At 33.1% G+C, this 138133-nt stretch overlaps 21 protein-coding genes across 30 annotated transcripts; 11 read left to right on the plus strand and 10 right to left on the minus strand.

Annotated features, from left to right (window-relative positions):
- The first annotated feature begins 9018 nt into the window (after nucleotides 1–9018).
- On the plus strand, nucleotides 9019–10354 carry LOC101203784 (AP2/ERF and B3 domain-containing transcription repressor RAV2). Its single transcript, XM_004135065.3, has one exon. The coding sequence runs from the start codon at nucleotides 9112–9114 to the stop codon at nucleotides 10144–10146; it is 1035 nt and encodes a 344-aa protein (XP_004135113.1). The 5' UTR covers nucleotides 9019–9111; the 3' UTR covers nucleotides 10147–10354.
- Nucleotides 10355–14291: 3937 nt separating this feature from the next.
- Nucleotides 14292–16214, plus strand: LOC101203539 (transcription factor HHO2). The gene is made up of 5 exons (XM_004135064.3): nucleotides 14292–14771; nucleotides 14870–15105; nucleotides 15222–15543; nucleotides 15621–15697; nucleotides 15779–16214. Exons 1-5 carry the CDS (start codon nucleotides 14633–14635, stop codon nucleotides 16073–16075), a joined length of 1071 nt encoding a protein of 356 aa, XP_004135112.1. The 5' UTR covers nucleotides 14292–14632; the 3' UTR covers nucleotides 16076–16214.
- A 5670-nt stretch (nucleotides 16215–21884) lies between these two features.
- LOC101203294 lies at nucleotides 21885–26688 on the minus strand. The gene is made up of 9 exons (XM_004135063.3): nucleotides 26402–26688; nucleotides 26230–26323; nucleotides 26003–26128; nucleotides 25754–25912; nucleotides 25015–25133; nucleotides 24733–24924; nucleotides 24299–24389; nucleotides 23577–23665; nucleotides 21885–22132 (listed from the first exon to the last, which is right to left on the minus strand). Exons 1-9 carry the CDS (start codon nucleotides 26545–26547, stop codon nucleotides 22129–22131), a joined length of 1020 nt encoding a protein of 339 aa, XP_004135111.1. The 5' UTR covers nucleotides 26548–26688; the 3' UTR covers nucleotides 21885–22128.
- A 426-nt stretch (nucleotides 26689–27114) lies between these two features.
- On the minus strand, nucleotides 27115–30675 carry LOC101214130. 3 transcript variants are annotated; one of them, XM_011657459.2, is made up of 6 exons: nucleotides 30275–30675; nucleotides 29195–29362; nucleotides 28494–28755; nucleotides 28247–28413; nucleotides 27893–28042; nucleotides 27115–27788 (listed from the first exon to the last, which is right to left on the minus strand). In XM_011657459.2, the coding sequence occupies exons 1-6, from the start codon at nucleotides 30317–30319 to the stop codon at nucleotides 27441–27443; spliced, it is 1140 nt and encodes a 379-aa protein (XP_011655761.1). In that variant the 5' UTR covers nucleotides 30320–30675; the 3' UTR covers nucleotides 27115–27440. The 3 variants fall into 3 exon arrangements, with proteins under 3 accessions (XP_011655761.1, XP_031741664.1, XP_031741663.1); XM_031885804.1 differs by lacking the exon at nucleotides 30275–30675 and adding an exon at nucleotides 29461–30247 and having other exon boundaries at nucleotides 28494–28675; XM_031885803.1 differs by lacking the exon at nucleotides 30275–30675 and adding an exon at nucleotides 29461–30245.
- A 1377-nt stretch (nucleotides 30676–32052) lies between these two features.
- LOC101203057 (mediator of RNA polymerase II transcription subunit 25) lies at nucleotides 32053–42929 on the plus strand. Its single transcript, XM_031885725.1, has 15 exons — nucleotides 32053–32404; nucleotides 34034–34064; nucleotides 34975–35038; nucleotides 35567–35697; nucleotides 36511–36714; nucleotides 36818–36883; nucleotides 37230–37440; nucleotides 38058–38125; nucleotides 38225–39055; nucleotides 39710–39763; nucleotides 39907–39935; nucleotides 40224–40292; nucleotides 40383–40467; nucleotides 41687–41773; nucleotides 42177–42929. Exons 1-15 carry the CDS (start codon nucleotides 32307–32309, stop codon nucleotides 42723–42725), a joined length of 2577 nt encoding a protein of 858 aa, XP_031741585.1. The 5' UTR covers nucleotides 32053–32306; the 3' UTR covers nucleotides 42726–42929.
- Nucleotides 42930–44454: 1525 nt separating this feature from the next.
- Nucleotides 44455–49084, plus strand: LOC101202821 (lysine histidine transporter-like 6). The gene is made up of 9 exons (XM_004135061.3): nucleotides 44455–44593; nucleotides 44734–44876; nucleotides 45025–45239; nucleotides 45339–45507; nucleotides 47252–47645; nucleotides 47908–48013; nucleotides 48225–48316; nucleotides 48632–48700; nucleotides 48850–49084. Exons 1-9 carry the CDS (start codon nucleotides 44567–44569, stop codon nucleotides 48946–48948), a joined length of 1314 nt encoding a protein of 437 aa, XP_004135109.1. The 5' UTR covers nucleotides 44455–44566; the 3' UTR covers nucleotides 48949–49084.
- A 1695-nt stretch (nucleotides 49085–50779) lies between these two features.
- LOC101223092 (ATP-dependent Clp protease adapter protein CLPS1, chloroplastic) lies at nucleotides 50780–53434 on the plus strand. The gene is made up of 3 exons (XM_011657461.2): nucleotides 50780–51034; nucleotides 51897–52047; nucleotides 52841–53434. The coding sequence occupies exons 1-3, from the start codon at nucleotides 50971–50973 to the stop codon at nucleotides 53103–53105; spliced, it is 480 nt and encodes a 159-aa protein (XP_011655763.1). The 5' UTR covers nucleotides 50780–50970; the 3' UTR covers nucleotides 53106–53434.
- A 1505-nt stretch (nucleotides 53435–54939) lies between these two features.
- Nucleotides 54940–57009, plus strand: LOC101222856 (protein ASPARTIC PROTEASE IN GUARD CELL 1). Its single transcript, XM_004135059.3, has one exon. It carries the CDS (start codon nucleotides 55172–55174, stop codon nucleotides 56630–56632), a length of 1461 nt encoding a protein of 486 aa, XP_004135107.1. The 5' UTR covers nucleotides 54940–55171; the 3' UTR covers nucleotides 56633–57009.
- A 2081-nt stretch (nucleotides 57010–59090) lies between these two features.
- Nucleotides 59091–61964, plus strand: LOC101222615 (CTL-like protein DDB_G0274487). The gene is made up of 7 exons (XM_004135058.3): nucleotides 59091–59463; nucleotides 59607–60067; nucleotides 60304–60487; nucleotides 60605–60829; nucleotides 60926–61042; nucleotides 61170–61403; nucleotides 61567–61964. Exons 1-7 carry the CDS (start codon nucleotides 59392–59394, stop codon nucleotides 61780–61782), a joined length of 1509 nt encoding a protein of 502 aa, XP_004135106.1. The 5' UTR covers nucleotides 59091–59391; the 3' UTR covers nucleotides 61783–61964.
- Nucleotides 61965–62008: 44 nt separating this feature from the next.
- Nucleotides 62009–63145, minus strand: LOC105435583. Its single transcript, XM_011657462.2, has 2 exons — nucleotides 62571–63145; nucleotides 62009–62483 (listed from the first exon to the last, which is right to left on the minus strand). The coding sequence occupies exons 1-2, from the start codon at nucleotides 62890–62892 to the stop codon at nucleotides 62407–62409; spliced, it is 399 nt and encodes a 132-aa protein (XP_011655764.1). The 5' UTR covers nucleotides 62893–63145; the 3' UTR covers nucleotides 62009–62406.
- Nucleotides 63146–64256: 1111 nt separating this feature from the next.
- LOC105435705 (protein PLANT CADMIUM RESISTANCE 11-like) lies at nucleotides 64257–65128 on the plus strand. Its single transcript, XM_031886322.1, has 3 exons — nucleotides 64257–64609; nucleotides 64695–64766; nucleotides 64885–65128. Exons 1-3 carry the CDS (start codon nucleotides 64387–64389, stop codon nucleotides 65112–65114), a joined length of 525 nt encoding a protein of 174 aa, XP_031742182.1. The 5' UTR covers nucleotides 64257–64386; the 3' UTR covers nucleotides 65115–65128.
- A 3802-nt stretch (nucleotides 65129–68930) lies between these two features.
- Nucleotides 68931–71662, plus strand: LOC101213887 (probable carboxylesterase 6). Of its 4 annotated transcripts, XM_004135359.3 has the most exons (4): nucleotides 68931–69262; nucleotides 69458–69647; nucleotides 69777–69860; nucleotides 70208–71662. In XM_004135359.3, the coding sequence occupies exon 4, from the start codon at nucleotides 70398–70400 to the stop codon at nucleotides 71451–71453; it is 1056 nt and encodes a 351-aa protein (XP_004135407.1). In that variant the 5' UTR covers nucleotides 68931–69262; nucleotides 69458–69647; nucleotides 69777–69860; nucleotides 70208–70397; the 3' UTR covers nucleotides 71454–71662. The 4 variants fall into 4 exon arrangements, with proteins under 4 accessions (XP_004135407.1, XP_011655765.1, XP_031741302.1 ...); XM_011657463.2 differs by having other exon boundaries at nucleotides 68931–69271; nucleotides 69777–71662; XM_031885442.1 differs by having other exon boundaries at nucleotides 69777–71662.
- Nucleotides 71663–75242: 3580 nt separating this feature from the next.
- Nucleotides 75243–82091, minus strand: LOC101222376 (serine/threonine-protein phosphatase 2A 65 kDa regulatory subunit A beta isoform). The gene is made up of 13 exons (XM_011657465.2): nucleotides 81960–82091; nucleotides 80846–81254; nucleotides 80139–80385; nucleotides 79700–79812; nucleotides 78967–79046; nucleotides 78341–78482; nucleotides 78178–78258; nucleotides 77390–77494; nucleotides 77058–77240; nucleotides 76626–76718; nucleotides 76175–76314; nucleotides 75911–75977; nucleotides 75243–75809 (listed from the first exon to the last, which is right to left on the minus strand). The coding sequence occupies exons 2-13, from the start codon at nucleotides 81236–81238 to the stop codon at nucleotides 75690–75692; spliced, it is 1764 nt and encodes a 587-aa protein (XP_011655767.1). The 5' UTR covers nucleotides 81239–81254; nucleotides 81960–82091; the 3' UTR covers nucleotides 75243–75689.
- A 1707-nt stretch (nucleotides 82092–83798) lies between these two features.
- On the minus strand, nucleotides 83799–87681 carry LOC101213645 (aluminum-activated malate transporter 4). Its single transcript, XM_004135358.3, has 7 exons — nucleotides 87585–87681; nucleotides 87072–87441; nucleotides 86824–86961; nucleotides 86465–86731; nucleotides 86218–86354; nucleotides 85995–86141; nucleotides 83799–85082 (listed from the first exon to the last, which is right to left on the minus strand). The coding sequence occupies exons 2-7, from the start codon at nucleotides 87439–87441 to the stop codon at nucleotides 84426–84428; spliced, it is 1716 nt and encodes a 571-aa protein (XP_004135406.1). The 5' UTR covers nucleotides 87585–87681; the 3' UTR covers nucleotides 83799–84425.
- A 7506-nt stretch (nucleotides 87682–95187) lies between these two features.
- On the plus strand, nucleotides 95188–97228 carry LOC101222139 (homologous-pairing protein 2 homolog). Its single transcript, XM_004135056.3, has 6 exons — nucleotides 95188–95344; nucleotides 95482–95507; nucleotides 95939–96206; nucleotides 96335–96405; nucleotides 96522–96710; nucleotides 96776–97228. Exons 1-6 carry the CDS (start codon nucleotides 95317–95319, stop codon nucleotides 96872–96874), a joined length of 681 nt encoding a protein of 226 aa, XP_004135104.1. The 5' UTR covers nucleotides 95188–95316; the 3' UTR covers nucleotides 96875–97228.
- A 92-nt stretch (nucleotides 97229–97320) lies between these two features.
- On the minus strand, nucleotides 97321–99636 carry LOC101220964. The gene is made up of 5 exons (XM_004135052.3): nucleotides 99232–99636; nucleotides 98965–99068; nucleotides 98693–98864; nucleotides 98452–98574; nucleotides 97321–98371 (listed from the first exon to the last, which is right to left on the minus strand). Exons 1-5 carry the CDS (start codon nucleotides 99415–99417, stop codon nucleotides 97658–97660), a joined length of 1299 nt encoding a protein of 432 aa, XP_004135100.1. The 5' UTR covers nucleotides 99418–99636; the 3' UTR covers nucleotides 97321–97657.
- A 1770-nt stretch (nucleotides 99637–101406) lies between these two features.
- Nucleotides 101407–111082, minus strand: LOC101220260 (serine/threonine-protein kinase prpf4B). Of its 5 annotated transcripts, none has more exons than XM_031885408.1 (17): nucleotides 110610–111082; nucleotides 108512–110058; nucleotides 108234–108415; nucleotides 107671–107861; nucleotides 107423–107491; nucleotides 107270–107342; nucleotides 106863–107019; nucleotides 106723–106765; nucleotides 106474–106602; nucleotides 106285–106399; nucleotides 105979–106142; nucleotides 105792–105866; nucleotides 105339–105519; nucleotides 105126–105237; nucleotides 104645–104709; nucleotides 104154–104219; nucleotides 101407–104007 (listed from the first exon to the last, which is right to left on the minus strand). In XM_031885408.1, exons 1-14 carry the CDS (start codon nucleotides 110949–110951, stop codon nucleotides 105218–105220), a joined length of 3288 nt encoding a protein of 1095 aa, XP_031741268.1. In that variant the 5' UTR covers nucleotides 110952–111082; the 3' UTR covers nucleotides 101407–104007; nucleotides 104154–104219; nucleotides 104645–104709; nucleotides 105126–105217. The 5 variants fall into 5 exon arrangements, with proteins under 5 accessions (XP_031741268.1, XP_031741267.1, XP_031741264.1 ...); XM_031885407.1 differs by having other exon boundaries at nucleotides 106474–106611; XM_031885404.1 differs by having other exon boundaries at nucleotides 106474–106765.
- Nucleotides 111083–118108: 7026 nt separating this feature from the next.
- LOC101220730 (dihydrolipoyllysine-residue acetyltransferase component 4 of pyruvate dehydrogenase complex, chloroplastic) lies at nucleotides 118109–121703 on the plus strand. Its single transcript, XM_011657468.2, has 6 exons — nucleotides 118109–119217; nucleotides 119306–119497; nucleotides 119599–119686; nucleotides 119764–119834; nucleotides 119929–120012; nucleotides 121337–121703. Exons 1-6 carry the CDS (start codon nucleotides 118294–118296, stop codon nucleotides 121439–121441), a joined length of 1464 nt encoding a protein of 487 aa, XP_011655770.1. The 5' UTR covers nucleotides 118109–118293; the 3' UTR covers nucleotides 121442–121703.
- Nucleotides 121704–121810: 107 nt separating this feature from the next.
- Nucleotides 121811–124920, minus strand: LOC101213411 (ACD11 homolog protein). The gene is made up of 4 exons (XM_004135357.3): nucleotides 123289–124920; nucleotides 122971–123143; nucleotides 122353–122498; nucleotides 121811–122260 (listed from the first exon to the last, which is right to left on the minus strand). The coding sequence occupies exons 1-4, from the start codon at nucleotides 123481–123483 to the stop codon at nucleotides 122154–122156; spliced, it is 621 nt and encodes a 206-aa protein (XP_004135405.1). The 5' UTR covers nucleotides 123484–124920; the 3' UTR covers nucleotides 121811–122153.
- A 139-nt stretch (nucleotides 124921–125059) lies between these two features.
- On the minus strand, nucleotides 125060–131252 carry LOC101220491 (ubiquitin receptor RAD23d). Its single transcript, XM_011657469.2, has 12 exons — nucleotides 131024–131252; nucleotides 129395–129556; nucleotides 128310–128366; nucleotides 127580–127656; nucleotides 127348–127488; nucleotides 127042–127219; nucleotides 126658–126810; nucleotides 126457–126525; nucleotides 126325–126372; nucleotides 126138–126244; nucleotides 125979–126057; nucleotides 125060–125435 (listed from the first exon to the last, which is right to left on the minus strand). The coding sequence occupies exons 1-12, from the start codon at nucleotides 131087–131089 to the stop codon at nucleotides 125310–125312; spliced, it is 1263 nt and encodes a 420-aa protein (XP_011655771.1). The 5' UTR covers nucleotides 131090–131252; the 3' UTR covers nucleotides 125060–125309.
- Nucleotides 131253–134278: 3026 nt separating this feature from the next.
- Nucleotides 134279–135121, minus strand: LOC101221594. Its single transcript, XM_004135055.3, has one exon. The coding sequence runs from the start codon at nucleotides 134985–134987 to the stop codon at nucleotides 134451–134453; it is 537 nt and encodes a 178-aa protein (XP_004135103.1). The 5' UTR covers nucleotides 134988–135121; the 3' UTR covers nucleotides 134279–134450.
- Nucleotides 135122–138133: the final 3012 nt, after the last annotated feature.

A 138133-nucleotide genomic window follows, 5' to 3' on the forward strand; every position in this document is an offset into this window, starting at 1 on the left:
AATGTAATGGTGCCTATTTAACTTCACACATATATATATATCATATTAGATAACATATGGAGAGAATATAACATTTAGAAGTGTAATTGTTTCACATTGGAACAGTAAACGAAAGTGATATAGTTCAAGCACTATAAAATAAATCATAATTTTAAATTGCTTCAATTCGACACACTTTGATTTGACATATCAACTCTGTTGTTTGAATGGTGTAATATTTGGAGAGAATGTTTATGTAATCGTGAGAGAAAGATTTTGGTATAATTGTAATAATATTTTTACAAAATAAAATTTTCTAGCATGTACTTTTTTTTTTTCAAATTTGAAATTTTTTTTTACCTTTATTTTCTTAATTTCTCTGCTTATTATTATTGGTGAGGTACTAGTGAGGGATTTTTTTCCCACAAACAGTTTTCTAATTTTCGAAAAAGAGTATTAAAATAATGCCACAATTACATTCATATATAAATGTTCAATGGTTTGATCAACTATGGGCCTGTTCAACTTTGATATACACATCTAAAAAATGATAATAATTAATAAGATATGCAATGCCAAGTGTTCAATAATAAACTTTACATGAACGCAAGATCCCATATAATTGGACTCCAAGTGACTATAATTTAATTAATTGAGTTTTAAGCAGCTTTTTATATATATCAATAAATTTATATTTATTGTCAATTGTCAAATAAGAATCTTGATAAACAATTTCATATTGCTTTGTTTGATCTAATTTAGTTACAAATTAGAATTGATGTTGACCACGTAACGTAATTTTCAAAGGGATTAACAAAATTTAAATATAAAACAAAGATTAAGTAGAAAATAAGCTTAATTTAGTGGGAAATAATTTAGTAATTATTTATATATTCATACACACGTCATCGTGCAATTCTAAATTAATTTGACACCAAACTCTCTATGATATTTTGAAGTATATTTTAAATTAATTCAATATATTTGAATGCTTTATATCTCAAATATAATTAATACATTTAACATTCCTTTTAACAATATAAACGAACTTTCCTTCTAAAAATTGAACTATCACATTTTAGTACCAACAAATTAGGAGAACTAAGTTCTTTAAAGTGTTAGCAAATAATTGTAGACACCCTACAAAAGAGAGAGAGAGAGAGAGAGGAGGAATAAAAAATGCACTCAAGTGTTTTTTCGTATTAATTTTAATATACGGGTCAAATATGGACATTGTTGATAGAGGGAAGAAACTACTAAAAGCAAAACTAGTAAACCAAATTGGTTGGTATATATTTAAAATTTTGTATGAAACTGAGTTATCAAATCCAACTTGTTGCAAAAGGGATGAATTGAAGGTGAATTATTCATGGAACCATTTTCAAGTTGTGCTTGTAATGACAAGAGAGATATTTAGGGCATTGAATTGAGGGGTTGTGAGCATAGTGGCATAACTCATTGCCCACAATAAGTCCATACAGCTCAAAAATTGGAAACCCACAGAATAGCAAAAAGAAAATGACTTCTATTAAATACTAACACAATTTGAGAAATAACTCATATATTATTAGGTTTTTTCTATGAAATAACGACTAGGAAATCATTTATTAATTAAACAATGAGATTCTTAACACGTTCCAAGATAGGATTAATAAAGGAACTCTTCCAAACTTAAAATGAAATACCATATAAAAACAAACAAGAAGTCATGGAGTAGTTATATATATATATATAGATTATGAATGAGGGTTTGTGATATATGTTATCCAAAATTTGAAAACCAGAGCATATAAATATATACACACACAGATTCATTTATATCCAGTCCAGTTTTCTAAGAATACTATAAAACAACCACTCCCTTCCAAGTTGTTTAATTTCATTTGACCTTTTTCTCCCATCCAAAACTTCAAAATTAAAACATAAACTTGAAGTTTCCATGTCGGCAAATATGACGTATTCGTCTTTTTATAGCCCCCACTTGCTTTCTCTTTTTAATTTTCTTTAAATATTATTATCTTTTTCGTATTTAAATAAAAGACTCCAGAAATGGACCCCCATTTCACCTTACTTATTGTTTCGTCTACTCATATATCATATTAATAATTCTCTTTTTTTTTCTTCTTCTTCTTCTTCTTCTTCTTTTTTTGCATGTGATTTAACGTGCGTTCACATCTATTTTGAAATAAATAATAACCGTTGGTTATGCATAAGCTAATCAAATCTCGTCACTCATCACACCAAATTGATATTACCCACTATTTAATCTATGTATTTCGGCCACTTTTAGGCTTTATTTCCACAATCGGATCTATAATATGAAAACAATAAACACTGTGAATGGATGATCATAACTAATTATCAAAACATAAATAAAATCGTTAATGTTATATAATATGCTTTATTATTATTTAAACACCAAACGAAAATCAAGAAAGTATTTGAATCAAATGTGGGTTCTATGACTTTTTCTCTTTAATATTATTCAAGAAAATGCCATTTTTTAAAACATATTCAACAATTCATTTATTTTATTTATTTATTTTACATCAAATCACTAATTTTTATTCATGTTTCAAAAAAAAAAAAAATATGAAACGTGAATATTTGTGGTTGTAAACATCAAGCATAGAATATGGAGTGTTTCCCTTTTTTTCTTTCCCTTCATTCTTCTTAAAATCTAGCCTAATTTTTAAACTAAATGGAACTTTTAAGGCTTGATTTTTTAATAATATATTTAGGGTTTAAAATTCAAACATGTGTGTTAAGAAATGTACATAAACACTTACCAACAAATAAGGAAGAAACAAATTTTTTTTTAAAAAAAAACATAAAGTATAGCACAAAACATGCTTGAAGTATAAAATAAATATTAAATTGGACCTAATTAGTCCTTACACGTAACTTACATTATTATAGTTTATATAATTGAACTTGTTTATTTATTTATTTTTTTGTAGAGAAGAAAACAATTAAGAATGGTTATGGAAAGATTCTAAACCACTAATTTAATCACGATCTCACTATTTACATTTTTAGATAATATACGAAACAATTATTTGGAGTGCTTGCATTTCTACATTATTGTTGTGGTTTATATTAACAAAGTACATTACCAAACAAATCACATGCATGCATTCAATCTCTATCCGACCCCATTCTTTGACTAGATCAAAATCAAATATTCATTCATAAATATAAATTATTATTTGATAGAAACAACAACAATATTTCAAGGAGAAATAAGTCATTTATCCTCGCATGGAATGGGTCACAAACTATAACATATCTCAAACATTTATTCAATCCATTCCAAACTACACGGTTTTAAATGAAAGTAATGTTATTTTAAAGTTTCTTTATTATTTGAAAGAAAAAAATATGTGAAATTTCTTAGTACAATTCCATGGAAAGCAACCTTTCAAATCTCTAACATCTCACTTGGAGATATATGTATAGAGTTAATTAAGTGATGCTCAAGTTCACCAAACAAATTAAAAATAAAAGTTTTTGTCACGAGTTAGAAACTAAATTCTAAATCATCTATACCTAGAACCTATTTGGGACCCGGTAATAAAATGGGTTTATAGTATAATGTAATTCAAAACTCATATTTGAATTAAGTACTTAAGCCCAATTTATGATGTCAATCTCATTTTGTTCTCATAGTTTTCATTCGAATCCTTCTTTCTACCGTTTTCACACTTCAAAATCTCGATCACACTACAACCCCTAAAGCAATAAATAATATATTCCTTTTATGTATAATTGAGAATTATAAACAAAATTTTGTAATTATGATAAGAATATTTTAAATAATTTATAAATATAGCATCGATATGATATTTTACTAATAGATTTTGCTATATCTGTAAATTTTTTAAAATGATTGTTATTATATTTGTGTGATTGTTACCACCAAACTTTTAGGGTAAAAATATAAGTGATTGAGATAATTTATATGAATGGAGAAAATGTGGGAGTGAAAGTTTTGAGGCATAATTTAGTGAATTATTGACAAATTGTAAATTTAAAAGGGCAATAAATTGATTCCTCATGTAGAGAGTATTTCATGATTTTAGGTGTTGAAATTATAAGGATAAGAAAAGGAAGAAAAAGAAGAAAAAGAAGAAAAAGAAGAAAAAGAAATATTATTTTGTATCTTATCTCCTCTCCAATCTCCACCAATGGGAAGAGGAATGGTCTATGTGGTGTACAGTGTCCATATTGTAGGTCCCACTTCAATAGCCAATCATAATTAAGGTTTTTCTTTTCTTGTAGTCAACAAAAGCAGCTTCTCACACCCTCATCTCTTTGAATCACACCTCATCATTGCCTCCCTTTACATTTTCACTCAACACACACACACACACTTTTTATTTTCTCCTATAAATAATTTCTTTACATAATTCAAACTTTTCAATTCTAATTCTTTTTAAATAACGATATCATATATGTTGGTTGAGAAAAACTTGAGATAAAGGTACAATTTGGTATGATTCACAATATACAAAATCAATAGTGTTTAGAGGAATTATTAATGTTGTTATTATTAGGAAAAGTAGTTTTTCTTTTCTTTTTTCATATATAATAAATGAATAAATTATTAAATTATGAAGTGGCAGATGAAATAATGTGTAGATTATATTATATTCTCTGAAAGGACAACAAGTTGGGCGAAATTGGGTGCAACATTTAATTAAAAATTTTATCCTAAGATATTTTATTCCCAATGTTTTTAATAATAAATTATTTATTAATATTATTATTGGATCATGGGAAGAAGATAGAAGTGACCACCAATACCATAATACAGGCATTTAATTATTATTTTTAATTTGTTGTTACTCAGTTTAAAATGGGTGATGTGGATGTTTTCGTGAAAGTGATTGGACCATTTAATATAGCCACTCACCTAATTCAACAAATTTCATATTTATTAGAATTATAGAACCCAAATTCAATTTTCAAAATTAATCTTAAGTCTTCCCTTGTGTTTTCCTCCCAACTTTCAACCTCATGATATTTTCTATTTTTCATTTTTATTTTATTGAGAATATAATAGTTAGTTTTCTTTTTTAATAAAATTCATTAGTTTTAAATGATGCAATCAATTATTTAACTAAATGTCACTAGTTAGTCACGAATCGAATTTAGTATTATTCAATATACATTTTATATTATTTAGTTATGTGATCTTGAAATAAAAAAAGTAAATGAATATTTAAAAGATAAATGTAAATTAGTTAATAACTAACTACAGTTTTTTTTTACTAAATATTTAAGAAGCGTAAGTATCTTAATTAAATCTATTGAGTGTCTATACAATTAACTTATTTAAGTGTGCTAAATTATTCTCTTTCTTCTTTTATTTTATTTTGTGTTGTTTTGAAATAATTATCATTTAATTAAAAAAGTTTACCATTTTTAAACCGACAATATATTCAACATTATGTATTTGGTGTCTGTAATTACATTTATTATACATTGAACATAAAGCTCTTAGGGCAACGTGAGATTTCCAAAGTTTGTATAAGCAACCAATGTCTATTTGTGTTTTCTTTCTTGTTTTTCTCCCAAATATAGTGTGTGCATCATTAGTCCATATTTTACTTACATAATGCAATTCAACACTCAAATATGGAAATGATATATTTTAAGAGTTGCAATTGGATTGTATTAAATAGAAAAAGAAAAATTGGATGGAAACTCAATTTGATATATCAAATTCATACTATAATTTATAAATAAAGTCATGATAACACGATAATATTTAGATCTATTGTACTCCATCGACATGAAAGTGATTTCAATTTCTCTTTACATTTTCACTTGAAGAAATGTTGAACCCTCAATATTTCTATAGTTTTGAAAGTAATTGACGTACTAATAAGAAAATTGACTTCAATTTCTCTTGACCCCATATGATTTTTATAATAAAAAATCAAACAATTCAGGATTAAATCAGATTTTTTTTCTCTCTTTTTCGAGTAATTGACCTAAGGTCAAAATTCATCCAAAATAATAAGATCATTTGCTGAATTGTACGCGTAGAAGGATAAGTGTTTGGTAAAATCTGTGGCATCAAAAGCTATTGGTTAAAAACAAGTTGGCCTCTCAAAAAACCAAATGTATTAAAAGCTCTCCAATAAAGTGTACTACTTAGGAAATCCCACTCAAAAGTTTGGCAATTGTGTTTAAATATATATATATAAATAAAAGGTCTTCAATTCCTTTTTTCCTTTACATGTAGGTTATTTGTTTGTACTTTTTACTATAATAATTATTAATTTCTAACAAAAATTTCAAAATTTTCGGCATAAAACATCACCACTACACGCTTCTACTTCATAATTGGTTTGAACTACGTTCTATATTGATCCAATTTGATTGAATTTTTCCATTCCAAAACTTTATTGAAAAAGTCCCTAATAGTAGTTAAGGATTAACACACAAATATATATATATATATTTATCTTAAGAATATAATTAGTAATGATTGATATACATCATAATACTCTAGAAATTGGTTGATTTTATAGATAGAGTCAACTTTTGAGTGCAAATATACTACTGATTTTTACATATATTTGATCGGAGTGGGAAAATCATGTACAGAATTACAACCATTCAATTAATTAAAAGTACTGTCCATACTTTAATGAAAAGACGATCAACTTTTTCTCTTCCTTCCCTAATCTCTTGTTTATTTGTTTATTTATTTTGTCCACTTTCATATTAATTAATGATGAATGAATTAAAAAAAAATACACAAAATGCGCAAATGAAGACAATAATTATTCATGAAATGAAAAAAAGTAGGAAGTAAAGTTACACCGAATCTTGTTGATTTAGATTTAAGTGATGCAGAAGTGTTAATCCTTATTGGCTAATAACAACGATTAGTTAATTAATTAATTGATAAAAGGCATAAGAGTGTGGACATAGCTTTGATTGGAGGGGTTTTGATGGGAAAATGTGGGATTATATTATATAAAAGAAAGTGACGTCAAAAAAATAAAAGAAAAAGACAGGATTTTGTAATTAAATAATCCTAAGTTTATCTTGAAACTCAAAAAGAGTAAAGAAGAAAGTATTGATCACAAAAGCCCAAAGATTTTGTGCAGAGTTCAGATTGATGTTCATCATTACTTATTTGATTTCATTTCAAATTTCTCATTTATTGTATTTATTGTTAGGTACATCTCCAAGTAATCAATTACACTTTTTTCTCTCTTTTTTTTTTTTTTTAAAAATACAAACAAGCCATCACACGTTTTATTCTTTTATTTAAAATATATTTATGTACGTCCTTAATTAAATTAGGTTCAATTTGAGATATTTTATTAATATAATAAACAATATTTTTAATTTGACTTTAACTGAATTTACAAAATCTATATTATTAGTTGTCATACCTCACTTTAAAACTACCTTTCCACAAAGTTTCGTATCTAATTACAACATATTTAATTACACATACTACGCATATTTATGATATTTTGAAAAATAACAAATGAGTAAAGAGATGATAATGTTTGAACAGTTTGGGAAATAATGTTTGATATGATGAAAATAGAAACAATAATATTGAAAACAAAATATCAAATCAGCACCTAAAAAAAATAAGTGTAAAATGAAAGCTTAAATTTAGGTGTGTGAGAGAGAGAGAGAGAGAGAGAGAGGCACCGTCACTCAGAAGGGCGCCGGGATTTAATAATGAATATATATATGAAATAAAAAGACGAAGAAAAGAAATTAAAAGGGGGAAAATGAAGTGGGTCCCAGGGTAAAAGGGAGGACAAGTCCGTACATGCATCGCCAAATATAAAATATTATATATTATAAGAAAAGAAAAGTCGGGGGGGGGGGGGGGGGTGTGTGGGAGTGAGTGGGACCAAGGAAAGTATTGGACCAAGAGAGTTGAGAGCCGTGGATTGAGAAGAGGAAGGGACGGTGGAGATGGGGGAGAGGAGTGGAATTATTGGACGCGATACGAATAGGGAAAAACAAGATAAGTTTAGTTGAGTTGAGGGAAAGACATGTCAGCGTTGGTTCGGAAATAATAGAATCGTCATGTTTTTATTATTTATTAAAAACAAAATAAAAAGGGGGAGGAATCTGGTGAGGGAGTGTACAATAGATACTAAAATGAACCTAGGTAATAAAGACAAACGAATGAGAAGAAGCCACGGTGGAATTAAGGGTTTAGTTTGGAGTTTAGTGGGATTTTGCATTTGCAAAGAGGAAAGAGTGGGAAAGACCCTCTATGCCTCTCTCTCTCTCTCTCTCTCTATCTAATCCAATCCAAATCCAATCCCTGTGAAACTCAAGCCCCACCTCCCTCCCACCCCTCTCCCATCCTAGTGGGAACTCGTTTTTTTCTTAATTAATTAAAAATAGTACCTTCTGGTACCGACACTTGGACTCTTCCCATTTTCTTATTTTTCCTTTTTACAAATTTATACCATAACAGGAAATTTTCATTTCTCATTCCAAATTCCTTCTGGGGGGGGGGGTGATTTTGTTATTGTTTTTTTTAAAAAAGGTAATAAATAGAAAAAAGAAAAGGGTTAAAAAGAGGTAAAGATTCTGATTGGTACTAACAAAACAAACAGCAAATAATAGAAGCAGATATTGATGAAAGATGATGATCAACAAGAATCAGGCATCAGCAGCAGCAGTATCAGATAAGATACATTCCACATGGAGAAATTTCTCTCTCTCTCTTTTTTTTTTTGAAGTAATTAATTATTAAAAGAGAAAAAGAGAAGCAGCAAAATTCAGGGGGGATGAACTTAAAGAAAACACGGTCCAGGGTCATGTGAACCCCATCAACTTGTTTTTAATGGACCCCACCTCTCTCTCATCCTCCTAGAGTTGACCCTTTTTTTTTCTTTCCATTTTTCTTTTATAATTCCATCATCTTCTAAATATGCGTTTCTAATTGGGTCTTTTTTTATATAAATATTTTTTTTTAAAAAAAAACGTAGACTTCCGAAAAAAATTAAATTATAAAGTCCACCCTCCCTATATAAATCGACGCCTTTCCAGTTCATTCCCATAATCTCACCCTTTTCCCTTTCATTTTGTTTTCCTTTTTGCGTTATCTCTCTTTAAATTTCCAAAGATATGGACGGAATTTGCATCGACGAAACAACTTCCACCGAATCTAAATCTCCACCGCCGGACACCAGTCTCTGCCGCGTCGGAAGTGGCGTCACCAGTGTCGTTCTGGATTCCGACTCCAGCGGCGGTGGAGTTGAAGCGGAGTCACGCAAATTACCATCTTCCCGTTACAAAGGAGTGGTACCACAGCCCAACGGCCGATGGGGGGCTCAGATTTACGAGAAGCATCAAAGAGTATGGCTGGGTACTTTCAACGAAGAGGATGAAGCAGCACGTGCTTACGACGTCGCTGCTCAACGTTTCCGTGGCCGTGACGCTGTTACTAATTTCAAGCCGTTAACACACGGCGGTGGTGAAGAAGACGACATCGTTTCCGCTTTCCTCAACTCCCATTCCAAGGCGGAGATCGTCGACATGTTACGTAAGCATACTTATTTAGATGAACTCCACCAAAGCAAACGAAACGCTGGGTTATCCGGTTCCGATCGTAAACAAAACCGTTTCCTATCCGGTTCCGATGATGATCCGGAAACCGCTCGGGAACTTTTATTTGAAAAAGCCGTAACTCCAAGCGATGTGGGGAAGTTAAACCGTTTGGTCATTCCAAAACAACACGCGGAAAAGAATTTCCCTTTACAAACCGGTTCGACCGCTTCCTCCAAAGGTCTATTGTTGAACTTTGAAGATGGAGGAGGGAAAGTATGGCGGTTCAGGTACTCATATTGGAATAGTAGCCAAAGCTATGTGTTGACGAAAGGATGGAGCCGGTTCGTGAAAGAAAAGAATTTGAAAGCCGGTGACATTGTTAGCTTCTTGAAATCAACCGGACAAGACAAACAGCTTTACATTGAATGGAAGGCACGAAAACCTTCTACCACAACCGGGTCCGCTATCAACCCGGTTCAGACGTTCAGACTGTTTGGAGTTGACATTATCAAAGTTTCGCCCAATAGTGGGTGTAGTGAGAAGAGAAGGAGAGAATTGGAATTTCTCACTTTACAATGTACCAAAAAACAAAGGGTTGTGGGAGCATTGTAACGTACATATTTCCCCCCCTCCCCCCCCTTTTTTTTTCTTTTTTCTTCTTTTACATGTTAATTTCTTGATGAAGAATGAGGTGGAAAGAAAAGAGAGAGAGAAGATAATTAATTGTAAAAAAGAGAGAAATTTCTAGACGAATTAAAAAGTTTGAATTTTTAGGTTAATTCTATATATACGAAATTAAACCTACTTGTTTGATTATTTATTTATTTATTTTCTAGCTTTTTCTCCAAAAATAATATTAGAGTTGCAGATTTAAAATAAAAACAAAAAGTTAGGGTTGGAGTGTGTGTGACAAAATCTACTAATCAAGTTGTTATTGATATGGCAAATCTAAATATTATATCTTTATATAGTTTATATAATCATATCATGCAAGCAGATTTTGATTTACTATCTCTTTTTTTTTTTCCCATCATTAATATAGTTTGGTAGGAAAAGGTTTTGAGAATTAATCTACATCCTAATATTTCTTAAGAAATTTATTTTTCAAAATTTCCCTTTTGAATGTAATGTCTATTCCGATGTATATCAATGATTTCCAATTCTTTCTTTTTTTCCACAGATTATGATGTTTTATGTTATTATTATTGTCTTTCTAATTTTGGAAGATTTAAAAAAATATCATTCTATGGTATAAAATCATGCCATATTATTCCTATTTTAAAAAAGGACAAAAAAAAGAGAAAAGAGGTATGGAAAGAATAATAGGAAATAAAATGGAATATTAGAGAGGTATCAAGAGATTGAAAAAGGGTAATTAAAATGAGGATTATTGTAATTGAAATTGTACAAGTTGAATAAAAAGAATCAATTACATTTCTTTTTTTCCTTTGAAATAATTGTAAAAGCAGTAATAATATTATGCATATATTAAAAAATAAATAACAAAAAATAAAATAAAAACCAAGTTGTAGCAAAGTGACAAATTCACTCTCAATCACATCCTTGCCCTCTTGCAAAACCGCGTTCACTCTTTCATCCAAATTTTGTAAATTGGACCACTTTTCCACATTCAAACTCTTCAATTTTTTCTCCTCTCTTTTAAATCATTTGTGGAAAAATATAAAAACATTATTCAAACTTTCAATTATTGTTACGAATTTAATACCACAATTTGATTATCTACCTAAATTTAAACTCATTCATTACCATTATTATTTGTTATTATAAACATACTTTAGATTTTAAATCATTTGGATTGAGGGTTTACAAACGCTTTTCTTACACTTATATTAACATTTTTAAAAATATTTTATAAACTAAATCTAATTATGTCTCTAAAAAATATAACATATGATTTTGATTAATTTGTGAAAATGACACATGCCAACTATTCTCTCTGTGTGTGAATTGTTGAATTGAATATGTTATATAGTAGCTATGACGTACGGATAAAAATCACCAACCACACAATATATGACTTCCTATGTTCATTGTTTTCTATGTTTCAATACATATATGGTTTCCATTGTTTACAAATTCTTTTATTAAATCTCTCTATTAAATGAATGTGTTGGAAGTAATTGAAATCAAATCAAGTTTTCGTCGATTTTATTAAAATTAGGAAAACAATACTAATTTTTTTTTTTTTTTTGGGGGGGGTTAAATTTTGTGAGTCTATACAGCTTTCTAATTTTTTAAATTAAAATTAATAGGTAAATTTAATTATTTAAGCTATGCCAATTTTTGGAAGTAAATTTATAGAATAATTGGCAAAGTGGACTTAGTCGTTTTTTTTTAAAACTACTTTATGTATACTACTTTGTCTTTATTAAGAAAAAAAAAAAGCTTTGAATTTACTTTGTCACTTTACTACGTTAATGTCAATGTCAATTTAATTTGATGTAATATGATCCTTTTCTTTACTGTAGTTACTAATTTTTGCAAATATAATAAAGAAAAAAGTGACCTACTACAAAGGATAATAATTTGAATAGAGAGAAAAAGAGATGTTTAATTAAAGAGAACCGTAGAAAGATGGGCCTAATTGAAACTCATTTGAAGGCCCATTTCATTTTCTACCGGAAGCCCATTATAAATTGAAAGCTGGATTAAATGGGCTATTCTCCGAAAAGCCTCACCGGGCCGGCCCAACATTATAAAAATAAGAACACGTAAAACCACAACTCGATCTCGATTTTGGCAAAAACAATTCGATATCATAGTTGATGAAGATACATTACAAGATGACTAAAATTGAAAGATTATTCTTCCCCCAAGAATATAGCAACAACATTAAGTATAGTTTCCATTTTCATTTCAATTATTTCAAACCCATCTCGTTGTATTGATATCTGAATCCACAATAAATAATAATTCTTTTACAATAACTCATATATTTAATGTTGGATATGAACTATGAGATGTAGAGTACAATAGAAGTACAAAGTTAATGAAATTTGTACAAACTTGATCATTTTTTGTACTGCAACATACATTTAGATGAATAGTTGCAAGTACCACACCCAACTTTATTCTTCGTTATGAATGCAATGCACTAATTAATTAAAGTAAACTTTATTAAAAAAAATGTAGAAAGAAATAACCATTAGATTCTATTGTCAGATTCCATATTAAATACTTGTAGAAATTAGAAATGTGTGAAAAAAGGAAATCTTGTAAACTAATCAACATAATTTTCGTAACACACTTTGGCTATTTGATGAGATGTCGATTTTGTTGGATATGATGTTATAGTTAATTAAATTCGAACCGCCATTGATAATTATATACTCACAAATGTCCATTTTGGTTGGTGTTGGTGTAAATCAATTTTCTTATTTGTTTGTTTGTTTAAACAAATTAAGATGAACACCACAAATCAATTTAACACCACATCATATTTTATTTCAATCTTTCAATTTAACGTCACAAAAACCCCATGCAAGCCTTTTATATTATTATCTATCGTATTTGTAACGATGTTGCCAATAAGTTGGTAGCTAAAAGGCCATGGTATGTTCGCTAATTGATGTATATAATATTATTAATTATATGGTTATCCATATTTTTAATTTTGATTGAATAGCTAATTTAACTCAATTTGATATTTAATCTAATTCTTTACTTGTGTGACGTTTTAAATAAAAATTTCATTCTGCACGTAAACTTGTATGCATATCCATGTTAATACAAACAGATTTCAAGAGTGAGCCACATATATTAATTCAATTAGGGTTATGGTAAAAACTAAACAATTTAGAGAAAAAAGAAAAAAATACTATCATTGTACAAACTTTTAAAATATAATATATGTTTAGTTGACAATTTAAATTTGTATTTTATGCATTTAAATTTACAATCTAGATATTATATTTTAAGAATCTGTCTTCCAATTTTATGATCGCAATAGAGCAATTTTTAAATAATTTTTTATGTTAGAAGATGTATGGTAAATTACAACATAAAATTGCCATTAATATAGTAATTATCTGAGAATAAATTAGTACACAAACAATTTCATAAATTAATTAATAGTAATTTACAGTCAAACTATTATTTAGTTGATAGAATGGTTGGTTTTATTATTTATAAACCTAATAAATCACGTTAAAACCGTCTTTAAATTTTAATCTAATTTCAAAATGTCTAACCAAACACATATTTGAAAAGAAAAAAAAACCATCTTTATTTTATTTTTTCATAAATCATAAAAAATTTATTTGAATGTGTATTTGCATAGAATAAAGTAATGAGTAGAAAAGAATGGAATAAAAAATAAATTTATGGTACCCTAATAAAATTGGAGGAATTAAATTGATAAGTTACGTAATTATTAAACCCGAAAGCGTGTTAGTTTGTGGAGTAGTTTACATATCACATTAGTTTGAAAGAAACAAAATGAATGAATGAATGAATTTTCTATTGTTGTAATTCAGTAATTAATTATTGAATAAGATAGGAAAATAGATTTGATGCAATACCCATTATCTGTAAATATAGTTTTATTGTTGTTTTAAATGAAATTCTGGAAAGTAAATAAAAACAAAAAAAGGTTAGGTTTGGTGAGTCAATAAATAGAGTATTCGATCTTATCTATTAGTAAAATAAAAAGTTGTGAAAGATTAATGACGTCATTAACAGCCCACAGATAAATAGAGCAAAAATGAAGATTAAATTATACGAATATTCAAACCTTTCTCTCTTCAAAACCTCCAATCAAAAAGATTCGATTTTGTATGCGACGCCACGACTTCGACCAATCCCATCTCTCTCTCTCTAGAATCCTCCATTGATTTCTTCTCTCTCTCTCAAAACCTCCATTAATCTATAATATTCATTCTCTCTTCTTCATCTCCTCTCTTATTATTGTCTTTAAAGAAGTTTATTCCTTTTCTTGATTCTACAGATTCCATTATTCGCCTTTCCAGTTCTTTCTCATTGGCTTACTTCGGATTTTTCTATGTTCTATTTCCATCCAACTCACCCTTTTCTTCCTTAAATAAACCCTTTTATTCCTTTTCTTTTTCCAAATTCACCTATGGATTTTGTCCACACTTTTCTGGATATTCGTGTTGGAATGGATTTGAGTAACTATGCTGATGCTTTGGATCGAGAACGCCAAAAAATTCAAGTCTTCCAGCGAGAACTTCCCCTCTGTTTGGAGCTCGTCACTAGAGGTAACTTCACCGCAAGTTATGGAGTTTTTCGGATTGTTCTTCATTTTTTTTTTCTCGTTTTTTGTTTAATTTAATTTTGTGGCTTTTCTTTTTTATAGCTATTGATTCTTGCCGGCAGCAGTTGTCTGGGGTGTCGACGGAGAGCTCTGAGCATACATCAAGCGATCGCCCTGTTTTGGAGGAGTTTATTCCTATTAACAAACCTTGTGTGAATTCTCATTTTGAAATTGAAGAAGACGAACAATCAAAACCGGGGAAGATTGAATTGGGTCGATCGGATTGGCTCAAATCGGCTCAGCTTTGGAATCAATCGCCAGATCCTCCTCTTACAGAGGTAAGAATTCATCATCATTAATCTGTTTTGCTCTGTTTATAGCATAGGAAACAATGAACGAGAATTTTCAGGGAGAGTATGTGAGTTTTCTTCTTCTTCTTTTTTTTTTTTGATAGGATGTTGCTAAGGAGGTTGTTGAGGTAAAAAATAATGGCGGTGGCGGTGCTTTTCAACCATTTGAAAAAACAACTCCATTGAAAACAGAGTCGGCGGTGGTAGTCGGTAGGACGGCGGGTTCTTCATTTCCGGAGGCGACAACAATTTCAATTCCGGAAACGACAACAAGTTCGACGGCGGGAACCGCTTCTAAATGTGGCGGAGGAACTGCTAAACGAGAAGATAAGGAATCTCAGACCCAAAGAAAACAGAGGCGGTGCTGGTCGTCAGAATTACACCGGCGATTCGTTCACGCCCTTCAACAACTTGGCGGTCCTCATGGTACCAAAAAATCTAAAATCTTTCTTCAATTTTTATCTTATTTTTTAAATAAACTGTTCTAATTTGTTCAATCACAGTTGCCACACCAAAACAAATCAGGGAGTTAATGAAGGTGGATGGACTCACTAACGATGAAGTCAAAAGTCATTTACAGGTTCATATCGATATTAATCATTCCTTTTTTGTTAATTTAAATCAAAAGTTTGGTTTTCATATTGTTAATATAATCTGGCAGAAGTACCGATTGCACTCAAGAAGGCCAACAAATACAGCAATGCAAGACAGCGGGAGCTCATCGGCGCACCAGCAATTCGTGGTGGTGGGAAGCATATGGGTTCCACCACCACCTCCACCGAAATACACGGTGGCAACAACAGAGAAAGGGAGAAATGGGATTTATGCTCCGGTGGCGACGTTGGTAGGAGGGAAGGCGAGCCAGAGCAGCGGGGGAATGGTTCATTCAAATTCGCCGGCCACATCTTCTTGCACTCACACCACCACAAATTCGCCGAATTCGCGATCGGCGACATAGAAATTTTGTTGATTAAAATTATTGTAAAAGGGTTGGAACAAAATTTTGTAAAGTACAATCAAGTTATTTGATAAAGGCATGTGATATACATAAGATGTTCACGTGAAGTTGGGCACCCATTTTTGGATTTACGGAATCATATTCTTTGTCCTTTCCAACTCCTCTCTTACTCTATCAATCCAAACAAATTATTGCATTATCAATTATATATTACTCATTTAACTACACTAGACCACAGGATTTTAATTTTAATGAAATCTTCATAAATTGGTGTTTGGAAACAAATAAATGGGTGATACTTAGTAGTTTTATGAATATGACAGATTTAATTATATATATATATATATATAAGTCAGAAATGAAAATCTTATCTAGCTCGTAAGATTAATAAATATATTGTTGGGAAGAATTGTCTTACCACAAGATTACTCAAATTTCTTTATACATTATTGGATTTTTCTTAGAAGAATCACAAGACCTTCCTGTTTTCAAACACTTTCTTTAATTAATTGTATAATTCTTGAAAATTCAATGATGGTTGGAGTAAGGATAAATTTATTTAATTGCTATCAATCTTTTCTGTTTTCATAATGATTTTTTGTTTTAATTTTTTAATTTTTAACTTTTAAGAATTTGCTAATTAATTCAAATACATTTTTTTTTTTGAATTAGTGATAAAACAGACACTACAAAATCTAAAACTAAAGTTGTTTTCTAGTCTTTAAGATACCAGGCCTATAAACACATCATCATATTTCAATATTTTCAAAAACTAAGTAGAAATTTGTAAATTTGTGTTTAGGTAAGAATTTTCAACTTTTTTATTTCATAGAAATGGAAATTACAGTAAGGAATTGAAAAAGATATATATTTAAATTTAAAATAAATGCAAAAATTAGCTCTGAGATCAAATAGTTATCTATAAAGATTATTTATCAAATTGTTCAAGAGTAGTTTTGATAGTTGTTATTTCATTTTTAATATAATAACTTTTTTAAATAGGTAGAAAATTTGAATCACCAACTAAACTATGCTAAATTTCACACTTTTGAATATAAGTGTTAGAATTTGAATAAAAGATGAATATACATAGAGGTTGGAATATAAAGGAAAGTGGTTAGTTGAAAAGTCTAAAATTTAAAAGCTTATAGATTGATATCTTTTATCTTTTCTTTTAAGACAAGATTTCCAACTTATTACTTACTTCTTCACATAAAAATTAACATCCCACTAAACCCACCATCAAAAAACAAAAATAAAAGTTGATATTATCTATACATCTATAAAAAGAAAGAGAATTAAATGGGTCATATTTATCTATATATCTAATCTATGTATCACTTCTATTGCTAAATGTTGTCATTTTTCTCTCTACTATGAGAGAGATTGGTGGGTTTTTTCTCACTATTCTAAAAGTGAAGAAATTTACAGAATATATAGGATTAACGTTTAATTAATTAACAACACCCTTTCAATTTAGGCATTAATAATCTCAAATAATACTTTTATTTATATATATGTATGTATATGTATATGTAAATTCAACCGACATTAAAATATGTTGAGATATAATGTCATCTTCTTCTTTTTCTAACTTTACTATTTTGTTCAAGAGAGAAATTATGGAGTCATAGTGTTGTAATTTGACCTAATCTAACATTCCTTTATGGCTTCATCCCTTTTCATTTCATATTTTTCACCCACTTGAAAATTCTTAATGTTTTTTAATCTATTTCTATGTATATTACATATTTTTAAACATAAAGAATACAATCATAATTAATCAAATAATATTTAGGCACGTATATCTTTATGTACTTCATTTTCTTTATACATATAAAATAAAATACAACATTTTCATATGCAATCTAAAATGCGTTCAAATTTTTTTTCTTTCTAAATTAGTCATAATGGTTTTTGGCCTTCTATTAAACTCTTCACACGTGTGGTACACATGTTTGAATAGTCAAACTATTTCTTCATCTTTATCTAAACTTTAATTCACATTTCAATACTGCCTTATTTGGTAATAGTCATTTAAATTATTTTATTTATTGTTAAATATGGGTTTTGTTTTTGGTTTTTTATTTTAAAATGGAAAATAAAAACAAATATTAGAATTGTATTTTGTTCATTGTATAAAGAAAATATTTGCTATTATCAATTATCAATTGCATGCTAATGATCAGTTGAGTAACGTTTTGTTCTCTTACTTCAACTTTTATTTTAAAATTTTGCTAAGAATTTATTTGAAGACATGAAAATAAAATATACTAATTTGAAATTAAAAAAAATAAAAAAAATACATTCTCAAATGTGTTCTAATTTTTTTTCATCCTCTTATTGATATTTTAGAACGTGACATTAAGAAGAAAAGAAAGTAAGACTTTTCCTCGACAAATACAGATTTCTTGCTAAAAGAAAATATTATCTTTTCATTGAAGTAGGAGACAATTTAAAGACTTTGATTTGGTTTTTGCTCTTAGAAAAAGTGAGATATTTTTTAACTTGAGAGAAAATTCTAAAAGTGAAAAAAAATATCTCACCTAAATTTTGGACCCATTCATTTAGATTTATTTAATATTCTCTGTATAAACAGAAAATAATTGGAAAGAAATTTAATCTTACTTTAATATTATATTTTACCCAAAAATGATTGGTTCACAAGATAGAATCATTTTAATTTTATAATAATTAATTAAATTATCATGTATTCTTCATATTGTTATAGTTAGGGTCTACAACTATAACATGATTACCTTTTATGAGAAAAATAATAACAATTTAAGCCATTCGATAAGATAAGATAGATTTAATTGGTTTAATTTGTATTGAATTATGTATTTCTTTGTGATAATCTTCTTGACTCATGCCATATGTAGTTGATATTTTAAAATTCACAAGTCAAATGTTATTACTCTTAGTATTTTCACATGGAAGCTGTTAGATAACTGAAAAAAAATATATATAAAAGGTTGGTAAGTAGATTAAAATATATACTTTAGAATAGGTGAATCCAAGAAAATCTTATAAATTATTTTTAAATACTTTTGAAGTCAAGCAATTTTTTATGTATATTTTTCAAATATATATTTTTGTGATAAGGTCAAAACGTGCATGAACCATGTAATGATTTTTATAAAAGGATAATAAACAGAATTTTCCTCTTCCTCTTGGAAGAATGAAATTTCTAACTTTGAAAGTAACAAATGTGCATTAAATTTAGGATGGAAAAACTTTAATCAACAACATTCATGTTTTGAAGAAAAATAAAAATATAAAGATAAGAAAAGGTGTTTGTGATTCTCACTCAAGTCATTGTCAAAATAATAACTTTTGATACTAAGAAATAATTAAATTGGTGAATCGATGATATTATATTTTGAATATGATTTAGAAGTGGAGTGGAAGGAAAAGTAAAGAAAAAGAAAAAGGTTTGTTTTGGTTTTATAAATGTGGTGTCTTCTCAAAAGGTCCAAACGACCAAACGCAATATCCACAAATTTTAATAAAAACTAAACTAACATTTCTAAATTAAATCAAAATATTTATAAAATATAGTTAAATTTTATATTAATATTTTTAATAATTTTGTTTTTTACCATAATTTTTTATAATCAATTTAATTTCATTTTTTACTTTAAAAAATAAATTTTGTTTTTACATTTAAGGATGCATGTTCTATGTTTTTTTAAATAAATTCATCTATACAACGCATAATATTATAGAATTGACATATTGCATTTATCGTTAACATTTAAATCTCACATTTATAATCGACATCCTAAATGAAATTAAACACAATTTAATAGATTTGAATATCGACAATGAAGAATAGAGATTCTAATTCTTCACCCATTTTTAAAACGACAAACAACTTTAACAATCTTCTATAAAAATATTGTTTTTCTTTTCTTATTTTTAATATGGTTAGCCTTTCATTAGTGGAAACGAGTGGTACTTCCAAAGAGAAGCGAGCGAGTGGAAAGGATTAAGGAATATGCCCTTCTTCTTAAGGGTGAATTAATAAATAACAATGCCACCTTGACACAATTAAGCAAAGATGAAATTTCCAAAACAGCATCTTAGTATTAGTGGTTTTGATAATGATGTGATCGCTCCTTAGTCCGAATATTCCACAATGGTTTTCATAATATCCTTTTTATTTGGTCTAATTAATTAATTTAGAATATTCTTTAGTCCCTAGAATTTATTAGATTATCTTTTGTAGAAAAAATAGAGGTGACCCACAACACAACCTCAAGAATCTTGCATTGTTGAAGATTCCCCACAATCAGATCTATATTAAAATCCATGGGACCCTTTCTTCAATCTAGACCCTACATTCTTCATCGGACGGTGAGTGTTGGACGATTGTAATTTAAATATATGGCTTACACACAGACGATGGTAAGGATAAGTTCGAGGAGGATGTAGACAGTGACCTTTGAGGGACATAAAAGGCCAAATGACTTTTGAAGGGACCTTTCTTTCTTTGCCTTACGGACCTTTTCTTTTCTTTTTTTTCTTTAGAAACATTACATATATACAAAATGACGACGTTGCATGCTGTTACTTTACGAGTAAATTTTGGCATTTGGAAAACACAAATTCTAGGGAATATTCTTTTCTTGTATTTGGTGGGTGGCCTAACTTGTAGAGAAAGTATAAATATGTAATCAGTGAAAAAATACATTATCATTGTTATGTTGTTGGTTTTTTTCTTTAACATTATTCTATATGTTATTTGGAGTTTAAGATCGTAAGATCCATATGGTGTTTGTATCTGTATATATTAATCAGTCTTTTCATGAATTTAGTTAAAATAAAAATAAGAAAATTACAAAAACCAATCATTTGTGGAAAGAAATTAGGAAAACAGAAATGATTCAAAGTTTGCATAATGTGTGAAGAAGAAAATGAGGAAGAAGATTTCATATTGTTGACAATTACATTATTTCATTTGTCATGGAAAGAATTACTTAGACATCAAGTCTCACAAAATGACATTATAATATGATATGTTTGACCAAAATGATGGACTATAAATTAAAGAAAAAGGGAATTAATATGAAAGAATTACTATTATTCAAATTTGGGTCGGTTTTTCTTTTTCTTTTTAAATTATTTTTATTGTTATTTGAAGTGGGAGATTGGGGTATAACTATGAGCTATCCAATAATAAATCTATATATGTATAATTTAGGCATGATTAATAACAAATCAAAATCCTTAAAGTCGGTGACTTAAATAAAGTGGTTTGCATTTGTATTTCAATGCCACGCCCTTCATAATTAATTTATATAGTTTTCTTAAAAAAAAACAATTTTGAAGCAATAATTCAATTACCATAATACATACCTTTATTTATAGAGTCAAGATTTGATTTTATGATATGATGTTATTAAAAAAAAAAAAAAAAGTTGTGCATATATCTATAAAGTGAAATAAATAACAAAACCATTTATGAAAAAAGAAAAAAACAAGTTTAATTAACATAATTTGTAAAGCATGAAAAAACTAACAATAGAGAATGCATGGAAGTTATTAGATATCATCGGTGGTTTTTGGAATGTTGATTAATTGATAGTTTAGGTCATATATTTATACAACAAAATAGATATAAAAGTTATTGATTTCTTTAATGATTTATTTGTTTTTAATTTATAGAGATATTGTAGATCTAATCTATAATAATACACCACGAAATACATTTTAAAAGTTCTTGGGTTTCTTTAAATATGTTAGATCAAACCTACAGTAATATACAATGAAATGTAATATATCTTATTTATTATAAATCTTATAATGGTAAAAAATAAAAATTAAATATACACATTATAATTTTCTTTAAAAAAAGTCAATGGTGTCAAATTCATCCTACCAAGATAAGTTAAAACACATGCAACCCCAAATTATAATATTTAGGCTTCCAAAACCTAAATTGCAAACATTACAAATCACTACAGAAGTTTATTTGGGAGCTAGAGTGGTTGATCAAAATGTATATCATCAAATCAAATTTCGATAGATCCAATTGATTGTCCGAGTAATCACCTACACATATATACCAAAGTTTAAAATGTTATTGACATAAATATTGTTGGGTCAACTTTATTTACAATGAAATATTTATGAAAATATCAATAAATTATAAGCTCAATAACATTGTTAGAGAAAAAAATATTTCTAATTTATGTTGAACATATTTTATTCTTAATATAATGAAAGTGTCGCTTCAATGTCAAACTGGCTATGATACAAGAAAAGATCAATTTAATATCAATCAATAATTAATCACCCAAAGGCAAGGCATCAACTTCCTTTGATGAATTTGGTTGAGGATGAGAGCTAATTACATTCACAAACCTGTCCAAGTACATCCACCTTTCCATTTTTGGACCTCTTAAATCGCCAATGGCCACCAAACAAAACTCTTCAAACTTCATTAGCGACATTAATTAAAAACCAATTAACTAAACCTTCATTGAGCCGATCAAATTAAGCAAAGCACAGACCACTTTGTTTATGTCCTAAAAGCCATGCACTATGGCATTCTCACACACTACATTATCTCTTTGTAAGACTTTGAAAGAGATGATATACTATTTGCTTGAGTTGTTTTTTCTCTAATTAGGATCATTTTCTCGTCCAAGTTCATTTTCAAAACTCTTCTTTGGTTTGCTAAGAATATCAAATGGTTGTAATCTCAAAGATAATGTGCAAAACAGTATTCCCATTTGTGCTACAAAATTAATATACATTTTCCTTATAAAGAAAGAAAAAGAAAAGGGAAAAGGACAGAATCTGAATCTAAATCTGAATTAGAATGGGAATCTATTCCCACCCCTCAGCAGATTATTGGGGCAGAATTACTAATGGAATAATCATGATTAGTGTGGAAGGTGAGTGTAGATTGTCCTTGAAGACGTGTTGGAGGAGTTTGGACATGTTAAAGGAAGTTGGGCAGAGATTTATTTGGACTGTGCTTTCAATCCTATGGGCCAGAACTCCTTTAGACATCACTAGAATGAAGCCCATAGGCCATTCTGTTTTCTCATTCCTAGCTCAAACACTCTCCTTTTACCAAAAAGAGTAGGCATTGGGATATCCTACACTTCATGAACTTTGAAAGAGTGAGAAGGTCCTTTTGACACAAACTTGTATTCAAACTTGGACTAAGGGCTTGTTTGAAATAAGTTTTTAAGTGCTTAAAAACTATTTTCAAGTACTTGAAATGTCATTCCAAACAACCCCAAAACATTGTGTACACTGTAAATAATCTTTAGAGGACAGTCCGTGGATGAGAAGATTGTTGCTTGTTCACATGTAAGATATGGAGGGGGTTGGATGCTAGTTCAGAGAAGTGAAAAGTAGAAATCTTTCCTTTACTATGAAACCGAATGATGCTGGAAAAAGACCAGGCTTCACTATATTCCATCATCAATAAATTGTATACATTCAAAAGGTGAGTTTTCATTATTGAAAAACAGACACTCACGCTTGATCTGAAGGTGGAGAAATGTTAAGTGGTACCCCAGGTGTCGGCTCCAAGACAACTGCCTCAGGAAGTTCCCTTGACAATAACTCCTGCATTACATTGAATTAGTAAGCATTTAACAGAGCTTTCTAACGTTTATTGTGCAGTATCAGAGTAGAGAGTAAAAAGTGGAAGAATTGACTCCCACAATATGGTTGAAGAAAAAGTGTCTAGGCCATTTCAGCCCTCTCACTCATTCAACCATGTGCAAGTGTCTAGGCCAGCTTGAAATTCCAATTAATCTAACTGGACAACCATCATGTCATATATAACATATGGATATCAATAAAACTCGTAGTATATTAAATCCTAGATCAGTGACCACTATAGATACACACATGTTCACTCTGAGCCCTTTATTGTATCCGGGACCCTTGATCATTAAGCCATACGGCTATTTGATCAGTGTTATAAGATTGTGAAATCAACATTCTAATTATAAATTAGTGTCCAGGTCGTTTTGTTGTAAACAACTTGATTTTCATTCAATTTCATCCGCTCCTAACCTAAGAAAGAAAGAAATCAAAGTTGCCTGGAAACCTACAAACCATCGTGCAAAGTTCAAGTATGGTCGTATGAAGATCTTACAACACAACATTAGTATTTGAGAGATTGTCCTCGAGCCAAGGAGTGTCCAACAAATATTATGATATCCATAATGACTGATTAAAGTAAACATTAACCTTGAAAGATCCAATTGTCCCTTCCGCACTGATTAAGCTTGCAAGAAGCCCTTTGCTATCCATATCTCCATTATTCATTGGCACGATGAACCTGAAAGATGACAAGGAAGGATACTTTGATAGGAGATAAATATTTTAAAGATATTATGGGCAGATTAGTTATTCGCTAGGGAGTTTATACGCTTATGAATCTCTGCATAAAGTAGAACACAAAGGTTAAAGGTTACTAGGTTAATCATATATTACAGCACTGGTCTTGGAAGAGGACGAGCCTCTCGAATGCTCAGCCCTTTCAAATTTTCTTTGAAATTGTAATACGTTTCATCTCCAATTTTCTTGATTTTTAATCTCAAGTTTGGGGTTCTAACTTAAATATAGAGAGAATGAGATGCCTCCACCAAGTAGTGAATTTAAGGTTATGGAAGCATTCATACTTCGCATGCAGTAGCTTTGCAAGTTGAACTGCATCTTCTTGTCCAGAAACGAGAGTAAAATTAGGCAGAAGCTGCTTTATCACAGGTGTGATGACAATATCAGCCCTTTCTTTCCCCAAAAATTCCTTGTCGTAAGAGCAATGAGGTTCATAATAAAGAGTCAGCTGGCCTTGGGGAGAAACAACAAGATACCTGTATCAGATTTAATAAGAGATGGAAACTAGATAACCAGGTTACTAAATACGATGTTCATCATGCAATGTAGAAGATCAACAGTTTTACCCGTTCTCAGGACGCTGCCAAGGAGGACCAAGTACTGGTCCGGCAGTGGCTTTAATGAGTACTTGAGAATCATTTTTTGCTTCAATAACTGAACTCTGACCAGGTTCTAGATAAGTGACCTGGATATAACTAAAACTAGCCTTAGTACATTCACATATGAGCACAATGTGGTACATGAAATGCTTCCAGTAATAATCTGATCAAATTAGGCCATCATACAACATTGAAATGAAACGAAAGGAGGGCACGCAAATGAAAGCCTAGGCTTTTAAAATTATTTTGCCCGATGCACCTCTGTTATCTCTTTAATCACTCTTTATCTTTGCCTTCATGCCTTGTACGTTGATAGTCTATCCAAACCAGAAGGAATGAACAAAAAAGGTGGGAAGTGGAGCATAATTAAAAAAAGCCTTCTAACTACAGTAACAACTCTCTCTTTCTCTCTCTCTGCTTGACCAAATAAACCACTGCAGTTTAGTACATGGTTGTGACTTTGAAATGGTTAAAATCACTTCACGACATAACTTTAATCCCTCAAAATTCACTTAAACCTTTAATTTGTCACTTTTAAACGCATTTTCTGTACTATTATAAGTAGATTTGAATGATTGAAATCATTTTCAAATGACAAAAGTGATTCTAACCAGAATCACTCCAAAACATACATGATTTTAGCAATTTAGCCTTGAATGACAGCAGAATTCAAACAAGAAAACAAAGCACAGCAGAATCTGCTTACATTGCTGAAAAGTGGATCCAACAATGTCTTTGCATTTGGAGTCGCTATAACCTTCACATTGGGAGACTTCTTAGAGAGAGGCCTCAAGGTCTTCAAATGGCAGTGATCGTCAAGGCTTTGTGTAATGAGTAAGCAGTCAAATTCAGGAAGTTCATTCAACTGCACCAAAGTTGCTCATCAGAATCAATCTATTAACAACATCACATAAACCAAACACCAAAATAATGCTTATAGCTATTCTGAAATCACCTGGAAATTCTTCAATATCTTCTTTGAGGCCTCATAAAGCCATGGGATACCAAAATCAAGACTACCAACCAAAATAGGATCTACCAAAATGCTCAATCCGCCCACTTCCCACAACCAACTATTTCCCTAAAACAAAAAGGGGAAAGGAGGGGAAGATTAATTCTACGCATTACATTCAAAATCAACAAAAATTTACCAAACCCAAGTCGATAAAACTAAGAACCCGCCTCCAGATAAGTTAGATTAAACGCATCAGTGGCAGAAACAGTCGCCCCATCAGCACTCTCTTCCGCAATCACAGCCGGAACAACCCTATTCGACCTGTAACGCAGCGTTAGCGCAATCACAGCTTGTATTCTCAAACTAAAGAGAAATGTATAGAGATGCAGAAGAGAAGACCTGGAGATCGAGAGGTTGAGCAATGAGCTGGAAGCTTTGAAAGTGGGAGAACTCGTACGGGAAATTGAAAGGGTAAATGAAGAAGGGGAGAAAGCTCTTGTGGTGCTAAATGGTTTGCAGAAGCTTGTGCACTGTACAGCGGCCATGGCTGCTTCTCGTCCACTGCTACAGCTTCTTCCTGACTTTCGCGCGAAATCAAGAAGACGAAATGTAATCTATCTATTTATGGGTTTCCATTTCCTCTAAATGTTCCATTAAAATTATGAACAATTCCATCAAAATCTTGTGTTCCTGATTTGGCCACTTGCCAGTTGCATGGTGGCTGTTGCCCTCCACACTTTGGATCAACTGTTTTTTGAAAATTTCATATCATTCTATTTAGAGTTTAGGGTTTAAAAAAATTGTGTCTCACTGTATAAATTAAATTTATTAAAAATTGATTTACATGTATTCCATCCAATTGTATAATCAAAAGAAGGTAAAGAAGGTAGTGTTGATCATATTTATCAAATTGTTTAATCATAATTTGTCATATGTCAAGTCAAGTCCTTTTAGTCAAATGTTGCATAGTGAATTAACCGATATTGAATAAATGGTAAATTAATTTATCCAAATCTATGGTCAAACTTGATGAAATCTTTACGGTAAAAATTGTTACCACAAGTGACTAGAAAATGATATTTTCTTTAAGAAAAACACAAGTGGAATTAAGATTCTCAAAATTCTCATCTCAAAAAAACTATAGAATGAATATTCATATAGAAACATAATTCAATCAACCTCTTATTTAGGCAAACTTTACATATTTATGACCATTTCAAATGAATAAAATGTAAGAAATAGGAATCACTATAATCAATGTACATTTCTATACGAATGCTTCACATTTTCACCAAAAAGTCACTCAACTAGCTAAGGAAATATTTCTAAGAGGAGCACCAGATTCTTTTGTGCTTTTATAGAATGAAATTGGGGATAGAAGCAGCTCCATAATTGTCCCCAACAAGAACAAATGACCATATTTACGTGGAGCTTCAGTTCATATTTTAAATGCTAGTTCTCTCTCCCATTTTTTTGGATTATAGGGTATGGACTTGACGATTCGGGTACCTATAGGCGTTGGCAACTCATCTCTTAAAGCAATTTTCTTATGCCATACAATTTCATTCTCGCGTTCGAACTTTCTGAGCGTTTCAGCTACAATATCTATTTCTATTCCGAAAACGAGTTTCCATGAATTTTCTCTTGGCATTTCCTTTTTGACATCAGTTAATGCATATCTAAGAACTCCTATAGCAACTCCAACTTGACCACTAGACATTAGTTCTTTTGCAAGATTTTTCCGACTCATCAACTCATGTAGAGCTCTGAAAGCTGATAGAAATTCCTGCGACCGAAAAGAACAAAGATTATACCAGTCATATGGCTAAATGGTAGATTATACACACCCTAAAACCATCATGAATATGCAAGAAGAGCATTCTTACTCACCAGAAAGTTTGAGGACATATCTTTGCATTCTCCAAAACTTATGTGTAAATAATTAGCTGATTCATTGAGTAATTCAACAATACCATAATGTAGCTTTGCCAAAAGACTAGGAATAGTTCCCTTTTCTTCTGCCCGCATTGATGTGACAGCCTATTGCATTTTTTATGACAGAAGATTAATATAGATAATCGTCATTTAGACCAATATTAAAAAAGAGAAAGATGGACCTCCTGGATTCCACACTCTGATCAAAGACTAACTAGACTATTCAGTCTCACAAATTCCACTTTCAGAAAGGCCATTTCTTTTTATAGATAAAGATTCATGGAGGTTCGTGAGGGTGAGCAAACTAACCTGAGCCTCAGCTAAACAAACAAGACTCATCGCAGCAGAAGTGGATGGAATAACTTCTGGTGGTCTTTCAGAAGGCAGGCAGTGTTGGATGGTTGGAAGAATCTCCTCAGCAAGATATTGATAAACCCCGGAAGCTTCTCTGAAAAAGGTCGCAGATTGCACTTGATCTGTATAAGTGAAGAGGAAGTGATCAAATAGGTATAAATTCGTGACTTCTACTAGAAACTAATTCATCATTAGTACCCACCTTCTGATATAATTTCTAATGCCCTCTGCCTGAGAAAAGCGCCATAGAGAGAAAGAGTCATCCCTACCTCAAACCTCAAGTTATCTATTTGGAAAAACTTTGGACCCCTAAGATGAAATAACGAAGATGAGCTCAGAGCACTCGACCATCGTATCTTTAAGTCTGAAGTCCACTGAACAATCCTGAGGTTATAATCGATCATATCAACTTGGGAAACAAAATTTTCCAACAAGGGCAGATATTGCTGTAGTTTGTGAAGGACCTGGAATTTTTTGAAGCACAGAAAACAGGACACAATTGAATGAGAACACAACACTGATAACAATTATTACAATGTTGTAGATCTAGATTGTGAAGAAAGAGAAGATAAAACCGGCAGTTCAAAAAAAAAATCTGTATAACTTCGCTGCAACTTTGGGCTAGTGTGCACACGTGGGGGGTGGGAAGTGACAGGAGAGTGGAGGAGGAAAAACAACTTCCTTTCAAATGAAAAGGGAATAAGAGCAGCAGGGGTCGTTGATTTAAATTAACCATATATGTAAATGAGCTGAAATTGAAAGAATAAATCCAGCCACATTAATTCGCATCTAACAAGGAAGCATTGCCAGTGTAACAGAAATTCATGTATTTGAATCACAAAGGAGCTCATGACAAGGATAATTATGCTTAGTACTTATTTCACTATGTTGGCATATTAGTACCTGTTGAGTGTGTGAAGACAACCCGCCAGACATTTCTCTTGCAATGGCATCTGTGATAGAGCTAGTTTCATTAATGGATTCCTCAATAACTCTACGCCTAGAAGTAATCTCCTTCAGTTGTTCAAGTGTACCAGAATCACGTGCAATGAATTTGTCCTCAAATACACACTGTACAAATTGACAATTAATCACCAGTCCTATTGATGTACTTATTAAAGGAAATAAACGTTTGGATTTGCCCCTAGACTCAAACGTCAACAGTTTACCTTATTGAGATCAAGATGACATTATAACAACGATCTTTAGATAGGTGTTGCTCAGAGACCATAGGACTTGGCCAACAAATTCAGCCAAAAACGATAATAAAGTAGTTAAATGATCAAATGAGGCTTCAGCCAAAAAAACCATTCTCGTTAAGGCAATGTTGAATCGGAAATCACACTTCTCTACTTTGAAAAACTAATATTTAACCCAACGAACTAAAGTTTAATACACGTCAACGGAATCCCGTCAAGGCCTTGTTTCATAACAATTTTGTTTCCTAATTTACTTAACATGAATATCACTATTTTTTTTAAGAAACATTTGCATTCCTATTCAATATCAAAAAGCAAAAACCAGTTCTAAAAAATGACTTTTTTTTTAGTTTTCATAACTTGACTGGGTTTTTAAAATGTTGGTAGAAAGTAGACAACAAAACATACAAATTTTAGAAGCTTAATTTTCAAAAAACAAAACGGTTAACCAAAGATGCCTTAGTTATTAATAGATCTAATGTTATTTACTGAATGCAGACAAATCCATTAATAATCATAACAAATACTACTCCACTCTCTACCTACACTACTCTCTTTTTGGGCATTTCCTATTTTCTTTGCTCTAAGCCTCAGTTTACTTATAGTTGTAGAACTTCTTCCAGAAATTTCACTGTATAAGTGCAGATACATCTTATCTTCTCTCATCTGTTTAACTTGCGAAACTTAATTACAACTCTGGATTCGACTCTTAAACCTTCACCATATCACCATTTCATACTCTTATGACAATTCAAATAAAAACCCAGAAGAAGAAAAATCATACCATCTTGGTTTTAAGCTTGGCTGGGTCTGAAAATTGCAGCAGCATCTTTGACTCAAAATTCAATCACCCGGTATCCGTCTCGAGTAAGGAAACGGCAAATAGGGTGAAGGTGGGTTTCTTCAGTAGACCCTTTCAACACAAATTTGCATTCATTTCGGCTCCAAGAAGGAAATTCATCGACTCAAACTAAGATCAACGAACCAAAGACATGCCTAGCTAGCGCAATCCAAATGGAAACAGCTCGATTGATACACCCAGTGAAGCTTGTGGATATTTATTTATAGAATCGGCTCACTATTATTATTGCTGGGTCGATATCTTAATGGTTGCCCTCTGGCCTTTACTCCTCGTTTCCTTCGCTACCAAGATTTCGAGTTTAGAAGTCCGAGGATGAAGAGGAGGATGAATCGATGATCAACATTCTACAACACAACTTTGGTGGGTCAATGGGCTATTTATCTTCCTGGGCCATAACAAAGCCCATCCTTCATAATGCCCTTTTTTATATTCTAAATAATAATCAGAAGATAATAGATTGGATTTATTTACAAATATAACGATTATATCTAATACAGTCTATTAAAATATAATTTATAAATATAGAAAAAATTAGACATAATTTGAAAAAATATAAATTACTAAGTATCAATTTATACCTTCCATTACGTTTGATTTGAAAAAAAATCTATCATTATAATTGTATTGATTAAATCCTAAACTTTTTTCAACGTGTAATTTGAACTTTCAAACAAATATATCTTTTAAAAATTATTCGTGCATTTATTGTAATTGATCGTTTTGTAACGTTCGACAATTAATACATGAATGATTTTAAAGAAAATAATTCATTATGTGAACGATTGATAGATATAATTAGTTTACAGTGTGATTAACAACTAATTCAAATAGTGTGATTAACTATTGGTTCATATTTAAACTTTGTACAATAATTAGTTTATAGTCCAAAACTTGTAATTGATAGATATAAGAAAACCAAAGCTTATATGATAAATGTATTCCCATAGCTTATTTGTGTTATTATTAATTAGGAAAATTGTCATTCCAAGGGTCACATTTTGTTGGGGTTATTATTTTAGTTGATCCCATGCTATTTCTCAGAAACGTTTGATGCTTTTGTGTCGGCACTTTGTTACTTATTTTCCTTCCAATACGTGTTTTCCTTCTTATTTATTTATACAACAAAGTCAACATTTATTTATTTTGAAAAAGACATATTGTTAGTATATCAATTTAAAAAAACCATCCAATAAAAGATATAAAATTTATGATACGTGCTAAACTAGTATCAACAGTAGAAACATACAATTTTGCTCTATTGTGGTTATCTATCTAATAATTAATTTTTTATCATTATCTTCACACTTAATACTATAAGGTTAGACGAATTGTTAGGTAAGATTATTAGTTGATACAACAAATTATATGGATAGAAAAGTAAAGTATGCAAAAGAAAACCTTTAAAAAAAATGTATGTAGTGAGCAAGGGTTCTTTACACATGTTTTTGGACAGTTCCAACGTATTTTTAAAGGTGGTAAAATCACAAAAGTGTTTTCTTGCTTTTTTTATTTTAATTTTAAAGGTGATTTTGTTGTATAATAATGTAAGTATTGGTCAATTTTTTATATTTTTTTAAAAAATCGCTATATTTTAAATACAAGAAAATATAAATTAGGAAAAAACGTAAGTTGAGCATTTATGCTATTTTAAAATAAGATAAATAATTTTCTTTTTTCTTTTTGTTTCTTCAAGGTGTTAACCGAAATTTACTACAACTCTCAATGGGTTCCAATTGTATATATAATATTAGGGAGGCAAAAGAAGTTGTAGCAGCGTTGGTAAGGAAAGCCAGTTGAGGAATTTCGCATCAGCTTCCAATTTTTATGATTTCCCCATACTCTTTCATCTTCCCGGAATTGAAACCATAATCATAGCCTCATACACCTGAAAACCCCACATTCGATTGCTTTCTTTTTCCTCTAAGCCTTCAAGATATAGCTACTGACTCATTCCATGGCAGATAAGCAGTTGATAGTGGTCGTTGAAGGTACCGCAGCCATGGGGCCCTTCTGGCAAACCGTCGTTTCGGATTACATTGAAAAGATCGTTAGGTATTTTTATAACCCATCACTTTTTTTTTTTTTTATCATTTTCTTCCTGTTTGTTTTTCTAATTTCTTGTTCCAATGGGAAATGTGTAGTAAATTTGCTTTAACTGTATGTCTTTCTTATGTTATTGTTTCTTTTTTGGGATTTTCTGGAATGTCTACAGCGATTTATCTGTTTCTTGATTCGTCAATAGGTTCTGATTGTGATAGTGAATGGGGCTATTATGTGAACGATCATAATCAGTGTGTTGATTTCCCCCCCTAATTTGAAAATCGCACTTAAGAACCCAAAACTCTATCATACTGTTGTAGAACTCACAATTTGTTGCCATACTATCCGATCTGCGTACACATTGATTTTGGTGTCAGGAACAACGACTTCCTACGTTTCTTGGAAATAGTGTGATATTGTCCGCTTTAGGCATAAACTCTCGTGGTTTTGCTTTTGGTTTCATTTCAAAGGCCTCATGCTTTTGGTTTCATTTCAAAGGCCTCATATAGTTGTATTCACTTACCAACTTTCATCCAACATTTCCAAGATTTGGTTGGCACAATTGTTTTCTCTTTCAATATTTCAGAATTTGTTTACGAGTGAGGACTGAGGAGTGAAGTTCCATTACTGAAGTTTCTGGAGATACCACGTTGTTTTAGTTTATTAACTGAAGCTTTTTTTTTTTTTTGCATAATTAGGGATGCAATTTTTCTTCCATATTTTTAGTCCATAAGATTATCCCTTCCCTTTTCTATTGGCAGTCTCTCTGTTTCCCTTTAATCGAAAATGCATGTTATTTCTTACATTTTGGATACACATAGTTCCAGGTTCCTTTTTATTAGCCCTTCTTACTTTCTCTCTATAATCCCATTGTATATTATTTTCTGTTCACAAAGTTGTTTACTAGTTGAGATATCACTTCTATTAATTAGTGTCACAGATTTGTCAATCCGTCATACTGAGAGTTGGTAAACGGAAACCTAGAATCATATTCATGGTCAGGCACAAGAACTCCTCTTATTGCTTGTTTCCTCTCAATTAGCTGTTGGGTTGAAGATTGGAAGTTTTGGAAATTAGTTCTTTTCAGCTAGGTCTTCTTTCAATCTGTGCTTTTCATAATGGGTTAGGCAATGTTCTGCAATGGGAGGAGGCTTATTTCTGTCCATTTTGGCTGATGTGACATGATACAGTAGAGTAGGCTACTAAGTGGTGGATTCCAAATTGAGTAAAGTAGTTACAAGTGTAGCTCTCCACCTCTCTTGTTTGTATTTTTAGGAGGGTCCCTCACCACAGACAGCTTAGTTGATATCAAATAAATGAAACAAAGAGAACACACATTTGGTTCGGCAAAAGAATTCCTGTATTTCAACTCTCAAAGGTTTGCAAGTCTTCAGAATCTAAATGAGATTTTCAGAAAAAACCAAGCAAAATAGTACTTGAGTTACTTTAGCATTCTGTGAAATAAACTTTTGTGTAATTCATACAATGATAGAAAGCATGTAGGATGTTATAGCATACACCATCAGACACCTACCATCTATCTAAACAGTGCAGAAGGTTTTATCTTTACAGTGCCATTTGAAAATCATAAATGCTTACATCTCATGTTAAGGGTATGATAAAATCTTTCTATTTGTGCAGATCTTTCTGTGGAAATGAATTAACTGGGCAGGTATGCTTCTTTCTTTTTGAGAAGGCTAAATATTCTCTACCACTTCATGCATGGAATAATTATATTGTTGTAGGAATACTGGAAGTGACATATGGTCCTTCCATTTACATTGATACATGGTACCTCCACGTGAATACTGGATTTTTTTTTCTTTGAAGACTTCAAAATTGAGGCCTTCATCATTTGTAGGGTTTATGGTAAAGCCGATGTTTCTTTTGGGACATGTTATAATTTGATAATATTATGCTTCGTTGGTGTAAACGTAGGTAAAAAAATTTAGTTTTCTGTTACAGCTCTGTAAAAATGCATTTGAGAAATTGGGGTTTAAACGTTCTTTTCTCTCTTTTCTTGTTTCCTTTTAGAGTGTTCTTGTTGATGGCCTATTTCTCAAAAAAAAAAAAAAAAAAAGTGGCTGTTTCCTTTCCAAATCATGTCCTCAAGAACAGTGGTTTCTAGTTGTTCAGTAACATGAACTCTTACGAATCAAGGATCCATTATTTTTAGCAGTTTTGAAAACAAAAACAACAAATATTTTCGAAAAAGCATTCCACAAAAATCTAGCCTCGTGAACTTTAGCAGCCATTTCAATTTTCAAGGCTACAAGTATTATTGACTTTTAAGTTTCCATTGATTAAAACTTAAAATATAAGTGAAATATTTATTTATTTTTTCATTTCTAAGAAACATTGAGACAGATTATATGATCACATCCATACAATATCTTTCTCATTTCAAATTTAATTAGAAATATGAAACCATTTCTAGTTATTAAAGTCTCGTTATTTAATAATAACTTCTTATGCTTGGTTCTGAGCAGAGTATGATTTTGTGAATTTTCTAGTATGTGAACTTGATGTTCACTTTCATTCAACCAGACCATGTAATGATGTACTCTACTTTTGGAATGCAGAAACCACCAACCTCTAATGTTGAGTTCTCTCTGGTCACATTTCACACTCATGGATCATATTGTGGTTCGTAAGGAGCTTATTTTTCCTGATCCATTATGTTTATGCTCTTATGTTGAGTATTTATTTTCCAGCACCACAGCACTACGTGTTTATTAGTGTTTTTCCACTGTGTAGCTAAATGTGATAGCAAAATGGTTACTGATAGATATTGGGCATGATATTATGACGTTCAATGTTTTATATGGATAGCTTTCTGGATTAAGTCCTCCACTTGTCATTACCCATTTGTGCCCCTTATACTTCCAAAGTTCAAAGTTTTTCTAGACTTTTGCATATAGCATACTTATTAACTAAACTAGAGTTCAATTGGAGAATGTTTTCTTATCCTCTTTGAAACCTCTGACCCTGAAGAACAGAAGAAGTACTGGACATAGATGCATGTTCACACACACACAATGTTACAGGAATGAAACTAGTCACTTTCAGTAGACAAAGTGCATGTGGAATGTTTGGTTAGTTTTGCTGGAAATTTAGCATGTGACATGATGCAGAATATGACCACCTTCTTGTATTTTAACTTTCTTTTCTCAGGATGTCTAGTACAGCGGACTGGGTGGACAAGAGATGTCGATATTTTTATACAATGGCTTTCAGCTATTCCCTTTTCTGGTGGTGGTTTCAGTGACGCTGCAATAGCTGAAGGGCTGGCTGAAGCACTAATGGTACGCATTTTCTTGCTCTCTGATCTTGTTAGTCTAACTACAGTTGTACGACTTGTATGATTAATTTTCATCCTTCAACTTCTCATCCTTTTTTGTCTAAATATTTATATACTAAAGACTAGAGAATCCCTATCTTCTTTCTAGAATACTGATGGTGTTCCAGATGGTTTGACTTTTGCTCTCTCTCTCACCATGTCATGAATTTAACTCTTCAAATTGTACTCATGTAATGAGATACTTTTGAAGATATAGGAATAATTGTGGAATTTTTTAAAACAAGCAAACTAATTAAGTTTCGGAAATATAAGCAAAGGTCAATTATCAAGAGCCTTAGATGTCCAGATTCCTGAGTTGTTGTTCAAGGAGTTTGATGACATAACTATTTAAAGTAATTTTATAATCACTAGTCTTGTTTTTATCTATGTTTGATTTGAATTAGTTGGTTTTCAGTTGAAGGTTTGTGCTATGAACTTTTTATTAACTTGGGATGGGTTAAACATTTTTGTGATCCCTTTGCATGGGTTTGGCTGTTTTTTTTATTATTTATTATGTGTGTTTGTGTGCATTTATTATTTATTTATATTTTAATGGAATTGTTTCATATGTCATGAAAAAAAGGCCATGCTTGGAAATGGCATACAGGGCAATGCAAAACTATCTATGCAATTAAGTTTGGTTTGCTGTTCTAATATTCTTTTGCTATTACTAAGTTATAATTTTTTGTTCTCGTGAAAGAAATAGAGCATAACTTTATATTCAATTGACTACAAATATATCCCTTATGATTTCTCTTGCATGATAATTTTTATCCAGATGTTCCCTACTCAGCCAAATGGTGGCCAAAATCAACAAACTATGGATATGCAGAAGCACTGTATTCTTGTTGCTGCAAGTAATCCTTATCCCCTGCCAACGCCAGTATATAGACCAGCAGTACAAAATTTGGAGCAACACGACAATGTTGAACCAGGGAGCTCTCAATCATATGCTGAAACAGTTGCTAAATCATTTCCTCAGGTTCACATCACATGATTTGATTTTTTTTCAAGCTAAAAGAAGTTATTTTTCTTTCCCGCAAGTGCTTCAGATAGTAAGGTAACTAAACCATATTTTCATGCAGTGCTTCATATCTCTGTCAGTTATTTGTCCGAAACAGCTTCCAAAGCTCAAAGCAATTTACACTGCTGTAAGTAGGAATGTCTACTCAAGCTTTCTTCCTCTCACATGTGTACATAAAACAGAGACTTTGCCCTTGCAAGTTGCAACTTCTCTGAATCTATCACTCAAATACATATTTCTTGAATATTTCAAATTTCTTCTAGTAGTTTTTAAATAGTGAAGTCTGGATTCTCTGGCATGCTTCATTGCTAGTTCAATTTCTAATTCTTCAAATATTCTGGGTTTTAATTGTTGAGGAGCACTTGAGTGAAATTTTCAGCAGGTTATGATGGGGGATTGTAATTGGAATTAATAACAGCATTGATGGTCTCATTTGTAAATATTTGTTCTGACTGCTCCACTGTTTGATGAAGGGAAAGCGCAACCCACGGGCAGCAGATCCACCTATCGATAATGTTAAAAGCCCCTCATACCTTGTTTTGATCTCTGAAAATTTTGTGGAGGCTCGTGCAGCTTTAAGTCGTCCTGGAATTACTAGTTTACCTGCAAACCAGAGTCCTGTGAAAATGGACATATCTTCTGTTGTGCCTGTTACTGGACCACCTCCTACCACTACTCCATCAGGTCCCCCACTCATTAGCTTATCTTTGTCTGATCCTGTACATTAGATGCATAAACTCTGAAGTATACTAATTGACATTTAGATCTGGTATTTGAGGTATAATTCGAAATAGGTGGATTTAGATTCTTATGTTATATGGGATTTTTTTTACCAGACACAAAACCTATCACTAAATAAATTAAAAGAGATTAATGCTCAAAGATATCAACTTTGAGAGGGGTGAAACATGTCGGATTTAGTTTGGTTTTATTGGTGCAAAATTGGGTGCCCTTATAAGAATTTTAGCTCATCGGTCTTAGTTGCCAATTGGCACTCTTTTTGTAATCACCTTTAGGTGCTTGGGGTTTCCCCTTATTTCATTTTATCAAAGTAGATTTAAGTAGATAGTTAAAGTCAGAGCACTTTTGTGTAACTCTTTGTCTTTTGGTTTCTCAGTGTTTGGTGTGACCGAATCTTTTTGCTGCTTCTTTGGTTCTTTTATTCTTCTTAATAGAAAGGATTGGAAAAGTTATCCATTCCAACTCTTGTTAAGTTGAGAGTTCTCTGGCTATATAAAAAAATTCACGTGTATATTTGCAACAAGTGTTTCACACTTGCATTTTTCTTTTGTCTATCCCAGTAAATGGACCTATCATTAACCGGCAGCCCGTTTCTGTTCCTAATGGCCCTACTGCTACTGTGAAAGTTGTAAGAGCCATTTCCTTTTATTCTTAATTTTTATCAAAGAAACTCGGCTTTTATGATATTCTTCCAACTTGAATCATGCTCCACCATAATTTTGTTCAGGAACCAAATACTGTTACTTCTATGACAAATGGATCTGGATATCCACCACATATGCCATCGGTTGTTCGTGCAGCTTCACAGGGAGTCCCGAGCTTGCAAACTTCTTCACCACTTTCTTCTCAGGAGATGATCACAAATAATGAGAACACACAAGATCTTAAACCTCTAGTGACTGGTGTTCCACAGCCAGTACGGTCCTTGGGTCCTGCCAATGTTAGCATTCTGAATAATATTTCTCAAGCACGAGTGATGAGCACTGCTGCGTTAAATGGAGGAACTTCCATAGGACTCCCATCTATGGGTCAAACCCCAATAGCCATGCATGTATCCAATATGATATCCAGTGGAATGGGATCATCTGTGCCTGCTGCACAAAATGTATTTTCATCTGGTCAATCGGGCATGACATCAATAAATGGATCTTCAACACTTTCACAGGTTGCACCAAACTCAGGTATAAGTTCACTTACTTCAGGAAACAACAATATTTCTGGAAATCCAAATATTGCCACTTCACAAGCAGTAGGAAATCTCCAAGGTAGTGTTAGTGTGAGTCAATCAGTACCTGGGATTAGCCAAGGAAATCTTGCTGGGACACAAGTGGTACAAAGTGGAATTGGCGTGAGCCAAAATGTTATGAGCAACCTAACCCAACCTGGTGTTTCTTCTGGAAATGGTACGATGATTCCTACTCCAGGAATGCCTCAACAAGTTCAAAATGGGATGCATTCACTTGGCATGAACAATGCAGCAGCTAATATGCCATTACCACAGCATTCAGCAGGTGCTTTGCAACAACAAGCACAATCCAAATACGTGAAATTTTGGGAGGTATGTTGTGAATGTACCTGTGTGTGTTTACGTGATAGCCATGATAATATATCCACTAGAAAGTTGAACTATTCTGTCTTCTAACTTCTAATCATTTAAAAAATCTTTCTTCTCTTTCAAGTGCGTGATCGAGATATTGTATCTCCCTCATATAAGAAATCAATGCGAAGAAGCATATTGTGGGTGCGTGTGTTTTGTTCTATTATATTATAGGATATAGAAGTGTGGTATTAAGAATTTAAGGTTAAATTGAGTTACGCTTACCATTTAATCAAATGTGTGAAATATAAAATTTGTTGGACAACTTAAACTTAAACTTGGTTTCCTCAATGTGCTTCTAGTTTCTTCATTACTCGTTAAGTTCTTTTTGAAGATATGTGCGATGTTTTGTGTTACTTGCTAGGAAAAAGGTCCGAGTAAAAATGTTGGTTACATAGAATTTTTGTTTATTCCTAATTTCCATACTAGATTGGATTACTTTTAAAGTTGTACGTTTTCTTCCAATGATGTTCCTCATCTTCCTTGGTTCAATTTGTTTTAAAAAAATTGATTACCTGGAATAATTGGTAGCACTGTTCTTTCTAAGTAGAAATTAGAAGTTTAATTTTGTGGGATGAAAATTATCTCAAACATTGTTTGTGCATGGCAATGCAGGGAAATCTATCTGGTCAGAGACAAGGCCAGCCTGTTTTTATTACAAGAATGGAAGTATGTTTCTGATCATCCGCTAGTTATTCTAGTAAAAATTGATTTTACATTGAAGGCTTTTGTAGTGATTAGAAAATTACGTTTTCTCTTACACGATGTCAAGTCATACATTTATGCTTAACTAATTAAGTTGTTTCTATCAGGGTTACAGGAGTGCTTCAGCTTCTGACAAGTAAGTTGACTATGGCTCTGAGTTTTATACTTAACCTTTCATATGTTTGTCACCTTTTAGTAATATATATTAGATTCTTATAAAAAAAATTATGTCCATATATATTTAACTCATTAAGGCATTTTTTTATAAATTTGTGAACCATTTCGCATACTTTTTACCTCCCTCCCTCCCTCCCTCCCTCTTGGTATTTTGTTGACTTTATCTACTTCACATTTACATGTGTGTGTGATCGGTTCAAATTTTTTCGTTGAAGTGGAGTCATCTATCTATCTTCTATTTTTATAGGCTTGCTGCAAACTGGCCACAGACAATGCAAATAGTTCGGCTTATCTCACAAGATCACATGAATAATAAGTAATTTTTTTCTTAGTGGGATAATAGTAATTTCTCGTTTTTTGTCAGCTTAATTAAAAGTAGGTTAAGTTTTTTTGTATTTGAATGTAGGCAATATGTTGGAAAAGCTGATTTTCTTGTTTTCCGAGCTATGAATCAGCATGGATTTCTTGGTCAGCTTCAAGAAAAGAAACTTGTAAGTTGTCTACGTGTTTGGTTTTTTCTTCTTTTTTCTAGAACAACTTTAATAAGTTTATGTGCTTTCTTTTAGAACGTTGGGATTCTTGTTTCCACCTTCAATATAGATACAAATCATTGTTCAATTTGAGCAGGAACCTTTTTCTTCTCAAAATTGTCAGATCTACATCATACATCGAAATACAATTGTACTCTGGTTATTTTTTCTTTCTTTATATGTGAACTGTTAATTTATATGGAAAGGGCTGAGTGGAGAGTTTCTTTGCTTTGCCTTGTTGGTTATAAGGGGAACAATGACAAGGTGGTGTTGCGGGATCAAGAAGATGCTATGATTCCCTCCCCCACCCCCACCATTTCTCTCTGCGGACACTGAAACAAAACAATAGCATCCAAAAACATAAAGGCATCCTTTTTTGCCAAAACTTACAAATACAGATTGATTAAAAGTATACTGCACATGCAGAAATTAGAAGTCTAAATTAATAAGTTGAGCTTTTTTTTTTTTTTGCTGCCTAATTGGTACTTTCTCTGAGTTACCCCTCTTTTTAGTTAAATTGGTGTTAGTAAGTGTAAGACTGGCCTAAACGAATATGGAGGCTTTTGTTGAACACGTCCATAAAGGCAAGTAGAAAGTGAAAGTGAAACTCCCGGATTTATCTACCAACCAAAGCCATCTATCTGAAAAATGTTTGAAGGCAGAACGAAGAGAGTTCATACATAGAGAGATCCATTCTCAAATCTCATCATCCAAAAGGTTTCTTGCAAATCCAAGGTACTAGATACAGCAACTGGAGCTCCACGAGTTCAAAACAAATAGGTATTGTGCATAACCAAAGCATTTGGGATTATGTAACCAAAGCAGCGATATACATAGGAACTTCACCAATCAAATGATCGTATAAAAAATTGGAATCGACCCACCTGAATTATTGATCTTCCTCAGTTTCTGATACATGTGTTAACTGATACGATTGCTACATTGAAGTTATGCCATTTAAGTATTAAGGGTGAACTATTTCCTTTAGCATTTTTTGCACATATGTTGAATGTATACTACTAAGCATGATTTTATGGTCTTGTCTACATGCAAATCCTTGTGCTTGCAGGATTTTCTGTTTTTAAATATAGTAATCTGTGTTTCATTTTGAATCCATATCCTAATTTATTTCTTGAGTGGTTACCAGTCTTAAGTTGAGCCGCTTCTTGTTCTTTTCCAGTGTGCAGTCATCCAGTTACCATCTCAGACTTTACTGCTGTCCGTTTCTGATAAAGCTTGCCGCTTGATAGGGATGCTTTTTCCTGGGGTAAGATATCTTTGAGCTACAAAGAATAGTTCGTATTAGTACTAGTATTCTTTCTTGTTTTCTTTAAATAAATGGTGAGAATTCATTTCAAGGTAAGTACATTACCCACAAGTCGCAGATGTCCGTTTTATTTTCTTTTGACATTCTCTAATTATATTAGCAAAATTTAAACCGTTCAAAAACACAGTCAATCAAATCATTTACACTTTTTTCCCTCTTTCTCGAATATGTTCAAGTGTGCCTGTTTGACTTGATCACCCAAGAAAATCAAGAATTGTAGATTTAACCTTTTGATTTAATTTCAATCGAGGTTGCCATCTTTTAGGGTTTCCAAATTTCTCAAATGCTATCCTATTATGGATTATTGGTATTTGATAGTTTTGGGACTTTCTGAATCAATCAGGATATGGTTGTGTTTAAGCCTCAAATATCCAGTCAACAGCAACAACAGCATCAAATGCAACAACAACAAATGCAACAGCAACTTCAACAGCAACAGCAACATCAACTTTCTCAGCTGCAACAGCAGCATCAACTTCCTCAGATGCAACAACAGCAGCAGCAGCAGCAGCAACAGCCACAGCTTTCTCATATGCAACAACAGCAACAGCAACAGCAACAGCAGCAGCCTCTTCCTCAAATCCAACAGCAGCAGCAGTCGCAGCTTCCTCAAATACAGCAGCAGCAGCAGCAACAGCAGCAACCACAATTGTCACAGCTTCAAAACCAGCAGCAACCACAACTGTCACAGCTTCAAAGCCAGCAGCAACCACAACTGTCACAGCTTCAAAGCCAGCAGCAGATTCCACAAATGCAGCAACAACAGCAACAAATGGTTGCGGGTGGAATCAATCAATCTTATGTCCAAGGAGGGCGATCACAGTTAGTTTCACAGGGACAAGTCTCTTCCCAGGGTCAATCTAACATGTCTGCTGGAAACTTTATGGGTTGATTTGAACATTCTAATTTAATACCTCTTAAGTCTATTGGTTTTATTGGGAATCTTGGTATAAATAAACAATTTTTAATTGATTTAGTGTAATTATGTTTGTGTTATAGTGAATTTATGTATATATGACACGATGGTTCCAGTAACACTTAACAGAAGTTGTTTGGCAAAGATGAGCATGAGTTAATTAGTATAGTGCTTGTATTATACAGCTCGAAACTAGACGTTCAATTTCTTCTCCAGGGGTTGATTGACTCCTCATGATGGACAAAGATTTTAAGTTTAGGCCGCTCATCTCAATATCCAAGGTTGTAAACACCCTGTGACTAAACTAGGAGGCTCATTATTAACAAACAGTATTCAAAAATTAAAATTTTAGTATGATGTAGTGTTAATTAATTGTTAGTTGTAAGTTAATAATTTTGGACATCGATGTCAGATCTTTATTGTCAGTGGTCAATTATAATTGCAACAACTGCATCTTGTTTTTAACTTTTACCATTATAATTTCCTTTCTTTAGTTAACATTCTTGTGATGTTTTATGTTATTACATGAAAAAAGTTGGTTTATATTTTTGTGGTGAGATGTCCCCAAGCAGTCATGTTTCAGTTTCAAGTCTTTTAGGAATGCATTAAAATGGGAAATTAGATACCCCACTAAAACGCAGCCACACCATCACCCAACTTTAATCATACTTTCTTTCACTAATGCCTTCCCACTTTAAAAAAAAAATTGCCATTATTGTCACGAGGATTAACAATTCTCAACAACCATAAGCCGTCCTTGTTTTTTCATCATTGATACGTCATTTCACATCCAACCAAACTTTTCCAAGAGGAAAATATTTACACAATGTAACCACTTTTTAATAATTGTCGATAAACATGAATTCAAATACCTTATTTAAATTTCTTTCCCATGCATCGATCGGTAGAATTATTACTTGTCCATGATCGAGAGAGAGAAAGAAAAAGGGAGCTTTATAGTAGAATATAACATGTGACACTCAATTCTTTCCTATTAAGTTGGGTGTTTTCTAAGAATGTAATTCCAGTCACTTGATTCACAAAAACTTCATATTGATTCTTCGTTCTCATATTTTAGGACCCCTCTTACTTTGTTCTTTGAAAGAACTCAAAAAGAGAGGCAGAGAGAATTCTTCATATAATATGATCAATAATTGCATAAATAAAGAAGAGCCACATGTAGCTTTCACTACTTTACATCACTCCAATTATTCTAAATAGTATGATATAACAAAACTAAAAAGTAAATTTTTTTAAAAAAACCATAATCTCTTTTAAAATGCTGAAATATTGTTACAGGTTTGGAAATAAAAGAAATGAGAACAATTAATTATCATGGTTTGGTATGAGATCTTTTGAGTGAAATGAAAAGTAAATTTATGAGAATTTATGTTCGAAATAGAGAGTGTTAGATTAGAGATATATTGTGTATAGAGTAAAAAAACTTTGGTTTCTTCTATAGCTTGACAACAAATGCATATAAGTAGCCACATGTAGTACAAGTGTAAGAAGAATGAAAAAAATAACTAATATAACATAAATACATTCATTAACTCTAATACAAAGTCAACTTGAACTTATTTCCTTTGTCTTTTTCCTCCTCTTAAAATGGCCTTAAAACAAGGAATCCAATATAAAGCAAGATTAAAGTGTTGGGTTAGTTTTAATTCATTATTTTATTTTCTATTCCACCCAACAATTGACTCCTCACCCACTATTTATATTTGGGTTTCCATTGTTTTGAGACACACCAATTTCAAAGCACTTTCAACTTTGTCTTTGTTTTTGGGTTCCATCTCTTAACATTTATTTCAAAAATGGTTTCTACTTCTCAACCTCCTAAGGTGAAGCCTTCATCAACAATTATCATGCCCAATGGCTATGGCTATTTGGCCTTAATTCCTCTGTTTTGTTTTTTCTTTTTTCCCTTAAACTGTTATTATACATTTTGTTTTCATTTTAATCAACTCTCTCATCTTCTCAGGAAACTCTTCATGTTGACCAAAAATGGAAGGAGGAAGACCCGACACGGCGAGCCAAGTGGTGGTATGCCACCTTTCATTCTGTTACCGCCATGATAGGTGCTGGCGTTCTCAGCCTACCCTACGCTATGGCTTACTTGGGATGGTAATGTTAAATCACTGCTAAACTCAAAAACTTACATTAATTTCGAGTAACTTCAAATTAAAAGCCTTTGACATGCAGAACTTAATTATGAGAAATATACATAAAATTTCTCTACTCAACTTTTCTGGTTTCTCTATGGCTTGATCAGGGGTCCAGGAACAATGGTCTTGTTTGTATCATGGTGCATGACTCTAAACACCATGTGGCAGATGATTCAGCTTCATGAATGCGTCGCGGGGACACGTTTTGATCGATATATCGACCTCGGTCGATATGCTTTTGGCGAAAAACTTGGTCCTTGGATTGTGCTGCCACAACAACTCATCGTTCAAGTCGGTTGCGACATAGTGTATATGGTTACAGGTAAGATTCACTTCTACATATCAACATCGACGAAACTGTCTCACTCATAAAAATATATATATATATATGTATGAAAATATCCCCATGTTGAAATTACAGGAGGGAAGTGCATGAAGAAGTTCATGGAGATGGCTTGTGTAAACTGCTTTGAAGTGAAACAATCCTATTGGATTCTGATATTTGGTTCAATCCATTTCTTTCTTTCTCAACTTCCCAACTTCAATTCTGTTGCTGGCGTTTCCCTTGCAGCTGCCATTATGTCTCTAAGGTAAAAGATAATTGTTAAGCACATGTTTATTTTAAAACTAAAAGAAGAAGAAACCTGCCTCACTTTTTTTCACAGAATATGTTCCATTAATTCAACATTTATAGATCTGAAAAAATCTTGTTTTTTTATTATAAAGATTATTTCAAAATGTTCTTAAAGCTATGTTTGATATCTTCTACTTTATTCTTGTTTCTTTCAAACTTCAGTTGTGAGTCTAAGAATTTCTCAAACATTTAAAAGCAAAAAAATTTCTGATACCTTTTGAAGTAATAAAAAGTTGAAGGAAAGAGAATAGAAAAGACAAGGAGTATCTTTTGATAGAAGAAACATTAAAGTAAAGATGATGAAGAAGAAAAAAAGGAACCAAAACTTTGCTCTATAAGTAGTACAAATCAATAAAAATTTTAAAAAACAATAAATCATTTTAAATTTTAAGTTTTTTTAGAATTATAACATCAATTCTATACTAACAACCATAGGTTTTTAACTGCTGTGGTTGAAGAAAAAAATTGCTATGTTCTCTTTTATTTTCTTTATCTATTAAAAAAAAGAATCGTTACAATGTTGTTGTCTTCTTAATATAATTGTTAAACGTAGGTTAGAAAAACGGTATATCCTTAATAACTATATAATACAACGAGGTCTTTTTTCTCCTTTTTCCTTTTGTCATATTTCTCTTATGCAATATTAAGGTATAAAACTGACAAGTTTGGCAACTATATAATGTGAACTCTAATGAATATCAACACAGAAGTAAGTATTTTGTCTTAGATATATATAAGCAAGGATTAGAGAAAATTTTAGTTTTCATTCAAAGAATAAATCTAACCCCTAACTTTTTATATGTCTATTTTTTATACTAAATTTGAAGAGTCCACTTATTAAGCCGAGTTAATAAGTATGAAGTTAAGATGGTAGAGTTATGTGAAAAGATTAAGTTGGTAAATGTGAAGATATAAATGATATAAAAACGGAGGTTAGCGTAAGAAGTTAACAGGTCAAAAAAACGATGGTTAAGTAAGAAAAATGAGAGGAACGTTGTTGACTTAAAGATAAAACCAAGGAGCTAAATTGCTTCACTTTTTCATTCAATGGCTAACAAAAGAAGACATGTCTTATCTTTTGAAAGAACAAATAAAGAGAAGGATATGGAAGAAAATTCTTTTTCCACATTAAAATAAACCAAAGCAATAAAGACAAGTTAAAAAATAAAGCAAGCTTTAATTAGACATAGGGTAAAATAAAAGATAGGTTTTTCAGTTTATGTGTATACCTCATTTAATTTTGACATAGATTGCAATAAATTCCACTAGTAGATTAGATTAAAGTAACTTTGGCTAATAAAGGATTAAGTTATTCAATTAGGGGATATTTTTTATTCTTAGAATATTTATTATAATAAGAAAATATCCTCCAATAAAGTCAAGCATTCTATTATCTTATCTTTAGTTAAGTTTTAAGCTAAACATTCAATTTTTATCATTAAAATTATTCTCTTTTATTTAAATAATGTTGCTATTTTTATTAACAAGACTTTTGAAATATATACAACGAAAAAATTAACTAAATTAGTTTAATAAAATTACTACAAACATCTTCATGAAAACTACAATTAACTTTAAAACTAAAACATGCACACCTTTCTTTATCAAAAGTACTTATTAGTAATTCAAGTGATGAAAAGAAAAAAAAGGGTTTAGTTAAACTTCTAATTTGAAGACGATATGGATTGATTTGGTTGCAGCTACTCGACGATTGCATGGGTGGGGAGCTTGAGCCGAGGCCGAATCGAAAACGTGAGCTATGCCTACAAGGAAACCAGTGTCCAAGATTCAATGTTTAGAGTGTTCAATGCGTTAGGCCAAATCTCGTTCGCATTTGCTGGGCACGCAGTGGTTTTGGAGATTCAGGCCACCATACCATCGACACCGGAGAAGCCTTCAAGAGTTCCTATGTGGAAAGGGGCGATGGGGGCTTATTTCATCAACGCCATCTGCTATTTTCCGGTGGCTTTGATTGGATATTGGGCTTTTGGTCAAGATGTTGAAGACAATGTTCTTTTGAATCTCAAGAAACCTGCATGGCTCATTGCTTCTGCTAATCTTATGGTTGTTGTTCATGTAATTGGCAGTTACCAGGTTCGAATACATATTACTAACACTCTGTTCGATAATCGTTTTAAACATGCATGTTACCCTAATTATATATTATATGGTTATGGAAAATATCACTTTCAATGTTTATTTTTATGTTTCGATGATTTTCTTAACGATATAATGAGAATATCGAGAGTCACCTCTCATATCGATATCAACCTCATGAAAACGTAGAAATACCGATGAAAATATCTAACATGTACATTAATTTAAATTTAAATTTTACCGAGTATTATATAAACAGGTGTATGCGATGCCTGTATTTGATATGTTGGAGAGGATGATAAGGAAGAGATTCAACTTTCCTGATGGATTTTGCCTTAGATTTATCACTCGATCCGCTTATGTTGGTGAGTCTAATTCTTACCTAAAACGAAATTCATGTCAATTATTGTTAATCTAAACTCACTTTGAGATAACTAATTTTAGTTAAACTTTTTAAATTGATTGGATTAAAAATTTGATAATTTTGAAACTATATGGATGATGACCAAATCATTAAATTAACCAAAGTTGGACCTTAAAGTATTAATTAACTAACCAATGTTGTTTATTTTCCAGCATTTACAATATTTATTGGTGTGACCTTTCCATTCTTCGGAGATCTGCTGGGTTTCTTCGGTGGCTTTGGTTTTGCTCCCACTTCATACTTTGTAACATTTCTATCCCTCTCTTTAAAGATTGGAGATTAATTCATAATTTAATTTGTTATTTCAAGATGGTAAGGTATGATAATCCGTTCAAGATGTACACAATTTTAATTTAGGTAACAAATGATATAGATAACGATTATACAACAATAAATACAACATAGAAAAGCTGCATCACTTATATATATATCCATCTCATTGCTAACTAATGTTGAAACAAAACTTCATGTTTTCTTTTTTCTTTAGGGTAAAATAATATTCTAATCTTTCCTATTTTTATTCTATTATTTAATGGATAAATTAATTGATTAATGGCAGCTTCCAAGTATAATGTGGCTAGTCATCAAGAAGCCAAAGAGATACAGTTGCAATTGGCTCATCAACTGGGTATATACATATACATATATTTCTTTGTCAAAAGAAAAAAAAACTTCATACTAATTGGAGTATTATTCATTAATTATCATTAATTAAGGATGCAGTAACTTTTTAAAATTATTTTTGCAAATAATTAATATATAGTTAATCCATTACAGGCAAGCATATTCGTTGGAGTCTTCATAATGTTGGCTTCCACTGTGGGAGGTCTCCGCAATATAATAACCGATGCTTCCACTTACACGTTCTATACTTAAAAGTATAGAAATTTTTTATACGACGTTTGTTCGGTCTCTAAGGTTTTATTGTGTATTGTTTTGGTTTAGATTTAAAAGAATCACGAGTAATTTATTATTGTTATCTCAAGTATTGACATGAAATTAAAAATAATAATTTCATCTTTTGTTTTTCTTCCTTTTTCTTCTACTCTTTTCCTCCCTTTTTCTTCTTAATAATTATATTCAAATTGAAATATTCTTTCTAACATTAAGAAAAGAAAATTATTCTAATCTTTTAAATTATTCTTGAAATTCATGGACTAAAAAAATATATCTTACTACTCTATTTATAATTTTTTTTCTCTTAAATTAGTTTATTATATTTGAATGATTTTGATTTTGTTTGAAAAAGAAAACATTTGAGGGAGGTTATTATAATCTAAATATATGTACTCTCGAAGTCAATATATAATTCATAAAATAATTAATAGTAGGAAATATTATTTAACTTTTACCGTCTTTTAATAAATATAAATAAAATAAAATTATCAAAATGAGTATTTTTTTTGGTTGAAAAGAAGAATTTAATCGATAGATAAGAAAATAATTTATTAGAAACTTTGACGATGCTCACTTAATCTTTTATTTTACGGAGTGAGACAAATATATAAAATGACTTATCTTATAATCACTTCATGAACTAAAAGAGAAAATTATACTTGCATGCATTTCATATATTGAAAATTGTAACATGAGTCAAAAGATGTTTACATAAAGTTTTTAACAGATATTTCTTTCATTATAATATAATGACAATATTGCAAAAAAGATTAATTAATTTGATAAGATTTGACTATTATGGTAAGTATTGGTGTACCTATTCCACTTAGTCATTCATATGAAAGCATGTTCTCTTTTTCTTTCTCTCAAATTTTAACAAAACATTTCTAATAATTGAATTGCAAAACATCCCCTAATTAACTAAAGCTCATCAAGGACGTATTTACTCATTCATTTCATTTTTTTTCATGTCTTGACGTAGAATTCACTAGGTTTTAAAAGATTATTTATAAAAGTAAAACTACAACATTAATTAATTTAAAAAAAAAGTGATATTTCTATAGTACAGTAGTGTAGTAGAAAACTTTATAAGTGGTTAAATGTTATGTCATGGTGTTATTGTTTATCTGATGATTTTAATAATTGGTCTTGATAAGTGGACATGTAATCAATTTAATTATAATATTTTACAAGTGGATTACCCTTAGTGCTAAGTTAGCCCATGATAAAGAGATAATGCATATTTTACTTTCATTATTAATACTTGATTGTGGTGATGAATTGCATGACGTTATTCTATATAAATTAATCACTTTAATCTAGACAACTTAATTTCCACTAATATAAGTCTATAAATACAAAAGGATAATTAGTACTTTATTATAAACTAATATTTTTAATTTTTAAAATATGTTATTTTATAGGTTTATACATTTGAATCTAATTATTATATTTATAATTTTTTTATTATCATATATGTCAAAATATGGTAAGATACAACCATTATAAAAATACTTGTACTTGTTGAGTCATGTCATGCCAATAATTAAATTAAGGCATTTATACAAAAAAAAAAATCAAATTTTATTACTATTTCAATTTAATAAAAATAAAATAAAATACAATATAAATTCCTTTACTTTTATTATTGTTATTATTGTCGTTGTTATTATTTGTATTAATATTTGTTCATATTAATTTCCTTTTCAATTTATGGATCTACCAAAATTGTCAAGGAACGGCCCAAAGGCCCATGTTTATGGGCTGTAGTACCGAAGAAGTTTAAAGGCCAATTTGAAATTTAACTATCAAAACGTCGTCTTTCTTGAAATCTCCATTCCGTGTTTCCTCCTCCGTCCCCAAGACCTCCGCTTTTCCCAGTAAAAAAACCAATCACTCCACTTTGCTTGTCCCAACGAAATTTTAAATCTTTAGAAGAATCAGACAAATTATTTCCCATCGGAGCTGATTTTCCGTTCCAGATAGATAGGAAAACAAGTCATGGAGATTGCGATTCGTGGGAAATTAGCTCTCTCACCCAATCATGTCTTCAACCCCAAACCAGGTACAACAACTATTGCTACTTTTATTCTTTATTTTTCTATAATAATCGTTAAATCATCATGGGTTTTGCTGATTTTGATCCGCCATTACTGATTCCTCGAGAAAGCCCATATATACATCATCTTTCTCATCTATTTCATTTTCCGATCCGGTTTGACTTTAATTCTGTGTTGTAAATTTTAATCTCGACTAAAGTTGACGTCTGAATAAGTTTTGTAGCGTTTACCAAGATATTTGATGATCCCAATTGATCTCTGATGTTGTTATGCTTGTGCCCTTCTGCCATGCTTATCTGTTTCTATTGGGCGAATTGGAATATTTTGATAGCGGGGACAAAACATTGAATATTTTTTGTGGAAAAAGAATTTTCTGTGTGTATGGAGATATCTTGAATGGATTATATCCCATTTTTCTAGAGTCTTTGTTATGTGGCGTCTTCGTTATGCTAGATTTATAGAATCGATCTGATCTCTTTTTTTGGTCCAAGTGTGGTCTATAAGCTTCCTAGCATATAATATCCCACTTAAATTTCTCATATTGTAGCTATTCTATAATTTTTTTCCCCATTTGTACTTTGCTTTATATGCTTTGCTTTGCGGGAATTCCAAATTCTCTTTTGCATATGGCTTAGTTGTCAATCACGTTGGAAGTTCCATTGTTTCTGGTTACCAATGGATTAATCTACTTTCTATTCTTTTGAAGATTGAGATTACTTTTTCTTACTTTATTGATTCCTTTGCTTTATATTTTTATCATTAGATTCTTCCTTCCCATTTTGCAACTTTATCTTATTTTTCAAAGTGCAGCACTATGATTGGATTAGCAATGGATAATATTAGCTTCTTATAAAAGTTTAATTTCAGGGGACAGAAGCTCTGTGTGTAAAGGGCTATGCTTTAACTTTGGTGCGTCCGTTGTTAAATCAGCAGCAACAGCAGGAAGAGGAGGAGGGTTGTTGGAGAGACCTGTTATTGAGAAAGCAACTCCTGGAAGGGAATCTGAGTTTGATTTGAGGTATTAAACATTATACCTTACGGTTATGTCTTGAAAAGACTACTACTATATACTGAACTAGAAAAGGGGAGAAAGAAAGAATAAAGTATACCAGTTAAGGACATTAAAGAGATGGACAGATTCTGATGTAGGGTCATCCGAAAATCAACGGTTAGATAGTGTTCACTGATCTTTACAATTTTAATTCTAAGTCAGGACTATTGCTCTTACGCAATGCATCTCTTTATTTTTCATTTGTTTGCCTTTTGCAAATAACTTTACATATATTGTATAAATCACTTTGTTTTTCCATTGCAATACCTTGGATGATTTTTGAGACAATGTCACCTATGCTATGTTGACCTTGCGTGGGAAAACCGAAACCAAATTATCTTTATTTATATGAAATTCAGCATTCATTTTGGAGTTGGTCTTATTTCTCGTAGCTTAACCAATTGGCAATCTGTAATCAACTGAAACTTAATACATTTACTTTTGCTTTCTGAATATTCAGAAGAATTGCAGTGTAAAATAAAGAGGAAGAAAGGGGTGGCTATGAGCCTGAATTGCCACTGATGAAACACTTACTTTTTGTTTTTTGTTTGTACAAATGAAACCAATTTGCTAAGTTCTTTTAACTTAGACAGAGACTTCTGGTTTTTAGCAGATGTTGAAGTTAATTTTGAATGTTTCATTGTACACCTTCATTCTTTGTAAATGCTCTGACTTCATTGTTCTCTGTTGAATAGTTCTTTTTCGTAGAACAAAACAACAGACATGGAACTAATCAATCCTTATCAACAAAATTGTTCAGGAGATCAAGGAAAATGACACCACCATATCGTGTCATTCTGCATAATGATGACTTCAATAAACGAGAATACGTAGTTCAAGTCCTCATGAAAGTCATCCCCGGAATGACGCTTGACAATGCAGTTAACATCATGCAAGAAGCTCACTACAATGGCTTGTCACTGGTGATCATCTGTGCTCAGGCCGATGCTGAAGGACACTGCATGCAACTTAGAGGCAACGGGCTGTTAAGTTCAATTGAGCCTGCTAGTGGTGGATGCTGTTAAGACCTTTCTTCATTGGAATATACATTCATGTGTATTCAAGCTTGTCTTCATAACTGAAAGGATGAAGATGGGTTGACATTAAAAAAGAGAGAAAAAAAATGAAGAAGGAAGAAGAAGATAGGAAATTGGTATGTAAGTAGAGTATTGGAACTCCTTTGATATTTTGTTTGTTTTGAGAGTAGAAAAAACTTTGATTTGTCTTCCTTCTTTGATTATTTTAATTGTGTTTCTTTTAACCTAAAAAGGTACATGTGGAAGAATTGTATAGGAAAACCTTCCCCATAGGTTGATGATAAATATAACATAGAAATTTGCAAGTGTTTTGTTCATGTGATCTCAATATGCTGCATCCTACTCTTTGTAACTTGACATAAGATCAAATGTATATTTATGTTCGGTAAACACAATAATTCATTGCAAGTGAACATATTCGACCAGTAATTGATAGATACGAAAGTGAACTTTGTTTATACAAGTCAGATGTTAGGCTATAATTTCATCTTCCTTTTTAACTACCCATATCCCAAACATATCAGGTCGAAGAAACACTCTACAAAAGGACAAAAACCAAAAGAATGGCAAACTTCTATAAAATGTTATATAAAAAAGATGGTGATCTCTCCAATTATTGTTGTTGTTTCAATTCAGTAATTCTTTTGTTTCAATTTAATCTATTGTCGCGGGAAGTTCAATTTTAAAGTCTATAACTTAGTCAAATTTCACAAATAGTTGTTAATGTTGCACTTATCGTGCTTGGTTATATAATTTAAGACTAATCCGGACGTAATTATAAAGACGGAAATGAAATTAAGTCTACGTTATATAGAGAATGTAGGAATGAAATAAATAGATAAGAAAGATTAAAGGCAAAGTTGGGCAGTATAATGAAACAAGTAGATAGAGACTTTTAACAAAATGATAGCTTAGCTCAAAAACTTTAAAAACATTGGAATTAATAAAGAAGTGGGCTATTGAATTGAATTCATTCTCATTCAAACAAACAACATTATTCTTAAAGTGCACACTGTTTACTGATTTTCAACAGTGAATTATTTAAGTCCCACCTTTTGACACACAAATGTTCCCTCCGTATACCCCACTTTCCTCTCTTTCAAAACATCATAACTTTACCCCACCCTATTAAATTATTTCAATTATAATGATTAAGTATAGTCTAGATTGTATACGTTCCATCCTAAAAACAATAACAATTAGTTTTCTTTTAAAACAACATTGGTAGCTTGACAAGTGGTAGAATTTTATTGGACAATTCCTGGCTTTTCTCTGTAATATAATCTACCCATCTTTTATCAACATTTCCAAACTATTTTAGAATAGTAAGTCAATGAAATGTTGGTTGTAAACTAAAATTTGGATGGGAGTGTCCTAACTTGAGAAAAATGTTACCACATTGCTCTATTTCAATATTCTTTTTTGACATAAAAATAATGTTTCACCTACATCTACGTGTAGAGGGAGATACTGATTTATTATTAGAAATGAACGTTTCATTATAGAGTAAGAGGTGTTCTTCGGTTCATAAGTCCTAGGGTCAAAATTGTGAATAACACAAATATGATAAACGTTCGTTTGAAACACTTGATAACAAATTCAAAAGATTTCTAACATCAGATTTGTAGGTTTAGAAAATATTAGGAGGAATGGAGGATGATACTACCACGTTAAAATGATAAACAAAGTTTGAGGGCATCTTTGTAAAGTACCATTCTAATTGTCACAATATATATATATATATACGCACATATATATGGTATAGTATTAGACTATATAATATGATATAATAAAATAAAATGCCTCAACTTAACATAATTTAGGGGTCATGTCCCACCCGTGCATTAGCTTCATTCATTCAAAGCATCTTCTTCTTTCTTTCTATCCCTTCAAAATCCTTTCATCTTCTTTCTTTCTCTTCAAAGCTCGAACGCGCTTGTCGTGAAGTGAAACTAAATGACACTCGCCGCTTCTCTTCTTCTCTCTTAAATACTTCACCTCTTCTCTTTTCTCTTATCTACCATTCCTTACCTTCTCTTTATCCTCCCATTTCAATGGCCACCATTTCTCTCTTCCTTCTCTCCCTTCTCTTCTCCTCTCTCTCCGCCTTCCACTGCCGGACCTTACATCCGACCCCAACAACCTCCGTGCTCGATGTGGCTGCTTCCATTCAAAGAACTCAACAAGTCTTTGCAGTGGAGCCGAAATCTTCAACCCCAGATGAAACTACAGTCTCTGATCCATCGTCCTTGTCCCTCCAGTTGAATTCCAGGATTTCTGTTATGAAAGCCTCGCACAGTGACTACAAATCCCTCACATTATCCAGACTGAAGCGTGACTCTGCTCGAGTCAGATCCTTGACTGCTAGGATAGATCTAGCCATTCGAGGAATTACGGGAACAGATCTTGAACCTCTCGGGAATGGTGGTGGTGGTGGTTCGCAATTTGGGACTGAGGATTTCGAGAGTCCGATTGTGTCAGGCGCAAGTCAGGGGAGTGGTGAGTATTTCTCCCGAGTTGGAATCGGTAGGCCGCCGAGTCCGGTTTACATGGTGCTTGATACTGGCAGTGATGTAAGTTGGGTACAATGTGCTCCTTGTGCTGAATGTTACGAGCAAACCGATCCAATTTTTGAGCCGACTTCCTCTGCTTCTTTCACATCTTTGTCCTGTGAAACAGAGCAATGCAAATCGCTCGATGTTTCAGAGTGCCGGAATGGTACTTGTCTCTACGAAGTCTCTTACGGCGATGGCTCTTACACCGTCGGCGATTTTGTTACTGAAACCGTTACTCTGGGCTCGACTTCTCTCGGAAACATTGCCATTGGCTGCGGCCATAACAATGAGGGTTTGTTCATCGGCGCTGCCGGATTGCTCGGACTTGGCGGCGGCTCGCTCTCGTTTCCTTCACAGCTCAATGCCTCGTCTTTCTCGTACTGTCTCGTAGACCGTGACTCTGATTCCACCTCAACTCTCGATTTCAACTCACCTATTACTCCCGATGCTGTAACCGCGCCGCTTCACCGGAACCCTAATTTAGACACGTTCTTTTACCTTGGGTTGACGGGGATGAGCGTCGGAGGCGCTGTTCTTCCTATTCCCGAGACTTCGTTCCAAATGAGCGAAGACGGTAACGGCGGAATCATCGTCGACTCCGGCACCGCCGTAACGCGGTTGCAGACTACCGTTTATAACGTGCTTCGCGACGCGTTCGTCAAGAGCACGCACGATTTGCAGACCGCACGTGGCGTGGCGTTGTTCGATACATGTTACGACTTGTCGTCGAAGTCGAGAGTTGAAGTTCCGACAGTGTCGTTTCATTTCGCCAACGGGAATGAGTTGCCGTTGCCGGCTAAAAATTACCTGATACCGGTTGACTCCGAAGGAACGTTTTGTTTCGCTTTTGCCCCTACCGATTCCACGCTGTCAATCCTCGGGAACGCACAGCAGCAAGGGACACGTGTCGGTTTCGACCTTGCTAATTCCCTCGTTGGTTTCTCACCCAACAAATGCTAATTATTTATTATATAGTTATTTTTTTTTGTTTAATAATAGAAGTTTCGTCGTCTTAACATCTTAACCATTTTCTTAATCCCTTATTTAATTAAGCTAATTACTGAAATTTCAAGTGGGTTTTGTAATGTAGAATGATGAAATGGACCACTGGTTAACGGTAACTGCCAATTGTCATGGGGGTATTACTGGAAATAGGCTGGGATGAGCGGTGATATAACCGTTAGGGTTTAAGGGGTTCAATTAATGAGAGGTTTTTTTTTCTTTTTGTATTTTTTTGGGAGTAAAATCTATTGGAATTGGGAAAAAAGGTAAACGGTCAACTGCAAGTTGCCGGTTAGTCGTGCGTTGAACATTGGATGCTGAGGCGTTGATTGGTCTGTCGTTGAGGGTTCCAATTTCCGTTTTTGTCTTTCTCTAAACCTTTCGTTCTCAAATATATTTTTTTTTCTTTTTTAATTTAATAGTTTTAATTATAAAAGAATATTGTAAATTATAAAACAAATATCTATAAATGAATGTCATTTTCAAAGAAACATCAATGTCATTTTATTTTACTGCAAATTGTTAGCTTTAATAATCTTGTAGGCAATGAGTTAATCAAATAGTACATAGAATTTTATTATTACAAGAGTTTAATATAATTTTGTGAGTGTTCATACAAGTTAACTCGCACCTAGTCTAATCTCACAAGATAACAATTTAATCTTATAACATTTAGGTGTCAAGACAATTTGTAGGAAATTAACTCCAAGGTATGTGGTTATATGGATTGGATTTCTTTCGTTTGTTATAAAATCAAAGGTTTAATGGGATGTATGATACTATCCAGCATATGCATGTGTATGTTTTATGAATTACATGTGGACATCTCCCTTGCCATAATTGCTATATATATATATATATATATATATAATACTATTTTACATTATTTTATATTTTTGTTTAATGATTGTTTATAGTGTACATAAAGTTGTTTTTAATTTTAATTGGATGTTTGAGGGAATCATTTACCACATATACCATCTAAAAGTACAAGATGGTATCTTTACATATTTTATAATTTAGTTTAAAATATTTTTTTTTAAAAAAAGTATTTAAAATATAATTCCTTAAGAATAATAAAACAATTACAAGTAGCTATACTATATATATGGTAATTGTGAAAATGGAACCTTGAAAGTGGGAATGGGTTTAGGTGAGGTAGAAGCTAAGGGGTTTCCTCCCCCAAGGCAAAATATGAGATTTCTTTTCCCTTAGCTTCAACTAGTTTTTTCTTTTTTTTTTTAAATATAGATTCTCATTGGACTAATCATAAATTATTTATTCTCCCCATTATTGTCCTATCACTTTTATTATCACTTAAAAGTTAGATAATTACATAAATTATTTTTAAAAAAATTAAGAATATTTATAAATATAGTAAAATTTCATTCTCAACATCGATATCAATATCTATTACCGATGGACAATGACGTTTGCCAATTAAAAGCATATATTCTCAGCTAGTAATGTTATTCCATTTGTAGTCAGTTGGTCAAATATTGACTTTGTTTCATAATTTTATTTTCCATCTCTCTCTTAATTTTTATTGGTAGTTATATTTCTTATCATTAACTTCTTAATTATTATATCCAAAAAGGTTTACTTATTCTATTTTATATACTTTACATATTTTAGGACCATTATTGTTAAAAAGATTTGAGATATTTTGAATGTACCATTTTTATTAGAAAATTATTATAAATAATACAAAAAAGTGAAATTATTTATAAAATGTAGCAAAATTTTCAAATAGGTTAGAAAGATTTTGATGAAGTTTAATATATTCTGTTGGAATTCTTTCAATATATTCTATAAGTAGTTTTAATAGATTAATACTATCAAATGAAAATTCTCAAATTTACTTTTAAACCTACTGTTTTTTTTTCTTAGCCATTTCAAAGAGTTGTTTGACATAAAGATGAGACGTGTAATACCATTTTAATGGTGCCTAAAGTTTTTTTTTTATTTTTTGGGGGGGTTAAGGAGTGTTTTGTTTTAAAATTAAAATGAGGAATTTAATTTATTATGGTTAAAATACAAAAAAGATTAAAAGTGAGAAATGAATGGACTATTTTTTTAAAGAAAAAGCAAGTTATTTTTAAAAAAGAAATTGAGCACAACTTATTTGTTTAACGAATAAATAAACATTGCAATTATATCCCTATTAGACTTTTTAGATTTAGCAATACTTTTATTTGATAAAAAAATGATATTGTAAGAAAAGATATATATATTTATATAAATTGAAATTATGATGAGGTGAAGGAAAGGAAAGGGTAAAAGAAAGAAACGGTCTATATCTTGACCGAAACGAATAAAAATGTAGAAGTAAAACCACATCATTTCCCTTTCACGCTGTTAGTCAGTGCGTGTCCTTTAAACTCTTTCATGAGTGGAAATTGAAGTGTCCCAAAGTGAATAACCCATATATTCCCTTTTCCGAATTTCACAGTGATTCTGTCCAAATTGTTCTGTTTCTCACTTCTTCTTTTTCTCTCTCAAATCTCCTCCACTTCCTGACGATTTTCAATTTCTCACACTTGTTTTCTGTAAAAGAAAGCCCTAAAAAAATCCACCCTTTCATCCTTCCTTTGTTCCTATCGTTTTCTTACCCACTTTTCACGTTCTTGTCAACCTCATTATGATTCACTCCATAACCTTCCAATCCTCAAACCCATGTTAGAAACAATGCTCCATAATTTTTTTCTCCATTCGTAATGGGGGACTCTGGTAGCGTCTCTTCTTCTTCCTTTGATTCCGTCTCCGTCGCTACCGCCGATCGAGCCCCGGTAAACCCCACTGATCTCTTTGCTTCTGTTCAATTTCTTGTTGTAGCTATCTTTTTCATGACTGGGTTTCGTTTACTGTTCATGATTACTTTTTGTGTGTGTGTGTGTGTGTTTTTATTCCTTTTTATTTGGGTTGATTACAGAATATAGTTCAGGGTCGTATGAGTGGTGATGGAGGCCAAGCGCTGTCGGATGAATCATCGCGTTCTTGGCGGGATATTTTCTGGTGCTTTGTGTTTATGCTTCATTTGATCAGTGTGGGATTCGTGCTTGTGGTTCTGGGGCTTAATAGGTTCAAGAAGAGCAATAGGTTACAAATTGATAAGTACACCAATACAATCATGGAGAATCGGGTTGGGTTAACAGAGGATTACTGGCCTCTTTATGCTTTGGCAGGTGGAGTGGGAAGCTTACTTGGATGGACTTGGTTGTTCTTGCTTGGTTCTTTTGCAAATCATGCAATGAAGATTTCTGTGCATATTTTGACTACATATCTTGCTGTGATAAGTGTTTTGTGCTTCTGGGGCCAGCTATTTTTCTGGGGTGTAACATTTTCAATTGGTGCGGGACTGCAGTTCCTGTATGTTATATCAGTTATAGACAGGTATGAGGTTGAATTTTGATGTTCTCGAACTTGATTTATTGTTGTGTTTCAGAAACCTTTTATTATTTCCTTATCTGAACTGTAAGAGTGAAAGTTCGGTTTTGTATATGTTAAGCAATATTTTTCTACATTTTGCCCTTGAATTCAACTCTTTGAGAATTAGAAATGTAGATGGACAAAAAATTGGACTAGGTGATTTTTGCAGTCTTTCTGACCTTGCATTTTTCCTTCTATAGACTACCATTTACACTTCTAGTGTTGCAAAAGGCTGTGAAGATGGTATCTGGGCTTCCTGAAGTTATTAGAGTTGCATATGTTTTCATGATTGTCATGCTTTTGTGTATGGGAATTTGGTCTTTTGGAGTGTCTGGTATTGTGGCATCGAGTATGGGTGATGGTGGACGCTGGTGGCTACTTGTGGTGAGCTGGCAAGTTTGCTCTTTTTTATGTTGCTTCATTTGAAGATGAAAAGTTTTACAGTTTGAAAGATCCAGGAATGTTGGCTGAATTTCTATGATATGCCATTTCTATTTGCAGGTTTTCTCCATAAGCTTGTTTTGGGCTGGTGCTGTTCTTTGTAATACTTTACATGTTATAGTTTCTGGAATGGTGTTTCTAGTCCTAATCCATGGCGGTAGAGAGTCATCGTCTATGCCATCAAAGTCGTTGATTAAGGCTTCTCGATATGCTGTGACAACATCTTTTGGTAGCATTTGCTATGGATCACTTTTTACAGCTGCCATTCGAACACTGCGGTGGGAGGTATTCGGTGCAAATTCTTTCTTTCCTACCACGCTGTGGATTGCCTTTCCTCTTTGGTTTGTATATTTATTTGTCAACTGAACCAATATCTTTCAGATCAGGGGAATCCGATCGAAGATTGGGAAGAACGAGTGTCTGCTCTGCTGTGTTGATTTTCTGTTTCATCTTGTTGAGACTCTTGTTCGTTTCTTTAACAAATATGCCTATGTCCAGGTTTCCCCTTTCATCTGATGTCAAGTTGAATAATTGAGTTTGACTTGTACTTTGAACTTTATGAATTACTAGTATGGTTTCCCCATTATTATAATATAATAGTTACCCCTGCCTTTCTTTGCTTCAGATAGCAGTTTACGGTAAAAGCTTCAACCGTTCAGCCAGGGATGCATGGGAGTTATTCCAGTCAACCGGAGTAGAAACTCTCGTTGCTTATGATTGTTCAGGTGCTGTTCTTCTGATGAGCACCGTCATGGGTGGGCTCACTGCTGGAACTTGCTCAGGTATTTGGACATGGATCAAATGGAAGGATAAGGTGTCAATGGTAGCATGTACTGCAACATTGATGGGGATGGTCCTGGTAAATATGTTTTTTAAAAAAGCTTATTCTTTTTACTTTTTGCAGGCTGATTCTAGTCTACAAATTTAGATTTCATAACCTCTTTCTTACAAATTTAGATTTCTTAGTTCTAAATTCTTCTGAATAAACTGTTCTTTGATTCTTTATTACTTGAAATTTTCAGGTAGGCCTTGCAATAGTGGTTGTGGAAAGTGCTGTTACGTCCATATACATTTGTTACGCAGAAAATCCGTTGTTGATTCAGAAATGGGATGCTGAATTCTTCAACCAGATTTCGGAGATGCTTCACCAGCGGCTTCAGCATCGGAGTGCACGAGCGAGGGAAGTGTTATCAGATTATCGGTTCGACAGCCGCAGAGAAGACCTAGTACAGGCATGAACTTCCTTACACATATTGATGCACAACCTCATTTGTTGACTCTTCACTTGAATAAAATATTTTTGTTTTGCGTTTTGGAGTTTTCTTTTGTTTTGGTAACAATCAATCAACTGTATAATAGTATAACATGATTAAATATATTGGTAACTTGTAATTTTTTACGTGCTGTTTTTTGGAATTTACTTTGGTTGTGAGCATATTTTGATATCGTTAGTGAGAATCGATGAAAGTCCAAAGAGAACAAGACCTTGTCGTTATTCATTTGGTAGCAGGATATGGGAATGTCAAAGGTACATACAACTTTTTAACACGTCAAATTACAAAAATATCCCTCAACTTTATGTTTTATTTTCTTTCAAATTCTACAATATTACCTTTGTCCATTCATATTTTTTCCTCAATTTCAGTAGAAGAAATCTATTAGAAGAAGGTCCTAAGAAAATTATAAGTGGCTTGAAACGAAAATTAAAATTCGAGCACTACCACAGTGGTTTCAAGTCTCAAGTCTCAATTTTCGTAGGATTCATATTATGAAAGGTTAGAAGGTATTGTTGTAGCTTTTGAAAAGGGATGTTTTTTATACCATGGACAAACTTGAGGGGTATTTTTTTGCAATTTATCCTTTTAAAAACAAGGATGGTCCTCGGTTTCGATGTTCTTTTGTCTGTGTTTCTCTTTTCTCTCATGCTTTCTCAACCTTCCTGCAAGACAAAACATAAGGTGATGTTATGTTATGTTAAATATTACCTTTATAATTACGAAACTCCAAAGTTAAAATAGGAACATACTGAAAACACAATATTTTTTGTATTTGACTGCTTGAGGAATGAAAACCCCCGTTCCATTCCCATTCTCCCATGAATTTACATGCCAAACAGGTTCATCAAAATCATTCCCATTTGGGCACAAACTCATATTTCTCTCTAGCTGTGGCCAACAATCTCTTTGTCGAACTTCTGCTCCTGGTTTGGCTGCAGTTTTGGGAAGCTGTTCGACCTCATCGTCATCATCATATGCTGTCAAAAGTAGACTGATCTGCTTCCTAATCTCAGCATAGTAACAATCTTCTTCTTCTGTTATTTGTGTGTTGAGCTCTGCTTTGAAATCCATGGTTATGGTGAAGTTAGACTAGACTGTATTTGGAATTTTATAGTGAAATGAGACCCAATGAAGTACTCTGCAGGGAAACAGAATTGTGAACAGATACATAGAGAAAAAGGGGGATTCATTTCAGTGTTATGTTTACACGGCTCCTGTCTAGATGTTAATTGCTTCATTAAATCATAAACTTGTAGATTAAGAACAACTCGCCAAGTGAAATGGAATTATGGAATGCCATTTAATGAATTAATTATGAGTTTCTTTGCTAGCCTTTAAATTTCCTTTTTGTTTATATACATATACATGCATTTACCTATATCGGCATATACACATATATTGACCATGTGTCAGTTAAGTTATACTCGATTTAATGAAGAAAAAAGTATTTTTCTATATATAATAAGGAATATTGTGTTGTGAGTGCCTTCTATATCATATTCTAAAAGAATCGGAATACTTTCTACAGGAATGTTTGAAAAGAAGATTTATAAATGAATTCCTCCGTCTAAAAAAAAATCTCATTTACAAAATCGTATTTTCTTTTTGATTGGAATTGTCAAAATTGAATAGTAAAGCTAAGCATATGATCGCAAATCAATAATATTCAAATCAATAATATTCCAAAGGAGAACGATAACATATATATGTTTTATTAAAATTGTGAGTTTTAGCAAAGTTATTCTATAGTTAATTCGTGCCTAATCGAATTAAATTTGTGCCAAGCTTGATATTATTGAAATCAATGAGTTTACAAAAAAAAAAAATAATAATAACCTTATTGTTGTTTTGTGAAATTTGAAAAGGTGGATTAGCAAAATTTGGAACTTATGTGGTAATTGGTGTTTATCTGTGGGCTATATTTGGATTGGGAAAGTTGTTACATCCAACTTGGTCTACGGTCTAAACTCTAATGTGATAAATTTATGGTAAAAATTTATGCATTCTCGTACTTCCTTGCCTACTCCCTAATACATCTACTTACCTTAACCTCACCTTTTAAACTCCATATTGTGGGATAGTTCAACCCACCACGTCTTCCACTTAATAAATGCCTATCGAGTTATCAACTTTGATTAATAAATTAATTCATTATTCTTAACGTATGATTTTAAAATAAAAACATATAGATGCATTTTTAGTAGTAACTATTTTTATATATTCCACAAAATTATTCAACCATAGTGAAATGCATATATATAATTTAGTGCATCTTGAAAAGCACCAAATTATTGCTCCTTTTACAAATTTGTTTTTGGTCGTATAATTTTAATTTTAACTTAAAAAAGTTTATTTCGATTGTTATACATCATTTTAATCATACCAAAATCTAATAATAATAACAATAAAAGTCGTATCACAAAATCTAGTTTATCAAACGGTTTATGTTGAAGGGACACGTCCGCACATTCAAACTGTCACAGTTATCATGCAATTGCAAGAGTTTCAAACAAACAAATATACTCAGCCCTTACACTTCTTCTTATATTCACTTTCTTCAATTCTATGAATTATTATTCCCACCAAGACGCCACATTCTCTTCACTGCCGTCGGCACCACTGCAACCGCCATCTCTGCCACCCTCACCCACCTCTTTTCCCGTCAGTTTCAAACACACCCTCATGGCGACGCCGGCCAATTTCCCCCAAAATCCATGTGAACCAAAACCCCACTCCACAGTTGGTTGGTCCACCGGTCTCTGCCACTGTTGCAACGACATTAGTATCTGTTAAGTTCATATAATTTCTGGCTTGATTTTCAACTACACCTAATTTTCTACAATTTGTATCATATAATCTCTATTATTTTATAGGTTGCTTGACTTGTTGGTGTCCATGCATTACATTTGGACGCATAGCTGAGATGGTGGATCGAGGATCAACATGTATGAAAAATAAACTAAATACATATTTTAAGTTACATCGGTTTATTTTGATTGAGAATAATAAAAAGTGATCTTATGCGAGTCATGGAGTAGATTTTGATTTGAAAAATGAATGCAGCGTGTGGGATTAGCGGCGCAATTTATTTGGCGATACTGTGCGTAACGGGTTGCTCGTGCTTGTACTCTTGCTTTTACCGCACAAGAATGAGAGGACAATTCTTATTAGAGGAAAGGCCTTTGAGTGATTGTTGCACCCATTGCTTGTGTGAGCAATGTGCCTTATGCCAAGAATATAGAGAGCTTCAGCATCAAGGCTTCGACATGTCCTTTGGTATATCCAACAAATAGTTATCCTCACTCAATTAAATTTACCTTCACATTTCTATAACATTTCTTACCATAACCTAAAATACTCTTCCGATTGATTTACGAAAGAAAATGTTTTTCTTTTTAAAAATATCATTTTTAGTTAAACTATAAAAAATATTTAGTCATGCTGTGGAACAAAATAAAATTTAATATAAGATTAAAAGCCTTATCAGTTACTAAACATAAATTAATTCAATTTTAAGTTTAATAAATTCGTTAGATTTTGAAAAAAATATATCATGAATCCTTTAGACAGATAAATTAAAGTTAATGGAATATTTTCTAATCGTGTTAATCATGAACATAAACTTTCATGAACTAAACTTATAATTTAAAGAATGGCTTTTTCACATGTGGCATAGGGTGGCATGGGAATGTGGAGAGGCAGAGACGGATTGCTAATGCTACTCAACCGATGTCCCTGTCGACTGTACAAGGAATGATTCGTTAAACGCTTTTCTTTTTTTTTTTTACATTTTTATTTTTTGACGATATTATAACTACCCAAATTGTGAGTTTAATTTCTTTCACTTCAATTTTTAAATTAGTTGAATGCGAATATTGAATTTAAATCTACATAGTTAGAATCTCTCATTTTCATGTTCTCGATAAGTAACAAATAAAGAAAAATTCATCATCACATTTTAATCTTAGAAAATTATGTTCTTGAATTATTAGAATGGATTGAATTGTTTGGACATATATTGTTAATTAAGTTTACATGTGACTTTGCTTCTTAATTTTACTCAAAATAATTCAACAACATTTTCTTAATGCTTAAGTTTACATATAAATCCTCAAAGATTCTCCTAATATAACCAAGGGAGAACTTTAAATACATATATTCCCAACATAGAGAAATTCTTCGTACTAATTCGTTAATATCAATAGAAGTCTATCTATCTGATTTTACTCATATCCATCCTATGTATAAACAAAAAAGGAGTGAGATAATTGCACAACAAAAGAAAAGAAACTATTCATTTACATATAATATTGGAAAAAAAACGTGAATAAAGCAATGAATATTTGAGATATAAATATGAATGCATAGTTATCTAAACATAATTGGTCAATTGTCTTGTATTGGAAGATTAGACTTTCTATTCTATAATATAATTGGTCAATTGCCGACCAATGGGCCACCATATTGTTCTTGATTAAACTAATTTAATGAAGCATGGAGTTAATTAATTATTGTTATTTGTAATTATAATCCCATTTTAGCTAACTGACCGACAAGAATAAGCATTAAGTCCACAAAATGGGGCATTGTGACTTAATAATGATTTATCTTTTTCCCTTCATTTATGTTTTATTATTATTATTATTATTTTATCTTTTTGATGATTCCATTCATTTTTTTATTTTACAACCCTCATGTATGCCTAAAGATTTTGATGTTACTTTTATCTCAAAAGCTTATATATATATATATGTACAATTTTGATATTACAAAATTCTATTATTGATCTTATAAAAGAAAGAGATATATATCATGTGTAGGTAAAAGATGAGATTAAACCAAAAATAGAATTATCAATTACTTGTCACGTTTGTAGGTAGGAAGATGAATGTGTAAAGAAAGGTTGTTATAATTTGTTTGTCTGTTTGTGTTAGATTCTGTTGATTTGGCTGAAACTAATCTCATATTTAACTTTAAATTCAAACATTTTTCATGTTATTCACAACAATGATTGTATTTTATAGAAAATATATCCATTTCATACATGATTTTTCAACAAAAGAGGGTCTCTAGCTCCCATTTTCAACCACCCCCATTATCTCTCTTTTCTTTTATAAATATTTTAAGAGTACACTGAATGAGGATAAAAGATGACAGAAAGTGGGAATTAATGTCTGGGGAATGAACATATTTGGCTGCCCATTTGCTTGAATAATTTTTAAGATTTTGTTCTTATCCAAATCTATGCATTATTTCTTTTGAATAACCCAACCCATATACTTTTATTTTATAAAGAAATACACACTCATTACAAAAATCATTTTCTAAAATTAGTCATTCAGCCATTGTCTTTTAGTATATATATACACTTTTAAAAATTCGAAGTTATTTACTAACGGTTCCGTCACGTTACATTCTAATTCCAAAATTCTAGTCAAATTATATATATATATATAATAGCATAACTTTTTAACAAAAATAAATTGACTATATCTTAACAAAAAGAATAAATTAAATCAACTTTAATCATTCGTATCAATATACAACTTTTTTTTTTAAAAAAAATGAAAATTGGAATTACCGTAAGGGGGTATGAAAAGAAATGTCCATTTTTAAATCTCTTCCCTATATTCCACATTTTAAAAAAAGGTGGTTTAGTTCATAAATTCCCGAAGTTGTGTGGAGGAAAATGTATATATTATTGATGACATTCCGAATATGTACTTAATTTTGACTTTATTATTGATAAAGACCTCTCGTCCTTAATTTAGTGTAATGGAAATGAATTTTTTTTAAAATAAAGTATATAATAATTGAATTAAAGTCTATGTTGACAAATTAAATTGAATTGCTATGGTACAGTTGATGAACTTAGGTGTCACTCGTTCCGGTATAGAGGAGTGATCTTATTAATCAAGTGAAAAAAATTCAATTAATGATGATCATTAATTTTGGTTAAATTATAAGTATATAGTTGATTTTATTTCAAAATACATAACACTTTCATATATATATATATATATATATATATATATACTAAACTTGTAATTCATTTTAAAAGTTGATCACGGGTTGGTAACGTCAATGAACAAATAGATTTTTTTCAAAATGAATTTCTGTCTTATAATGGACGTGAGGTTCTTGTTTTTTTCTTCTTTTTAATGTGTAATAAATTTTAAATTTCTAGCCTTTTTTATCTTAGGTTAAAAATTGCTGAATCAATTTAACCTAATGTTTTTTTAGTTAACACAATCTCCTGTCCAACTTTTTTTTTAATTAATGAAATGTGAAATAAATTATCATTAGACAAAAAATTGAAGGTAGAGTTATTAGACATATGAATGAAAATTTAAGAACTTGATACGATAGGGTTTATGTATGGTTGACCCATTATGAAGGGTGTTATTTATGATTGATGACTTACTATTTTCAAAAGTATGATTTATAATATTTTGCTTAAGTCATAATCCACTATTCCATTTTGTTAGCATGTGGATGGTCTCCCTAACACGATGAAATTTTTTATTATGATTTTTTTTATTTCATTTTTGTTGTGTTACTTTTTCAAGGGTGAACCATTAATTGATAAACACTCTTCAGAAAAAAGCATCCACACAAAAACTTCAACTAAATACTTTAAGATTATCTAAAACAAATTCGAAATTTCAAGAAACCAACTTAAATATCAACAAATCTTAAAAACAAACAATAACAAATTATACTTTCACTACTTGTAAACCCAAATGAGGATGATCTTATTAATTGTTAGCTCATTGTCAATTATTTGTAGACTACAAATTTTGAAAACATATTTTATTAATAAAAAATTATTTTAAATGATAAAACTCTTCAAACTGTTTACAAATATAACTAAATATCACCGTCTATATCTTATAGATAACGATAGACTAAGATAAGATGTTATTATATGTATGACGATACATAAACCTATTTTATTATTATTATTACTATTTTAATGAAAGACTAAATTTAAAGAAACTAAAATAAAGTGATAAGCATAGTTTTTAAGTCAACAAAATATGAAAATGAAGATTAAAGGGAATAGTTGAAAGAGACGTATATTTAATAAGATGAAATGACAATATTCATCTTATATTGGACATCTCGGCATCAACACATCGTTACTTCAGTTTGGGTGAAGTTCCTTCTTAGAGTCTTCTTTTTAGCGCCGTAAGATAGAAACCAAAACAGAAGCTCTACTGAAAATGGCGCAATTATCATCTTCCAACACATATGAACAAGAAGTTTGACAAGCTAGCTATCTAGAGCACTTGAGTTTTTTAAACTCAACTGAATTTGACTCCACATTTTAAGCACTCACGAAGCATTTGGCATTTGGACAACCAACTTAATACTGATGCTTTTGACTTCAAAATAATTGTCAGGCAATCACACTTACAGACAGCTTTGCGCACAATTGGTATGTCAGGTTTGACCCTTGAACCTGGGATTTATAACCACATATCATATAATGAAAGACTTAAAATATCTATCATTCTTTAGTGAATGAGTGTCTGTCTTGATTGGAAATTTGCAATGTATGAATCTTAATAGAATAAATTTAATGGGGAGATAAAGAATATTTTTATGGTGGGGTTCTCTTTTTCCTTCTTAGGTGAGGCGTGTACAAGGTGTTTGATAAAAGTCCTGAAAGAAAGAGGCTGCAGTAGAACGATTATGGGTACCGAAGTTCTTTTGGGGGGCAACAATTGTGATGGCTGGGGCATGTTCACCAACAGTTCTTATAGCGTGTTGGCCATGGTGGCTGCTCAATAGATGCGACAATGGTATTAATTATGTTTGAGGTAAGACTTTCTTTTTTTTAGTTCTCTAAACTTTTATAGCGTCTAAAGATGCAATAAGAGTTTAAAAGTAACGATGAGTTGAAGTCAGACAAGCAACATGACATGTTTCTCTTGTGCTTGAACTTTAAGCACACATTAATGATGGAGCTTTCCAATGGGGGGTGGCAGTAGGCCATTACAACTCACCAATCCGAGAATACACACCACTGCACGGTAAGTCAGACTTTGCTTTTCGGACAAAGCGCATTCAAAGTGAGCAATTTCAAAAAGTCATAAGTGGGACTGGAAAAGCATTGCATTCTAGAACTGTAGGCTTCACTTTATTATGTACATCTTTTCACACCATCTTTTTTATCTTAGCATTATTAATTAGTGTATGTATATTTTTTTCTGCTATCGTAATTTGAATACAGCATATACTAAAACATGAGAATCCCACCTTTTATACATTCCTACAAAAATAAAGGAGAAAAAGTAGAGAAGTCCTTGCTCTAGCTAATTGTGCTTGAATCAATGTAATGTCAAAACATGTGGCACTCAGCCAATTGCCCACTTGGCAGGAAAAGAAAGGGTAATATCCCCCCAGTCCCTCAACTTGATAGAATACCTGTCCACGTCATACCACGAGACATCTTTTCATCATCTATATAAGGAGCGTCAGAAGTTCATACTCCGGTCCATAATCAATTAATACTCTGAAAAGCCTCCGACTTTAGTTTCTGCATCGGTTCTCGTCTCAATCCTTGTTCAATGAGGACAAAAAGAATGCCTACCATTAACCTTGATCAAATTCCAAGTTTTGAAGAACATGTTAATGGCTTTGATCAACATGATGTGTTGGTTGAGGAGATTGAAGGCCTAATTAGAGTTTACGGAAATGGGTATGTGGAAAGACCCCAGATAGTTCCTTGTGTCTCTAATGCATTGCCGCCGGAGCTCGGTGTTACTTCTTGGGATGTAGTTGTGGATAAACTGAACAACATTTGGGCTCGTTTCTATATTCCGACACAGTGCCAGGAGAAGCTGCCTTTGATTGTTTACTTCCATGGAGGTGGGTTTTGTGTTGGTTCGGCCGCTTGGAGTTGCTATCATGAGTTCCTGGCCAAGCTCTCTGCAAAAGCCAACTGTATAATTATGTCTGTGAATTATCGTTTGGCTCCAGAAAACCCTCTTCCTGCTCCTTATGAAGATGGATTAAAGACCCTTCAATGGTTGAAACAAGTTGCTTTTGTAGGGGGCAAGCAGAATTGGTGGTCAAGATACTGCGACTTTACCAAAATCTACCTTAGTGGTGATAGTGCCGGTGGCAACATAGCCTTCAATGTAGCTGCCAGACTTGGTGGCAAGACGACTGCTTCTGGAGCTGTGATTTTGAAACCGTTAGTTATTAAAGGTAGCATTTTGATACAACCATTTTTCGGTGGAGAGTCGAGGACCAAGTCAGAGAAGTTTCTTGTCCAACCTCCTCGTTCCCCACTGACGTTGGGGGTTTCCGATACGTACTGGCGGCTGGCATTGCCTTCCGGGACAAACCGTGACCACCCATGGTGCAATCCTTCTACAAAAGGATTGTTTACGGTGGAGGATTTGAGGGTTTTGCCTAGTTTGATATGCATATCAGAAATGGACATATTGAAAGATAGGAACTTGGAGTTTTGCTCTGCTTTACATAGAGCGGGTAAGCTGATCAATTATGTGGTTTACGAAGGAGTTGGCCATGCGTTTCAGGTTCTGAACAAGTCACAACTCTCACAAACTCGGACCCTTGAAATGATTGATCATATCAAGGCTTTCTTGTGTGTATAGCTTCCGTAGAATTTGTACAAAAAGGAAACCTTTTTCAGTTTTTGTTTTTTCCTCAAAGAAAAAAGAGAGCATTCTTATCAGATTTATCACTACATTTTCCGTTTAATATTTATATACCTCAATGGAGATTACTGTACAAGTTGGATTCTTATTCAAGCTTGCAATTTGGAAATTCCTACGTGAATATAGATTATATCTTCTCTGACTCATACTATAGATTATATCTTCTCTGACTCATACCCTTCACAAATCTTTGCCATTTCCGGTAGATGGAAAGTAAAAGGAAAATAGTAAAGCTGCATTCAGTGTGACCCTCCACCAGTGAGATGCAGTTCCCACTGGGGAGTGCAACCATCAGTCGGAGTCAATTTTCTGACCAAACCGCCATCGAACTGACCATGGTCAATGTTCGAGACCGTTAAAAGTTAGTTGCTTTAATTCTTCAAAATATTTTGTAAAAATTTATGGGTTTGAATTTTTTCTAAATCGCCGACCAATCTCCTTCAGGTCGGTCAGTTGGTTTAGTTTCATGCTCACTTCTAGTTTCCGTTGAAAGAAATAAAATGTAACTGTAGCTTTAGGTAACAGCTGATGATCAATTTAGTTCTGTATGTCGTCCATTTACCAATTCTCTTCATCAGATGGCATCTAAGCCACGTGTCCACTGCTTGGATGAAAAAAAGTTATTCCAATAGACGTTTTTATCAATTTAGATGCCTAGACTTGGACTTAATAGTCACCCCTCTATGTCCATGTAGCCATCTCATGGCAATTGAAACATGTTACTCAAGCACTGGGACTAGATTCGATCGTGACTATCATCAATTAACACCTTATTCCAACCGTTCTTCTGCTCAAGTTAGTTTACCGAAGTCAATATTCTAGAGAAGTTTCGAACAATTGCCCCACTTCTTGTGCTCTTCTTGTCATAATAACCACCGTCTCAATCTTATTTAATATGACTCCACTCTCAAGAATTAATGTGATTGGTCAAAATTTCCACTCACTGTTCTTGAGCTCTTGTGTACTTTTCTAAGTTCGTCTTCTAGGAAAGCAAACTTTTTAGGCAGCAATGAAGTTGTCTTCTTTTTTGAGTCTCTATTCTCACCCTTTTAGAGGCACAACTGGAAAGAAACCTTACTCTTTGAGAAGAGGGACTGACTCTACATTAGTGGGTTGCTGATGCGACGCTAAGGATGATAATGAAGTGAAACTAAGGACAAATTTGGGGCCCTCACTTCCCGAAAGGATAAGTGCTAACTTTATGGCAATGGATATTGGTTGGGGGGGCCAAATTCCCCTATCCCTTTTAGTTTTTGATGTTGCACGTTGCTGACAAGGCGTTTGCTTTTTCTTGTGTAGCACCAGCCATTGTAAGAGTTCATGTCGTCTCATTTTATTCTTTTTTTCCCGTTATTTTAATAATATCAAATCATAAATTTATTTCCTAAGTTTCCATGCTTATATGTATTTAATTCATATTATTGGTTATATATATTTAACTCCTCACATTTTCAGTCTGTGAATTTGACTCCATGACATTAGCATGGTCTTGTTTCCTTGGCTTAGTCGGAGGTCCCAGTAGTTGTATTAAAAAAAAATGTTGGTATGTTATATCTTATTAGATCAACCTTTTAGCAATTAGCAAACAAAGAAGGAGAAGAAAAATATGCAGAGACTAAAGTCCTTCATTTTTCCTTATTCGTCTAGGCAAAAAAGAATTTGAACTTTGAAATGTAGTCCAGAAAGTGAACAGAATACAAAAACAAAAGTTAGGAAGAAGATTAATCTCATCTCAAGGGTAATGCCACTTGTACAATGAACCTTCATTTCCAATCTTCTTCTTGCGTGTCATATCTCTCACCTCACATATTTTCTCTTCTTCTCCCTTGTCTCTCTCCTTCTATCACCAACACTTGAAGAGAAAAACCCACCTTTCATTTTGAAATTTTAATAAATTTGGTTTCTCTTTATAATTTTTTTTTTTTTTAATTTAAATTGTTTCATAGAATCTATGGCCTCCACTCTTCCTACCAAGCTTCGAGATTTTCTACACTTCTAGTTTACTTCTCTTTCTTTTCACTATTAAATGCAAACAAAGTCTCACATTGACTATGATAGGGAGAGAGACTATCAAATAATTATAGAAATATGTGAAGAGTTTGTTGTCCTTATCAATTGTTATTAGAACCACGATCTAAATCTATTTCTATTTCTATTTGAGATTCTCAAATTTTGAACAAAATTAGCAAGTCTTGCATGTGAATCCCTGGATCAAACAAAAAGTGCTTGAGATGTAACAACCAAGTAGAGGAGTCCTATCAAGTCTGGTAGAGTAATAAGAAGAGTATATATTTGTTTGAGGGCGATGGTGGTTGACACCATGTATATCCCACACACAAGGTGACTCGTGATTGTGCTCTATTCAGTGTTGCTATGCAGAAATGAGGAGACTCTCGAGGTGATATTTTGTTTTAGGGAAAGTTTGTTAGGCGTAAACCAAAGTCTAACATTGGTTGAAAAAGAGACACCTCATACATAAAATGAACAATATCATACCGCAATAAAGATAAGTAGAAGATTTACTGTCTTTATCCTCCAACAATCAGACCATTTGGTCCGGAGACCATTTGGTCCTTAATTGTGTAAATGCCCTCTTTATTTCAACTTTTTCTTTTTCATACAATGCCAAATGTTTCAGGTTTGAGATCAATATAATGTGTCTCAAATATGATCTACCAAATGATGGCAGTCATAGTGAACTTTAACCCACGTCTTTTTCCCTCCGACTTGGACTTTATTAAACTACAAACGACACTGCATAGCTGGTATCCAGGTTTCCAATTGACGTGATGATGAGGCAAACTGATATTTCCTTATGATGTTCATAGTTTTTCATATTTGGATAAGAGCACACCTTAGTAACCATGCTCTTATGCTTAACGAATTGTGAAGTTCAAAGCAACCTTCAGGAGATGTTAACAAACACTAGCTTACTATAACTGTCATAGGAAGACAACATCTCATTGGACTAGTTTATCTAAGCTAACAATACCCTCATGTTTCAACATTTTTCAGTAAGGGTCAATGAAGTTTAAAATAGGTTATTAAAAGCTTGCTTGGCATGTTATTTTTGGTGATTGGAAGCCATCTAGATTATCTTTTAAATTTGTCAGCCATAATCTTCCTTCCATAGTCTTCTCTGCAGACCGTTGTACTAAAAAATATTAATCTTCTAAGTTTTTTGAAATTTTGGAAAGAGATTTTGATTTCTTTTATTTTAGGTGCCAAAATTCTTCAAAATGGATTCCGGAGTTGGTGAGAGGATTATTGAGTTTCAAAGTTAGGTCACCTCCCAAGTATTGATAAGCCAAAGCTATTAGAAAAGCCACATCACAATAGGTCTTTAGGGTGTTTGGTTAACCTTTTGACAAATTTAACAATTAAACATTTACTATTCAACACCTTCGGAAGAAAATTAGTTAATGCTTGGCTCTAAAACACTAAAATCCACTTTTAAGTCTCATCTTTGGAAATTTTCAAACCACTTTTGATCCTGAAGAATCCAAGAACACCTACCACTATTAAAATTCTTAAACAAAAACCATCCATAAGAACACTTAGTCATCCATGGCAGTTGAAAATGCATGTCAAGTACATACTTAAGGTTGGCTAGCCTGGCTTCCTGTTCCTGTTATCCCTCGTTCTTACAATACATAAATACAGCAAATGTGAATGACATCCATATCATATGGTGGAGTGCGTCTATGGTCGAGATATGCAGCCGTGTTAGTTTTGGGAATCTTGGGGGTGAAGTCAATACAATTAATACAAATTGATCACTATTACAGTAGATATTCGAGGGTTGGCAACCAAAAAAAGTATAGATACAAATGGAGACTTCATAGCCGTCCCCCCAGTTTAACATCCAACAAATTCTGAGTCAATTGTTGAAAAGAAAAAAGAAAGTGAAAAAAGAATATTAGATTATAGGATGCCAAGAATGATAAAAAGCATGGTGAAGTGTCTACTCAATGGAGATATTGCATCATTCACAAATGATCAACTGAGTAAACCCAGAGGTCTTGAATGCCTTGCTCTGCACGCTAGAAACTGCACTACAACAACCAACGGGACGAAGAAGAAACATACAGCTATTTCGCTTTTTTAAAACAATAGCAACTTCTGCAAAAGCAACTTCGTACAAGATGTTTATGATGGAGATGGAATTCTGTTTTAACTAGACATCATCACGTGATCGATTGATTGAAGAGCTTGGTTGGCAAAGAACCGGACATCTACATCTGGATCCTCACTGAGTTCAACTAGACTAGGACGGATTGTTTTCTCCACCACCTGCAGCATTACAAGAATTATCCAATATTATGATAAATATTGAATCGAATGGTATCAGTTAGAACGGAATGGCACGAAAGCATGCCATGAAGTTTACTTACAGGTTGGTCGACTATGGGAATGAGGGACTGCAACACCTTTGCCACATTAAACTTGATATTTGGAACCCTGCAAAAACTAAAATTAATCATCGAAGAAGAGCCAAAGGACGGCTTTTGTAGAACAGTCCAATCCAAATCAACAGGGGTCCATCCATGATTCATTTTAATAGAGATGAATTGCCGCTTCCAGCATGAGTGAGCAACTAATATAATAAAAATTCTAAAACAGGAAAAAAAATTATGAACAAAATTTATGGCATGTACCTGTCCTTGGAAGAACTGATAACTACAGGTAAAAGCTTTGTGCATGTGATTTCTGAGCCCATAACTGGGGCAAGAAGGGAGACCGCACGAAGAACAGTCATTCGATACAAATAATGTGGGTTGTTAATCATGTCAAGAACCTGTTAGTGAAACGCCACTTCAGTTAGTGGAACAAAAATTGCATAGATTGTGTGCAGCAGGCAGGGTTTAGGGATTTCTAGAAATGTTTGTTATCCTTATATTTATTTTTTTCATAAACTCTGGGCTCTGGATGGTGTTCATAATCCGAAAATTCAACCAATTGGAGAGATTTCTATATCTACTCTCTTGGGGCTAGGCCATTAATATTCCAATTTCCCTTTTCTTCAGATGGCTCTTACATTAATTTCTCATTCAAAAAGGGAAAAGCAAGTTTGGCTGGCTGTGGTTGTGAAATGCTTTTGAAACAAACCTGTGGGACAATATGCTGCATTGCCCACTCAGGACCAAACTCTTCAGCAAGTCGCTTCAAATTATTAGCAGCTGCATCACGGATTGAGTAAACCTGCGATAAGCAACCATTGCAGTAGAAAAAAAATATATGAGAACTTAGGCAAAAACAAATGAATTTTCAATCAGTGCACTTCCAAGAACATTATTGACTGTTGAAATAGAAACAATGAGAATCAAAGCATCAGAAGAAATCCATATGCTCAAGTTGGCAGAAAATCATGCAGACATTTAAAGACCAGGCAGATCTTTGAAACAAAAATAGTATTCTTACTTTTGTTACTAAAAGTCATCTGAAGTAACATTCTCGCAGAAGCACATAGTCATATTAAGTATTTATATTTCATGCATCCTAAACCTTCATACGTCTTATTGGAGCTCAGGAAATACAAACCTTATCCTGTAACCACTGCATGCAAAGAGCGCCGAGCTTATCATCAAAAAACCCTACACCCAGCTGACTTGCCAGTAAAGGAATGTACTCTATGATTGCTAACCTAACCCTCCAATGCCTATCCTCAGCAAGTTCAACTATGGCAGGTAACAGCGATTGAGACAAGAGATCAATTCCAATAACCTGCATAACAGGTATGTGGTGAGATGACAGTAAATTGTATTGTGTGAGAGAGAAGCAGAGTACTTAAAGAATATTTGTGTAGTGCAAAAGAGCATTATGATGTTAGTTAATAACCTTTCCATCAGTTTCAAGGTTGAAATAAAACAAACCTGATTTACTTGATCAAGCTTGCTGATGATGTTAAGGCGCACATCAGGAAATTCATCCTTAAGCAGAGAAAGGAATATTGGGAGGAGCTGTTCAATGGTAGCGTCCTGCACAAGCCATCTGAGTGAGATTTTTGATGTCCAGCACAAACAACAATATACCACTATAGTATTCATACAAATACACGTGTGAAGCAGTTGTTCCAAGATCCAATGTTTACAGAGTAATGATAATCAGCACTACAATCTCCACATAATTTGAATTTTAAATTCATATTACTTCTTGGCCTTCACATACAGATAATAAACAGGAAACATTAGCAAACTAATCGTTATGCTAATCAGCAAAGTATTTTTATTCACGAAACTTGTTGGCCTTCAAATTTTAGAGAAAATAAATAGTACTTAGTGGTCAATCTCTCACTGGTTACATAAAATTACAAACACATAACCACAGGTGTCCAAAATCAACTACGACCTTACATTGAAGGTAACATTAAACAGCAAAGTGTTTTTATTTCATTCATAGTCATCAAAATTCAGAAATATTAATCAGTATCCATGATTTAAAGAACCATAATTTACTTGCACCCCACAGTGCCCTCCCCGCATTTCCGAGGAAAACAAAAAAAAAAAACCAACCGACCAGACATGACTTCTGAACAGGCTGGTTGAAGATAAAAACAGATTAAATTTCTCAATCAACTAACAAAGAACATTCATTAGTTAGTTTTATTAATCACTACTTGCAGGCAACACATTTGTGAAAAACCAAAATGAAGATTTTGTACCTTTCCCAACACAGGAGCCATTCCCATGATAACTGAGGCTAAAGCTGAACGGACATGCTGAGAGGAATCTGATGACAATTCCTGCAGTCATTATTCGCTTAGCGCTCAGCATTTAACAGTGCAATATATGGAGGAAATTTAAACTTTGAAATAGAGTATGCACCTTCACGCAGGGAAGAATATGTTGAATTGCCAGTTCTGGACTTAAAATCCGGCAGAACTTGGTCACTTTGCCAGCCGCTGCAATACGAACTTCAGCTTCATTGTCTCGAAGCAAGCGTACATAAGCGGGTACCAAATCCGTCCTTACCACCCAAAAGACAAGTTCATGCATTAGGATCAAATAACTTTACAGTACAATTGGCAGAGTGTTTTCTAATATAAGAATTGTTTTCCATGTTTACATGATATCAGAAAAATATGCATGTGCTGACATCTTTTTATCATAGAAAATTTGATGAGTATTTTTTTAAAAAATAAAATAGTAAAGAATAAATAAATAAAGGCAAGGTCATATGGTGCACATAGGCCAACCAAGGAGCCATAGAAAGTGTGATAGAAACTAAAGTATCTCCAACTGTGACGAGAAAAGGAAATTCAGAGGAACTAGGTGTGCCAAAAAAACATGCAAGTGGCTCCTTCGAAGAATTCCCCCTATCATCCAGGAACGGAGGGTTCATACATAATTCGTTTTTGTGGGTTTCATAACATAATTGGTCCAGGATACAATTCCCATCTTTCCACATAGATCAATAACCAACTTTTCTTCATACATTAATAAAAAATTACCTAGTTGGTTCAGGTCCTACAGCTTCACACAATTCGTATAGCTGGTTTGCAACCATGTAACGCACACGCCAAGACTTATCCTACACAAAAGAGAAAGTAGGCAGGGAACAAGAAAGAAATTAGAGCTTGGATAAATTGGGTCAAGGCCATGAGATGAGGGTATAAAGCATGTAAATACCACTTTTACATTTTATCACATACGATAGAGGCGCTCACATTAAGAAATAACTATTTTTTTAAGAAAAAATATTTTCATAATAAAAAAAATGGGAGACAAAATACCACCCCACACCAAAAGATTATGCAGATATATAGACTAACTTCATTGACATTACCCCATAGCTAGAAAGTGAAAGGTTTAAGAACAAAAGTTATTCTAATGCTTTGCTTTTTTTAGAGTTGATACAAGAATCCCTAAGGAGTAGGACAGCTATAAAGATTTTAATGTCAACTTAAAAAGAACTTGGAGGTATGTAAATCTACGTCATGCCTGCAATTACTGGTAACTAGTAAGTCATAATAACTAAACAGCAGCAGTACAAAGCAATACAATTCAACATCCAGGCGTTCATCACAAAGATCTGGAAACCACTTACTGATGAATTGTACAATACTGCTTGATCTTTGTTTCAAAATAGATCATGCTTGTTAAGTTCAACAATATAGATGATCTTACGAACAAAGTACCCAGGCATACATTTCAAACCGTGAAAACAATTGTGCAAATTCATACCTGAGAGAAGTTTACAATAACTGGAAGGATATGCAAAACACAATCTTGAGGTTCCAATAACTTGCCCAAAGCAGCACAACCCTCAACAGCCAACAATCTTACAGAATCTTGATCTGGAAAGATATAGTGTAAGAACACAAAATGTACAAAAACAGACAGCTGTACCATAAAAAAATTCTAAAAAACAATTCCCAAGCTTTTTAACAAGAGAAAGATCAATGTTTTTTCCCTGTTAGTATCGCAGGTGCACTACGCACGTTCAGCAATGATCTCAACTTTAACAATAAGTTTAACCTTTAACCAGTATAAGTAATACATAACCAATGTGATGCATGTGCATCCACTAGAAAGAAACCACGCACTAATTGTTTGCATGAATTAAATATCAGCAAGAAACCAGAAAAGTAATCACACTCAGGTAATGGATACAGAGACTTACCATCTTGTGTAAGATCCTCAAATATCGTCATAATATCAGTTTTCAGATGAGCAGGTTCGATTGTGGCAGCAAATTTTCCTAGGTTTGTTGCAGCAGACCTCCTAACCATGGGCATGTCATCTTGACACAATTGGCCATAAATTGACCGCAACTCAGTCTTCAACATCTCTGGAGCACTGGGGTAGGCAATATGAAATAGCCCACATGCAGATACTCTAGCTGTAAACCATTCACCAGCTGCCAATCTCTGGATATATATCCATGCAGAAACACACGCACAAAAACCCTTAGAAAGCTATCAAAGTTTAATATGCAAAAAGTGTTTTAGCAAAAAAAGAAAAGAAAAGAAGAGGAAAACTAGAAATTATCAAATTTTTAGGACAGAAGAAACAAAAATCAGCATAACAGTAGGGGAGGAGAGCAGTCGGGTAACAAAATTGGCTTGACGTTCTATTTGTTTGTCATTTTGCACTGCATTCTCTATTAAAAACTTGAAAGGACGCCGAAAGTGTAGGCTCATGAGCAAGGCTTTACTAACATATTGTAAAACATTCAATATATCATTGGCCGCATCTTTATTCTTTAGCATAACGCATCTTATATTTATGGATATTTCTCGGTGTCACCATTTCTATGAGTGTCAGATAAAGTAATGGAATGCGTACTGAAGGCAAAAAGAAAAAAAGGTAGTAGAGGGAAATACTGACCTTAACGAGAGGAATGAACCAATCAACTAAATCACTCTCTCTCATCTGGGATCCAATTCTGCACAATGACTCCACAGCTTTGTCTCTCACGCATGTCTCCTCAACAGTGCACAGAGTTTCTAGAGGTGGAAGCAAAACATGGGCATGCTCAACTCCACCTACATACGGGATGAACACCCCCAACTCCTCAGCCATTGCAAGAAGTACTTCATCGTCGTCATCATTGTTTTCACTCAGAAATGGGATCAACTCTTTACGGGTTCGCTCCTCTCCAAGAGCACGTGCAATTGTGGAAAGTCTCCGAATGGAGTTCAACCGTAGCTGAATGTCGTCATTCTTCAGCTCGTCAATAAGAACAGCTATTGGATAAAGCGGCTCGTCAACCATAGACATCTTATTCAGCGCTTTCCTGTAAAATTAAAGACTTGATGAGGGAGAAAAAGAAAACCGATTCGCAGCTACAAGAAGACGGCTTCCAAATAAGAATCAGATACTGGACGATGGGGGAAACAACAACATGAAACATAGCATAAGAACGGAAACCCAGAGGTGAAGAACAGTGCTCAAACGCAACTTTACCCATATAATAAAACGTCTTCCAGACGTTCAAAATAAGAAAGTGGACAAAATCAAAGCTACAAACGATCTCCAATAACTAGATGGAAAACACTAGTTGCACTAGAGATTTTGAATGCTTTGTTGTTGATTTATAATCCTCGACTTCCAAGAAAAAGTAACAAGTAGAAATGGACAAATCAGATCCGCAATCGAAGATCTGAAGACAAGATAAGATAAGGCTAAATAACATTAGGAAAACGGTAAAAACGTCCAAAACAGTGTGAGAAATATCGCAGATTCAAAGGTCCGAACCCTAAGAACGGTGTTATGCAGCTATAAAGGTAAGAATCAAAACCCTCTATACATAACGTGGACAGTGCGGTTGAATTATTGTCTTGTTCCTTGAAACTGAAGGTATGCGACACATAGAATTCGATCTCACTATTATCTTCTGATCAACGACGAAGTAAAGAAGTGAAATCCAGAACAAAGAATGGAGAATTGGAAATGAAAAGAAAAATGGCAGAGGAAAGTGAAAAAGTGAAAGCAGACTCACCTAGATCAATGCCCTTGGCTGGTCGAGCTTCAAGAACCTGTCGTCGGAGAGAGAGAGAGAGAGAAAGAGAAAGAGAACAAGAGAGAGAGAGACCACAAGGAGAAGAGAACGAGGACAATGGAGGCTTTTGTTTCGATACTCCCTGATCTGGAATTCTATAATAACATAACTATAAACTTCTCTGGGCCGGCCCATCAATCACGTAAAATGGGCTTTAAGCCTAATTGTTTGTTCACTGCTGCATGGGCCGGTGATTTTGGGCTTGCTTCTGGGCCTTAGTACATAACAACCAAATATATGATCTTTTCAAGAATATCAACTTTTTTGTTCAACAATGTGGAGATCACATAACAGTGTGTATGTACATACACAAACACACTCATTTATGAAAAATAGGGGGGGGAATGTTGGTAATTTGTTACAAAATTACATTTCTCCCTCTTTGATTTTATGAACGATGCGTTCTATGTAAAACATGGAAGTAACATAATTAGTAAAATGATTCTTAAATCATTATGATTTCATTTTAGGTGATTTACATTTGGTGGGATGAATCATTTAATTGTTGTTGATAATATATAGTGATTGTGTGTTGAGTTTTCTTTTTCTTTGGTGGAAGAGAAAAAAGTAGAAAGGCATGTAATATTGTGATCCTTCACGGGACAGATCCATTTTCCAATATGATCAGATACTAGTTAGGTGGTGAATGGAAGAATCTTCATGCCTGCATAAATGAAGTCACAACTTGCCAATTTGGAGAGAATTATGTTATTTTCTACTTTTATTTTCAAGTAGGGTTGAGCAAATTAGACCAAAGACGAAGCAATCAAATCCGACCTAGCTCAAGTTGGTCCAGCAGTTTAATGATTTAAGCAGTCAAGTTGGTCGTTTTTTATTGCTAAAAAAATGTCAATTCTATCTAGGATATTAGTATTCATATAAAAGGAGAAAAATGATAATTATGATTGTCCCACATACAACACTCACCCACCAACAATCTAAACCAACAAGTCATTAATCGGTGCCACTCTAAATTTAAATCCAATGTCGTTCGACGGATGATCGTCTATTCAAGTTACTAGGACATGTTTTCAAAACATTTGGTAATATAGTTGGAAATAGCACAAAATGTCTATTCAATCTAAACAAAATAAGGTTAGTGAAACTACGGAGTTAATGAAACATACAATTCAATTAAATTTTTTTAATCGTATTACTATAAATTATTTAGACCAAATAATAGATAGAGTGAAGTTGGACTTTTTTGGACCAAACACAGTGATTGTCCCATTTGAGACCGACATTGGCAAAGAAGGAAATGAAATCCTTGCTATCTCGGTCTCGATTTCAGCTTGGATAATCAATAAAAAAGAACAAATTGATGGTCTTCTCACCCACTAGGTACAAGAGTTCCATAAACACGTACATAGTTGTTTTGTCACTCGGAATTTGGTGAAGTCTATATAGTTGAACAACACCTAGTTGATCCACATCAATCACACCAAATACGATTTTGGCTACATTGGAAGTCCATCGTTGATCTCTTCAAATTCGAGTGCCAAAAAATGTGTTTACTGTAATATCCCCCAAAAACCAACAAAAAAAGATACTCATAAAAAACAATCTACAAAAGTTTGTACTTTTTCTTATGTTTGTCCTTTGGGAAACTTTTTGGGATTCTATTCCTTTTCACTTGGTGTTGGTCCCAGCCGGATCATCACCAAGAAAGTACAATAAACAACAATTTGCATTTCCATGATCTTTCATTCCAAAAGCTGAAGTTCAATCTCCATGTCTACCATTCTCGTAAAAGTTTGGTACAATGGCAATTAATATTCGAAAATGAACCATTGTTTAATAGTATTGAGCTTATAAGTGACTCAAGTGGTAAAAAATTTATATAAACTGAAAACATCTTATACTATTTCTGGCAATTACATATGCTCCCAATGGGACGACAATACAATAACAAGAACAACAATATACACTCAAATATAAGGGGCATCAGCTTGCCAAAGCATATAAGATCATGGAGTGATGCACCATGCTGTTGCATCACAGATGTATTAAACAATCCCTCTCATAACATCACATCTAGAAGCAAAATAAATGTAACGTCATACCACAGGCATTAATAAACTTAATCCTCAAAAATAATATCATTATGTACGACGCTCCCTTCCATATATGGTCCCAACAGCCTTTGATGAAGAGATTTTAGTGTCCCATCTAAGGCACATGTATGACATTTCCGCTGACCTGTATTGATCTTTACACAGGACGGGTCCATTTAAGTTACCTGCCAGAACAATATAAGAGGACATAGGTAACTGAGATCTAAACCTTTTTTAAGAAACTGGTGGCAAATTCAACCATCACTGTAGGAAAGGTGCATTAGTTAGCCAACTAGTAGAGTGATATCAGACAACCCAAGGGCACGACTGTGGCATGGCATCCTATCAAGGCTCAATCTTTTAAGCCAACGAATCTTAACAATCGAGTCCAACAACCAGTATGCTCACTTTTAACTTTAAACTCTTCTGGTGCCTTAAAATTTGCCTTCTCACTGAGCTCTTCAAAGGCATTCAGGAGATTTTGAAGCCTTGCAACAAATTCAATGAGAAGCGAAGCAAACGTTGCCAAAGACAAGGAGCTTGCACTTTCATACACTTTGGACTCACGTTCATTAGGCACGGTGTCCATCAAAAACGAAAGACGTGGCCATGAAACCAGGTTTTTGTTAAAGACACTATCCGTGGATACCCATTCTGACATGGGAGGGTGGATGCCAATACTTGAGTGTTGAGCATCCAACGTCTCGTTCAGTGATTCAATTACCAGCTGTTTGGTATGATCATCCTTGGTATCAATAAAATGTTGAGGATCTTCGTGGTCCCTGTGTTTTCCAGTTCTGCAACTAGCTGAGTTGACCAGCATATCAAATTTCTCGTCGATCTTCATTTGTAAAGTTTCTGCAGCATCATGAACATCAAAAAGCATGTCATTTGAGCTCAATTTCTCCATCTTTTCTACTTTACTTCCAAGCGCACGTAAGAATTTAGCTCCCTCGGTGCCAACCCTCTGAAGCTCCTTTGCAAAAACCTTTCTCTTCTCTGGTGGAGCCTGTAATACAAACTTGCTAGATCTAGTCATCAATAATTATTGGTTTCCCAGCGGAAGTTATTAAGCATATTTAATTACTGCCATTTTAACACCCAGCTTGCAAATCAACAGCCGAGCATCATCAAAATTATGGCTATCAAAGTCTTTCTTTCTAGAATTTCAAATCTAAATCACCATGCTTGGCTATAAAACAAGTGAAAACACGACAGTTATGTGCATACACAATGAATTCCCTCCCTCATTTTCAAAATCGAAGAAAGCTGCTGAAGGTTCAAATGGCAACGTTAAGCAAATTTACAGGCAAAGGAATTCAAAGGCAAAAACTCTATGAAATTCAAACCCCATTTATACAAATACAATTCTTTAAAAAATATGCCTACAATTTTAAATCAGTAACATTCTAGCACCCTTGCCATTCATAACAACCACAATCATCTAAATTACCAGAGTAGAGATGACAAATTGTCCTGGCCTAGAATTAACAGTTATCGTTAAGCTAATTAGATCAATTCCTTCTTCCAGCTTAATTCGGGTCAGTGGTGATCTAGTCAAAAGAGTGACGATAAAAGTTAGACAAGATTTAAATGATAACAAAAGCAGCCCACTTAAAGGACCACTTGCTAAACCATTTCGTTGAAAGCGCAAGGGAGCTTTCAACAACAAGCTGAAGGATACCAACAATTGAACGTGCAGGTCATAACAAATATCAAATTCAACTAAACTATACAACAATGGAGTGGCCATGAACAATTATGATAGAACAGTTGTAGTATCAATGTCTCCCAGTGGACTTTCTTCATTCTTTTTACAAGAGATGAAAATCATTATCTCTTTCGTTGAACAGGTTATTGACAATAACCTTCAAAGAATCAGCTGCATCAAAGAATAACTGCAAAAAGAAGGTCTAATCACCTGGATTTCTGAAAGAATACAGCCGTGCATTGCCATAACCATAAATGCACAATGCCTAAGAGCACCACTCACTTTGACGTAGTTATACCATGGATAATTGAATGTCTTGTAAGGACCGTGTGGTGGCTCCCAGGAGGCAAAGTCCAACTGCAAAAACAATGAGCCTTAAGTAAAACCTTTTCGTAAGATGTCATCTAATAAAAAAGTAAGCAAGAACCAATACCAAGCTGTCCTCTTGGCTGGAGGACTGCACGGCCGATCTATAAGCATTATATACAGGGTCATCGGAAGCCTGATATGTAAGAATTTTCGAGGAGACTCTCTCGTATTCCACACACTGGAGGTATTCGTTAACAACGCCTGATCAATTTTTTAAAAAACGTAATGATATGAGCATGTTATCACAGATTAAAAACGATAAGAAAGTGCACAAAATCTTATTTAGAAATGAATAATAGAATTGATCTTGCCTTCCACAGAAGAAGCAACATTTTTGAAATTTTTCACAACCAATTTGTGTAGATCCTCCCCTGACCAAATGGGTAATATACATATATTTACTACTAAACACATGCAAGCACCGACGGCAATAAGTAGTAATCGATAAAACGCCGTTTCGAAAAATGACGATGTACTTCCAGATACCAACACGATGCAAAATGTCAACAGAAATACCCGGAATCCATATTCATACATCTTCATCGGCGGATACAATTTGCAATAGCTTGCGGAAAATCCTAAATTAATGAAATGGAATGATCAGTTCAAGAACCAGTTGCGTCATAATCTCACAATACACAGATTAATTATTCCTGCTAAGAACTCGCACCTGCAAGGAATATACTAATTACGATTATAACTTCTTTAAACGCCCCGGCTGATGCAGATAGCTCTGCAATACCAAGAGCAAGTCCACCCGCCGATAATGTTCCAATTGCACGATTAAACCCTTTACTCAACGTTGCCCCTACAGAAATAAACACAATTACTCCATTTAAATAAGAAATCGATACAATAAAACCTCAAAAATCTGCAACAGGATGCAAATTGGGGGAACTCAAAAATCATTAGCCATACCAACGCTGAACTCGAAAACAACGACGACGGTGAGAATAGCCCAGATTGAATACTGGCCTACTTCTTTCAAAGGCTGTCGAAAGAAAATGACGAGCGAAGCGAGCGCAAGCGACAGCCCCATCTTGACGGCGAAAAAGAACTTACGGGGATCAGAACGGCCCATTTCATACAACTTGACGGAAGTATTTTGACAGCCTTTCCATAAGTTGGTGACCGCATCGGAAAGTGTACGGAAACAACGACATTTGACATTGTCACCGGAGCCGTCGTAGCTATTCAGACCGAAATCGGAATAGCCCTTACGAGATAAGAGTTTTTCCCTGTTCTGGTCCAGAAAACTCTGCCGGATTGATCCGTATTTTCCTGCCATCTTTTCATCAACAATCGAAAACAGAAACGCAGATTTTGAAGAATCAGGATCTCGCAGCAATGGAAAAAAACAAATATATATATATATAAATAATGATAATAAAGTATGGAACTCAAATAAAGAAGAAATTAGTAAAACGGCACCGTATATGAGGTATGATTTGGTGATGGTGAAGCTGGCGGTGACAGAGTAAGAAAAAAAAATTGCTTAATAAATACAAAATGATATGTTGTGTTTCCATAAAGAACAATAAAAATAATAATATGTAAAATGTAAGCCGCGGGTACGGTAACTGATAACGTTCAACGGATTGGCTCGCGGAAAAAAAATCAATTTAAATAATATTTAACTGACCCATAGGTAACCGCCAACCAATTCAATAGTGACACCTCCCACGTCGCACCTCCAAATATATACCATTTTTCATTTGATATAAAGGAAAATTGTACTTTGTTGTTTTTAAGTAATGAAAAAAACAAACACTCAATTACAAATATCTCACTCTCTGTTTTAACCTCTGTGTCAAAAATATTTTTATCCTTAATTTGGAATAGAAATCGTTAAAGCTTTATTTCCAAAATATAGTTAAAGTTTTATAAATACTTTTTAATTAATAAAAGTTTAAAAAAATACTTCATTCATCTAAATTTTACATTAATTTTTCATCAATCAAAATAATAAACTATATTATAATTTTAAATTTATTTGATTATTGACACACAAAAATAAATCAACACAACTAATCTTAATGGTTCTTGTTGATTTACATGTAATTGTCAAATAAAAAAATGTATCTAATTATTAACACATTATGATAGTTGGATAAATATACAGTATGTTTTGTGGAAATGTTTGAAATATCAACGTTGATTGATATATGAAAAGGTTAGTTTTATAGAAATTTTGATTTTGATGCATATTTATGGGAAAATTATTAAAACAACAAATTCAAAAGAAGAAGCCTAAGTTATTAAATAAATATTTTCAAATAATTAAACCGGTGTTTTATTTTTCTATAGAAGTGTTGATATTTGGTCAATTTTTTACAATTTCACTGTGTTATATTCATATTATGTTATTTGGATGTTTTTCTTCTCCTTTTGTGATTATGGATTCCTTTTTTTTTTTTTTTGTCTAAAGTGATATGGAAATATCGTCTCATCTTCTATCGTCGTTGAACTTAAGAAAATGTGAAAATATCGATATATCATTAAAATTTAAAACTATGGATAAATTTAGTGTAAGAATTGGATAAATTGAAGTATTCTGAAAAAGTAAAAGGGTCTTGATCAAACTTTTCAATAATTCAACGGTACCTTTGAAACAAAATTTTAACGTTTCCATCCAAAATTAAAGATAAATGTATTTTTTTAACTCTTTTCAAAATTAAAACACATTTTCAAAACTTTTGAAAAACTACCAAATGAAATGTTCTCTATTAATTTATATTTATTTGTTTCTTAATTTTGTATAAGGTTTTTTTTAAGTTGATTTTGAATTTTGAAATTTGTAATTGTTTTATGAAACTACGTATCAAATTCATAATTTCTAGAAAGTAATATTTCTGTTAAATATAATTTTAAATTATATATTTAATTTACAAATTCAAATATTCAAAGATTAATTCTGTAATTTAAAAAAATTATTAATCAAGTAATCAGTTTAAAAACTAAGTCCACAATTTAATCATATTTTTTGCTTCACAATTTAATTTACAAATTTTTATCTTGCAATTTACCTCACTCTATCACTCCTCAACTATACTAAATTAGTAATTTAAATATCTATCTTTTGAATGTCACTTTGATCTTTGCATTGGATGGTTAGTTCAAACTTTATACCCATTAATTTTTATATGATGACAGTGAAGGGGTAGAAAGTTACTTTATTGATTCACATATATTTAAATGTATGATGATGGTACATGTATGTAAAACAATATTTCAAACTATCCCAATCAATATTTTACTTTGTATTTTAAAAGGATAATGCTTTTATCAAAGTGGAAGATGAAGATGACAAAACTTTGTCATTTTGTCAAGACATGGATCTAAAGAACAAAGTTTCATCCCAACAAAATAAAATTCAAACCAATAAAATAATAATATATTTTTATCCACGTTATAATCGTCATAAATAATAAAAATTTGAAATTATTTACAAAATATAGAAAAAGAAAAAAAAATCATCAACTGACTCATAAAAAACTTAATGATTTTACTCTAGTTTCTAAATAGTTTCAATTTTGTTGTCATATTTTATAATGACCTAATGCAATAATTATTTATACATTAAAAAGAATTATTCAATTCAACGTTATAAAAGTAAGAAGTTAATCGACTATTATATTTAAAATAGTAATTTATATCTTATTGCATGTAATAAGTTGAGTCACGATCATGTGTGTATCTCAATATGATCAAAAGGTTTCTAATTTCACAATGGTATTAGAAATTTTTCATATAAACTAACTTCCGTAAGTTGTTTGCCACACAAGTAGCATTCAAAATTCATTTGTTCCACAAAATAGATAAATAATAAGTCATTTGATTATACATCCAATAATTAATAGTCTTATTTGGTAACTATTTCGTTTTATTGTTTTTTAATATCATGCTTATTTTTTTTCTTATTTCTTACCATAATTTACATTTTTATAAATACAATTGTTAAGTTCTTAGCTAACTTTTAACAAAAACTATTTTTTTTATATATTTTTCAAAATGTTGGCTTTGTTTTTTAAATAATCAGTAAAGGGTAGATAACAAACAGTGAAGAAGCTTTGGAGATAAAATTAACATGTATAATCTCGAATCATCGATTAACCTAAAAACTTAAGTTAGTGAATTGAGACAAATTTAATACAATATGTAACACTTTTAGTTACTTGAGGGTTTGAAACACAAGAAAGAACCAACAAGTGTAAATAAACATTAAATAAGGGAGACATATCTTTAATACATGACCTATTCCTATCACCTACTATGAGAATATTTTAAATTGTCAATTGACTAAAAAATATTGACCATTTTATAATGGTAAATTCAGTATAGTATTATTATAACATATACTTAATTTTCTATTAAAAATAAAATAAAATTGTTATAAAAAAAGGGTATAAAATTTATTTTTTCATATCTAAACTGCATCTAGTAGTACACTGGTTTTCTAAAAAAATGTCGTCTCACTCACTGAAATATGGAAATAATACAAGAGAGATATTTGATGGTGAACATGGGATGAACATCCACGCACATGTATTATCATTTCCAACACATTGGATTTTTTAAAATTTCCATAACTTTTAGGAATCTCTTTACTATGATAATACTCGTCTGTAGTATTACTTTGTCTGTATTATTTAAGGCTAGGTTGGAATTGCTTCAAGAAAAAATGTGTGTATTTTTACAAAATTACTTTTATTTAAACGGTCTCTGTAAAACCCGTTTAAAATACACTTAAAAAAATATAGATATATATAAATTTATATCGTTAAAATTGAACGGTTATATCAATTTAAACAAATAATTTTTGTGGTCGTTTATGTTTTTTTGGCCTACCATGCTCATCTGATTATTATTATATATTCCAATCGTTTTCGTCCATCCAGATTTCAACTGCTGCTGTTTTGTGATGGATGACGTCATTGGACAATTGAATCTTTCCTGTTGTTGGATCAGTTGCCGCTGATCTTGGGCATTGAATTATATAAATCGGAATCTTATAAGAAGTTTTATTATTATTTTATTTTTATGAATATTAATTATTTATTTTTAAAAAAGAAAGAAGAAAAAGTTGTAAACTGTTATGCAAAGTTTTTTTCTTTTAATTTCCATTCTAAATCCTAATGGACACTTTTAATAATTCTTTTTTCATCTTTACTAACGCAAAAAAACGTGAACACTTATAAAAAACTTGGATATAGCTTTTAGAGACGTTTTTTTTACATGGACACGTTGCGTGATCAAAACACCATCGTCTTTATCTTTACCCACGTTTTTGACGATGCATTGACAAAAATGCCTACACAAATTAAAACAGTGAGCAGAAAAGATATTTCTAACAACAACAAAAACGTTGGCGGAAATATATTTTTACTCACAATCAGCTCACGTTTGTTTGTGGACAAAAAAAAAAATTGGCCAACGAAAAGATTTTTGTTGGCAAAAACAAAATTTATCCTCATGCTACTTTGTTTTAAAATAATATATGTTTCCTTTTTGCCCATGCATTGAACGTCGCCAGAGCTTACCAACGTATTTATAGCCACACAAATAACCTAGGTTTTTTGCCATGTAAATTATGTCGTCAAATATTTAAAATATATTTCCACATACAATACGTGGTCATAACCTAAAATAAATGTCAGTAGAACTCAAACTTAAAAATTGTTCTTATAACCCCACAACCTTTTTCTCGCGTATATATTTTCGTAAGCAAAAACAATTATATGCCCACGCAATACACTAATTTTTGTCCACGTCTATAAATTCCAAGCAATGAAATTTATGTCGGCATATCATATCTTTGCCCACAAATTTTTTTACATTGCCAAAAAAGACTATGGCCAGAGAAAAAATTTCTTGTAGTACTTGTTTATTACTTTTAACAAATATTTTATTTTTCTCTTTGTTTTCGTAGACTAATACATATGTGTTAAAAATAAACTTATTTTAAATATAGAGATGTTTAGTTATGAAATATGAGCTATATATATATAGAGAGAGAGTAAATATATTGGAAAAAAATGATTATGAGTTAAAAAAAATGACCATGGTTTTTGAAAAATAAAATAGTAATCAAATTGAGCCACCATGCCACGGTGTTATGAAATGTATACTAAATAAATATATAGTACTACTTGTGCGCACATATATACATATATTGTACAAATGTAATGTATTATTAATGAGATATGCATCTTGCTCCGAAGTCAATGCACAACATTTATAGAACAAGAAAATAAAGCTACCAAACAAATAAACAAAACTATCAAACAAATAAACAAAACACACTTGCCCACAACTTTAGGGATAAAAAGGTGTCCCAAAGAGAAAAGTTTTCGTGAAATACCAAAGGAGACATTCTGACCACTTAAAACAACGTATAAAAACCTCAAACCAATCACTTCTGAAGAACGTAGAGTGTGGTTCCATAGACATGACTATTACGATAGGGTAAAACATGATAACAAACAACACACCAAACAACTCTCCAAACCTTATGCCTTAACTAATTATTTTTACTAAAATATCAAATCCAAGTAAGTTCGATACTCCAACACAATATCTTTATAAAAATACATTTCCCACAAAACACATGTCCCTCAAACAAGCCTTGCAAAAAAAGACACTAAAAAAATATAAATGACTCGTATATGCTAGACTCAACCAGTACACAAAACACATAGTCATTAGAGATACCAAAACACAATCGTCTTACATAATGTCAATCCCAAAGCACCATAAGATGCCAAGGACATAAGACTCCCCAAACACTACTCACACTATTTTCCTACGGAGCCTTAATATTTATTAGTTATAGATATGCAAAAAGATGAACTAGACTACCCTTAAAGATAAAAGTACATGTTGTAAATTATCGAATAATGGCATGAATAATTAGTTAGAAAAGAAAAAAAACTTTCACGTGCTCATTTTAATCATTGTTTCAAAAGTCTATTAATACCATAATAGAAAACCTTTTCACTAATTACAACCTTGGTAATAAACTACACTATTTTGTTATACACAATCATGAGGCAACTTTACAACTAGAGAATTGTAAAATTTCTCTCTAATTTTATTGATTGGAATCATTACATTTGTCATTTCGTACAAAATTAGGTAACGTTCATATAATAAAAATCTCATATATTCAACTCAATATATATATATATATATGAATATGAAGAGTTTGAAATTTCCATTTTAATAATTTTCGTGTGCCCATCCGTCCATTCAGCTCCAACGCAATGGGCAGCACCACACCATATATAGGAGAACCCAAATTATTCTAGCACTTCGTGCGCTCATACGTCATTTACCAAGCTGCTCCTCTATGTTGACCTTTTTTTTCTCTTTCCAATTAAAACCAAAGGTTCTCTTCTATCTCAATTCATTCGGTTCAAATTGGACTGTTGTGGCAATGTTTGAGCCACAGGCCAACTCCACCCCAACAGTAGTTGTCTGTGAATCTATGTTTCTTTGTTCTTGTTCCGAGAACAATAATAGTATCCATTTAGGATCTCAATTATCACACAAATTTGGTGTTAAAATCTAGAGTTGGAAGAAACTGTAACTAACGTTTAAAGAATAGAAACGATGAATTTGTAATTTAAAAAATAACGTGACATATAAGATAAAAAAATCTATACATGGGTATAGTACCTACTACATAGGTTTTGATTCATAAATTAAATCACTAATTATAGACTATAGTAAGTAGAGAGCTTAAATATTAAAATTGACTTACTCTTTCCTGTAGCTATTGTGGTGTGTTTATAATTATTAAAAAAAAAATTGCTTTGAACTTATTGTGGTGTGTTTATAATTATTAAAAACAGATTGCTTCAAAGGTGAAGAGTATAATTTTTCCTTCATTTTCTAATGTCCTTTTTAAAGAATGTAATAAATGAAGTTTAAAATTGAGCTTATATTTCCAATTTTTGTACTCCAAATTTTTGTTTTCCAAACAAGATGCTAATTATATTTATAAACTTAAGTATTTTCAAGTAAGAATATGTTGAGAATGACGTAATGATTTATATAATTATTATTTTAATGAAAAATATGATTAATATTATTATTTTAATGGTTATATGGTTATAATGTTATGTTTTAATAATACTAGATCTAAAATTGTTACTCTTTTTCTATATATTTGAGAATAATATTTTGATGTGAGTAGTTTTTCTCCTTCTTTTTTAACTTTTGATTTTTTCTCGGACCAATATTTTCCTTACTTTCATTCCGTACTCTGGCAATATATCTTCGAGTTGAGAAATTGTGCTAATCTTAGAAAGCAACCAATATATATGCAATTTAGCACTTCAACAAATTTTACTTTCAAGATAATGGTTTGCCACGGCATAACAATGATTGATATTTGTTTTCAAAAAATTTCACCCTAGTCAATCATTTATGACTAAATTATATATGTTCATTTTTTTTTTGTTGTTTTATATATACACACGGGCGCACATCTTTGCTTAGTATTAATCTTAATTAAGTAGTCTTTTTTTGGAGCATTTCTTCAATGATCAAATAAATTATAATAAATATGCCAATTTTACATCTATCAACATTATAACAATTATCGAGATGCATTTGTTGTTGAGTAAATACATATTGCTCAATGATAAGTCATAGTTGACACACAATTTTTTAATCAAAACATTCAATATCACATGGTTTACTCCTTAAGATATATTATTTATATTAGTTGACAAAATTAACACACCATCAAATTAGATTGAAAAGAATCCAAACCATAACACAATTAACATGGAAACCTAAAAATGACTTATTGAAATCAAGTATTCAAATAAAAACTTTTATTAAAAAATCAAATCATTCTATACACAACGATAATTAAAATAAACTATAATCTAACCATCCAATTTAGGATAAAAAATGAGGAAATTTCAAAGCTTTGGGTAATTGGATTCACATACAAAAATAAGAATACCTTAAAGAAATGAGAAAAAATGGTTATAAATGATGCTTGAGGTCTAAAGCTTAGGAAAGTAATGTGTGCGAGTGCGTTATATATATATATATATTAAAGATATATTTGGCGCTTCGGCTTCTTGAAGAAGCCAGGGAAAGCACTTGGCAAAATTTCCCGCCCATTTCTCTGCACTCTAATCCATCAATGGCTCCCAAATCCGATAGCGCAGAAGGTGAACACTTACATCCATCTTTTGAACTGTTGCTCACATGAATTCCTAGTAATAATTTTGATTTCAATTTTGGATTTATGATGTCTTCAGTGTTGAATTAAATCCTTCAATCTTACTTTCGTTTCTAAAATTTCCAGCGATCGTGCTCAACTTCGTAAACGAGGTACTTGTTTCATCATCATGCTTCATGATTTATCTGTTTATCCATTAAGTGTTTGCAAATTCACTTGTTTTATTGCTATTTTGCGAGCGTGTGTAGTTTCGTTTTCCCTCTTATGCGCTTATTGCAGCGAAGATTGCAAAGTTTTACGCTGTGTAGTACTTATGCCATTTTTTTTGTTTAGCTGTAACCCTAATTTGTACATAGAAGAACTTACGATCTTCATTAATTGAGCGTTGGGTGAACACACACTATTTAGAACTCATGTTATTTTCTCAAGAAGCGATTTGTTTCTATGGACCTTCATTTCGATGTTTATTGTGTTTGCAGTTTCATTATGAAACTCATGCATCATTCCTATCATTTCTTTTCTTTGGTGAGGCCTTTTGTGCTTTCCTGTCTAAATGCATGTGCCATATTTCTGTTCTGTTCAGCAAAATCGTCCAATAAACTCCCAAAATGCAGCCGATTCATTACAAAAGTTCAATCTCAAGAAAACGGCGGTGCAAAAGGCACTGGATTCCCTCGCCGACAGTGGACGGATTTCATTCAAGGAGTATGGCAAGCAGAAGATATATATCGCTCGGCAAGACCAATTTCAGATCCCCAACAGCGAGGAACTCACTCAGATGAAGGAAGCAAACGCCAAACTGCAGAAACAGCTAGGCGAGCACAAAAAGGCTATTAGCCAGGTTGAGGAAGGTAATGATACTAGTAAATTTCAAAGTAGCCCTCAATAATGTAAATGTTATGTATCACTTGAGCCGTTTCAGTTTTGGTATTTAAGTTTCGAGAAATGAAAATAATAGTATCCTGATTTTTTGTAACAGAAATTCGAACATTGCAGTCAAACTTAACGCTGGAACAAATGCGGGAAAAGGAAGCTATGCTCAGAATGGAGGTAGATGGATGCTAAATCAGATAGCTGTAACTTTATTCTGATCAGTGATATTGTTACCTTTTCTTTATCTCTTGTTAATGTCTCAAAAAGTAGCTTGTTTGATAAATGCTTGTCAGGTCAAGGAATTGGAAGAGAAATTAGAAGTATTGCGCAGAGGTGTAACGTTGGTGAGCCCAGAAGACCGCAAAGCAATTGAGCAGATATACTCTGAGAAATTAAGCCAGTGGCGAAAGCGAAAAAGGATGTTCAAAGATATATGGGATGCTATCACTGAGAACTCATCCAAGGATTTAAAAGAATTTAAGGTTCGTCATTTTGCTTGTCCCCATTTTTACCCAAGTTCTTCTTACTTACTTTTTTATTTTTGCAGGAAGAACTTGGCATTGAGTACGATGAAGATGTGGGCGTGAACTTGCAGTCATTTAGCGATATGTTACCACAAAATAGAAAGAGGCCCAGGGGTAAGTGAGTGATACCATAAACTGGGGCGTTCAACTAAAGTAAGTAAGAGCAGAATTATTTGCTTATTACTTTTCTTTATTCAATCCGTTCGTAAAGGCAAATACATGTAGATTCTGTCTGCCTAAAGCTTGGCTTTTGTATCACGAATACTTATCAAGTTGCTTCCCGTTGATTCATCCCAAGTTGAAGGCACCATTTATTTACTATACTGCTGAGTAAAGAAACTGCCGTCCTTGACTATGTTTTTTTTTTACCGTATACTAATGTTTACGGTCGGTGAGGTACTTTCTTTCAAATGATTCTGAACTAAACTTATAATACTTTGCAATAGAAGAGGTAATGTTCTCTGCTGTTGAATGAACTCAAGAAGAAAGTTTTATTTCTTATATGCACTATGTTGTACAGCCTTTAGCCTTTTATGGGTACTCGATAAGTTTTCATTTCAGAGGAAAATCAGGAAATCAGTGTTCCATGCCTTGGATAGACGAGGAGGAAACTGAGATTTTACATCATAGTACAATAGATTATTTTACATCATAGTACAATATATTACAAGTTACCAAAATTGTACCAATATACCCCAGAGTTGAGATGTCTAGATGAATCCCAAAGAGAAGAATTTTACAATATCATTTCAACAGACAAAAAATTGATATTCAGTCATGAGGGAAACCAATTTAAATATTTGCACACTATATCAAGCTTAAGGTTCTTAAAATAAACGAATTCTACTTACAAAATTTATTATCTTTAAACAGACGTCAATCAAGATACGATATGTTGAAGCTCCTCAGTGCCCACGGACATCTATTGTCCTTATAACAGCCTCATTCCCTATGCTTGTATTTTGTGCAGTATCATTGTTATCAGATTCCTCATTGTTTGCTGTGATCTCTGCAGACTCCGACTCCATCTTCTCACAAGACACGAAGCTCAAATTCTTTTCCTCAAGAGCCGAATTGCTGCTTTCTCCATTCGCAGCATCAACATCACTCTCGTCAAAAGTCAAATCCTTCTCCAGCAGTTCGATTATATTTATTGCTTCAATTGGAATCTCATTTTCCTTTAAACTAGCATCCCCGGCTTCTGAACTAGAAGAAGACACTGGCTGCTTCAATTCTATTTCATTTTCACTCTCCTCCACTTCTATAGACGAACTTCCACCATGTGTTTCCTTGTTCATTTCTTTCTCAGTGTTCTTGGATTCAAGAGTTTCAGTGGATTTTCTTGGTTTTGGACTCAGATTACTCAGGTCATCATGATCAAGTGATTTAGATTGAGAGAGTTCAACTGCAGCTCTTGCAGCAGCTGCTGCATATGCAGCCGACTCGAATGCTGCCTGAGCAGCATCGGCCACATCTTTGTACTTCTTTCTTCCTCTCATCGAATCAGCATACCGATTGTCCTTCTCTATCTCTTCAGGTAAAATCTGAAAAACACCCTCCTCTTTGGTTTCCTGCTGTGGTTGTTCCTTCGTCTCTTCTGCCATAACCATAACTTTCTCCTGCATTGAATTTATAGGCATTCAATAACTCAAACTTGTAATTGATTACTACTTCCAATCTCATTAATCACACACCATACCTCAGTTGAAGCTTCGTAAGCCTCCAAATCTTTCAAAGTAATGCCATGTTCAGAAGCAATTTGTTTAAGTAACTTCAATTTGATCTCCAAGCTTGCTGACCTTGCCGACAGCTTCTGTACTATCTGAAAACCCCCAAGATGACCACATCATTCAGTGAAAACAGCGAGGGAACATTAGCATAAGAATACAAGCACCAGTGCTTCAAGTGAAATGATAAGAACAAATCATAACATAACATACCATTGGACCAACAGAACAATTGTTGCGTAACTCAATAGCACGAGCCGTAAACTCCTTCCCAAAACGAGTGGTGATAACTGAACGAATCTCTATAAGCTCTGGGAAATCCCCACATCTTGAAGATGCAAAAATCAAACCTGAAATTGCTTCCTTGAGTTCCTCTGGGCATTCTCTACATATTTAGGATCAAACCCAAAATGAAATCATAAGTCAGTTCAAAAGGAAAAAGAGAAACCAATGGTTGTATACAATTTACATCTTCATTTGCCAACCTCTCATGTTCAAGTTGCTTGATTCTTTCCAATACAACCTCACAATAACTCTCTATTATAGCATACGCATCCAACAGTTTCTGGTCCTTAATAACTTGCTCCACCTGTCAAAATCTTAGTATTAGGGACATTTTAATGTTTCATTTATATTTCCTGATGTCCTGTCAAGCCCATAAAGATGTTGAATTTCCTAAGCTTGGAGGTTATTAAGTCCAAATCCAAGCTTAAAACTTAAAAGTATGAAACAAGAAAAACAGATGATCTTACACGAAAGAGGGCCCTCTCATGGTGGCCAAGCTGGAGCAACTGAACTACATCAGAACGAGCCTGGGAGGATCTAACCTGGCGCTGGTTTGCAAGAACAGCGAGCCGTGATATGGCCAAATTCACAAGAGCTTTGAACCTTGTGGTCTTAAAGCTTCTTCCCAGCAGTGCATCAAGCTTCTTTCCCATGACTCCAATGTTTCTGAGAGATCTTTGTTAAGAGAACTCCGACAACTTCTCCTTTCATGGAGGGAAAGCCGCTTTAAAATACATAGCCACGTCAATAGGTGAACTATAAGAGTTTGCCACGTGGACGCCAGGTAGAATTCAAAAAGAACATAAAAGTAAATATACAGGTTTAGACTTTAGGGACTGGAAAAAATCAAGTTTTTCTAATTCATCATCTACCAAGTTGCCTTATTTTGAATTGGGTCTTTTCTAGATGGTCCTTTAAATCCCCTTTTTATTTAATACCATAAATTTCAAGATTTGAGATCTGAAATTGGTGAAAATAAATAAAATACCAATTTCTTCTCTTAATGATCGACAATTACATTTAGAATAGTCAACAAATATACATATATTTTACAAAAAAGCATCAGTTTCAGACGTGGACACTCATGGACAAAATTAAGACATAAAAAGTCGTCTTAATTACAAGTAGAAATGAAACGTGTCTTAGGGGGGAAAGGGAAAGGCTTGACACGGTTTGCGTGTAAAAAACACAAAAATCACAATCAATGTAAACAACGGGAAGAAGGGTCTTTAAAATGAATCAATTTTCTTCGAGTTTTGGATTTTCTTATTTTTCCATGAAAATTGTCGAAGTCTGTAGTAAAGATTGAAAAGAACGGATGCTATTAGATTGTTGTGATTACTATTTACTAATGAAATAAAGGAAGATGGAAGGAATTTTCTCATCAGATTTTATAAAGACAAGAAAACCAATTGAACTTGTCCAATAAGTTTCCGTACATTACAATATATCTATTTTCCACAATTCCTTGATTACAACTTTAACACACACAGTGCGTATCAGTCGCGATGAAAGAAGATTGTGTCTTGGTGGGTGGTGCATGAATTCACACATCTCGGTTGGAAAAGCAATGTCAATTAAGGGTAAAAGGTTATAATAATGATACCAAACCCATTGTTTGTTTCTATTGACAGACTTGTGTCACTTTATTTACTTTTTTGGTAAGAAGAGATGATTGGGTCAACTTTACCAAATACCAACCGGTTTTTCTTGCTGTAAATACAAATCCAATTATGCATGCTACTCTCTTTCTCAACGGCCAATATAGCAATTTCAAGGATATTGCTTCTTGGTTTGGAACTTGCCAAATACAATTATACTCTGTCTCCTGATTTTGCCGTTGAAATGAAATTTCATAACTTTTGCTGTTACCAAAAATTACTCTTTTAGTATTTGCTATGTAAAATAAATTGGATACATTTTAAATAGCTTGTGGGTTTGAGGGAAACGTTTAAACTAAAATGGATAAACTTTCAAGCAACGATTATTTTCTCTTCTTTTATGCCTAGACCGTGACTTTAGAGTGGTTTGACATCATTTTTCTAAAGAAACTTGCAATAATTATTGAATTGAATAGTTAAAACATCCCAAACCAGACTTTTATTTATATTACAAATTTTCTTGTATATGTATAATGTCATTGTTGAAGGCAAAATCCGTAATCTCCAAAACGTTAAATATTAACATACACTATTTCTTACGTGGAGTAATAAAGAAGAGGATGGGGGAAGAACTTGACAGAAACCATGAAAATGAAAGCTGCGAAATATTTCCAACGACTAACAAAGGCAAGGAATATCATGGGGACCCGTAGCATTAATGACGAAGGGAAATCCATTACATAGACTTTCTCATCAAGTAAACAGCGGCAAAGCGCAGGAATTAAATTGCGTTGTAACCACTAAATGATCGAATATATTTCTTACTCTTCATACATAGCCATCTCATTGGCATAGCCTAAATCCTGTCCAATTTATGGTAAAGAAATGATTGGATCTAAATACCTATACAATGAGGTAAGACCACCATTTACAGACCTTTGAATACGTATGATTTGAAGATTTGTCTAGAAAGCCTCAACGACTAATAGGCAACGCAATTAATCAACAAATTTAAGCTGTATGGAACATGATGATGAGATATTATCCTGGAATTCGAGGATGTTAGATTAGCAAACTGTTTTACTTAAACCATTCAGCCAACTTTCTAAGCCCATTCAGCATTCCACAGGTTTGGACTAATACAACTTCGTACATTCATATAACAGGGGTTTAGTACAACATCGTCTAATATGAAGATCGTCGACAATTCTGATTAACAGAAGGCTAATTAGAAGAATCATGGGGAAAATTGAATCAGCATCTTGCTTCCGGTAATATTACTTTTACGGGGCAATGCTTCTGATTCCAGAGATGAAATTGTTGTTAAATGTACAGCTTTGAGCAACAGAACAAAACATAAAGGCACCTGTCCTCAATCCAAGGTTACAGTTAATCAGCACTAAACTACGAACATGTGAGCATGGGTCATGTTTGGATTGATTTCCTATGTGATCCAAATATACTTCTTTCCAAAAACAAGCTCAAAATGAAAGATGGACAACATAAAGGAACAATGACTTGGGTTAAGGCTTCAGGCTGCCATTACAAATAAAGAAAAGAAAACTCTTGATGAAAAGAAATACAGTAACAGAAACAGATTGGCCTGTATAGAACTGACATTAATCACATAGGAAGCTAGTTAGCGTGCACTCATCTCAAATGCAGTCATAATAAGTGTCCACAATATTAGTATAACAAGTATCTAGAAGATGGAAAAAAACAGAACAAAAGATTCAATTCACGTAAATGCTCATCATATGAAGTGGAGAACTTGAGAATAGTTACTACTGAAATGAAAATGGTAATACATTAGCTAAGTCAGATGAGCAAATACAACCTGACGAAGTTCAGGTGATCATCTGGTGAACTATGTTTAGACCAATCTTCAACGTGAAGCTCTAGATCATTTATAAGAAAAAAATTTGGAACCAAATATGATTATGCAATTAGACTTGATGGGAAGAAAACACGGCAAACAAATGTGAAAAAGAAAAACATAACAATATCTTTCTGCTAATAAACCCGAAATACAGGAAGACCTGCATCATAAGGCATGAAGAGCAATAACGACAGGATGCCATGTGCAAAATGTGACAACCAGTACCATAACCAAGATGCAACAGAACAGTAGATCAAACTACACTTCCAATGTGTCATTACAAACTTGAACTCATGATGAGAATCTGACAGAATGACATAAGAATAAAATTTTAATGGGCAGTTACAGATGTATCATAGTATGAGCATCAAAAAGTCGATTCCATGTCGATGCCTGTACATCCAGACAGGCATTTTTCTGAAACCATGAAGTATCTAAACTGTATGTCTCAAAGTACCAATAGTGGTGGGGGTGTAAAAAAAACCACCACCAGTTTTTTCAGGAATTCACTTGTGGAGAAACAATTAAACAAAACAGGGTAATGGAGAATAGAAATATATGCCCATGTTCATTCAGTATCTCTTTAGAATTACAAGGGTATAGAAAAACAGTATCATAAGAGCCACAGATGAGATCTAAATAAGTAACCTTGAATAAAGTGCTACATAACTGAACCAAACAGAGAAATGAACTGGATATTAAACTTTCAAAGCCTATATATGAAAGATGTGAGCACCTAATAGAAAGACTCTCCAGCAACAAAACAGGGAACTTTTGACTGTTCATAACTAATAAATCCCTCACAACCAAATGCTTCAAAACACATAAACAAAAGATACTCACAAGGTCATTTGATTTTCGATCTACTCTTTTGTTCCAAACTGTGGAATCATCTAGAAATAACTTGCTCATAGGCTTTCTTCTAAAGTCTTACTTCTAAATCTGCCCCTGCCCTAACTCCCAAACTTGAATTTTATAAAGTCTAATTATATCCAAGTTATATTTCATTCAATATATTTTATAAGCTTCATTCACTATTGTCTACTGAGTTTTAAATAATAATAACATAATTCAAACACTACATCTCAAGTATAAGCTAAACTTCTAAGCACTTCGACACTAGAACTTAAGGTTAAAGGTACTAATGATCCTATCAGGCATTTTCTGGATAAGTAACAACAATCCTGCCACTGCAACACTAGAACTTCAGATTCCTAGAATCCTAGTACCTTTCCATCTCACCTCAAGAAGGATTGGAGAAGGCTTTTGGGTTAATTGCCAACGCTCATCCTCCTTTTGTATTCATGCATCTCTAGTCAAAAGTTTATTTATTCAACAGTTATACATATAGTTCACTATTTTCCACACATCTTATTCTTAATAAAGATAGAGACCATCTCTGTGATATGACGGAAGAAATTTAACTGAAATTTTAAATAGTTATAACCTTTCAATGATAAAGGTAAACCTTAAGTATGTCAGACTTCTTATTACCATATTAGATCTTCTATTTATTTCATATTCATGCAACGCTTTTTGGTTCAAGAGCTCTGGAAATTGAATGCTTTCATTTATCAGAAAAAATTTTATGCTTACATTTACTATATCCTGGAAAGAGAAAGAAAACCGGACTATTATCCTTGATATTTGTAGTACTTAGCATCATTGCATTCTTTCTAAGAAATATACCGAAGAATATAACCTTGAAATAGTTGTATGGAAATGGATACTTACAAGAGAATGGGGATGATATGCAGTTCACCCTAAAAAAAGAGAACAAAATCTTAATAAGATAATGAAGCTTTTAAAAGTAAACTTATAGGCTCTAATCTCACATATATTTAACGGAAAAAAAAATACAAAAAAAAACCAAAACGATACAAGAAATCATACTAATAGCTTTACTCACTGAAATACTAACTTCACATGGTGCCACAGCGGTTAACCTCTCCAATGCAAGTGCCTCCATAAACGACTATATCATGGACCAGCACAATCCAATCGTTAGGTATTATTCAAACTGAAGACGCCAAATAAATTTCGAGGACTACAATAGTTTAAGACAATATCAATACTGCCAAGCAACATTTAAAAGATACTACAATCAATAGTTCAAAATGTTCCCAAATATATAACAATAGCATGTGCATAAATAGACTATTATTCATGGACTAATATAAGAGGTGACAAATAAAAGTTCTTGTGGTACATTCCCATATCGATTGCTAGCACATCCTTGTTCCAAACCACCCCACAATGTGAGGTGGTAAGTGTTGCATGATAAAATAAACATGGTCATAAAAACATATGCATCTGTTCCCTGAGAAAAATAAACTAGGCGGACATATATATACTATCAACGCTGTCGCAATTTGCTCCCAATAAAACAAACCAAGGTACCTTCTCCTGAGTGCCTCTAAATCATTTAAGCACAGGAAGGTTCTCTCAGAGCAGAAGCAGGCATCCTGAAGGAAAAACTATATTAGACACTTAAGAACCTGAAAGCAAGAAACAAAATGGCTCGAGAGAAAGAGGTGGGAAGAGAGAGGACAGTAGAAGATAAAATCTTGCCAGCCTCCATATTAGAGTAAGGAAAATTATAAAGTAATTGTATAAAAAACCAAAATAAAAATGAAGCACTGAATATAAACAACAAACCATCTTCGAAAAAAAAGAAAAAATAAATTTTATTTAACAAAGCACTAAAACTAATTGGATTTTTTTGTTCTTACTAATTTCCTTGCAAGCACAACTGCTGAAATGTTGTTTGAAGTACAAAATAAAAGAAATAATACGGAAAGCAAGTATGAACAAAATTTCATAATGGCCACTATCAAGAATGATTACAAGAGGAAGAAACGCTTTCAGCAAGTTGTCTTACAATAGAAACAGTACATTTGATTGAAAGAACCCGCCACTCCTGACCAATATGACCCCTTCTGAATTCAATCATCCCATAATTGTGCCAGAAGCTTAGGTCATCATAAAGAAGACTGGCAATACCAAGTGATTAGAAACTGTATGAATTAGGTCATAATTTACAAGAAATCTACTAAACTCCGGAGTCATAAAGGCAGCAACATTGATCACTTGCCAGTGATGAATGGATGATTCAATGCTTGTGATACCGTCATCCTTTTTTCTGGATCCAACACAAAAATTTTGTCTAGAAGATCCTTAAAATTGGCTAACATCTTTGGATCTTCACAAGGAGATCCCCTAATAATTGACCCAATATCTTTAGGCTTTATATTGACTATTATTCGCTTTATGGTCTGCAAAAGTAGAATTCAAATCTCAGTCAGTGTTGATTCAGCTGCCATAGATAGTGGCATATTCAAAATGCAATACCATTCACACACAGCAGCATTTTAAAATTCTTTAACCAACGATATTTGCTTAGCTTAAAAAATCTTATGTGTCCAGAAAATTTAAGTAAATTGTAATCATATGTGCCATCAAATTTTCAGTAAGATTTTGGTGACACAACAACCCAAACAAGCTAATGGCTTACGTCCCCGGAAGCAGGAAAAGGGATAATAATTACCTTTTTGGTTACAGGATCCTCCTCAGAAGCATGGAAGTTCAAGTCCTGGTCAAAATGTTGGTCAGTAAATGCTCCCTGTAAAGATCAATAAGAGGGGAAAAAACATCAGTAGCAAGAAACATATAACTCGTAATTCAGATACATTGATATTAAACAAAAATCCTGTCCGGTAGACAAATCTATGTACCTTACGAAGCATCTTCTTTGGAAAAGGGCCCTTTAATTCCATGTGTAGGCGAAGCATGTCATTATTAGAAGGACCTGGAAAAAGAACTTTCCCTGTAGAGAGCTCGTACAGACAGCAACCCACCGACCAGATATCCATTGGATGATCATATGACAGCCCTAAAACTGCATCATGCCAAAACAAAACCGGTGAAGCAATATCTAAAATACTTGGATGCATAAAGGCTGAGTAACAACAAATAAAAATAGATACACTATCTCGACCACCAGATTCAAGAGATGGATAAAGTTGAACTAAAATACTTACTTATTTCAGGAGCACGATAAAACCGGCTAACAAGGTAGGGTGTGATTTCATTTTTACCAGCAAACATGGCATTACCAAAATCACAAAGCTTCAGCACATTTTTCCCCTCGTTAACCTAAAAAAATTTATCAAACATCATGATAAACATAAGATCGACCAATTAAATGGAACTAAAACTTGAAAACATACCAGCATATTATCTGGCTTTATATCACAGTGGAGAACACCACAATTTCTCAAATGCTTCAGGGCAATAAAAAGCTGCTTAGCGTATGCCCTCACAGCAGTTAGCTTAAGGCCAATATTGCGCCCAAATTTCTTCAAGACCTCACGGAGATTCATATGAAGAGATTCAAAAACTAAACAAAGATGATTCCTATATTTGAAACTTGAAAGAAAACGAACACAGTGACGCTTGTCATCTGGATCTGCACCTACTAGCTTTTTCAATATGACCAACTCCTCCAGACCAGCCTTGTACCTGTACATCACAGAATGCAGAAGAACATCAGGTTCTTGAACAGGAAATAAAATGAATACGACAAAGAATCACCAGAAATAAAGCAAGAAAAACATACATTGTTTCATTACTACGCAAAATTTTGATTGCCACTTCTTCTGGTTCACCAGGACCGGCTTTGAGATCCTTTGCACGGACCACGGTTGAAAAGACACCTTTTCCATGAGCAGCAGCAATTTCATACCGACTATCAAGCACTTCCCCAAATCGATAGTCTATATTCAACACAAAAGTTAAATAAGCAAGGACTAAATGAATTATATACATTTTTAGGTTTTTTGTCCTTCAATTTCTTGAATCAAAAGTTGTGATTCACATCGATCTTATAATTCAACCTTCTGAATTGCAGAATTCAAATCATTTTGTATTCAAATGAACAAACTAACTCATGTTAGCTCTGTTATGTTTTGACTGGGGTGGTGATACAACGCATGTAACATATGAGATTATGTAATGTAAACTTACTATAATATCCATCTGCATCATCCCAATTGTCATGAAGACCACTCCTCTCTATCTGCAAACCATCACTTTTTCCCTGCCAACAAAGAAAGAAAATATCTAAATGCCTTTATGCAGCGAGAAAAATAGAACCTCAAAAAGCATAAGTTCTCATACCATTTTACGAACTGCAGCAGGTGTTTCTCCAAAAATGTCATCACAGAATAATCCATCTGACCCCTCAGCCTGCGGTTATTAGTATGAATAAAATTTAAAATTATAAAATGATTCATCTTCTAAAAATAAAGAGCACAACTAAGGAAGCAAAAAATTGCACAAACTGGAGCTCAAGGGAGACTTCAAAGTATATAATTTCAGAAAAAGAGAGGAATCTACCCTCTTATACAAGAGAGCATTCTGCGCACCTTTGGAGTACCCTCTCCAAGTCCTTTAGTACCCGCAGTTTTATCAGATGCAATTGCTCCATTTTGTTGTGGTGATTTCTCCACAACAAAAGATGAGTCAGCAACAGAATCATCCACTACCCCATCAACCAATTCTGGAATAGCATGAGCTGCAGCTTCTGATTGAGAAGAATCCTTTCCAGAATCCTTATCTGGTCAAAGAGAAATCATTGCAATAAAAATGAGACTGAGGTAGTTACAATATTGTCAATCTACGTTTCAGATCTAGCAAAAGCTCTAAACTCTATCAGACCGTTTGAGATCATCTCTACAAGGAAAATAAAAACCAACCAAAACACAAACTTCCTGTCAGTAAATTGTTTGACATCAAAATAAGAAAGTGGAGACGAGGGAGGAGGGGTGAAGTACTAAGATTGGGCAGTGGGAAACTTCAAGTAAGAACTTAAGTCCATGCACAGAAAGTTGGCAGGAAGCAAGTTCATAATTGCTGGCTTCTCTGCTTGATCAAGACTCCCTAATTGACAATAAATGTAGCCCAATCCAAGTAAATAAAGAGATTTTACCTTTCTCAGATTCCTTCATAGAAGCCTCTACTTGTTTCTCTAACTGCTGGCATTTATATTTTTCTAAGATTGCTTGTCTCCGTCTTCTACTCTCCTCTTTGATCCTGTTAAGATCCTCCTCTTCTTCATCAGCTAATTGATATGACATGCCGTCTCCATCCTCTTCCTCCTCATCATGACCACTATACAGAAAGAGAAGTTGGGCCATTGTAAGCAGATAGACTTCACACTGGCAAAAGGAAACAATGTGTTTTTTTTTAAATAAAAAAAAAGGTTACCTCATTAGCTTGTCTTCACCTTCTTCACGAGTGCTTCTCTTAAAACTACCATGTTTTTCGACAGCATTAATTCTTCCCCCATCCAAACCAAACTCATTATCGTAATGCCTAGACTGCTTAGAACCTTTAACGTAGCCATGTTCAAGATTCCCATACTTATCTTTACTACTTAAACTGTCACTGGCTTTATTCTTGTTTCTATCGTTGTGTCTCTCCCTATCTAATTCTTTATCCCTAAACCGATCCTTTTGCACCTCTCTCACTCTCTCCCTGTCTCTATTTCTATCACTATATTCAGCCTTATCATCATTCCGATCCCTGTCCCTTCTCCCATCCCAATCCACTTCTTTATCCTTGCTCCTATCTTTTTCCCTTTCTCTTCTTCTATCCCTATTACCCTCTCTATCGGTGCTCCTACATCTTTCCTTTTCTGCTCTTCTATCCCTGTCCACCTCTCTTTCTTTGCTCCAACCTCTCTCCTTCTCCGTTCTTCTATCCCTTTCTGCTTCTCTTTCCCTGCTCCAACCTCTTTCCCTCTCCACTCTTCTATCTCTTTGCCCCTCTCTTTCCCTACTCCAACCTCTTTCCTTCCCTCTCCTATCTCTTTCCACATCCCTTTCCCTCCTCCTATCCCCCCTCTCCAACTCTCTTTCCCTGCTCCTCTTTCGTTCCATCTCCTTTCGTCTATCTTTACTCCTACCTCTCTCTCTCTCATCATACTTTTGCTTATCTACCCCCCTATCTTTATCTTTGTTTTTTCCCATTTCATTTTCCTTGGACCATTCCCTATCCAACTCCATCTTACTTCTCCCGTTGTCCTTCGTGTCCCTGCTCCGATGCCTTCCCTCTCCCCTAACACATTCAGTGTAATCATCATCCAAGTCATTGTGAATTTTAATTTTATCATCAAACATTGGTTGATCCCAACCATGATAATGTCTACTCTTTGACTCTGCCTCCTCTTCTACTGTTTCACGAGACTGAGATTGTCCCCTAGAATGACAATTTGACCTTGATCTACTCCTACAATCTGATGCATCGATGAATCGATCATGAGATGTTGATGGCGTAAAATCCTCAGACTTGCCTTCAGTTCTTTCTAACTGTGGCCTTTTCCCATTCCCCAAGGTGTTTCCATCTGTTGCCACCTTTCCATTGCCGTTGTTGCTTATTTTCTTACTAGCCCCTTTAGAAGGAGATGCCATTTGTTTGTGCAGCTTCTCATCTAACTCCAGAGATTCTTGATCACAATCCACTTTGCTATGACCCTCTCGGCAATGTTCAATATTGTTGTATTTAGTTCCAGCCACTTCACTCATGGAAAAGCTAGCATCATTGCCATGCTTACAACCAGAGTCGGTTTGATAAAGAATCATGTTTTCCTTGTTTGTGCCTTTTTTTAGATAGTAGCCACCTTTGTCCATGTCTAAATTATAGAACTTAGAGTCCATTTTGGAGGTCTTCTGATCTTGAGCACCGTTGCCTGCCCCCTCCTTCACAATAAAATTAGCCTGGTTATTAGATGATTCATCCACCGAATGACACTCCTGCAAACCCAACAAGAGTACATGATTAGTGCAGATGCTTGCATTCCAAAGTCCCCGATAAATTACATTCATGCAGTATTGGATGCATAATAGGAAACACGTAACCAGATCTTACAAATTAAATGCAAGCCTCAATCTTCACTGAAACGCCTACTGAAACTTCTTTTGCATTTCACTTGTGTTTGTGATGTATAATCAGATTCTTACATATGCAAGAAAGAAACACTGAGTAAAAGCTAACAAAACGTCACCATGAAAGTTTGATCATAGTCGAAAACTAAATACAAGAAGATAATTCTCAACTGGCAGCTGATATCAACGAAAGTAAGTACATGTATACCTGTAAAAGGTCATTGTTCGTTGTTTACAGACAGTTAAAAATGCCTTCGTTCGTTCTCTAAGAGAATCAAACCCTTGAAGGTACATTTGATTTTCAAAAGTTAATAACCCTAGTTTTTCTTACAATTTCACGACAATCAAATAGAAATGTACGAGTAGAGCAACAAGCAACTTATCAGACTAAAATAAAATGGTGTTGGCTGGAACCTTACCATAGAGGGCTGGTCAATTCGATCAGAAATTTCATCAGCTTCAGGTTTCCCAAATTCCACATCCACCTCCTTCGTCGCGCCCTCGTTCTCGCGAACACCAGACTCGTCCTCTTCCAGAATTTCACCTTCCTCAACGTCATCTTCAGGCCGAGATCTGCGATTAGCAGCGGGAGGAACACTGTCCTCCCGGTCACGGCAGCTTTCTTCTTCGTTCTTATTGCTGCTGTGACGATGTCGGTGGTGGCGGCGATGGTGACGGTGTTTGTGACGCTTGGAAGATTTATCATCGTCTTCATCGGAAGCAGATCGATGGTGCTTCCGGTGAGCAGTATCGTTAGCCATTGGCGTTGCAAGAAATCTAGGGTTTGTCTCTGAAGCTTTTCGCTCTGTACGCGTTCTGGGCCTTCAGAGAAGAGATTTGCGCAAAGAGATAGTTGTAGCGCTGTAGCCTTACGATAATTATTTTTCGGCTAATAATAAAATAAAAACAAACAAAATGAAACTATTTATAAAATATAATCATTTCCATACAAAATGTATCTTGAACTTTAATATTTATGTCAAAAATGTCTTTCTTTAACTTAAACTTTAATATTTATGTCAAATATGTCTTTCTTTAACTTCAAAAATAATAATAGATTTTAAAGTGTTAGTTTTTTTTAAGTAAAAAAATGGTTCGAAGTTTTAAAAGCTTTTAAACCGATAATTAAAAACTACATCTATCCTTTCATTTTAAATAAAAACTGTTAAACTTTTGTTTTAAAAAAATAATTCTTTTTTCAAATGTTTCAAAAATACATTTAATTTAATAAAGGGTTAAAAAATGAGCATTTGGAACGCTATTTAGTAAATATAGCACGTTTTTTTAAATACTTTTCATCCTAAATTTGTTGTTATTCATGGACATTTTTTTCATTTTTAATGTCTTACTCGTCTTTTTTTTTTCATTTTTTAATGCTCTAAGAAAGCAGTTTGTTTTTTCAATAGCTATATATTTCTTCTCACTTTTTAAGTAATTTGTTATTTCTATTCTAATCTTGATTTTAGGGTATCAATGACACATTATTTCCAATGTAAAATATAATGGTCGTTGATGAGAGTGGTTTAATTTCAATGTGTATTTTGAGTTGAATATAGCTTCAATTTTTTTTTTTGTGTGCTTTTAAGTTGGTTTTGTTTTTATTATGTTTTGTATTAGTTTCGTTTAGTTTTGTATATCGGTGCTGTGAAGTACATATATTGTATGTACTAGTTGATTGATTTATATTCTATGTAATTTCCAAAATTTATGCAGCTTATTGTAGTATATTATTAAGTATGTGGACGTATAATTCAATGTATCATTACAAAGCATATCAACAACATATTAGTAAAGTTAATCATTATCGTATATTTCAATCAAGTTTACGAGTGCACATTAACAGCATGTCAAGTGTATAACTAGAACTTCAAACATATCAAGTGTATCAGTAAATAATACCGAGTGTTTATGTGGCACAACAAGTGTATAAACATATCAAACATATAAAATTTGCTGAGTGTATCAACAAAGTATAACAGATTAATTAGCAGTGTATTAAACTTATCAGTTAAGCACCTAAGTGTATCAATGTCGAAAGGGTATCAAGTGTAACAAGGAGTACTATGTGTATCAAGGTGTTTTAAGTGTTGCAAATGGTATAAGTGTATCAAATAATATAACGATTCATAAAGTGTATCATACATCAAAATGTTATCAATAAGTATCAAATATGTATCACGTGTATCAAGGGATATTAAGTATATCATACGTGTATCAGGTGTATCAAATGCGTACTATTAATGACGACATCTGTGACATTTTATATATTGTATACGTGGGTTGATAATTATTTTTGCTACTTTTGCAAAACGTGCGTGTTATGAACTTCCTTACTATAACCTTTTTTTTTTCAAGTGTTCCAATAATAAAATAAAAAATGCTCTCAATCAATTATGGTGATCAATTTGTTTGAAGCTTCCTTGATTTGAAAATATTAAAATATGAAACAATTTATATAGATATTCAACATAAACTTAGCCAACTGGCACATGTATGTTCATGTGGATAAGAGTTATCGGGTTCAAATCTCCACCCCAACATTTATTACAATACCTTTGCATTTCTAAATTTTCTCAAATATTTGATTACTTTACACTAAAATAAAGTTTGTAGCTAACACATGCCCTTCAAAGTGTGCTCAACTTCCACAAATAACATCTTTTGAAGTAGTACGCCAATTTTGTTGCATCAAAAGGCAATATTTATATTCTTTCCAAACATATTTTCATCTGGAAAGAAAAAAATACAAAGGCAATCTCTTAAACTTTTTTTCTTTGAAACTAAACAACGTGAGAAATATTCCACCATAGTTATCTGCAAGGAGAAGCAAACAATCTCCTGATTGTTGAAACTCTTGATGGAATTTGCGATCTTCGAGTCAATATCACTTTCTTGTCCAACAAATTCACCACCACAGACTCTGTATCTATACCCAACCGAAATTCATCAAATCAATGATACTCCAATTATATCATAATCAACCATTGGTTTCTTAAAAGCTTTGTTTGTTTTTCCATCAGCATGTATCAACGTTCTCATCTTTCTAAATAAATACAAATGATTTTTCAAAGCCTACTTTGATAGTGAAAAGCTGAAATCCATACAGCCAAAGTTAACTATTTTATTTTGAACTAAAACAAGCCTTAATCAAAACTTTTATAATAAAACACCTCTAGAAGGTAGATTAAAGAATCTAAAACAAAAAGGTAAAGATAGTAATTTTCTAAAGTTCCCTTTGGCTTTGATAAGGATTTTATTCATTTATGTTTGTTTACCCACTAATTTTTAACTATGAATTTCAAATTTATTGAATAAACCCAAGTTAAATTCTAAAACACATATATGGATATTAAAATCTAAACTTACAAACAGGCCTAAATAATTCTCAAACCATACCCGATATTTTCCCAAAAAACAGTCTTAAAACAAAGCCAAAACATCAGATTCCATACATGAACAAAATAAAAAAAAAATACTTAAGATGGAACGAAGTTCCCCAAAAACAGAGTAGAATGTCACCGTTCATTTTGGAGAGTATATTGGCCAGTTTCTTCTGACACTCAGCACAACCAATATCGGCAGTCAACACAATTTCCTGAACCTGAAAATCAACAATCGTCCGCCATTAAATTAGAGCCACAAGAAGACAACGTCAGAACAAATGCAAGAGGAACAGAGGAAAAAGCAGAGACAAGAGGCAGAGTTAAGGACTCAATGGAAGCAAGACTAGAAGCATGAGGAAAAATCCTTTTCTTCCGAACTCCGATTCCGACCACCACCGCGCCCATGCTCCGCCTCCGATTCAAAGGAAGAAGATTTTTATGTGTGAGTTATTGTGAAAAAAGGGGATTGGATGATTATATAAGTGGTTGGGAAAAGAGAGGAGGAAGATAATGGAGAGTAAGTAAAAGGGGAGCCGTGAGAGTGAAATGATGATGATGATGAGAAAGAGTTGACAAAGATGGTTGGTTTCACAATCACACAGCTGCTTTCCGCAAAGGGCTTTGCCTAATTTTTTCTTCTCGCAAGGAAAGGATGATGATTCCTTCGAGGTTGCTTCTGTGACCAAACACTTGCACGTTTCGGGATAATGCAGTAAAATATTGCTTGTGCAGTTATTTTTTCTTCTTAAATGAAACTACTAAATTATCTAATTGTAGTTTCTTATATTTTTTCTATATATTGTACCTTATTTTGTTGATTGACATTTGTGTTAATAAATTGTTTACTTTTGGTATTTCTGCATAGTTAACTTTCACATATTTGACATTGGCTTTTTAAACAATTATGAACACGAGTATTGTTCTGTTTAAAAAAATGATGGAAGGTCCACTAACATTAAAATAAATATTTACAACTATAAAACTATAGTGTAAATAAATGAAGTATAATAGTGGGAATAGTCTATAGTTGTAGCATCTATTTCTATTTAACATTTAATGTGACATCATTTTTCTTCATGAATTTCACCTCGTATTTAATTTCTTGTTGATTCATAAAAATTAAATTTATATCTAATAACTATTTTTTAACAAATCCATCCATAACTTATAAGACTAAATGAAACTTTGAGTAACTTAAAATTCAATGTAGTGAAAAACATTAATACAAATTTTGTAGCAAAATAATCATGTTATCACAATTATAGTCAAAGTGATATTAGCTAAGTGGTAACTCTACGGCGTTCTTCCTTAAAAGTTAGAGGTTTTACTTCTTACCTTTTAACGGTTATACAAAAAAAAAAAAAAGAACCCAACAATTTTATTTTGATCAACAATCTTGATGACAAACGACACGACCACGTAATATTTGTTGTCATTCATGTTTATAATCAAAAGTTAACTTTGGAACTATTTACTTTCATTTGAAAGAGAAAAGCAAACCCCAAAATTTAGAAGCGAGCAATGAACGAACCGAACAAAAATGAAAGTGAGAATATAAATGTATGGTTTATAAAGACTTACAATTAATTGATAGCAATCACATGTACGTGACTTCATAATAAATTATTGTAAAGAAATACATGAACAACCATAAAATATGCTACAACAGGATTTCAAGAGTTGAATGCAACATAATATTAACTGTTTCTGTTAAAATACAACAACGAAATACATTTTTTAATAAATCTTTAAAGGTTAAAAAAAAAAGTATTTTTCACACAAATTAGAAAGGTTAAAGACATATTTTATAATTTAGTTTTATTTACGTCTATTCTTTTGTTGGTTTTGTGTCAGATGGAGACAACGACGTCGTACTGCAGAAGGAAAAGGGAAAGCTGCTAGAACTATAAGGAAACGACAGATCCCACGCCAAGTTCCCAACGGCTCCAAGGACTATACGACTCCGTGTCTTCATTTTAATTTATGTAATTAGCTTGTAATTAAAGCTCTAATCTCCATCGATGTGGATTAGGGGTACTAATCATGGGCGCTCCACTACCAACAAACAATAAAGTTACATTTCGCATCCATGTATTCATTTTCAGTTTTTAACCATTTTTTAGTTCTTGGATTTTAGGGCCTATTTTGGCGTTTTACAAAACACCCTCTTTTTAACAGATTATGACGCCAACTCAATAAATTATGACAACATACTTTTTTTAAATAGCTATGATTTTAATTTTTATTGGTCCTTTCCTTTAAATTGGTATAATTTTCGTACAAAGGGAACAGAGTCTATCAATCATTAAACGTGGGCCTTTTATTTACTTATGACAACTTTTAATTAATGAATTGTTTTTCTTTCCTTTCTTCTTGCATGCTAAAGTCAGTTGATTTAGTACATGTCGTACTCTACAATTGTTTGATTAAAAAAATGCTATTTTTAATATATAACTAGAAAATAAACATATCATCATTTTAATGGATTACCTTGAGTTTTGAGAGGATTCAAGTTCATATGGCTCTAGAAGTTTGCATGTTGTGGAATGATCAATTAAAGTTTTTATTATTGAAATGGTTGAGTTGAGCTCTCCATTTGTTTTATGAAAGAGGGGGATGATTAATGGCATGGACTTTGAGGATACATGGGATGATGAGTTTTATAATCAAGGTAATATTACCACCTATAATGTATCCAAACCATACTTAGTTTAATATTTTACGCTTTACTAATTGACTTATAGATTGAATTGTGGGTGACCGGACCTACTTTGGTGCGAGCTCATTTTATGTGCATGATTCAAAATAACCTACATGACAACATATTTTTTTATATATTTGTAATAATGAGAGTCACCAAAATGGGCCTAAGAACTATTAGAATGTAACCTCCATCGTCATGGAACAATCTTTCCATTATAGCAAACAACCAAAAGAAACCAAAAAATAAAAAATAAAAAAGTGAATAGATAAAATGATTACCTTAGCTTTGTTTTTAATATTTTGACGACAAGTCGACCCAAGTCCTTACCATAGTGTCGATTTGCTAGTTGAATATTGACCTCATGGTATTATTATTATTGGATCCAACCTAATTTCTATTCAATTCCAAAATATCTCACAAGAATGAAACTCAAACAATTGTTTCAACTTTAAAAGTACTATTTGTTCAACATAGATGTATATAAAACAGTGGTTTTCCAATTTGCAACTCATTTAGATACAACAAACAAAATTAAAATGAACAGTGTTTTTTAGTTCCTTTATTAAATAAATATAAAATTTATACTCTCGACCTCCTAAACTCCATATTTTCTTTAGCTCGTTCTACCATTTTGTACTCTACCTTATAATACTTAAAAGTCATTTAAACTTGAAATGAGTGAGAAATTAGGACGTGAATAATTATGAAAATCAGTATCCATGTCAATTAACAAATTAAAGTGACTTTAACCAATAACCTATACATTTGACATATGATTGATAGATACACAAATAAGTTATTTCATGCAAGGCGTGCAATGTATGCATATCCAACTCTCTTTTTCCTCTCCCCACTGCTTCTATCTTCCATTTTGTCTCCTCTTCTCGCTGTATATTAATTAAAAAAATGTTGAATTTTTTAAAGATAACACAGAGGGCTGTGTTTGGAAATAAATTTATAAAAACCACATCTGTATTAAAGAGAAAGAAAACTACTGCGAGTCATATATGTTTTCATTGGCACCTTGGGAAATTAAACGATATATTAACTTGAGGGAATTAAATACAAAGCCCAAATCTCTCAGAAGTTTATGGGCCCAAATAGGAAGAGTTCGTGGATCAAAATTAAATGAAACGAAACGTAGCCGAGTCAAAGTCCTGAAAGTAGGGTGGCCCAGGCTCTATAACCTTTTGATGGATTTGGGCCTACTCTTGTTCCCAAAGCTTTTTTTGGGCCTAACTTTTTTTATTTCATCTAAACAATTATTTACTAAAATTCAACTTCTAAATTGATATAATTATTAATTATTTTGACCGTACCTTTGTGTTTAAAGTTTCCTCCTCCAAATTACTATACCAAAAGTCTGACGTTGAATTTTATGTGAGTGGAAATTTAATTTTCAAAGTTATACAATATATAATCAAGGTGGCAAGTAGATTTTAGAACTTTCAAAATTGTACCAAGGTTGTTCAAATTTTTAATAATTTTTTAAAGTTGAGACCTACACTCTAATAAACTTGGATACACTAACTTAGCAAAGTAGAGAACATGTTTTAGATTTATAATGTCTATATATGTAATTTTTGGGCAAATCACAAAAATAATTCCTAATGGTAGTTAAAGAGTACTTTTATGTAAGTTTTAAAATTGGGGTACATCCAACCTTCCAATTTACACAATTATAAATTGTCACATTTGTATCAAAAGTTACGAGTTCAACTTTATAGTATCGTTGTAAGTTTAGGATTGTGATTTTTAGTATGCAAAATAGGAGGAATTTTGGTATTTGGCAACAAGCCTAAAATTCTTCAATAAATCGAATGGGACCAAAAAAGAAAGGAAGGAAAAGTAGGGAAAAGGAGAGATTTGAGTGAGCCAAATGTAGGCGATGGAAACAGAGTTGAAGTAGCTCAAATCTCCCAACGAACGCCTCGTCCTCTCCGCCCTTTTTCTCTTAAACTTCTCTTCCAAATCTCCACACACACTTCTCTCTAACAGATCTTCTCCATTTCTCCAATGGCATCCCCCTTCCTTTCTCGAGCTGCTCTCTCCAGCAACACCACCTCCGTTCCATTTTCATTCTCTTATTCAGTCTCTTCTCGCCTCCCATGGAGCTCTTCTCGTTCACACACCTCAGTTCCCGCTAATTATCGTCGGAGGCTTCCCGTCATTCAATCCAAGATTAGGGAGATTTTCATGCCTGCCCTTAGCTCCACCATGACCGAGGGCAAGATCGTTTCGTGGGTCAAATCCGAAGGGGACGTTCTATCCAAAGGCGAGAGCGTTGTCGTTGTGGAGTCTGATAAGGCCGACATGGATGTTGAGACTTTCTATGACGGAATTCTCGCTGCTATTGTTGTTGGAGAGGGTGAAACTGCTCCTGTTGGAGCTCCGATTGGTTTATTGGCTGAGACTGAAGAGGAAGTTGCTGAGGCTAAGGCTAAAGCTGCGTCTAAATCCACTTCGGCTCCTGCAGCTCCTGCGGCTGCTGTTTCTCCCTCTCCTCCCCCTCCCTCTTCGAGTCCTGCTCCGGCAATATCTCAGTCATCGCCTCCGTCGGACGGGCCCAAGAAGATCGTGGCTACTCCTCAGGCGAAGAAGCTAGCTAAACAGCATAAGGTGGATATTGGATCGGTAACTGGTACTGGTCCATTCGGTCGAATTACTCCCGCGGATGTGGAGGCTGCCGCTGGAATTGCCCCTTCGAAGCCTGCTGTAAGCAATGTAGCTTCACCCGTGGCTGCTGAGGCTGCCGCGGTTCCATCGAAAGCTTCTGCAGCTCCTTCCAACTTGCCTCCTCCAGTTCCAGGCTCGACTGTTGTGCCATTCACGACAATGCAGGCGGCGGTGTCTAAGAATATGGTGGAGAGTCTCTCTGTTCCTACATTCAGAGTTGGTTATCCGGTGTCCACTGATGCTTTGGATGCCCTCTATGAGAAGGTACATGAAATATTTGCATGATTTAGTGGATTTTTCCATCCGTTTGGAAGTTGTTGACCATTTAATTGGGCAATTGCAACGATTTCAGGTGAAACCAAAGGGTGTCACAATGACTGCCCTCTTGGCCAAGGCTGCTGCAATGGCCCTCGCTCAGCATCCTGTTGTAAATGCAAGCTGTAAAGACGGGAAAAGTTTTACGTATAATAGCAACATTAATATTGCAGTAGCCGTGGCTATCAACGGTGGGTTGATAACACCTGTTCTTCAGGATGCAGATAAGGCGAGTTGATTACTTTACGGATTAATATCGTTGGATGTACTGAGGCGTGTTATAGATATTGTTCTTTTGGGTATCTTCTTATTTTTCTTTTATCATTGCAGTTGGACCTCTACCTGCTGTCTCAAAAATGGAAAGAATTGGTTGAGAAAGCTAGATCCAAGCAGCTTCAGCCCCATGAATACAATTCAGGTACCAACACTTCCCTGTGTGTGTTTGAGTTTACCTAAGCCATGGGGCGGACTGAAATTGAATTGTGCTACCTGTAGGAACTTTTACACTTTCCAATCTGGGGATGTTTGGAGTGGACAAGTTCGATGCTATACTTCCTCCTGGCCAGGTGAGTAATCAGAGTTTGGCTATACATAGGCAATGGATTTTTCTGGTCCCTTTGTTTCTTTGCGTTTTGTGTTGATTATTCCACATTATTTCAGGGAGCTATCATGGCCGTTGGAGCATCAAAGCCTACTGTTGTCACTGATGCTGATGGCTTTTTCAGCGTGAAAAGTAAAATGTTGGTGAGTTTTCTGTTTCTTCTAACATTTTGTTCCGTTCTCATTTCTGTTTATTATGAATGCTGAATTTAAGGTTAGTTACTGTGCAGTCCTAATCTTAAGAGGAATTAGTTAAGCCAATAAGACATCTAAACTATATTGAACTGTATTCATGGATCATGATCAATACAAGGATTCTTAGGTTAAGCTTTCCGAAGAAATGTTAACAATAGTTCAGGAAATGAATGGAAGGCATGGAAACAGACAGGCCCGTGTTTAAATTTACACAGGAACTAGTTTTATTTGCTTGAAAATGACTTGTGTTTGGTTGATAGAAATGAGATCTGTTAGATCTGATCTTGATCTTTATACTGTCTAGTATCTATCCTACCTTGGAGAAAAACGATGTTAGAATTTCTGGCTTGGACTTTTTCTTGGGTGTTGGCACCAGCGAGTATAAGCTCCCTAGAAAGCCATTTTTACGGGGGTTCTGTATTACAAATACACTTGCAAGAGAAGCCAGAGAGGGAATGAAGGAAAAGCCTTTATGAGATTACCATTCAGAGGGTTTGGTAGAGAATATGTCAGATTTGTCCTTGCACCCTGTCCCAGGGGGCATCACTATAGTGCCCAAGAAGAAGTCATGTAGCTCTATCAATCATTAAAATTTCTTCTGATATTATGGTTCCATCAAAAAGAGCGAATACAACGTTGGCTACTAAAAATTTCTTCTCCACGAGAGAGTAAAATATGTAAAAATGGACGGAGAAAGCCAATCAACCTTCCTAGAAGTCTTCTCAAGAAAGGGCACTTTTACACTTACGAAAATGGATTTTGGTCTTTTTGGCCATAACCGTTGGATCTATTGCCTTAACCATTTAGGATTTTCAGCAATGCTTCTTTCCTTTAAATGTGGCCAACCAAATGGAAGGTCTTTGGTGCTCAGTCCTATTTTTCTGATTATATAACAACTTCAGTTCGGTTTTTCAGTCTTGAAGCCACTGAATACTGATTTTATTCGGTTGGCGCAACTGAGCACCCTATTTGGCATACAGCTGACCTTTGCCTAATTTCATGTAACTACAAACTTCCACTCTGAATATTATTAGAGATAGCAAGTACATGCGTACATAACGACATTTCATATCTCCACAAAGACTTAGAGGGTTGGTAAAGTTTATCTGTACTTATGGTAGTGGTTTTGTGTAGAGCAATTCTTCTTAATCATTCTATAATTATTTTCTTGTATTCTGGTGTGGTGTGCAAAGCTTCTAGTCTAGTGGACGTTGGCGGAAAACCTTTCTAGTGTATAGACGTCTTATTGACTGGCAAATTCTGCATTTTGCAGGTGAATGTGACTGCTGATCACCGAATAGTTTATGGTGCTGACTTGGCTGCCTTCCTTCAGACCTTCGCAAAGATAGTTGAGAATCCAGAAAGCCTGACCTTGTAGAAAGTCTTCATTTGCATATTTCATGATCAATTAAAACTTGACTGCAGGAGGAATGAAAAACAAAAGTCCTTTTGTTTTTGTTTTTTGTTTTTTGTTCTTTTTTGGCCACGGAATGATGGAAGCTTAAGTTAAATAGAGTCCCAGAGGAATCCCTTTTGTGCATGAGGTCCTATTGATACTTTATTTTGATAGATACTTCATATTTATTTTCTATTTCTAAAAGATTTGAAGAGTAATAATGAGTTGATTTACTTTTTCTAAATTGTTGTTGCGTATGGAAATGTAATTGGTAGAAACTCAATGGAAGAAGTTCGTTTTTATCCATTTGACAAAGATATTTGATAAAGAAACAGTTTCTTAAACAACTCCTAACCTTCAAACTTTTGCCGGACAATAGTTTACGTTGAGAATCATATCCTTCAACTGATCCAAATTCTACTGTTTTTCCCTTTTGTTTTATACTCAAATTGAAAGGTACTGTGACCTTTTACCATGATCTGTCCTATACTCCAAAACGATCAGACGTTATGAGTTCAAATATTATATATATACAGATAATAACACTAAACAAAATGTGTAGTACAAAGGAAAATAGTTTATGTTGAAATCATATCCTTCAACTTTCTTTTGCTACCAACTCCGTCAGAAATGAGGTGCTGCTTTGCTTTAGATAGGATTAGTGAAGAATCAATTGTCTACATGAGGTCAAACGTCACCAGTCCAAGCTGATCTTCCTAGAAATGTAAAGCTTGTCAATATATTCTATAACCGGGCCCGAAGCATTGATATACCTTCTCATTTTCTTCTCTGCCGACTGATCTGTAATGGCGAAAAAGGTGCTGTAAATTTACTTGTGCATACAACATATTTAGCCCTATAATTAGGAAGAGTAAATGAAATGAGCATCATACTGGTTTCGTTAAGCTTTAACAAAAGCTGCTCCCTTGTTGGAAGAGTATACATTCCAGCTGAAACTGCTGTTCTGACTGCCCAGCTATGGTAGGGCGCGCATACTCGGGTATAAGCTGTTGAGGCAGCATCTCTTAATGAATATTCACTGAAGGCACAAGTGAGAAGTTTGGTAAGTTTCCCCTTTTCAATATTCAAATAAGAGGTCCAAAATTGATGTAAGTATCTGCTGACGGATGAAGAGGTTTGAAGTTCAAATACTGTTGACTTCCTATTAGATTCAAGCCTTTTTTCCTTTTTTTAAACAATATTATATTACTACATTATGAATATGGAAAGAGAGTTTGATCCCTGATGCCTGCCTATATGAACTAGGTTTCGAATTCATGGATCCAATTAAGAAGCATTTAATCATTCATATAAATTCTTCTGTAGCGGGAGAAACAGGGTAAAGATGATCCAAAGATCAGAAGGTAACGACAAAACATTTTTTCTGTAAAAAGGGTGAAACAAATCCATCACTTCATGAACTTCTGAGAAACATTGACAAAAAAGGAAATGGACATTACTTCTTCCATCTTCATTGCAAAAAGTAATATCAAAATGGTTAGAGAGCTTACTCAGTGGACATGAACTGTTCAAACAGAGCTCTAATAAGGTCCAATCCTTGCCGAACTCGACGCAGATTGCGAGAATGGCTTCCAGGCGTTTTGACCGTGTCATTTGCAATATCAGCATCAAGTATCGTATGCAATGTCTCATATTTCTTGGAAGCTTCCACAAGATCACGCACCTAAAAGCAAAAAAAAAAAAAAAAAACTCATAAAATCGGGGTGATTCCATTTGAATTCCAAATATCATTGACCATTCAAATTTCATTCTATTTGCAATCTGATAAAGAAACAAAATAGAAGATGAAGAATTTAGAGGAATATAACCTTGGAGACGTACTCTAACTCAGCGAATTTGAAGGCGAGGCCAAGAGAACTGAAAAGAATAGAGACAAGAGAACAAGCATCACAGAGCGTATCCAATCGGAGTTCTTGAGAAGAATTCTTCAAAGATTTTACTAATTTGGCAAGCCCTTCGAAGGACTCGGCTATGGCGGTAAGGGGGGTCGCACCATTATCCATTTTTATGGGCGCTCAAAATCCAAAGCCACATCCACCACCATTATACATGAAAGTTTTTTTCACAGAATCATTGGAGATTTCAAAGAAATGGAGACTGAGAGAAGAAAGTAATGGGAACCCAGTTGGGAATTTGCAAGTAATGGAAGGAATTTCAACTTTTCTTATGTGAAGAATCTGTAATGGAAACTGGGGATTTGGATGAATGTTTCTTTTTATTTCTTATTGTGTGGGTTTGGGAAGTTGGGAAGTTTGCTACGGATGCGGTTTGTCCAACAGAATTTTGAAATTTCGAAACGCTGAATAGAGGAGAGAGAGAAGAGAGAGAAAGTGGTGTATGGTTCATGGCTGTGTGCTCACTAATTTCGCGTCATATCAGTTGGAAACCTTCTTAGAAAATCGAAATAATAAATCAACCTTTCATTCTCGTTTTTATTTTCTTCTAAAAAAAACATTTTGTGTTATTAAATCAAACAAATATTTACCATTTATTGAAACGAAAAAAAAATGTCTCTGGAATTAAAAATACAAAAAATTTACAGATGAAATAAAATAAAAGATGTACTTTACTTTTATTAATTTTTAACATATTGGTATTATTTCTGTATAAATGTCTAATCCTTTCTCATTAAAAATGAGATGCATTGAAGTTCGATTAGATAACATGGTTAAGGATATAAAATCCTCCATTTTGTTAAACTAATAAAAAATAGTTAAATTACAAGTCGAATGTGCGGTAATTTCTCTACAAAGTTAAAAACTTCAAATTTCTATTAGCATATTAAATAATGGTATTTTTTTTTTTTGGGTAGATATACTATATCTGATATAGTATAGTAGATTAGTAAACTGTAAAAAGATAAAATAAATAAAAACTTGACTAAATCTGTTGTTAGTACTATAAACAACATCATAAACTAAATTGATAATTTATGGAAATTTTGACTTAGTCTCTTCCTAGTTGAATGGACCATAGATGATTGTCCAAATTAATTGTCAGAACAAAAATTTCAATTGATCCTTTCTTACACTTGCATTCTTAAGAAGCGATAGATGTTACATTTAGGATGTAATTAATATAAACGAGTATCCACAATCATGTACTAACACGGGATGAGATAAATCCATATGACTCCCAATGTCACTAAGAAAAGATAGATAATGTCTTGGATTTAGATATAGTGATAGCATTTTTGCAACTTTTTAACAAAAGAAACTTTAGTACTTACCGTCCTCTGACCTTAGGAACACTTATGAATGTGAAATTGACAGATAGTACGGATTCCATTACATTTTTATAAGTTAGAATGATCACCATGCCTGTTTGATCCTTTAGCCTAAGAGACCATCACTGTCAAAATAATAGACTCGGAAGAAACCCATTTTTGGTAACGGAAAAAAAATACAAAGAAAATGTGGAAAAGGGAAAGATAAACAAGGGAATAGAATAAAAGGTAGAGATGAGAATGAGAGAAGGGAGTACTGAGTTGCGAATTAAAATTTAAGGGAAAGATACAGAGAGAGAAAGAGAGAGAGAGAGAGAGAGAGAGAGAGAGAGAGAGAGAGAGAGAGAGAGAGAGAGAGAGAAGGATAAAACGCATCTTCACATCTATGTTCACAGCAAACACAATTCACAATGTTGCCAAAGGGCGAAAAAAGATAAAAGACAGATTTAAAGAGGGAAGCACGACGGATAAATACAGATTCTTTCCTTTTTGTTTAGATGATGTTGGATTCGCTGTCTTTTTCATATACCTTTTTTTTCTTTCACTTTTCTTTTTCCTTCGTTTTTTTGGTGGGCTTATTAAAATTGGAAGGAGAATCGGGACTTAGTTCTGATTACCCTCAAATTCGTGGATATGATCTAAAAGATAGTTGGCAGCCATTTCCTCGTTTTTGTTGCATGCAAAGAAAACCTCCACAACTAGACCTCTGTCGAAACCCATATCCTCAAGCTGAATGGAAAACGAAGACAAAAAAAAAAAAAAGAAAAAAAAACATCAACGATAAAGTTAAACAAAACCAGTTGAATCCAATTGCCTCTCTCTTAAAGTTATATTACATTTTAAAACGTTCAAGATCATGTCTATTTGGATCCATTTACAGATAAGTTCCAAAGCTTAAGGGTCCATCTTATAGATTCTTTACATTTTCAATGGTGTCAAGCTCATTGATCTATTGTTAGACTTTCTTTTTTATATTCAAACCTACTGTTAGACTTGAATTAAAAGGTTGAAAAAGAAATTTTTTAATTTATTATTTTAATAAATTGGTTAAATTTTAAAATCTGAAAAGATGGCATAAAATTGAAAGTTTAATGATCTATATGATGATACATATAGATAATTAATTGAAAGCTCGAAAGACCAATTAGACACTTAAAATGGACAAGATGCCAAATTGAGAGAATTTCACTTGTAATTGGATATTACATATAGATAGATAGAATTCTCTCTAAAACAGTTCTGGTTATCTAGTAATAGAGAAGGTAAACTAACCCGTTGAATGGCTTCACGCTCCTCCGGGGTTACAGTTATAGCCTGGGGCATAGCCTCAGCTAGCTGCCCAAGTATATTCCTGAACAAGTTTACAGATATTATCATTAATCCAAAAACTTCCATCTTTGTTTCAAAATAAGTGAAAGAAAAAAGACGCACCCTTCTCCTTCGAGGGGCTCATTAATCAAGCGAAGGAAGTCAGGTTGATGATCTTGAATAAGCCTAATCAGCTGAGGATTTTGTTTACCCAACTCTTGAAGCATAGGCTGAAACAAAATTAAGGAAAAGGAACTTGTGTAAATCGAACCTCATGTTTAGAAAAAGGTATTAATAGTGGATGAAGCACCTGGAGTATCTGAGGGTTAGCTCGGACCATTGCTCGCAAAGCTTGGAACTGAGACAGGCAAAAACAGATTTCAGAAGCAGGAGATACATGAAGTGAACGTGCCAGTTTGGAATAATTAGGAAAGAGAGAGACCTGAGGACTATTTCGTAGAAAATCAAGACTGCCGGAACCAACAGCTCCGGAACCAAGATTAGGCAAGCCCTGAAGAAAAGACAATTAGGTCCATTAATTTGCAAGTTTGAAAAAGCCCACAATTGCTTGAATTTCCTTTTTCCTAGCAAACTTGTAATATTATAACAGGCCTATCAAGTTGCTGAACTTATCTTTTCCTACCTGAGGAAAGAGATCTAATGGATTAGCATTTGGGCCAGTCGATGACGGCGCAGATGCAGGTTGGGCTGGCTGTGCAGGTTGAGCAGAAGGGTTGCTTGCTTGCACGGTAGACGGAACTCGAGCAGGTGGGGCTTCAACTTGTTCAGGTATTCCCTATATATGTGATAATTTTGTTCAGGCAATACATCCTAAACAAATTAAACTTGGAGATAAAAGTGTGCCCATTTATTCCTTCACCACACAGGATCGGATCATCAAGCCATAGGAAGTAAAATTACAGGCCAAGGCCCATTCCCCGACTGAAGGAAATCCTCAAAAGAAAACTTAACTAAAATATAACGAGTCAAGAATAACAGGAGAACTGGAAGATATTAATGAACTTACAGAATAAAGGTAATCAACAGCCCTTTCTGGATTGTTGTAAGCAGCACGGAGCGCCCGAACAACAGTGTCCCTGTCCCAAACCCCTTCGCCCATGTCAAGAATCTGTTGGACAGTCTCCTCCAAGTTACTACCAGCAACCAGGTTAGAAGCTGCTTGGCTATAGACATCGGCATCCGGCCTGTGTTTCAGAGTGTAATAGAGAAAATTTAGAAAACTAGAACTCTGAAGAGAAAGATAGAGAGAAAGATCCTATATAATGGAAGATGGAATATGAAAAAACATCAAGAGAAGGGTAGAAGTCCTCACAAAACAGTAGTTGCAAGAGATGGAGCTGGAGCTGCAGCCGGAGTAGGAGTAGGAGTAGGAGTAGGAGCAGGAGCAGGAGCAGGAACAGGAACAGGAGTGGGAGAGGGAGCGGGAGGAGAAGAAGCAGTAACACTAGCAGGCCTGAAGTATAGATCATTATGAATTATAAATGCTCCGAGAACAGTTATTCCGGAAAGATGTAGTGAAAGTTGGCGATAAAATCTAAACTCACGGTGCTGAAGTTGGTAATGGAACTTCAGTAGTTGACACTGGAGTAGCAGCAGGTGCAGGGGCAGTGCTCTGTGGTGCCTGCAAGTAGGTCATTATCAAATATATCTCCCATTTTTTTCATCTTTATTTCCTTTCTTTAACAGGAGAATTAGTAAAAAAAACAATATTTTATGGAAAATAAATAACAAAATTGAAAAACTCTGCTTTAACTCCAACAGATTGGCGACAGAACATCAAGCATCATCATGAATATTTTTAATGCGATTATTTGGAGATAATCATGAGAATAACTATATTATAGTACATCGATCTCTTCAAAACAAAACATTATGCAATTAGTATTGAAAAATCATATTGTCATTGTCAATAATATAAATACCCGAAGATAGGTTTTTATTGTCCACTATTTTAAGAAGAAAATAAGAGTTGTTTTTTAATAATAAAAAATAAAAACATCTTTCAATCTTAACATAAGAGTAACAGATAGCTTCACTCAATAATGTGAAAATGGCCAACCTCTTTCAGAAACAGGTATAACTATTAGCTAACTAAAATAAATACAAACAAAAATTAAATACTGAAAAGCTCAAACTAGAATTTGATAATACCATCCAACAAACTCAGTGAAAAACAGAGAGAAGGAAAAAAAGGGAAGATAAAAACAAGATAAAAAGTGAATTAAGTCACCACCTTTACCACTAGCCAGTAAACATAGAATTGTTATTCCTTACCTTTGCTACTGGCGCAGCATGTGTGGTAGAAGATGTCCCACCTGATGAACTTTTATTCTACATACAAAAAGTGAGGGAAAAATATCATTTGAAGCAAAACAAAACGTAAAGATAATGAAGAGAAATAAACAAAAGGGTTCACACTTTAACCAATAAGTAAAAGTCGCAATATGATCTAGTAAGACTAAGCATATCACACAATGCTGTGCAACTTAGGAACATACAGGCAAAAACAATCTCTTCCATGTCAGTGCCGACACTTCCTAGCATGAGCTCTAGACTACCAATTATGAGCCTCCCACTCAAGGCAAGGTCATATGAGCATTTGCAAAATATTTCCCCAAACCAACAGTAAACAGTCATAACACTAAAAGAACAAGTAGTCAAGGTTTAACAATCGGTTTTCTTTTCTTGTACCATTTTTTAAATAAAAAACTGGCATTAATTGAAAAAAAAATATTTTTTCATATAAAAAATAAAAGATTACATCGACCAGGGAGGCTAAATAGGGAAGCCCTAAACCTCAACTTCTTCCCAAGACCTCTCCACTCAATTGAAAACCATCTCCTATTTCTCTCCAGCCACATCCCTCATAAAGTAGTAAAAAGGCAGACCACCAAAGTATACAGCCCTTGTCCTGATGAGGGTGGAATAACACCTCCAACAACAGCAAGCAACAGCAACTGTTCCAGATAAGAAGGATGTTTCAGAATTGTCCTTACAAAACTGATCCACCCAACCAAACTTGCATCCTCAAAAAGAGATATATTAACCCTTTTTCCATAAAGTTCAACCACGACAATAAAAAAGGCTCAAGCCAAAACACTTATCCAGGTGCAATTCAGTGTCAAACATGGTTGACTGAACTATAGAATCTTGTTTCGTTTTAGCATATAGTTCAGTTATGTGAAGCTTGGCTGGTATTGGCATTCACGATAACTTTATGATGATGGTGTGAGGTAACATATTTTAATTTAAACAAGGAATCAAGATTTTCTTTGGTAACAATAATAATCTTGTATCTCCCATGACTATTATTTAAACGATCCTTCCTATTATAAAAATGAAGAAATTAACTGCATTACCTTTGTTAACATTATTACAATAAAACTATTTTCTGCAACTTTATTTTCCTCCAGTGTTGAGCTATCTTTAAGGACTTTCCCTTGATGGATAAGCATCTGCTGTGCTGCAGGGTAAACATCAGCACCCTGAACAGTTTCTATGTTTTTCTTCACATCAGCAACCTAATAAACAACAAAAATCAGTTTCCGTAATAAAAAAGGAAGAAGGTATATTTGCAAAAAAAATAATAGTTAGATGCTTAACGCACTGCCCAAGGGAGAAGGTTGAAGGACAGTGGGTTGACAAGACGCAAATTACAAACCCAATTGCTCGTTCAAGAGATAGTTAGATGCTTAATTATAGAGGAGGCATTTGCTTCAGGTAGAAAAATAATTTCATCTTTACTCTCTAGAAACATGTGTGAAAAAGTATTTGCAAAAAATAGCAAGTAGTTCCACAAGAGTGCAAAAAGGAGAAAAGTTAGGCACAAATGTGAAGTGCTTCGCATGGAGTGGCTACAATTTTTTGAAATACTACAATGGGATTGAATCACTTTACAACGTGATTACTTAATTTTACAACGTGATTACTTAAAGGATCAGTTTAAAGGAAAACTACAATAGAGATAGTATTTTATTGCTGGGCCACATAATTTCATCACTACAGTCTGACCAGTCATTGAAAGACCAAGAAGAGATAATAAAATGTTAAAAAATATAGAAAAACAAATAAAGTATCAAGAAACTAATTATCACAAAAGAAATTGTGCTTAGAGCAAGAGAAAGATAGGTTGGCTTTGGTTTTGATGTGATCAACAGAAAGCAGTAAGAGACGTCTAGCTTACTGTACTAACATATTTATTTAGAGTTGCACGAATGTTATGTTTATACTCAAATTAGACTTATAGGAATAGTTCAGAAGTGTATTTAAATTTCAGTTTCTTAGTGTTCTCAAAGTTCCTCAACGATGCTCCTTGTTTAAAACATTAAATACATTTCAGGTTTTTAGTTTACTTATGATTAGTAGGGGATTGATATACCATCCTTCCTTTCCTTTATTGAATATCTGAATTAGAACTGAAACAATTCTTATCCATTCAAAGGTTCTCTCCTACGTTCACTCAATCAATCAGATTTTCTCCCTGCCTTCTTTTTCTTCCTTATTGCTTCGAATTTAATATATCATTCATAAAATACAAGCAGCGAGATCAATTCTGGTCCAAGTCCCCTGACAACAGTTGGGAAATGAGTTGTATGATTGAATTAACAGGCACGCAAGTGTTGCATTAACTACGCAACTCAATGCTAAGAACGACAACGACAACAATCTAAACCTCCAGTAGCAAAAACTCCTTAATATTTGCAAGAAAAGAAAAACATGAAACAAAATAAACATTTTAGAATTAGTGCAGTGACGATGATGAGCAAGATTCAAATTCCAAATCACAGTACAAATTTAATCACACAAGAAACAACAATTCAACAACCATCACATAAACCCTAATTACACTTCAATTCGAAGTAATTACCACAGACCGAAATCCAAAACCTAGTTGGAGAGCCTCGATTCCGAGCCAAGGTCTTAATGCGAAGGATTCAAAACGAAAAAAAGAAAAGCAAAACTAAAGCCGATGAAGATAGCAAACTGACCGTATCTGCAGGCTGAACTTCGATTTCGAAGTGTGAGCCCTTGAGAGTCTTGACAAAAATCTTCATCTTCGAAAATTGATCGCTGCCTTCGCGAAGATGCAAGACCACAGCAGCAGGTCCGACGTCGGAATCGAGAGAATTATGCTAATACCCTAGAACGAGCAAAGGATTCGAACGACGGTAACCGAAAGCGCAAGTAAAGAGAGCAAGAAGGATTGGATCAGAATTCCGTGGTTTTATATAAGAGGTTAAAAGTTATAACTACGCGCTATTTGGCGCGTTAAGAAAACGCTCTTAAATGATTTTGGTGGGATGTTGAGATAAAAAGGCGCGTGGGAGAGCGAGTGATGGAAGAGTTTGTGGTTATAGGTAGATGATGATAGCTGGAAAAATGAGTAGATTTTTGCATTTGTGTATCCGACGTGGCCTTCGACTTCGAAGTGTGCGTATTCCGAAGTATGATATCACCGCTTGATTCGTTGGATTATGTTTATCCCATCAATTTAGTGCCAATTTTACTTCTTTCTTTTCCCTTATTGGAACTACACACAAATGGTTTTGAGAAAGTGTCTAGAGCTCGATAGCTCGATACTTCGGTTAGGTTACATTATAATAACTCACTCCACATTTGAACAATTAATTATTTTAACAATTCATTCTTATTATAGTAAAACATTCTTCAATTTAATAGTTAAAATGATCAATTATTTATCTCTCAAAAGTTTTAATGACTGCATTTATTTTGACCGTCAATTTCAACAAATAATTCTAACAAAAAAATTTACCTTTAATGCTCCTACTTGCGACTTGTTTAATTGTTTTTTTTAGAGTAATCCTTTGGTAAAACACCTATAACAATTGATATATATAGTTTGTTTTACGAATTTATTTGAGGTTTGAAGTGAGAGTTGTGTATTTGCATATTAAAAAAAAGTTCATAAAATTTGAATTAGAAAATAAAATCTAACTCCATTAATTCTCTATGCTTATTCACTTTTTAATTCAATTAAAGTAGTATAACAACTTCGTTCACCAAGAAACACACTCGATTAACCACTCAACTTAAATAGTTTATTACGGTATTCTACAATCAATCTCTGTACATCTCTAATACATAGTTCGTTTACTTTGTCAATGCTAAAAATTATAGTATAATCTCACGTATTTTGGGATATCCGTGATATTAAGCATATATTGCGTAACTATTCTATATGACTTTTTTAAAGGTATGATATCTAAGAGAGCACATTATTTTGCATAAAAACAATAGAATTTAAAAAGAACTAAGAAGAACTACAATCTTACCCAAATTAACAATAACTCAAATACATGAATCCTAAACTATACTAAAATAAGATGCATCCATCACGTAAACACTAAATTTATAAACCCATACTATAATAAATTGCACCAAAAATATAGATTAAACCCTAAATCTAAAATGAATGTGAATGTTAATTAAAGAAATGAAGATGTGGCTCAATAAAAGCAAATGTGTGTACGTAGATATTGATCGGCATTATTGGGGTGCTGATTTTGTTGGGCAAAAGAGTTGCTGAACCAAAATCCAAGTGATCATCAAGATGGGCTTTGAAAACTAACGGCCCACGTCGAAATAATAACAATAATTGGTTTATTCGAATTATGCTAACATTATGAACTAAATAAGTTATAAATTGGCAAATAAAAAAAAAATCATATATTTTTGTAGGAACAGTGTAAATCGACAATAAACAATCAATCACGTAAAATAATTTTTTTAGTAGTAATAAAGTGCAAGAAATTGTGTGTTTAGAAGATATTTTTAAATGTTTAATTTAAAAAATAAATTGGAAGGTTTAGTATAGTTTTTGAGGTTTATTTTAAATATTTGTTATCAAATAAACTAAATAAAAGTGTGTGTGTGTGTTTTTATAAAATTCAATTCAAACGTATCTAAACATCACGTTGATTTGCTTGCTTTTGACAAAATAAAATAAAAAGTATCCATAATAAACATTTAAACTACATGATTTAGCCCTTTCAAAATTGTTCAATTATTAGCCTAATCTTTTGGATCTTATATATAGTGAAAATGGCAAAATTAGAGATTAAAAAATATTTACTTTCAAAACAATGAAATTTGTCTTTAATATATTTTTTAGGAAGGGTTAATAGTTTTTTTTTTTTTTTTTTTTTTGTTAATTTTTTAAAAAACCCCGTTTATTTATTTATTAGTTATAAGAAACATCAATGTTATCAACATTTTATTAATTCTTCCATTGACAATTTATCTGAAATTAGAACTTCAAATATTTGCTATTATTGAAATGAATGGATTCAAGTTCAAACTTCTATTTATTTGAAATTAACGAGTTTTCTTTGACTAAAGAAAAATAAGAGAAACAAAAATATATTAATTCCACGTGTAAAATAAAAATTTTGAAAGATAGATGATGGTACCTTCAACACAAATCAACTATTATTGAGTTAAACTCATATTAGTTTAAAATTACTTTTCAAACAAAATAATGAAAAACGATTTGATTTGAACAAAGTGTATTAGAGTTGTGAACTAGTAGAACACTCGTAACAAAATAGAAAATATAAAATATAAGAACTATGTTTTCCCACCAGTGAAACCCACAGAGTTTTAAGAAAGAAATAAACCTCACATCTCTGCAAAGAGAAATAAACCTCACATCTCTGCAAAGAGAAATAAACCTCACATCTCATACTTTCATAATGGACCGTAGATTAACATAGTTATTTGTTAATATCATATAGACAGACGATATTCTCACAAAGATCTTTACGATCAACAACCCTTTCCATACGTATATGAAATTGAACCTAAACTTTATGCCTAGATCGCACACACTACCACGATTCGTAGCACTAATACAAGAGCCATCTCCATGGCCATGTTTACACGTGAGAAGAAAAACACAATGACACCACCATAGGAATGAATGACAATCTACCATCTTTGTGAAGGCCAAACGCAAAGCGCAGAAGCTTATGCGAATGGGTCATCCATAAGAACATTAAAAAAAAAAGAAGAAATTATTTTATATTTGAATTGTAAATAAAACTAATTTTGGTGGCCGTCTTTATTCCGTTAACTCCTCACTCGTCGATGTTAATTTTCTTTATGAAAAAAAAAATAAAAATAAAAATTATCGGGCGGAGAATCTGAAGTTATGAACGGAGGCGAGGGAGAGTAGGGAAACGCAAAATGATTTTCAAGAATTCACACATAAACCATAAGGCATAAACAAGAACTGAAAAGAAAAATTAGAATTCCACTGTATTAAATCATGTGTATTCGAAGTTGAAAGAAAGAAAAAACGAACCAATTCCTATATTCATCAGCACCATCTGTATCAACCTAGTCCTACCCTCCAACAAATCTAAACCAAAAACATTTACAGATCGACGTTTCTACCTACTGCGCCGGCAGAGATTCTTGCCGCCAAAGAAAATCAGAGTTATCCGACGCGTCAAAGCACAGATTCGAATACTCCAACAGCCCATCAAACGCCACATACTCCGCCGTATCACTGCCGCTGTATACATCTCCGCCTTCCAGTTCGAAAGCGTCGTAGTTCGGGATCTGATCCACAAACCTCCACATCTCACCGATGTCAGACGAATCAGTCGATATTCGAGCAAAATCCTGTTGGCTATTGGAAGGCGGGAGACCGAGCTCGTCGTCAGAGGCTTCCAAGAGGTAACCTAACTCCGGTTGAGAATCAGCGGAATCCGCCGTCAAATCCACAACCGGCACCGGAGAAGAAGATGCGGTAGCGATTTCTTCCTCAAAGCTTCTCATCAACGAATCGAGATCCTGAGTGGGTGGTTCAGGATCGGAATCGTCGAAGAAACCTAGAAGGTCGTCTCTGAGCCGCTTCACCTCGGGCGAACCGGTTTCGGACTCGGCCGAGTCGTCCCGATCCCGCTTCTTGGAGTTTTGATTCTCCATGAGAAAAAAAGAAAAAAGAAAAAGAAGAAAGAATTAGGGTTTCTTTTTTTTGTTTTTATATATAATATTGTAATGTGTTTGTTTAAGTTTGAAGGGATAGACGCGATAAAGAACGTGAGACAATTTGAGCGGGGAATGAAGGGGTGGGTATTTATATAAGGGGGGACAAGGTAGGGAGAAGGTAGAAGGCGCGTGGATAGTGATGTGAAATAATCGCGTGGTAGTGTTTTGAATATGCTATCTTCTTCCTGTTTTTATTTATTTGATTATATTAAATTTCGTTTATCTCTTATCCCTAAAAAAGAAAATTGTTTTCTACGGAAAATTCTACCCACCTCCTTTTCATTTTCGTGACTTTGTCCGGTTTCAGTTTTGGAATGAGGGAAAACAAATTAATTGATTTCAATTCCATTTACAAATCCGCAACAGTGGGGCCCGCTTTCTGAGTCAATGACGGATCCGTTTCTCTTTAAATTCTTGGCTCGGCTCGGCTCCCCCTTTCTGGGGCTGCTTTCAAATTATTGGTCGGAGAAAAACTCTTTTTTATATTTTGGATTTCTTTTTCTTTTTTTTTTTTGTCAAGTCTGGATCTTACTTCAAATTAGTATAACTTTTAGGGCGTTTTTTATTTTTAAATGTTTAAAATTATAGATATAGGAAATAATAGGTGTCCAACATGTTTTTGTTATTGTATTTATTTTTTAAATTTTTATAAATATCTTATTCTTCCATTAACAAAATAAAAGAATTTATAATATTTTTCTAAATTTCAAGTTTATCATGTTAATGCTGATGACTTTTTAATTCTTTTTTTATCCTTTATGATTTATTAATTTTCTTTTATAATATTACATCTTCTTTATTTTATAATATTATTATTATTTATATAAATATTTACTAATCTCTTCATTTTTTTCTCAAATTATATTGTCCTCTTCATTTTTTATTTTTTTATTCTTCTTAGTACAATATCTAAATGATATTGATATAAGATCTAAATGATAATTTGTCTATTTCAATAGATAGAGACAAATCACTATTACTAATAAATCATTTTGATTTGGTATAAAATCGTTTATATTTGATACAATTATACAATATCGTTTAAACTTGCCACGAGATCATTGCTAGGAAATCGTTGAGATTAGGTGAAATCATTTTTTCATACATATGTGACTGATTAATCGTGATTATATTTTTGTTATTTTAAGGTGAGGACTTGTGAACTTTTTCTTTTAAAAATAGTTTTAGAATATCATTTTGTTGTGATCTTTAAAGTTATGTTTATTTTGTAGGAATATATTTTTAAATATTTGAGATAGTTTTACTGTTGCGTTTGTTTCACATTATTTCCGATTATAAAAATAAATAGAAACCAGATAAAAGTTATTTTTTCCTCTCCTCTCCTCTCCTCCCTTCTTTTTTACTTAATTATTATTTTAACAAATTTAAAATAATAGTAAAAAATACTCACAGATCTTTACAACCAAATGGCAAATATATTTATTGGAAAAAACAAATTTATTCAATTGAAATCGCTTTTACATATGGGGAAGAGGGTATTTTGGTAGTTTCAATCTCCTTTGCTTTTGGTCAAAGGTTTAGACAAACAATTGGAATTAGAATATCCATATTATATAGTTTTATTTTCCTCTTTCCTTTTGTGAACTACATAATGTGGATTTGATATGAAGCCACTTGCCACTTTTTTATTTATTATTTTCAAGAAAAAACATCATGGGTCTACTGTTTTTAAGTATTATATTATGCATAATGTGGAAAGTCTTGCTAGATTTCTTTATTTACAAAGAATATTGTTATATAATAAAAACTATAAACCCTTCCCCAATCTAACCTCTCTTCCCTTTTTTCTTGATCTAATAATAAAATAACATTTCTTCGACTCTCGATCTTTCTAAATTTATTTGATGGCCGTCCTTCACCCTTAAGAATATATTGTTGTACTTTTAACTATCTAAAGTTTTATATTTTTCTCGTGCCACCTTAAGTGTCCACCTAATCTATTTAGTTCAATACATCTTCATCTCCATACATTAACATATAATAAGCTTAAAAAAAAAAGAAGGTACGTGTCTAAAAGACCACCGCAAGCATGATTAATATTTTAAGTGAAATTAATATAAAATAAGTCTATGTGAGTTTGTTTTGGTGATATCAACGTTTTTGTCTCAAATATTTTGATCTCTCAAACAGTTTTAATAATCATTCCATCTAATTAAATCCAAACAACTAATTGGTAAAAGTTATATTTCATAAAAAGATTTAGTTTATGTACTTGAAATTGGGTGCCCGCTAATGGAATGTGTATGTAATCTAAATATATATTTGGATTATATATATTTTTTAATACATTTGTAATATAAAATTTATTTTATTTGGAATGTGTATGTAATCTAAAAATATATTTGGATTATATATTTTTTTAATACATTTGTAATCTAAAATTTATTTTATTAAGATAGTTTTCAATCAAACTCCTTTTTTTTAATCACTTCCGGGTTGTGTTTAACTAATTATACTTTCGAAAACTTGTTTAATTTATAGTAATTTGGATTTTGTAGTTGGTATAAGGTATCTAAATAGTAGGGTGATAATTTATAGATAGATAAAGGAAAAATAAAATATGTTTGAATAATGAATGGGGGTGGGAAAACGTAGGGTAGTGGGTACCTAAAGATGTGGGGCAAAGTAAGCAATGAATAAGGTATTGAGTTGGAGTTTGTCCAAAACAGGACGAATTGGGAAGGCAATTATCAAAGTGATTGATTGTGCACTTTTCTAGAAAATCTTCAAATGGGCGATGACGTGTATGCCCACTTCACCTTTAAAAAATAAAAGGGAGAATATCTTCCAAAGGTAGAAAATCTTGTGGTAGGGCCAACCAATTGGATTTTATTTTAGAAAATTGAAAAGAAAAAAGAGGAAGAAATAATTAAAAACACACCCATATCAAGAATCCCTTTTTTCCCCTTGTGTAGCAACCCATAAAAAGCAAATAAATAAATAAATAAAAGGACAGATTTAAACACAATATTTTTCTTTTGTACTTGGAATTGTGTGGAACCCGAGGAAACTATTTTTCAGAGGCTTTTATTTGACTAATATACATATATATATAATTTATC

Source organism: Cucumis sativus, chromosome 5 (genome assembly GCF_000004075.3).
Source record: "Cucumis sativus cultivar 9930 chromosome 5, Cucumber_9930_V3, whole genome shotgun sequence".
NCBI classification, from domain to species: Eukaryota; Viridiplantae; Streptophyta; class Magnoliopsida; order Cucurbitales; family Cucurbitaceae; genus Cucumis; species Cucumis sativus.

Excerpts from the sequence above, each read along its gene's own strand:
- LOC101203784 (XM_004135065.3), top strand. The coding sequence starts at position 9,112 with ATGGACGGAATTTGCATCGACGAAACAACTTCCACCGAATCTAAATCT.
- LOC101203539 (XM_004135064.3), top strand. The coding sequence starts at position 14,633 with ATGGATTTTGTCCACACTTTTCTGGATATTCGTGTTGGAATGGATTTG. Across the intron at positions 14,772-14,869 it reads TTTGGAGCTCGTCACTAGAG|CTATTGATTCTTGCCGGCAG; the intron begins GTAACTTCACCG and ends TCTTTTTTATAG. Across the intron at positions 15,106-15,221 it reads CAGATCCTCCTCTTACAGAG|GATGTTGCTAAGGAGGTTGT; the intron begins GTAAGAATTCAT and ends TTTTTTTGATAG.
- LOC101203294 (XM_004135063.3), bottom strand. The coding sequence starts at position 26,547 with ATGGCCGCTGTACAGTGCACAAGCTTCTGCAAACCATTTAGCACCACA. Across the intron at positions 25,913-26,002 it reads AGATATTGAAGAATTTCCAG|TTGAATGAACTTCCTGAATT; the intron begins GTGATTTCAGAA and ends ACTTTGGTGCAG. Across the intron at positions 24,390-24,732 it reads GCAAAGCTACTGCATGCGAA|GTTCATCGTGCCAATGAATA; the intron begins GTATGAATGCTT and ends GTCATCTTTCAG.
- LOC101214130 (XM_011657459.2), bottom strand. The coding sequence starts at position 30,319 with ATGCTGCTGCAATTTTCAGACCCAGCCAAGCTTAAAACCAAGATG. Across the intron at positions 28,043-28,246 it reads TTTGTTTAGCTGAGGCTCAG|GCTGTCACATCAATGCGGGC; the intron begins GTTAGTTTGCTC and ends AAAATGCAATAG. Across the intron at positions 27,789-27,892 it reads ATATGTCCTCAAACTTTCTG|GAATTTCTATCAGCTTTCAG; the intron begins GTGAGTAAGAAT and ends TTTCGGTCGCAG.
- LOC101203057 (XM_031885725.1), top strand. The coding sequence starts at position 32,307 with ATGGCAGATAAGCAGTTGATAGTGGTCGTTGAAGGTACCGCAGCCATG. Across the intron at positions 37,441-38,057 it reads TCCTACCACTACTCCATCAG|TAAATGGACCTATCATTAAC; the intron begins GTCCCCCACTCA and ends TGTCTATCCCAG. Across the intron at positions 40,293-40,382 it reads CAAGATCACATGAATAATAA|GCAATATGTTGGAAAAGCTG; the intron begins GTAATTTTTTTC and ends ATTTGAATGTAG.
- LOC101202821 (XM_004135061.3), top strand. The coding sequence starts at position 44,567 with ATGGTTTCTACTTCTCAACCTCCTAAG. Across the intron at positions 45,240-45,338 it reads CATAGTGTATATGGTTACAG|GAGGGAAGTGCATGAAGAAG; the intron begins GTAAGATTCACT and ends TTGAAATTACAG. Across the intron at positions 45,508-47,251 it reads GCTGCCATTATGTCTCTAAG|CTACTCGACGATTGCATGGG; the intron begins GTAAAAGATAAT and ends ATTTGGTTGCAG.
- LOC101223092 (XM_011657461.2), top strand. The coding sequence starts at position 50,971 with ATGGAGATTGCGATTCGTGGGAAATTAGCTCTCTCACCCAATCATGTC. Across the intron at positions 51,035-51,896 it reads TGTCTTCAACCCCAAACCAG|GGGACAGAAGCTCTGTGTGT; the intron begins GTACAACAACTA and ends GTTTAATTTCAG. Across the intron at positions 52,048-52,840 it reads GAATCTGAGTTTGATTTGAG|GAGATCAAGGAAAATGACAC; the intron begins GTATTAAACATT and ends AAAATTGTTCAG.
- LOC101222856 (XM_004135059.3), top strand. The coding sequence starts at position 55,172 with ATGGCCACCATTTCTCTCTTCCTTCTCTCCCTTCTCTTCTCCTCTCTC.
- LOC101222615 (XM_004135058.3), top strand. The coding sequence starts at position 59,392 with ATGGGGGACTCTGGTAGCGTCTCTTCTTCTTCCTTTGATTCCGTCTCC. Across the intron at positions 59,464-59,606 it reads CTACCGCCGATCGAGCCCCG|AATATAGTTCAGGGTCGTAT; the intron begins GTAAACCCCACT and ends GGTTGATTACAG. Across the intron at positions 60,830-60,925 it reads TTCGAACACTGCGGTGGGAG|ATCAGGGGAATCCGATCGAA; the intron begins GTATTCGGTGCA and ends AATATCTTTCAG.
- LOC105435583 (XM_011657462.2), bottom strand. The coding sequence starts at position 62,892 with ATGGATTTCAAAGCAGAGCTCAACACACAAATAACAGAAGAAGAAGAT. Across the intron at positions 62,484-62,570 it reads CAAAAAATATTGTGTTTTCA|GAAGGTTGAGAAAGCATGAG; the intron begins GTATGTTCCTAT and ends TTTGTCTTGCAG.
- LOC105435705 (XM_031886322.1), top strand. The coding sequence starts at position 64,387 with ATGAATTATTATTCCCACCAAGACGCCACATTCTCTTCACTGCCGTCG. Across the intron at positions 64,610-64,694 it reads TTGCAACGACATTAGTATCT|GTTGCTTGACTTGTTGGTGT; the intron begins GTTAAGTTCATA and ends ATTATTTTATAG. Across the intron at positions 64,767-64,884 it reads GGTGGATCGAGGATCAACAT|CGTGTGGGATTAGCGGCGCA; the intron begins GTATGAAAAATA and ends AAATGAATGCAG.
- LOC101213887 (XM_011657463.2), top strand. The coding sequence starts at position 70,398 with ATGAGGACAAAAAGAATGCCTACCATTAACCTTGATCAAATTCCAAGT.
- LOC101222376 (XM_011657465.2), bottom strand. The coding sequence starts at position 81,238 with ATGTCTATGGTTGACGAGCCGCTTTATCCAATAGCTGTTCTTATTGAC. Across the intron at positions 77,241-77,389 it reads AGCTTGATCAAGTAAATCAG|GTTATTGGAATTGATCTCTT; the intron begins GTTTGTTTTATT and ends CCTGTTATGCAG. Across the intron at positions 76,719-77,057 it reads TGCAGTGGTTACAGGATAAG|GTTTACTCAATCCGTGATGC; the intron begins GTTTGTATTTCC and ends TGCTTATCGCAG.
- LOC101213645 (XM_004135358.3), bottom strand. The coding sequence starts at position 87,441 with ATGGCAGGAAAATACGGATCAATCCGGCAGAGTTTTCTGGACCAGAAC. Across the intron at positions 86,962-87,071 it reads TGTTTTCGAGTTCAGCGTTG|GGGCAACGTTGAGTAAAGGG; the intron begins GTATGGCTAATG and ends TTATTTCTGTAG. Across the intron at positions 86,732-86,823 it reads AATTAGTATATTCCTTGCAG|GATTTTCCGCAAGCTATTGC; the intron begins GTGCGAGTTCTT and ends TCATTAATTTAG.
- LOC101222139 (XM_004135056.3), top strand. The coding sequence starts at position 95,317 with ATGGCTCCCAAATCCGATAGCGCAGAAG. Across the intron at positions 95,508-95,938 it reads TGCTCAACTTCGTAAACGAG|CAAAATCGTCCAATAAACTC; the intron begins GTACTTGTTTCA and ends TGTTCTGTTCAG. Across the intron at positions 96,207-96,334 it reads TATTAGCCAGGTTGAGGAAG|AAATTCGAACATTGCAGTCA; the intron begins GTAATGATACTA and ends TTTTTGTAACAG.
- LOC101220964 (XM_004135052.3), bottom strand. The coding sequence starts at position 99,417 with ATGGGAAAGAAGCTTGATGCACTGCTGGGAAGAAGCTTTAAGACCACA. Across the intron at positions 99,069-99,231 it reads ATGAGAGGGCCCTCTTTCGT|GTGGAGCAAGTTATTAAGGA; the intron begins GTAAGATCATCT and ends AGATTTTGACAG. Across the intron at positions 98,865-98,964 it reads AAGCAACTTGAACATGAGAG|AGAATGCCCAGAGGAACTCA; the intron begins GTTGGCAAATGA and ends CTAAATATGTAG.
- LOC101220260 (XM_031885404.1), bottom strand. The coding sequence starts at position 110,951 with ATGGCTAACGATACTGCTCACCGGAAGCACCATCGATCTGCTTCCGAT. Across the intron at positions 106,766-106,862 it reads TTGCGTAGTAATGAAACAAT|GTACAAGGCTGGTCTGGAGG; the intron begins GTATGTTTTTCT and ends TGTGATGTACAG. Across the intron at positions 105,520-105,791 it reads AGGATCCTGTAACCAAAAAG|ACCATAAAGCGAATAATAGT; the intron begins GTAATTATTATC and ends CTACTTTTGCAG.
- LOC101220730 (XM_011657468.2), top strand. The coding sequence starts at position 118,294 with ATGGCATCCCCCTTCCTTTCTCGAGCTGCTCTCTCCAGCAACACCACC. Across the intron at positions 119,218-119,305 it reads TGGATGCCCTCTATGAGAAG|GTGAAACCAAAGGGTGTCAC; the intron begins GTACATGAAATA and ends CAACGATTTCAG. Across the intron at positions 119,835-119,928 it reads CTATACTTCCTCCTGGCCAG|GGAGCTATCATGGCCGTTGG; the intron begins GTGAGTAATCAG and ends ACATTATTTCAG.
- LOC101213411 (XM_004135357.3), bottom strand. The coding sequence starts at position 123,483 with ATGGATAATGGTGCGACCCCCCTTACCGCCATAGCCGAGTCCTTCGAA. Across the intron at positions 122,499-122,970 it reads GAACAGTTCATGTCCACTGA|TGAATATTCATTAAGAGATG; the intron begins GTAAGCTCTCTA and ends TTGTGCCTTCAG. Across the intron at positions 122,261-122,352 it reads GTTAAAGCTTAACGAAACCA|ATCAGTCGGCAGAGAAGAAA; the intron begins GTATGATGCTCA and ends TCGCCATTACAG.
- LOC101220491 (XM_011657469.2), bottom strand. The coding sequence starts at position 131,089 with ATGAAGATTTTTGTCAAGACTCTCAAGGGCTCACACTTCGAAATCGAA. Across the intron at positions 129,557-131,023 it reads AAGTTCAGCCTGCAGATACG|GTTGCTGATGTGAAGAAAAA; the intron begins GTCAGTTTGCTA and ends GTTGTTTATTAG. Across the intron at positions 127,657-128,309 it reads ATGCTGCGCCAGTAGCAAAG|GCACCACAGAGCACTGCCCC; the intron begins GTAAGGAATAAC and ends ACCTACTTGCAG.
- LOC101221594 (XM_004135055.3), bottom strand. The coding sequence starts at position 134,987 with ATGGAGAATCAAAACTCCAAGAAGCGGGATCGGGACGACTCGGCCGAG.